Genomic DNA, 127168 nt, shown 5'->3' with positions numbered 1-127168 from the left:
AGGGGCTTTATGTGGGAGGTAGGCCATTGGATACCACAGAAAAGAAGGCCCAATCAATGTAGGCGGCGGGTCGTTTGATAGCCTCCCGCTCCCAGAGGCGGGGCTGAAAAGAGAGCTGCAGGCCATTGGATACCAAAGGAGAAGCTTCTTTGAGGTAGGGAGCGGCAATTGACTACCACGAGAGGCGTGGCTTAAGCATCTGTCAGCCATTGGATATCGTAGGAGGTTAATGCAAAATAGGGAGGTGCCCTGGCCTATCCCCTGGGGGGCGGGGGTCAGAAGATGGAGCGAACCATGGAAGGGGTTCTTAGGTTAAACAGCCAGAAAATGCACAAAACACTTAGGAAAAGTTTATTGAACACCATGTGCCAGAGCTACAAAGTACCTATCTATATTAATTCATTCAAGAAAAATGTTTTGAGCACGGCGTGGCCAAGTTACTTAATGGCTCTGTGCCTCAGACCCCCACCTGTAAAATGGAACTCAAAATGTTACTGATCTTATAGGGGCAGGAGGGTTAAATAACATCACACCGAAAGCGCTGGAAACTCTGCCTGGCATTAGGAAATAATGGGAGCATTAGATATTGTTAGCCTGCCCTCCAAGAACTCAATGTAATTAGGACCTCTGTGTTGAACAACAACAAAAATTAACTTCCGCAGCTGAAAGTCTTTTTAACAGAAAGGATTTAGCCCTGGCCTGCGTGGCTCAGTTGGTTGGACATTGTGGGGAGCACCGAAAGGTTGCCCGTTCCATTTCCCGTCGGAGCACGCGCCCCAGTAGGAGGCGTGCAGGAGGCAGCCAATGGATGTTTCTCTCTCCCTCTCTAAAAATCAATTTTAGAAAATCTTTAAAAGAAAAGAAAGGGTTTATTAGGACATTGCTATGAAAAAAAGAAGAGGAAAAGGAAAAAGAAGGAGGAGGAGAATACGGAGAAGAGGAAGAGGAAGAAGAGACCCACCTTGGGGTATGGAATCTAAACCACCAGCAGCATAGGTAGAAAAGGCATGACCGTTCATCTTGGAGTCTGCAAGCGTTTTTTGTTGTTGTTGTTGTTGTTTTTTAAATATATCTTTATTGATTTCAGAAAGGAAAGGAGAGGGAGAGAGAGAGATAGAAGCATCAATGATGAGAGAGTCATTGATCACGCCCGCAACCCGGGCATGTGCCCTGACCGGGAATGGAACCCTGATCGCCTGGATCCTAGGTCGACGCTTAACCACTGAGCCACGCCTGGTCGGGCTGCAAGCGTTTTTATACATCAATTAGGGCGAAGGGGAAAGAAAAATGTAAGCAGTCTGAAAGAATTTACATGCATTACAGGCAAATGGGTGGGAGAAAGTGAAGTGGGGCTAGGGGGTAGCTCTGGGATAGACACAGCAGAGTCCTTAAAGCTCATGTGTAAACAAGAAGCAGGAACTCCAGGGGTTCTAGGGCTATTCTCTCTTTTTAGATAATCTGAGAAATATCTGCCTGGAAGTTAAATTAATCCAATGCACACTAAAGAGTGGGAGTAATCTTTTGTTTGTTTTGCACTGCTGTTGTTTTCCAATTGACCCCTTTTTGGCTCTTTCTTCAGGACATCTCTGAATTTTCTCTTTGTCACCTGGTAAGAGTTCAGAGTAAAAGAGCCAGAGTGTTGCTCTGGCTGGTGTGGCTCAGTGGTTAAAGCATTGGCCCATGCACCAAAGTGTCTCGGGTTTGATTCTTGAACAGGGGCACATATCTGGGTTGCAGCTTCAATCCCCAGCCTTGACTGGGGCTTGTGTAGGAGGCAACCAATCAATGTGTGTCTCTCACATCAATGTTTCTCTCTCTCTCCCTTCCTCCCTCCCTTCCACTCTCTCTCAAAAAAAAAAAAAAATCAATGGAAAAAATATTCTCAGAGTGTTTAAGGAGAAGTTGAGTACTGAGGGAGACTTTGTCTATCCTAGGGACCAGGGCTTTCTGGAGGAGGTGGTTTAACCAAAGACCAAAGATAAATGGAGTCCTGGCCAGGTGACTCCATTGGTTGGAGTGTTGTCCAAATATGCCAAGGTTGTGGGTTCAATGCCTGGTCAGGACACATACAAGAATCAACTAATGAATGCATCAATGGGTGGAATAACAAATCGATATCTCTCTCTTTCTCTCTTTAAAATCAATAAGTAATTTTTTAAAAAAAAAGATAAATAAAAATTGACCCATATATCGAAGTGGGTGCAGGCTATTGCAAACATCTGAGTTCGGGATGAAGGAGTGAGTAAGTGGGGGGAGAAAGGAAGGTAAGGCTGGAGGGATTCATTGAGGACCTATTATAGTGCCTTGTGATCATTAGTGAGAATTTTAGGTTCTATTTTACCTTCTTGGGAAAACATTGGAGAGATTTGATCACAGAATACAAAGAAATTACTTTAGTCTCAAAAAAATCCTTATGGGTAGAAGCAAGCACTGCACCCCAAGCTGGTAGGCTTCTGAAGCTGGAAGGCTATGTATGTCTTCTTACATACAGTGAAAGAGACACCCTTTGAGACCCCTTTCCAAGGACAGGCTCAGCTATTGACACACTGGGAACAGATAGACTACTGGTTCCAGTTTATTTCTGCCCACAAATTCCTCATTGTCTCTCCTATTGTACTTAGCCTCCTGGCCAGTTTCCACACCGAGTACGTTGCAGCTCAATTCCTCATCAACACAGCCCCATTGCTCAGCATACTACTGCCTAAATTGCCCCAGTTCTATGGGGTTCATCTCTTTAACATCAATGAATACTGAGGGATCGGGCTGGGACGATACTGGAACAAAGGGTTGTTGCATCTTTCCCTTCTCCATAAGTCTGCTATATCTTGAAAGACCCAGGAAGAAAATAGATTGGAAAATGGGGCTCTCTGGGCCTGACCCTGCCAGGATTCTTTGAATCAAGAAGGGCAGCCTGGCCGGGCATGGCTCAGCGGCTGAGCATCGACCTAGGATCCAGGCGATCGGGGTTCGATTCCCGGTCAGGGCACATGCCCAGGTTGCAGGCTTGATCAATGACTTGCTCATCACTGATGTTTCTCTCTCTCTCCCTTTCCTTTCCTCTCTCTGCAATCAATAAAGATATATTTAATAAAAAAAAAAAAAATGAAAGAAAGAAAGGCATGTGATCCCTGGCCGAATAGCTCAGTTCATTAGAGTGCCCTCCCAATACACCAAGATTTTGGGTTCAATCCCTGGTTAGGGCACATACAAGAATCAACCAATGAATGCATCAATAAATGGAACAACAAAAAATTTCTCTCTCTTTCTCTAAGAATAAAATAAAATAAAATAGTAAAGTAAAATAAATAAAATAAAATAAATACAAAGAAGAAAGGCAAGTGAGGTAAAGGTCAAATCGCTGTCCTCTACAGCAGAAAGCTTTGTTTCGGCAGCTTGTTTGGTGATTGAGTTTTCCCATATCTTTCACCCCCACCACCTTCCAGCTCTGTTTTGCTATGTATGTTCCTTATAATAGAGTTTTTGTTTTGTTTTTCAAAACCCCCCACATTTATGCATGTGAAATATAGCTCAAAAAGACTTTTTAAACATAGACTTACCATCTGACCCAGCAATTCCATCTCTACCCAAGAGAAATAAAAATAAACATTCACACAAAAAGTTCTACACTCACAGTCATAGCAGCGTTATTCACAACAGCCCAAAGAAGAAAATAACTCAAATGTCCATCAGTGGCTGAATGAATAAATCAAATGTAGTGTATTCTCATGATGAATACTACTTAGCAATAAAAGGAAACGAAGCACTAATACACACTACACACTGCAAGGTGGATGAGCCTCAAAAATGTTACGCTAAGTAAAAGAAGTCGGTCACAAAAGACCACATATTCTACCATTCGAATATCACATGGCACTTGATAGAATGTCCCCACACATGGCACATTTTTCAAGACAAAGTAGATTGGTGGTTGTCTTGGGCTGGGAGTAAGAATCCAAAGTGACTGCAAGTGGGCGTGAGGTTTCCTTTTAGGGTGGTGGAAATGCTTGAAAATTAGATTGTGGTGATGGTCATACAACTCTGTAAATATGCACAATTGTACACTTAAAACAGGTGAGTTTTTTGGTATGTAAATTATATATCAATAAAGCTGGTGGGTTTTGTTTTGTTTTTGTCTTGTTTTGTTTTTTAAGATCCCTTTGGCTATTATGTGGAGAAGGGCCATAGGTAGAATTGCCAGATAAAATTCAGGATTCCCAGTTAAATTGGAATTGCAGATACATAATAAATACTTTTTTAGGATTAGTATGTTGTATGTAATATTTGTCCTGCATAATATTTGTTACATATCTACAGTAAAAAATATTTGTTATACATGCTACAACAGAAATGAACTTTAAAGATATTATGCTGCATGAAATAAGCCAAACACAAAAGGACAAATACTGTGATTCCACTCACAAGAGGTCTCTAGAGGAGTCAGATTCATAGAGATAGAAAGTTGATGGTGGATGCCAGGGGGCTGAGAGAGGAGGATGGGGAGTGTTTAATGGGGACAGAGTTTCAGTTTGGGAAGATGAAAAAGTTCTGCAGATAGATGGTGGGGATGGTTGCACAACAGTGTGAATGTATTTAATGCCACTGAGCTGTGAAATTAAAAATGGTTCAGCCCGGCCAGGCATTGCTCAGCGGTTGAGCGTCGACCTAGGATCCAGGCGATCAGGGTTCGATTCCCGGTCAGGGCATATGCCCGGGTTGCGGGCTCGATCAATATCCTCTCATCATTGATGTTTCTATCTCTCTCCCCTTCTCCTTTCCTTTCTCTGAAATCAATAAAGATATATTTTTAAAACAAAATTACCCCAAAACATAGTTGCTTAATACAACAAACATTTATGATCTCATGTAGATCCTGAGGGTCAGGAATCTGGGGAGTTCTGGCTCAGGATCTCTCATGAGACTATAGACAAGATATCAGCTGGGGCTGCCTCATCCGAAGGCTTGACTGGGACTGAAAGATGGCCCTTCCAAGGTGGTTCCCTCACACGGCTGCTGGCAGTAGGCCTCAGGAAGGGACCTGAGGACACCAGTGGACCTCTCCACAGTGCTGCCTGAGCCTCCTCACAACATGGCAGCTGGCTTCCCCAGAGTGAGTGATTCCAGAGATTGAGCCATACCTTTTCCATCTAGTCTCAAAGATGTAAACCATCATTTCCACCCTTTTCTATTTGTTAAAAGCAAGTTACTAAGTCCAGCCCACACTTAAGGGGAGGGGAATTAGGCTCCACCTTTGGAAGGGAGGAGTGTCAAAGAATTTATGGACATATTTTAAAACTACCGCTACCCTACACCTATTTCAACAATTGTTAACATTTTTCCATATATACTTTATATGTATGTATATGAACACATATGTAATAGGTATATATATAATATATATATACACACAGTTGACCCTTGAACAATATGAGGGTTAGTGATGCCGACCAGCCAAGCAGTCAAACCCCATGAATAACTTTTGATCTCCCCTCCCAACTTAACTATTAATAGCTTACTGTTAATAGGAAGCCTTACTGATAACATAAACAGTTAATTTAACACATATTTTTTAAGTTATATGTATTATATACTGTATTCTTTTTTTATATACTGTATTCTTACAGTAAAGTATGCTAGAGAGAAGAAAATGTTAAGAAAATCATAAGGAAGAAAAAATACATTTACGGTATTCACTGAAGAAAATACATGTATTAGTGGACTCCTACAGTTCAAACCTATGTTATTCAAGGATCAACTATATATGTATATATTTTAATTTTTTAAATATGTTTTTATTAATTTCAGAGAGAAGACGGGAGAGGGAGAGAGATAGAAACACCAATGATGAGAAAGAATCATCCATCAGCTGCCTCCTGCACACCCCCCACTGGGGATCTAGCCTGCAACCTGGGCATGTGTCCTGACGGGGAATCAAACCTCGATCTCCTGTTTTATAGGTCGATGCTCAACACTCAGCCACACTGGCCAGGCTATATATTTGTTTTTAAACATTTGAAACTTTCATACATCATAACACTTTATCCCTAAATACTTCAGCATTTCCTAAGAATAAGAACTTTTCATTATATAAGCATGATACCTTTATCACACCAAAGAAAATTCAATTATTCCATGATACTATTTAATATCCAGTCCATTTCAGACTGTAATCAGTATTCTAAGAAGTCTTTTTCAGCTTTTTTTAACCAGCATCAAATCAAAGGTTCATGCACTGCATTAAAGGCTATGTTTCTCTAATCCCTTTAATTAGTATCTTCATTTCACAACATAAACTTTTTTATTTACTGATTTGAGAGAGAGAGAAAGGAAGAGAGAGAGAGAGAGAGAGAAACATCAATTTGTTGCTCCACTTATTTGTGCATTCATTGGTTGATTCTTGTATGTGCCCTGACTGGGGATCGAACCCACAACCTTGGTGTATCACAATGACGCTCTAACCAATTGAGCTACCCAGTCAGGGCCCAACACTGACTTTTTAAGGAACCGAACCAAGTGGCTTAGAGAATGTGTCACTGGATTTGTCTGTCTCCTCATTATGTGTTCCATTTGTTTCTCCACCCCTTGTAGTTCCTATAAGTTAGGCCTAAAGGTTCAATTCAATTGCCTTGTATTTTTAAATATTATTTTCATTGTAAAAGTCGTAGAGCTCCATTACATAAAATGATGGTATGGCAAGTTTAACATCAGGTTATAAAAGGGAGAAAAATTCCCTATGACCCCTCCAACACAAATAACCATTGTTAGAATGTTGCCCCTCTTCCCTGCCTTGTTTTTCCCCAGCATGCCTTCTACATGACATAAAGAGGTGGGCAGATGGCACCATCTGTTGAATTTTTACCCAGTGCTCTAGGTGGTGGGGAGCCACCCAGGTGGGCCCCAATGATTTTTGCCTACTGCTATTCACATCACTGTGAAGTTCACTCCCACATTGTACCAGGGTGGGTCTGTGTGAGCAATGCAAAAGGCAAAAATGATGGTATGGCAAGTTTAACATCAGGTTATAAAAAGGCTGTACCTTCTTTTTTTTTTTTAAATCCTCACCCAAGGATGTTTTTTTCATTGCTTTTCAGAGAAAGTGGAAGGGAGAGAAACATCGATGTGAGAGAGACACATGGATTTGTTGCCTCCCTCACATGCCCCGACCAGGCGGGGTTGATCCTGCAACCGAGGTACATATCCTTGACCGGGATCAAACCAGGGACCCACGGGCGGACGCTCTAACCACTGAACCAAACCAGCCAGGGCTGCAACTTCCTTCTTCCCTCTCCTCCCCTCCCCCTCCCCCCTCTCAGAGCCCAGCTGCCATGTTGTGGGGGCACTCTAGCAGTCTGTAGATAGGTTCATATAGAAAGGACCTCAAGCACGGCTGGCATGGCTCAGAGGCTGAGCATTGACCTATGATACAGGCGATCAAGGTTCGATTCCCGGTCAGGGCACATGCCCTGGTTTTGGGCTCAGTCCCCAATAGGGGGCGTGCAGGAGGCAGCCGATCAATGACTCACTCATAATTGATGTTTCTATCTCTCTCCCTATCTCTGAAATCAACAAAGACATATTTTTTTTTAAAAATTACCACTCCACTTAAAAAAAAAAAGGACCTCAGGACTCTGGTCAAGAGCCAACAAAGGAGCCCTGGCTAGTGTTGCTTAGTGGTTAGAGCATTGGACCTTGGACCAAAGGGTCTCAGGTTCAACTCCCAGTCAAGGGCACATACCTGGGTTGCAGGTTTAATTCCAGGCCCTGATTGGGGCATGTGCAAGGGGCAACCAATCAATGTGTTCCTTTCACATAGATGTTTCCAGCCCCCTCTCTCTATTTCCTTCTCCCTCCCTCCTTTCCACTCTCTCTAAAAATCAATGGAAAAAATGTCCTCAGGTAAGGATTAAAAAAAAAGGATTAAAAAAAAGAAAAGAGCCAGCAAGGAACTGGGACCTGCCAACACCCATTTGAGTGAGCTTTGAAGTTGACCCTCCTTCAGTCAAGCCTTTTAGGTAACCTCAGCCAACAGCTTGACTGCAACATCATGAAAGCCTTGAGCCAGAACCAACCAGCTAAGCCACTCCTAAGTCCTGATGCACAGAAATTATGAGATGTTTGCTATTGTAAGCTGCTAAATTTGGGGGTAATTTGTTATGTAGCAATTACTACTATTATTGCTGCTATTTAGTCCCACATTCACACTTTCTGGTGGTTATAGAATATTCCATAGAGGGGATGATCAGACCACACATTACTTGCTTTTAGCAGAGAATCTACTCTCAGACCTTTCACTCACCCCACTCAAGGCACCATGGTCCCTGAATAAGCTATCACCTCTGGACCCTTCCCTTTGCTCTTCCCTCTGCCTGAAATGATCTCCCAGATGTCCCTGTGATTTGGTCCCTCGTCTCCTTCAGAGGTCTCTATTCAAAAGTCAGACCTTACTAGTCTATCCAAAACAAGATTCTTGATTCCTTTCTCCTACTGTATTTTTCTTAATAGAAGTGAGCACTACCTGGCACTATATACTTGTTTAATAGCCGTGTCCCTATTTGACTGGGAGCCCCTCAAGAGCAGGATCCTGCCTGTTCCCTGCTATGACTCTACTGGCCTTATGCATAGTGTATGTTCAGTTAATGTTTGGGGAATGACTGCTCTCACATTCTACCACATGGAGAAAATGCAGCCCTGAGAATTCCTATCTGAAGTATGTGCATGTGCGAGTACGTGTGTATAATTTTCTTGCTGGATTATTTAAAAGTACGTGTGTATAATTTTCTTGCTGGATTATTTAAAAGCACATCTCAGATGTCATTTTACCCATAAATACCTCAGAATACATCTCTTAAAAAAAGCATAAACATAATTACCATCACATTATCAACCCTTAGCAAAATTAATGGTAGCTCCTTTATATCATCTAATGTTCAGACACATTCAAATGTCAGTGGTGGTCTCAAAACTGTCCTTTTCCCGTGCCTGTTTTGATGTTGCAAACTGCCCCCACTGCCCTCCTCTATTATTGTTGTCCACTTTTTCTCTATAACACTTAACACTATCTACCCTAGCATAGATTTTATTTATCATATTGTCTGTCCCTCCCCACGCCCATTGAAAAAATTAGGAGCTCTTTGAGGTCAGGGAATTTTGTCTGTTTTTCTCATTGCTGATACAGAGCCGACTCTCAAGAAATATAAAGTATGCCATTTATCGAGCCTTCCAATTGCATTATCGTGCTTACAGTCCTCCAAGGAAGCAGGTGCTATTCTTATCCCCATTTCATAGATAGGAAACTGAAGCTCAGGAAGGTTAAGGGGGATGATGGGATACTGAAGATGACCATGGGGCTGGGTTGTGGTGTTACCGGGAAGGGGAGCTGGCCCTTGTCTGCCTAGGGCCAGCTGGTAGTGTGTGGGTTCTTGACCTCATGCAGGAAAAATTTCATGAGTCCAGATAACTATAAGGGGACATTTATTAAAGCTGGGGAGAGTAAAACAAGAAAGGGCTTAGCATAGGAGAAGCAACAGGAGAGCCCAGGCTAGGCTGCCCTAGTGCTCTGGGAAGTTAGAGAAAAAGAGGCCTTGTGGCCAAGTTCAGGGAAATAGCCTGCCACAAGCTGCCTCTGCCTATTGCTGCCCTGGCTGCAAGTCTCCTGGGATCCCCTTAGAATTTAGGAGATGCATGCCTGTGTTGAAGAAGAGGGGAAGAGGCATGGTGGTGGTGGGGGGGTGCTCCCCAGAGGGAAAGCACACTCTGGGGCCTTTGTCTTGAGGCTTTTATTTCTCTCTTGCAGGAGGGAATCTTAGGGGAGGTCTCAGGGGAGGGTTTTAGCAGAATATTCATCAGTTTTCTAGGTGTGCTCCTTTAGTCATTACAGTTGGTCCTGGTGTTGCCCACCTCGTTTGGCTGCTTTTCTGGGTCTGCAGCTAAAATGCAACTGAGGCCTAGATGTGGGTTTTTGTGTGTGTGTGTGTGTGTTTTTTTTAAATATATCTTTATTGATTTCAGAGAGAGGAAAGGAGAGGGAAAGAGGGAGATAGAAACATCAATGATGAGAGAGTCATTGATAGAGCCCACAACCCAGGCATGTGCCCTGACCGGGAATCGAACACTAATCGCGTGGATCCTAGGTCTACGCTCAACCGCTGAGCCACGCACAGCCAGGCGGGGCCTAGGTGTTATTTCTAGGGCAATGACCTGTATTTGCTGTAAATTGCTGTCAGTTTGTTCAACTGTCCCAGTTTCCCTATTCCTCTTGTCCTGGCTTACTGGCCTGTCTCAATGGGGGCCTTGAATTCACCCACAACTGAATTGAGACTTTATCACTTAAGTGCTGGGGAGCTACGAAGTTTTCTGAGCAGGGCCAGCACTTCTTCGGTGGGGTCAAGTCGGCCACCCCTCCTCTCGTTACCCCTTGGGGAAGGCGGTGGAAGGCGCCAAATCACAGCCGGCAGCTAGCAGCCCGTTCATCGCCCCTGGCAACAGACTCCGGAAGAACCACCGAGAAGAGGCACAGAGTGCAGAGCGGCCGCTGCAGGCCTGCAAAGCGTAGAATTCTAGAAAGGCGTGCTCCGCCGATTGTCACGTGGGCTGGCCTGGGAAGGCGGGACTTCCGGCAGCGCCTTATTTTTTTTTCCGGTTGTTGGCTCCTACCAACCCACTGGGCCCTGCGCCCCCCCGCCCCCACGCGGCCCCGTGCCGCCGAGGCTGCCGCCACCATGAAGAAATTCTTCCAGGAGATCAAGGCTGACATCAAGTTTAAGAGTGCGGGTGCCGGACAGAAGCTCACGGAGTCGGTGGGGTGCGTGACCAGGGCTGGGGGTTGAGGCTTGGGGACGGAGACGGTCTGGGGAGGCCAGAGAAGGCGAGGAATGCGGAGGGGAGGCCGAGAGTCAGCGGGTAGACACCTCGGGGGCAGGGCTCGGAGATCTGGTGGGACTAAGGGGAAGGGGAGGCCTCCGGGGGCGAAGCGGGAGGGGCGAGACCTGAGGGGGCGGGGCAGGAGGAAGGGACGAGGGGGGCGGGGCTGTAGAGAGCTGGTGACGAACCGAGCGACCTGGGAAGGGAGTAGGGGAGTGGTTAGGGAGAAGCCTGAGGGCGGAGAAGGATTCTTGAGTAAGCATATAGATTTGGGGGAATCTGGGTTAAAGGGATTGGGAGCTGAGCCTAGAGAAGCAGTCTAGAGGTTTAGCGTTCCTGATGTGAGGCCCTGGTTCTGGGCTCTGGTTCTGGAGCGCGAAGGAGGACTGAAGGAGAGCCTGGAAGGCCAGGGAGCCTGAGGCATTGTTGGAAGAGTCGCCAAGGATTTAGGACGTCTGGGTGAATTGGAGGGGGCAGCGAGGGGCCTAGGAATGTCTGGAAGGAGAATGGAGACAGAGGTGGGTGGGTGGGAGAGAAGCCGTGTGTTTGTGTGTGAGTGTGTGTGTGTGTGTGTCTGTCTGTCTGTCTGTCTGTGATGGGAAGGAGCTGGAGGCCTTGTGGGTGATGGTTGGGGTAGGCTTTTGGGAGGTCTGGAAGGATAGTGGAGGTGGTATGCACACCCTAAGGCCTCTGTGAGTTTTCTGGGGAGGATTTGGAGAAGGGAAGGGCCTGGGGCAAGACTGAAAATTCAATGGGGATGTGTGTGGAGGGCCAGTGAAATGGTGAAGCAGGTGAGGATGCTAGACTGTCAGGGCTGGTGGGCTGAAAGGGAAGCTCCACTGGGGGATGGGATTAGCAAAGGGAGCCTGGGAGGTACTGGGCTGCTGCAGGGAGCTACAGAGGGGGCTGTGGGGACTGGGAGAGAGTGATTGAGGAAAGACCCCAGCCTGGGCAGGGGTCTGTTTGGAATAATAGATTGGATTGTGAAGAGGTAGGGGCTGGGAGGGGTAGGAGAGGCAGGACAAAATTTTCATTCTCTCAGGGCTCACCTTCTAGTGGGGGAAATGGAAAAAGAAACCAATACATGAATGGTTAAAGATTAGGTGTTGCCTGGGGCCGTGAAAAAAACAGGGACAGGGGATAGTGAGTACTGGGGGGAACCTTTAGATGGTCCAGGAATGCCTCTCTGAGAAGGTGACATGTGAGCTGAGAGCTGGATGAGGTGAGATTTAGCCATGCGGAAATCAACCCGTCTCTCTCTCTCTGGCACCCAGGCACTGGCGAGCGTGCACGCTTACACACACACATACACACACACACACACAGCTGCTCTACCCTCTCCCAGACCTCTTTTCCTTATCCCACCCCCAGGCAGCCAGGTGGAATATTCTGGGCAGAAGGCATAGGAAGTGCAAATGCTCTGTAGCAGGAACTAGCTGGCCCTGTCTGAGCAACACCAGGGAGACCATTGTAGATAGAGAAGAGTGAACCAGGGAGACGGGCAGGTTGTGCATGGCCATGGGGACATGGGTGGTTTTAGGATTCTGTTGTGCAGGTCTTGGGAGGACTTTGTGCAGACGTGTGATAAGCACTGACTTAGGTTTTAGAGGAATCCCTCTGCCCATTGGAGCCACAAAGGGGGGTGGGTGAGATGTCTTGGAAAGTGGCATTTTTATAGAAAGATCAGAATATCACATGGGAGTAGGATGGGTCTATATGACTCATTTTTCCTTCAACATGAAGTTCTCAGCTGTGGGGAGGGCTGGCAAGAGGGGCAGGGATTGGCAGGAAGCAGGCCCCAGAGGCCTTGGAACAAGAAGAGGGGATGCCTGCTTATCTGAGTAGAGTAAGAGGAGTGAGGCCATGAACTGAGAGCGTTGGCTCCTGGGAAGGTTTTACAGACTTAGCACAGATGATCCCAACTATGGGGGCCAGGAGAGGTAGGTGAGTAAGACCAGAGTGGGAGGAAGGATTTTTCTGATGGAACATTCAAAACCAGCTCATTTTCTTGTTAAGTAGATTATTAAGCCATCCATCCCCTGGGGTCATCACAACACTTATTTCCCAGGATGGAGGTGAGATTAAACTACATCTTGTACCTTGCTTAACCCAGGTCTTGCAAAAGAAGATCTTAAGCCCTCCCTCAGAGGGGTGTTGGTATGAGGAATAAACACTGTATGCTGCCTGGTACACAGTAGGTTTTCAATTAATGAAATTGCAACTGCACCCTGGCCAGTGTGTGTCGGTTGGGCGTCATCCCATGCACTGAAAGATTGAGGGTTCAATTCCTGGTCAGGGTACATGCCTGGGCTGTGGGCTCAATCCCCAGTAGGGGGCATGCAGGAGGCAGCCGATCATGTTTCACTCTCACATCAATGTTTCTTTCTTTCTCCCTCTCCGTTCTCTCTCTAAAAATCAATAAACTATTATTTTAAAAAAAAACCTACAACTGCTCACTGTTGCAGACAATGAGGGTTGAGCTTCTTAGGACGGAGCAAGGAGAGAAATGATACCTTTCAGTCGCATTAGTTCCTGAAGACATTAGGGTGCTGTCACACATGCTTCACCAGGATGGCCCCCATGTGTGTGGTGGGTGCTGTTACCTGTTACCCCCATTTAACAGATGATGCCTCTGGGGCCCAGGCCAGTGCATGACTTGCCCAAAGGGGCAGAGCTGGTGGTGAAATCACCATCTGCCTCCAGGGGCTCTGCTGTCTGTGTTAGAACCTTCTAGTGGCCACGGGGTGGGCAAGTAGGGGGCTAGGAAAAGGGTCATATCTGTCTGATGGGGCAAGAGTAGAAATGGGAGAGGGACAGAGGCTCTTCTGTCTGGCCCCATATCACCTTACTTTTCCTATGTCTCCCCCAGGGAGAAGGCCCCCAAAGAAAAGCCCAACCAGCTGGCGCGCCAGCAGCCCCGCCAGGGACCCACCAATGAGGCACAGATGGCAGCTGCAGCAGCCCTGGCCCGGCTTGAGCAGAAGCAGCCCAGGGCCCGGGGCCCCACATCACAGGACTTCATCCGGAATCAGGGTGAGCTGTGGCATCCTTGGGCTGCAGTGGGGGCAGGGGAGGTGGAGTGAAGCCTCTGCCTCTCTGTTCTCGAGGCCTGTCCGTGGCTGTTTACAGACCCCAGATCCTGTGCTTGGCCCTGGATGAAAATAATTACATAACCAACGACTCTGAGGGGCTTTAAAATCACAGTTGTGAGAGTGGAGAAGTTCAGGGTGAAGAGGAACAAGGGTCTGATGTAGTTTGGGTGCCATGAATGTCAGGGAGGTTGAAGAGGGGAGGGAGGAGGAAGAGAAGGTGAGAAGGTCGAAAGTCATCATCAGATGGTCAGGTGAAGACTGGGGGCATGAAGCATTGTTGCAGGAAGATGGGCCAGGACTTCAAGCTAGAAGCAGGACTAGAACTTGACCCACCTGAGGGCCAGCCCCGAAGGGGCCGTACACTGACCCATCTCTGCCTCTTCCTGCAGTGAGAAAGGAACTTCGAGCTGAAGCAACTGTCAGTGGGATCACAGAGGCACCAGGGACTAACATGGTAAAAGCATTCATGTGACAACATGACGCCCCAGGGGGTGGCCTGGGGCAGGGGAGCTGGCTCCTGGCACCTCAAGTTGTTGCTTGCATTTGTCTAATTGTCCATTTCCTCATCACCAGCGAAGTGCCCAGCCCTGGGCTGTAAGCACCTGGTACTGGGGGCAGTGGGTACGCAGAAGAGACATCAGGGTAAATAGAGGTCACCTCTGGCCTTGGGGAACCCTACTTTGAAAGGTAGAGGTGGATTGTGGCTGAGTGCAGTATTGACTGGGACCTCCACACTCAGGCCTAATGATGTCAGGCTTGGGTGCTGAGGGTAGGACTGGACTCCATTAGTTTGTTGGTTTCCTCCCCACCCTAACTTCATAACTCCATGAAGGTAGGTACTGTTATAGTTCACACTTTTCAGACAAAACAGGTTCAGGGAGGTGAAGGCAACTGTCCTCAGTCATGCACCTCAGAATTGGCAGGGGCAGAATGGGACCCCAGTCTGTGGGACTCCAAAGCCGGTACCCTTAGCACTGCCCCCTGTAGCCTTCTTGGGAGGTAGAAGGACTCTGTAGAGACCGGTGTAATCAGAGGCCATCCTAAAGGAGAGCTCTGCAGAAAGGGTATTCCTAACGGTTCAACCCTCGAATTCTCACTGGATTTTAGAGTGGAAGAGACCTTAGATATTGCCTAGGACTTGAGGTTCAGAGAGAGGCCAGGACTCCAGGGCACCATGACGCAACTCCTCACCACAAAGCCCCTTTACCAGGTAGCAGGGATCGGAACAGCAAAGCCATTGATAGAGTGCTGTGTCTGAAGCTGCTGTACACTTTTCTATCATTTCTTACCTTGTTGAATTCTGAGTTGGTCCTGTAGAGACATTTCACAGACGAGAAAACAGTCTCAGAGGGGCTCGGTCATGCGCCAGAGTGTTTCATGGTAGAGGGGATAGTGTTGAGACCAGGGATGTCTGACTCGCAGGGCCATGCTTTCAGGGCTATGGCAATCTGACTTGGGGTGGCCTCTGTCTACAGTCAAGGTTGGACACTTTCATCCCCATCCCTCCAGGTACCCGAGCCTAAAGAGGAAGGCTCGACTCCCCTGGCAGTGCCTGGAGTGTACTTCACCTGCCCGCTCACAGGGGCCATCCTGAGGAAGGACCAGCGTGACACCCGAATCAAAGAGGCCATTCTCTCAGTGAGTGGAGGCCCCATGCCCCCATTCCTCACCTAGAGGCTCCAGGGTCAGGGCTGCCTTCAGTAAGCCCCAGTAAGGCTGGGTGGTACAGATCCTTCCTAGTGTTCTCACCTGTGTGTATCATATCTGTTGTCGCTTACTCAGAGGTAATGCTTATTTATGGTACAGAATACAATGCAAAAGGGTAGGCAGACAAAAGCTGCCTTCCACCCACCTCCCAGGCATTCTCCCAGGATGCAGCCTCTGTGGGTGGTTTACGTCCCTTTCCAGAGACATTGCAAATATGTACAAACTACTGACGTACTTGTATCTCTCCTTCACTTGCTTTGTTTTTTGTAAAAAGTAACATACCGCTCATATTTAATGTAGTAACTGCCAGCTATTATTATCAGTACAAAAAGAGCTCCAGCATTTTTTTCCTTAAAACTGAATCTGGAAATAATTTCCAACTTAAAAAAAACTTGCAAGAGGAACAGAAAGAACACCCTAATATCTTTGCTCTGGGTCTGAGTTTCTCATTAACCGTCATAACAGATTACTGCAAACTTGGGGGCTTCAAACGCACATGTCTAGTCTCTTAGAATTCTGGAAGTCAGAGTCCAACATGGCTCTCACTAGTGGCAGGAGGGCTGCATTTCTTTTGGAAGCTCTGTGGACAGTCCATTTATTTCCTGTCTTTTTCTGGTGTCCAGGTCACCTGTATCCTGTGGCCCCTTCTTTCATTTTCACAGCCAGCAGTGCCAGGCCAAGTCTTTGTCCGGCTACCGTCTCTCTGGTTCTCTCTCCTGATGGGCCCTTATGATTACCCTGGGCTTACCTGGATTATCCAGACTAATATTCCATTTTAAGGTCTGCTGGTCAGCAGCCATAATTCTGTTGCATATTCTGGGCTGCCAACGGCCTCCTCTTCCCTAGAGGTGAGGGCAGGGCTGAGGCCGAGGATGGAGTCATCAAAGGGCTTCTCTCCTTTTTTTCTGCTGTATGCATAGAGCTGAGTTCCCTGCAGTTAAGTGCTACTGGCCAGTCCACCATGAGACTGTTACTGGTGGTATTACTGCTGCCTCCTGAGTAGTGAGGCCTCCAGGCCGTGAGGTAAGTATTTTTTGACATCTTTACTCACTCCTCCCAGCACTTCTCCACTGACCCAGTAGCTGCTTCCATCATGAAGATCCATACGTTCAACAAAGACCGGGACAGGGTGAAGCTGGGCGTGGATACCATTGCCAAGTGAGTGGATACCCTTTCCCCACCGGGGATGCCAGCCCCTTAGGCCTCCAGCATGACCTGCTGAAGGGGCCCAGAAGGAGCCTGGCCCTGGGAGTCAAGCCAAGCCCTACCCTTTACTGCCCCTGAGCCCATGACGAAGGGGCTTGGCCTCTTTATCTGTCTGTAAAATGAAGGGGTTTACAGAATTGGTAATTCCCAACCCTAGCTTCCCCGTGGGATCATCAAAGGAATGGGAAGGAGGTGAGTTCCCACCCAGCTCCCCTGACTGAGCAGGTCCGGGGGTACTGGAAGTCCTTATTGCTCACGAGCCCCCAGGTAGATACTGTGGCCCATTGGCCCTGGTAGCCTGTTATTCTGACTCTGTTCATTCCATCCTGATACTGTAGTCTATTGGTGCCTTCCAAAGGAGGCAGGACCCAGGAACAGGCACAGGAATGGGCATCAGGTGGGCAGTGGTGTCCTGTGCTGGCCCAGGCTGTTGGCACCAGGGTCAGGCTCCATGAGGTATCCGAGGTGTGACGGCACCGCCCCCAGCCCTCTTACCACAAGCCTGGATGTGGCTCTGGGGTGCTGTCCACCTGGGGGTGGGAGGTACAGAGGAGCCAGTCGGTCAACCCAGACCTGTCCCGGTTCCCTAATTCTGCCCCAGGTACCTGGACAATATCCACCTGCACCCTGAGGAGGAGAAGTACCGGAAGATCAAGCTGCAGAACAAGGTGTTCCAGGTGAGGGCTGTGTTGAGTGACTTTTAGCTTGTGTAGCCAGCATGGCTGGGCCTCCAGTCACATAGGGCTCAGTCTGGTGGTGGGGTCAGTCGGAGTGCTCCTCCAGGGGTTTCAAGTTGAGGTGGGCAGAGGTGGCAGGTGGAGAGGGCATTTTATGAATATAGGTCACACAGGATATCTATATTTAATCTGCATTCACCACCACCCGTGGCGTGTTCTGACTTTTCTTTAGTTGGGATCATATCAGCACAGAGATTTATGGCTTCTGTGGAAAAATCAAGGGGTCCACCCTGTTACCTGTGCTGCTGGCAGGGCACTGACTGTCTCCCCCATCATCATACACAGCCCCCTCTCAATTTTTGGGACCCCCCCAATGATGTTTTTTGGCTCTTTAGTTCTTTACCATGGTTGTTAGCCTTTGGGGTCCCACACCCTCTGTGACTAGCTCTGGCAGCCTGTCCTTAGGCAGCTTTATGGGGATTTGTCCTGTCTAGCAGGCAGCAGACACTCCAAAAGAGGAGGATGCTGGGCCTGGTGGGATGGGTTGTGCAGTGAGGTTGGTGGGGCTTGAGGAGGCCCAAGGGCCCTGCATGACTTCCGGCTCTGCTCCCAGGAACGCATTAACTGCCTGGAAGGGACCCACGAGTTTTTTGAGGCCATTGGTTTCCAGAAGGCATTGTTGCCAGTTCCAGATCAGGGTAAGCTGGGTAGAGAAAGGCCTTGGCTAAGTTGGTAGGTGGGGGTGTGAGGGGCCCAGCTCGGGGGTCTTTCTGCCATGACATAGTGACATCCCTGCATGTCCCAGAGGGCCCCGAAGAGTTCTACGTTCTAAGCGAGGCCGCCTTGGCCCAGCCCGAGAGCCTGGAGAGGCATAAGGAGCAGCTGCTGTGCGCTGAACCTGTGCGGGCCACACTGCTCCGCCAGCGCCGTGTCTTCCAGCCCTCGCCGCTGGCCTCTCAGTTTGACCTGCCCTCTGACTTCTTCAACCTCACGGCCGAGGAGGCCAAACGGGAGCAGAAACTCAGGTCTGAGGCGGTGGAGAGGCTGAGCATGCTGAGGACCAAGGCTATGCGGGAGAAGGAGGAGCAGAGGGAGATGCGCAAGTACACTTACACACTGCTGCGTGTCCGTCTTCCCGACGGCTGCCTCCTCCAGGGTGTGTGCTTCCCACTGGTCAGGGTGAGGCCTGGGAGGTGGTGTCTGTGCTAATTTGGCTGAGCTGGGTGTAGTGTAATAACTGCATCTGTGGGTTTGCTGCACCTCCAGCAAGAGTGGAAGGCTTCTCTGGTCTGAGCTCCTCTGGGCTCTACTCTGCTTGTCTGGGCTGGGGGATTCCCATGATCTCCAGCCCCACTCTGACTGTTCCACCCCTCAGGGACCTTCTATGCGCGGGAGCGGGTGGCAGCACTGTATAGCTTTGTCCGGGAAGCCTTGCAGAATGACTGGCTCCCCTTCGAGCTGCTGGCCTCGTGTGGGCAGAAGTTGTCAGAGGATGAGAACTTGGCTTTCAATGAGTGTGGGCTGGTGAGTGACAAGCTGCCTCATGCTGGCTGTCTGGGTTCACATTGAATCCACACATACTCCCTGTGAGGGTGGCACTCTTTAGTATGGGGTGGTGCTAGGAGCCAGGGTCCCAGGACCAGGCTTCCTTGGTTTCAGTCCCTTTCCCTTTACTAGCAGTGTAACCTTGAGTGAGTAACTTGTCTGTGTCTCAGTTTCCCACCTTTAAAATGGGAAGGAAGGTGGCAAGTGTGTTATTTCGAGTCCTCTGAGGACCCAGATGGGATTGGAAATGTGGGAATTTCCTGATGCAGGGAGACCAGGAAGGAAGGTGGCCTGGGACAGCCTCAGCTAGGTCAGGAGGTGTCCCTGAGCCCTGCCTTTCTGTAGGAGGCGCCACTGTTTCAGGAATAGGTTGACTATGTGAAGGCCATCACTGGTGTCACTAGTGGGGGGTAGCCCTGGCAGTGTGTGGCCCTTGTTCCAACATGAAGATTTGAACGTGAAGGTGTGAGCTCTGTCACATAAAGGCCAAAACAAGGCTGACGCTTCTCCCCTCACCACAGGTGCCCTCAGCCCTCCTGACCTTCTCGTGGGACATGGCGGTACTAGAGGACATCAAGGCTGCAGGGGCCAGGCCAGACTCATCTATCCTGAAACCCGAGCTCCTGGTAACCATCGAGAAGCTCTCGTGAAATAAAAGCAGGGTTGGCTTCAGCCCCCATGGGTCTGTTTCATGCTCTCCTGCTTCCTCCACCACTGCTCATGTCCTCATTCTCCGTCCACTCCAAGGCCTCCCAGCTTCTTCTGGGACTGTTTGCCCAGCCCACAGGGAGGGGAGAGCCACTGGTTGGCCTGTGACCGTCACCCTGGGGGCTTTCAGGGGACAGCTGCTGTGCTGTCCTAGGTTGGGCTGGGTCTAACTAAGCCTTCTTCAGCTGCTATTAACCTGATTAATGGAACCCCAGGAATGACAAACTTGGGCGCCTTCCTGGGCAGGAGAGTGGGCCTGCAGCATAGGCCCAGGTCCCACGTTCTGTCGCCCAGGCACCACGGCTGGCCCTGAGGCTACCCTTTGGAGCTGCTGGTGATAGTGGCGTAAGGAGATGCTGGGCCTGTCAGGACAGAGTTCTGTAACACTAAATTCTGAATCCAAATAAACAGGCTGTTTGACTAGTCTCCTGGTGGTGAATTCCAGCTGTGTGTTGCAGGTCAGGTCAGTAGCTACATTCACCCAGTGGATGAGCCTGTCTTGCTGAGGAAGGGTGCCCCAGGGACCCTGGGCTGTGGAGCTAGGGTCTGAGGCCTGCAGAACGGTTCCCGTAGATGTCCACGTCCTCACCCCTGGAACCTGTGAATGTTACTTTATGTGGCAAAAGGAACTTTTGTGATTAAGGACCTTGAGATGGGAGATTGTACTGGATTTTCCAGATGGAACCAGTGTCATCAAAGAGGTTCTTATACATGGAAGGAGGAGGCAGAAGAGATAGGAAGATACTATGCTGCAGGTTTCAAAGATGGAGTAAGAGGCCATGTGCCAAGGAATGGAGGGGCCTCTAGAAGCTGGAAAAGGCACAGAAATGGATTTTCTCCTGGAGCTTCTAGAAGGAACCAGCCTTGTCCAGACCTGTATTTTAAAGTAGTGAGGCCATGTCAGATATGACACCTAGAACTGTAAGAACAAGTTTGTGTTGTTTTAAGCCAGTTTGCAGTGACAGGTTACAGCTACAGGGAACTAAAACAGGGAAACCCAAGACCTGGAACGTCAAAGATACTCAGCCCTGATCACACCCAGGATGTGAGATGCCCCCTTCACCACTCACCTGGGTCATACCTCTCCTATTACCCCCAGGTGGGCTGCTGGCTCTAGTTCCTGTTAGATCTGTTAGATTCTCCCCTGCATGGAGGCCTGGTGGCTGGTTCTCTGGACATTGCCAGCTGGGTGATGCTTCAAGGTCCCAAATGTGGGTTTTTATATATATATGTATGTGTGTGTATATATATATATGTATATGTACAGGTATATATATATGTACATATATACGCACACACACATACATAAATGTTTAATTCTCACCTGAGGAATGAGGATATTTTTTCCCATTGATTCTGGAGAGAATGGGGGCAGGCGAGAGAGGGAGGAGAGAAACATCCATGATTGGTTGCCTCCTACATATGCCCTGATCGGGGGCAGAGATTGGATCTGCAACCCAAGTACGTGCCCTTGACTGGGAATCGAACCAGCTACTCTCCAGTGCACAGGCACGCGCTTTAACCACTGAGCCACGCTGGCCAGGGCCCAAATGTGATTTTCAAAGCAAAACTCCCTTGTAATCCCCTCAGCAAGCAAGTTTCCCCCATGTATGCCCTTGCCTCACACAGATGTGGGACCCACGCCTATCTCCTTTGCTGCCATATCTTGGGAACCCAGCATGGCCTCACCCCTGTCACTTAGGTCCTATGTCCCCTCTCTGTCCCCAGCTGCTGCTAGGGCTCAACTGCAAGTTGTCAGTTGTCAGATATCCAGCTAAAACAGGCTTAAGGGGACTTGACAGGTAGTCATGTCCACAGGTGTAACATTATGTACCTCTATCCTGTGCACACACCTGTATTCAGCTACACCCTGCCTCCAGCAGGAGGTCCTGGCCAGGGCTCATGCCCTCACTCTGCAATGGGTGTTTCTCAGCCCCACCCATATAGGGCCCCTGAAGGATTAGGGTGTTTGTGGGAGTGGAAAACCTGGGGAGTCTTGGCTACCAGACAGCAACAGGGTTGAGTTGCTGTCTGGCTGTATCCAGCTGATATGAACTGTTCTGCACATTGATATGCCTGCTGGCTCTTCTTACATTGAGGCAGGAACAAAAACAACTCGATATGAAGGGTTGGCAGGACAGGAGTCCAGGTTGGATGGTATGTGTGAACTCTGCCAAAACATCAGCTCCCTGAGTCCAACATATGCTCAGATGCCTGTCATGCTGTCACTGCCCCAATATGGGGCTGCTCCAGGTCCTTCGGGAACAGGGCTCCAGAGTCTAGCTGGCTCCACTCAGTTTCAATACTCTTCTGTGGTGTGGCCTGACCCAGAAGTCCATCTGGAAGCCAGGATTCAGATCTCAGAGGCCCAGAATACGCCCTGCTCACCTCCCAAGGGGCAGGAGGAACTGATGGGCACAAGTATCTGCTGAGAAGCCATACCCTGAACTAGGTCATTGGGGAGGCAGAGGATTTCACAACAAAGAGATAGGACAGTGCTTTTGCAAAGTGGAAAGCTTGATACAGATGCCACAATACGTGAGGTAGAAGGAATGGACACCTCACAGCACAGAACGGCACCAGGCTCAGGCGACAAGTTAAGGTACACACTCACAGAAACAATGTGTTGAAAAAATGACAAACCAGGTCAAGGCTAGACAATAAGTTTATACACGTCCATGTCAGTCCCGGTGCCACACTACACCGGCAGGGCTCCAATTCATTTATAAGCATTTCATCATAGTGCCTGCTCAGGATCCTTAGCACACAATTAGGATTCCCCGTACAGGCCAACACATTGCAATAATGCTTTATTAAAGGGCAGATTAATACGCAGCTTTCGGGGGAAATTTTTACAAATAACAAAAAGAATGAGTCAAGCATCCTATATACTTTCCAACCCTTGAGGGGGCATATGCGAAGCAGGACAAAGTGCTCTTTACACAGGAATCATAGGACTTTCAAGTATCTGAGAAGCATCTGAGAAAACCCTAACCATTCTACATAAACACACCCGCCAGTTTGCAGTGCTCAGGAGGGGCTGAGTGAGCTGGAGGGCATGGGGCTCTCGCTGGTGTCCACTCCCACAGGCCTTCCAGCTCTGGGAGTGGTTCCACAAGGGTCCTGGACCTCTGCAAGGAAAGAGAGGTAGGGCTTCAGTGGCTGTACCTGTGTCCCCAGGGCCTAAAACAGCTCTGGGAGCCTTCTTCGGGTAAGACCCCTTGATCCAACTGTGGTTAGAGAAGGGGCGTGGCTCTAGCTCCCAGACCTATCCCCCTTTTCTAGACAGATGTACTACTACCTTCCCGCCCTCAGGCAGCCCCTGTCCCCTCTTCAGCTCATTCAGAGGAAGAGCCAAATCTGGGCCTGAAGCCTCTCAGCAAAGGGGAGGAAACTAGGACACCAAGGTCAAGTGGCTCTGTCAAGGACTTCAGGTTCCCTGAGCCCGGCATCACTGCTATTCTCCTCCCTGGAGAAGCTCAGAGGCACCTCACTGGTGCCAGGAACCCTACCTTCTGGACTCTTCTTCCCTGACACCTCCCATCCATCGTCCACCTCGGCAGCAACCAACCTTCAGTTCTTTGGTCTCCTAAATGTAGCTTAGGAAACCAAGTCAGATCCTCCAGGGCCTGGATTGGACCCAACTGCCCATCCCACATTAGACCAGCTCACCAAGTGTCTTTCAGAGTCTTTTAATTCAACCCCCGTTATATATAAAAGAGAGCCAGTGAAAAGGTGAGAATAGGGTGCACACTCTTCCCCCTGCTGCCAGCCTACATTAGAAGAGGTTCTGGGGGTCTTTCTCACCAGAAACATCTGAGATGTTCATCATCACACAGTCACCATCTTCCTCCTCCTCCTCCTCCGTGTCTGCCTGGAAGCCATCCAGGTCCCCAGCTCCAACCTGAACAGACAAGGGGGCACGGGCCGTTAGCATGGGCGCTTTGGGGCAGAGCAGTGTATGCCCCTCCTGCTACATGTATCTATACTTCTGACCTCCTTTACTGTTCTGGCAACATATTGAAGGAGTCCATTTGATAGCCGATGACCAAAGGAAACCTTGGGAAGTTCCCTCCAATGAACTAATTCAGAGCTCTGAAAAGTATCACTATCTTATTTACCTCATTACAAAAATAACTTGTGAACTGTTTTTGAATTAGAATTCTGGGTTTCTGGTTTGGTTTGAAAAAGAAATTGACAAAGCACACACTTTCTTCAAATTTATTACTTGAAATAAATGGCTGAGAGCCCAGTCGGTTAGTGCTTTCTCTGTCCCTTCTGCCTGATGCTTGACAACTCTCAACTTATGTTTAGACCAGTTTGGCCAGTGTGGGTACTACCTGGGCAAATGTGGACAGAAGTCAGGACAGGAGGGACAGGGGACAGCAGGAAGGCCTCTACGGGGGCTAGAATTTCCAAGATTCTTGGGCAATTTTCATTGGTATTCAGCAGAGGGGACAGACAGACTGTGGAAAGTAGCAGAACTAATTTTAAACATTAACCACCCACAGGAGTGCTCACTCTCTGTAAATGGACAAGGAACTGGCAGAGACAGGAACAGACTTATTTCAATAGAGAAGCTACTTCTGAAAATACTCTGAAGTTCCTGTGCTACAAAAATCTCCATTTGCCTGGAAAAGGGATGACAGAGCAGCAAGATTTGCAGATTGGGTTCCTGACCTAGTTGGCAGACTGGGCTCAAGTTTGGGGCATCATCAGTTCCTGGTGAGTACGCTTCATGCATCACAGAGATAGGAATTGTCCCTAGAGCAAAAGCAGGAGCTGCCACTGCAGGATGCTGAGGGTGATTTCTAACTACGCGTTCTAAAGAACTGATCACAGAAGAGCAGACAGCCTAGCTCTCAACTATGTGGATTTGGGGATATTTGTTTGGGTCTGTTAGGCAAAAAGAACAGGGATTTCTTCATAGCCTCCCCTGGTTACTGGGCGCTCCAGGCAGGAAACACAAGTATAGAGGAATGACTATCTATAACCCTCCAGACACAGGACAGGCTATACAATATTCTACAGTGAAAATTTAGGATAACACCCTGAGCCCATTGTGCTGAACTGTCAGCAGCTTATTTATTTATTTATTATTATTATTTTTTAAAATATACCTTTATTGATTCCAGAGAGAGGAAAGGAGAGGCAGAGAGAGAGACAGAAACATCAATGATGAGAGAGTCACTGATCAGCCGCAGCCCGCAACCCGGGCATGTGCCCTGACCGGATCAGCAGCTTTTTTAAAAAGATGTTTTTATTGATTCAAGAGAGAGAGGAAGGGAAAGGGATACAGAGAGAGAAACATCAATGAGAGAGAAACATCAGTTGGCCACCTCCTGCACACATACCTACTGGGGATCGAGCCTGCAACGTGGGCATGTGCCCTTACTGGGAATCAAACTTGTGACCTGGTTCACAGGTTGACACTCAACCACTGAGCCACACCTGCCAGACTGTCAGCAGTTTATTGTAATGGGAAAGCTCATCACCCTGCTGTCACTGCTGCATGTGGTGGACGCAGAGATGGAAAACGAGGAACATGTGAAATGGGCAGGAGTTAGAGATATTTGGCAACTGTCAAGAACTCCGGCTGTGTAACAATTGTTCTTTTAGTTTTGTTTTGATTATAGAATATATTTTACTGGAAAGGGGAAAGAGAACTTCTCCCCATTTTATTTATTTAAAAAAAAAAAAAATATATATATATATATATACACACATACACATATTTTTTCTCCAGAGAGGGTGGAAAGGAGAGAGACAGAGAAAGAGACATTGATGTGAGAGAGACACATCGATTGGTTGCTTCCCACTCGTGCCCTGACCTGGGATTGAGCGTGCAACCGAGGTACGTGCCCTTGGCCAGAATAGAACCCAGTACCCTTCAGTCCTTGGCTTGGTGCTCTAACCACTGAGCCAAACCGGCTAGGGCACCTCTCCCCACTTTAAAATAAAACCTAGGCCCACAGATCTGAATCACTCTGGTGCCAGAGACACCTGGTGGCAAAGTTGGTGTCTCACCCCAGCCTGTTCATCTAACTAAATCATATCTTGTAAACTCAGGGTTTAATGCTGATTTTTGAACTCTAAATGAAGATTTAAAAATTCTCAACAGCCCGGCTGGCGTGGCTCATTGATTGAGCAATAACCTATGATCCAGGAGACTGCTGTTCATTTCCCAGTCAGGGCACATGCCCAGGTTGTGGGCTCGATCCCCAAAAGGGGGCATGCAGGAGGCAGCCAATTAATGACTCATCAATGTTTCTCACTCTCTCCCTCTCCCTTCCTCTTTCTGATATCAACAAAAATCTATTAAAAAAAAGAAAATCTCAACAGCCCTAGCCAGTTTGGCTCAGTGGTTAGAGCATTGGCCTTTGGACTGAGGAGTCCCGGGTTCAATTCTGGCCAGGGGCATGTGCCTTGGTTGTGAGCTCGATCCCAAACCAGGTCAGGGTTGTGTGGGAGGCAGCCAATCGATGTTTCTCTCTCTCCCCCCTTCCACTCTCTCTGAAAAGCAATGGAAAAAAATATCCTTGGGTGAGGATTAAAAAAATAAATAAAGATAAAATAAAAACATTTAAAAAAAAAAACTTCAACAGCAAGGCCCGACCAACTCTAAAATATTCACACACATTTATAGTTTAGCTACAACTACTTCTGAGGGTGCAGAAATACCAGTCAGCAACTTCCCCCCAAAATGTAGGGTAAGTGTTCCACATGCTCCTCCAATCTTCCATTCTAGAAAGTTGTACCTGTCTCCCACTTTGTGTCAGCACTGTGTGGTGAGAGGCCTTACACATGTATCCCCCAAGTCAAGACAGGGGCAAAGGGTGGTAAGTTCTCATTTCCCAGCCTCTCTTACAACTCAGAGTGGCTGTGCCTAAGCATTTTGGCCAGAATGAGACAGGTGGAAGTCAGCTGGGGTGACAGTCCCTTTCCAGCTAAATACACAGGCTCAGCCACCCTCATCCTGCTGGCTAGCCACATACTAAGGAGGGAGCGGGAGATAGAAGGACCTGGCTACTGGAGTAGGGTGTTACATGAGCTCAGGACTAGTTGCTGGAGACAAACCCCCACAACATAGGGGCTCTGTTACCTGAGAATGGATATAGTCCTGTGGGATCAGGGCTGTCAAGTGCTCGAGTGCTCCAAGGAGCAGGGGTGAGGCTGATTGCCCACAGAACTGTTCCCAGAACATCCCAAAGAGCCAGCATCCACTGTGCTGGCCCATGCTGTGGTCCTGGAACTTCCCAAAGGATTCCCTGAGAAAGGGCTTTGAAATGCAGACTTTAGCCCCCTACCACTTACTGAATCAGTTATAGAGGCCAGCATACCCAGATCTTCTAAGGTTTTAACCCCTTTCCTGCACAGTGCTTCTGCAACAAGGAGTGGAGTCCATAACAACTGCATAGGGCTGCTGCTATATGTGTATCATCGGGTGACATGCCCCGTTTCACTGATTCCCAGGCACACATTTTCTCCTATATCTACCTCTGACCTGGGAGAGCACACCCTGGCTTAACTTCTTTCCCTAGAGGCTCAATTAGAGAATGAAGTTTTTTACCATCAATGAAATGCGGGAATTCCCATAAGGTGCCTAGCACAGTGCCTGGCATGTAATGGGGCAAAACCACTGCTTTTCATGTAGGAAAACACAGGCTATGAACACAAATGAGGATGACTATGAGAAAAGCGAAGATCAAGAATGCAGCTGAGCCCCCACATGAGACCGTGTGGGATTCCAAAGCACCCTAATGAACACCACCCTAACAGACAATAGCACAAAGGTGCCTGAGGGAGAGCTGATGGGGCGGAGGCCTGGGAATTCTACTTGTGAGTTCACACAAAGGTATCTTGCAGCACCACTCATTTTCAAATCAGGGGTTCCTAGATTGCTTCACCCAGAATAGCCACATGTGGGTTCCTTCTAAGACTGGGTTAATAATGAGATAAACTACAAAAGGTACTGTGTAGCTCAAACACCTAATGGATCTAATGAAGCTGATCATTTCAGTCCAAGGCCCAAGGAGAGAAGTGTTTGGGGGTCTGTGGCCCAACTCCTCACCCAGTGGGCTCCCCACAGCACCAAGGTGCATCCACAGGCAGGCTGAGCTATGCACACAAGTGCTCACAGACAGGGGCTCTGGGGTGACAACTGGCATTGGACTGTTCTGATGGTCCCTCTTGCTGTGACAGTTTAAGATTTACTGTCACATTCCAGGAGCAATTTCTTTTGCTTCCTTGCCCTGATGACTTTATTTTCTAAGTCTCATAGTAACTCATGTCAGAGGATCCGGGGCTGGGAGCGAAGAGTAAAGGGGGCATACACAGACTCTCCTCCTGTTACCACTGCTACAGCCCTCAAAGCACAGCTCCCGCAGCAGCACTGCCCTCCTGAAGAGGGCTCTGGATGTGAGTGGGAGACCTAGCTCTTATCTCACCATTAAAATCTGTAAGTCTGTGAGATGCCGACCCAAAGTGAGGACCTAAATTGAGGTTCCATCAAGCCTTGAAAAGACATGGTGGAAACGTAAATGCATATAACTAAGTGAAAGAGCCAATCTGAAAAGCCTACATACGGTATGAGTCCAACAATGTGACATTCTGGAAAAGACAAAACTATGGATATGGTAAAAGGATCAGTACTTGCCAGGGGTTAGGAGGGAAAGAGGATGACTAGGCAGAGCAGAAGATTTTTAGGGCAATGAAACTCTTCTGTGTGATACTGTAATAGTGGGTACACGTCATTATACCTTTGTCCAAACCCATAGGATGTGCACAACCAAGAGTGAACCCTGATGTCAACTATAGACATTGGATGCTAATGACATGTCAACGTGAGTTTATTGACTCTAACAAGCATAGGGTTCTGGTGGGGGATGTTGATAGGGGAAAAGGCTATGCATGTGTGTGTTGAGGGAGAGGTAATATGGGAAATCTCTGTATCTCCCCCTCAATTTTGTTGCCTAAATTTTTTTTCTTATTCCTCACCCAAGGATATTTTTTCCATTGCTTTTCAGAGAGAGGGGGGGAGGGGGGGAAGAGAAGCATCAATGTGACAGAAGAGACACATTGATTTGTTGCCTCCTGCTCGAGCCCCGACCAGGACAGAGCCAATAACCAAGGTATGTGCCCTTGGCCAGAATTGAACCAAGGACCCTTCAGTCTGCAGCCGACACTCTTAACTACTGAGCCAAACTGGCCAGGGCTGTTGCCTCAATTTTGCTGTGACTCTAAAAAATAAACTTTATTAAAAATAAAAATGCCACTTTGGGGGCCTCCCTGCCCCGCTCAGGCCCTCAAGCACCCTGCTGCTCACCTGGCCATCATGCCTGCGTTTTTTCATGAACTGGGTGATGCACATGCTTCCTGCTGACTTCCTCTTCAGCGAGATGGGTGTCCCCTGGCTGGGCCCTGCGGCAGGGACGCTGCCACTGTCCTCCTTAGTGGCTGAGGGCACCATGGTGATGTAACTCCACTGGCATGGCACAGGCAGGTGCTCCTGATCAAAGCTCTTCAGCACCTGTGAGTGGACGTACCAGCACATCCTGAAATCAGGCCTCTTCTCGTATACTGAGTTCTCAGAAATAATACGCTTGAGCCTGGCCTTGGATGGGACAGTGTTGTCCTCTCCGGTGGTGGGGGTCTGCGGGCGGGAAGAGCTGGGGCTTGGAGGGCTGGGGGAGCTGCTCTCAGGACTGTTAGTGTCCTTGCTGAGCAGTCCTTGGCGGCAGCACTCCTGGAATTCCCGGATGATCACTTTGCTTCCGTTCACATTCCCATGCAGCAGCGGGAGCAACTGGGCCAAGACTAGCAGGGAGAGGAGGGGACATGGGTAGTGTCAGACATGGAGAGAAAAGCAATAAACACTGCACATGGTTCCTGAACCTGTGGCCAAGATTGAGGGACACAATCAGCTTCAGGTGGCCTTTTAAGGATAGATTTAAGACACATGAACTTGCTCTGGAAGAGATTCTGTGAAGCCCAAACTTCACAAGGCATATTAATTCAGATAAACTATTGCATCTGACTTTATGCCCCTGTGTTTCCTTAGTAAGGGTCAGTGGTCCTTCCCAGCTTTGAAGAGTGAGGAGGTACAGGAGTTAGGAATGAGAGTGACCCTGGGCCAAGCACTCTGGGCCTGTGTCCTTGTTGATAAACAGGGCTAATTAAACTACCTGCCTTGTACTGCTATTGTGAATATCAGAGAAGGAACACATGTGCCAAGTGCTGGCCTTTGTGATTTGTTGAAAGAACTTCTAAATTATTAATTTACTCGCCTAAGAGGTCTTCTACCCTTGGCCCTGGACCAACCTGGGCCTCAGAGCAAGTGGGAGCCCAACCCCCTTCCACCCCAGCCCCAAGCCAGCACTCACTGTGCTGGTCCTTCTTCTTTCTCTTGGAGGCCTTGGGCGTCTGTTCCTCCTCGGAGAGGACTGTCTCTAGAAGGCATGCCGTGAACTGCTCTAGAACCTTCAGGTCAGCGCTGCTATCCTTATCTGCCGCCCAGACACAGCCAATCTTCACAGGCTGCAGCACGTGGAACCGCTTTCCCTTGGCTAAAAACTCATCCCACTCCTTGGCCTTCAGCTTCTGGCGGACCTTGTGGTTCTCAGGGTCAGCACACTCCTTGCAGGTGAGAGAAGAGATGCTTACTCAGGGTCCCACTCCCCTCAGCCCCAGGCTCTGCAGTCCCAGCCTTGGGGACAGTGAAGGAAAGAGCAAGTGGGTGCAGTTATTTGCAGGGTCAGGGAAAGGGCAGAAACATCTTCATGGCTCCCACAGTGTCCTAGTTGTCCCTTTTCTAACATTACAGGAGATCAATCACTCTAAGAGTTTTTCTAGATTGAATTGTAATTGGCACATTTGGTGTTTTAGAAGCGTCTATCCTGTCTAGCTGTGACTGACAAGTCACAGGTGTACAAGAGGCCTCTTAACGCCTCTCAATTTTCAGGTTAACAATGTGGTCCTGGGAGCTGTTGAATGAATCCAAAATCAACATGCCCAGTATAGTCACAGGGCTGGGTATCTCCCACACCAGATGATACCACTCTCTAAGACAGATGTGCTTATGGGTATGAGACACCAGCCTGCCTTATTAGTTGGCAATGTATACAGGACGCATGCCCTTGAAATATCACTTTGAGAAACAAAATCATTCCCCAAGCATATCCTACCTGTTACTATTTCCCTACTACCCAAACACCACAACCAACAGGCCTTTGGAACCCTAAATATGGCTTACTCAAAAGTTCAACCATGTGGCAAAATTAAAAAAAAAATTTTTTTTTTTTATATCTTTATTGATTTCAGAGAGAGGAAAGGAGATGGAGAGAGAGATATAGAAACATCAATGATGAGTCATTGATCGGCTGCAGCCCGCAACCCGGGCATGTGCCCTGACTGGAAATCGAACCCCGATCACCTGGATCCTAGGTTGACGCTCAACTGCTGAGTCATCACGCCCAGCTGGGTGTGGCAAAATTTAGAAAGTTGGTGGTGGTGGGGTAAACTTGAAGGGAAATGGGGGAACCTTCTGGAGAGATGGTAACTTCTATATTTTATATCTGGTGGTGGTTTCACAAATGTTGTCAATTATTAAAACTCATCAAACTGAATAATTAAAGAAAAAAAAAAGTTTGGTGAGCTGACTCACGAACCATAGTAGCTATCTGACCCAAGTTTCTTCTCACGCCCTCCTATCACTACAGATTTTCTCTCACCTTTGCAAATTCTCCCACCCTTCCAGACAAACTCTGGCTCAAGGTCTAGCATTCCGACAAATGACCACACATTGGGGCTCACCTTCATGGCTATCAGGGGTGAGATACATGTGGGACTGGCCATGGGTGGGCCGGGACCCATTGGTACTGTCCCCAGTTCAGCACCCACCAAGTTCTGGCCCCGGACTAAGCTATTCTCCGAGCCGGTAACCTCCCCATTCATCCACTCACCTCAGTTACTCCCTCGTCCTCAGACAGGTACCCATGGGGCACAAAAAAACCATCATCGTCATCTTCATCTTCTCCTACTTCATCATCATCATCCTCAAAAAAAAAAAAAAAAAGTTCACATATGGAAACAGAATACATGCTTCATTAAAAATTTAAACCTGTCTATGTCTAAGGAAGAAAAAAAGCCATCTACTGCTGTTGTTCCTATGGAAACCACGAGGATCAACCAAAACCCCATCAATTAATCCCCTTGTATTGCAGTGAGGGGTGAGGGCCAGGCAGAACACAAACAAGTAAAGTCACCCAGTAAGGCAAGAGGGAGTGATGGGGAAGTGGGTGAACCAGAGAGTGGGTGTGCCCCATCTAGAAGGGGTGACACTGCTCAGTAACAACCCACTACTGCCAGGTGGGCAGGCTACTATCACCAAATAAGGTATTCCAAGAGAAGCGGGGAATCCAGATGTGAACTGTTGGCTGACATTTTCAGACAACTCTGCAGGTGACACAGAAACTACATAAATGAATCCAGCCTAAGGCTGCTGTGGTTTTCTGGTGGAAGCTGCAATCATTCCAGTTCTGCACTCACCCCTTCACTGTGAGAGAGAGATTCTCCTGGCTCCTCCTCTTCCCACTCATCATCACTGTCCACCTCATAGTCCAGGAGCTTCTGAGAAAACAGACACACAATGTGTCATTGCCATCTCTCAGGGTTGGGAGGAAAAGGCAGAGCAGAAAAGCTAGAATACTTACGGAATGAAAGAGACCAGTGTAAAGGCAAACTGAGAAGGAAACACGGAAAGACAGGCGTGTCTAGACCACCGGAACTTCTGCTTGCATGCTCACCCTGTCTTGGGCCCAGGGATCCCTTGGATGGATGACCGTCGTCGTCTTATTCCATGTCCCCCAATATGCTGGTCGGTGATTCTCAGAAAACTGCAGGAGCTTCATCCTGCCAAACTTCTTCCTTTCAGGAATGCCATCTATTTTGCTGCTTTCCACTATCACCACGTCACTAAGGAGTAAGACACTGTGCTCAGTCACACACCTCCCCAGTGACAGTCACCCCATCTTCCTAGGGAAGCAGGCCACCAACAGTCTACAAAGGCAGGTAACCATTAAGCAGCAGTACCACCTGCTCCTGAAGAAGACTAAGGAACATTTATTCCAGAGACACAAAGCAAGGAGGAGGGAGAAACAAAAGTGCCACCACTTTGCTGCCCCATGGCACATCTGTGAGCAGGGTCATGGAGAGTAAGTGAATCATAAAGAACAGGGAAGCACCCCTCCAGGAAGCATGAAAACGAATCCTTCCCAGGATGCCAGGACAGGCAGTCTGCACTCCAAAAGCACAGCCCAGAGATTTCAGAGGCTCACAGGAAAGCACGAGAGAGAGGTCAGACAAAGCACTGAAACTAGGGCTTGAGACCTGAAAGGGAGATGACTAGCCCAAGGCCACGAGTGAGCAGTGGACCGAAGTCCAGAACTCTGCCAACAAGCAAAAGAGTAGTCTTCCCGGGGAACTAACCTGTTAAAAATGTCCGCATTCCTGTTAGAAACCACGGTGGGTCCAGATTTGAGGGGCCGCCGGCCTTTTAGATCTTTCAGGAAGGAGAAGTCGCCACTCTGTTGCTGCAGGAGCTGGTCTAACTGATCACAGAGGTCTTGGTCAAAGGCGGTCCGAAAACAAGGGGCAAGGACCATGTTCTCTTTAATTTCAAAAGGAGCAAACTTCCCACAGGAGCCAGCCAGGGTCTGAAATGGAGATGAGATGTGATGGCACACCTGGGTGATGGTCGCCACTCATCAGAGGCATTGGTGAGCCATAGCACATTGCATTTCAGATTCATCCAGATGGGCAAGTCAAAGGAGAGATGCTGTGTGATGACATTAACATAGGTTTCTGGAATAGGCAAAATTACAGGGACAGAACAGTGGTGGCCAAGGGCTGGTGGGGGAAGGAGGATAGTGGCTATGAGGGAGCCAACAGGAATAACAGAAACACTACAGATCTTGATTATCCCAGTGGCTGTATGGACTTATACAATGTCAAAACTCATTCAACAGTACTCCTGGAAATGGCAAACTTTACTGAAAATTACACCTCAATAAATCTTTTCTCCTTTTTTAAAAAAAAAAAAAAAAAAAAGACAATAAGACCTGAGCTCCCAGGTGAGGAAACCAAGACCTGGAGAGTGACTAGCTTACCAAGAGCTACAACCACTATGATACAAGATGGCCTTCAACACAGGGCCGATTTCAACACTGAACTTTGACATTAACCTGAAACACTGGTGTCTGTGTCCTAAGAATCACACACTGTAAATTCTGAGAGGTTTGATTTCCCTGCTCAGGCTCCTTCAGCATTTTTAATGTCTGTCAATGGATCCAAAAACTGGCAGCACATGAGGGTGTGGGAAGTCAGAAGGACAGTCGACATCTATGAAGCTTGACATAAGAAAGCCAATGTTTCACCTCAGCAAGGAAAGAACAGCTGAGGCCAGTAGGACTATAAGAAATCCTGAAGCCCAGCACAGACCCGTGTTCTCTGGGATGGGATGCAGGCCCAGTGTTCTTTAAAGCTCTCTGGTGATGCCAACATGCACCTAAGGCCAAGAACCAGCTGACTGTTCTCATTAACAAGCAGGCACTGGGAACACCAGGAATCCATATGGGGAAAAGGGCCATGCCCCACACCACAGGCATAGAAAATTCCAGTTAGGATAAAGAACTAGACATAAAGAAACAAAGCCTAAACTAAAAAAACCAAAACAAATGAAAACCTGAAAAAATTAGAACGCATCTACACCATAGGGTAGATAGGCTAAGGCTTTCCAACCAAAAGCCAATTGCCATAAAAGAATAAAAATGTTGACATTAAAACAAAAAAATTACAACAAAAGACACCAAACAAGTGTAAGGGGAAGTTAACAGACTCAAAGTATTTGCAGTGTATGTATCACCAAGGATGAAAATCCTGGCTAGCCCAGCCGGGCGTAGCTCAGCGGTTGAGCATCGACTTAGGATCCAGGCGATCAGGGTTTGATTCCCGGTCAAGGCACATGCCCGATTGCGGGCTGCAGTTGACCAATGACTCTCTCATCATTGATGTTTCTATCTCTCTCTCTCCCTCTCCCTTCCTCTCTCTGAAATCAATAAAGATATATTTTAAAAAAATAATAAAAAAAAATCCTGGCTATATAAATAACTCCTAGAGATCAGAACAAAAACCCAAACCTATAAAGAAGTAAAATGGCAAACAAACTAAAAAGATGCTCAACTACCCTAGACATCATGAAAAAATGTAAACTGAAACAAGGATATCAATTTTTTACCCATCAGGTTGGCTAAATTAAAAGAAAAGTCGTGCTTTGGCCGGTATGGCTCAGCTGGTTGGGCGTTGTCCCATTGCTGGTTCAATTCCTGATCAAGGCACATACCCAGATTGTGGGTTCGATCACAGATCGGGGTATACACAGGAAGCAGCTGATCAATGTTTTTCTCTCACATTGATATTTCTCTCTCTCCCTCTCCCTTCCTCTCTAATAAAAAATAAAATAAAATAAAGTAAAAAAGCCATCACATCCAGTGCTGGTAGCAGACAGGGAAGATTGTATTTTCATGTGTTTTGGGGAATGTACACCAGCATTTCCCAAAGGGAAGGAACTTGGACAATAACTAAAACAATCTTGCTGAAGTATGTACTCTAGGACCTAGCAGCAAGCCTACCCACCAGCTGCCATCCTAAAGGAAGGCACATGAGCACAGAGGCAGGTAAGAAACACTCATGGCACCGCTGATAGGGGATCAATAGGTGAATGGATCTATATACTGTGATACCATCCACATTATGAAATATCATGCAGCAACAAAAAAATTAAAATAGACTCAAATGTGCTGACCTGGCAAGAATCCAAGTTACAGCTATGTAAACAAAGCAGTAACATCATAAATTCAAAATGATCCTGATTTATGTGTATACAAATGCACAAATATACAAACAGATCTAAATTCAGAAAGATCTGGAAGGAGACTCTTGCATTGAAGATGAGTTATCTCTGCAGTATGGAGGAAGAAGGGAAGAGGAGATCTGGGATCTGCACACGCAGATATTTCAGAGGGTGACTAGATGCCAGACTGGGGAAGGAAATTCTGGGCTCTTGTTTTAGGCTTAATCTTGCTTCCCATCTTGTGCATAAAGTCCTGAGGGTAAGGACTAGATCTTTTCTTATACCTTCTCACATAGCCCCTCACATACAACTGTTCATGAAGCAAGCCCTAAACACCCAACAGTTTTAGCAAATGAGCCACTTTTTCCTTTTTCAAGGACATAGCAAGAACCTCTAAGCTCTATCAGAAACAGAAGCTCCCTGTGCAAGCAGAGGGCCTCTGGTCAGAAGATACCCTTTTATATTTCCAAAGGAAGAGCCTGACAGACACAAAAAGCAAAGCCAAATAAAGCTGTTGCTCACCTTAGGGGCCTGTGGAGTCTTTGGTTTCTGGAAGAACCTCGTGATTTCGGCTTTCTCTGCTTTAATGCGCTGCAATAAAATACATGAGGAAATGAAAAAAAATTTGTGTTTTCAAACACACAAAGGCCCCTAGAACTAGCCTCTTGTGCATTTTTAAGTTGAAAGCATTATTTTGATGTTAACTCTCAAAACCTATCAACCCTCAACTGGATACCAAACAATCTCGAAGTGTCAGAGGTGCTCTTGTAGACAGAAGGGCTGGGGTGCTGAGCCAGCAGGCACATGACAGGCCAGCAACGACAATATACAGAAACATGTACACACACACCAATCCCCGTGGGGCCACTGGGTTTCCCATGACCTGGGGAACACTGGGCAGCAATAGGCAAAAATCCCGTTTTTGATGATTCCAGGATCCACTTCTCAAAAAGACTAGAATATAGAGTTTTGGGAGGATGTCTACCTTTTCTTCTTCTCTCAACCGTTTCTCCTCTTCCTTTTTCCTCTTCTCCTCCAGCTTAGCCCTAAGGGACATGAAATTCAGTTTCAGCCAACCAGAGCCCAATGCACATAAAGCCCGTGTCCCCGGACAAAAACCCATGAGTCAGTTAGGGGTCTGTGTCCCTGGAAGACAGAGGCGGGAGGAGAGGGGAAGAGGCACCAGGGCAGAGGCTTCTTTCATCCCTTCCTCTGGGAAGATACAGAAAGAGAGGGAAGGAGGCAGCAGCCTGGTCCACAAGTGCTCAGGCAGCGCTTGGAAGGACACTTACTCCAGGGCTTCCTGCCGCTCCTTACGCCGCTCCTCCTTGAGTCTCTGCTTCTCTGCCTTCTCCTTTTCTTCCTTCTCCCTTTTCTCGCGCCTCTCCTTCTCCTTTAGTTCCTTCTCTTCCTCCCTCCTCTTTCTGGCTTCTTCCTTGGCCCGCTTGGCCTCCTCCTTCAGCTTCTCCTTTTCCTCTTTTTCGGCCTGTAACTTCAGCTGCTTGCCCAAACGCTCCTTATCCTGCAGCCAAGAGACAATTCGACAGCTGTGTCCCCAGCAGACCTCCAGGGAAGGGTCAGGTCAGCATCATGGCAATGATGAGTTCAAACAGAAAGGGAAAGAATGAAGAAACCAGCTCTAGGAGAACCCTGGTGGTCAACATCCTTACATGGAAGTGATTTTTCCATCACATTTCCTTCTGTTGTGAAAATTAGGTACTGTTACGGACCCTTGTGGGCCATTCAAAATAAGATTTGTTTAAAATACCCTTCTTTATACATGGGGTGGAATTAATTTTTCACTTAAAGAAGGTTAACTAAGTACCCCTGGGATGCCGATGCAGGATGCCAGCTATTCGTTTGAGCTGCTTTTATTTAATCAGAAATCTGTAGTAAAGCCGTAGCCAGGTAGAGCATCATTCCAATACACCAAGACTGCAGGTTCAATCCCCAGTCAGGGCACACAGAGGAATCAACCAACGAATGCATAAATAAGTGGAATGACAAATGGATGTTTTTCTCTCTCTCCCCCTCAAATCAATAAATAAAAATTTAAAAAATAATCTGTGGTAAAATAATAAAGACACAAAAACACCTACACGTTTTGCCTCCCTGCCTTTAAAACAATAACATTTTTCTTCCTATCCCCCGCCAAACCATCCCAGATAACAGGGTTTATTTTATTTCTTTTAAAATGGAAGGTTGGATGAGGCAAGGATAGGGAACCTGATGGGTAAATCCTTAAAACAGTGGGGAACAGATGAGAACCATAAAAAATAAAACCAAAGAAAAAAGTATTATTTTTAATCTTTAAAACAATTACTCAGGTCCTGAGAAGAAGAGTAGATGTGAAGAAAGGACAAAGAGTAATTTGTATTACTAAGGAGAAAACAGCTAGTGCCTTTGCTATTTGTTAAAGGGGTAATGCATCATTTTAGCACATCAGTCCTTCATTCCAAAGAACTGGCATGTAGTCTGAGACACTGAGTTATTATAGAATCTTGAATTCATGTGACCAGAAGAGCAGTAAGGCTCTAACACAGAACAAGGTAACTTTCAAGGACCATTACATTACCACCAAAAATGGTCTTCCCGAGGTGAAGAGCCCAACAACTCATCTTTCAGTCTGGGTATATGATTATGCCTCACCTCTAGAGAATATTCTACCTTCTCCTCTGATAACCCTTTGGTTGCTTTAATAAAAGCCACAGAGCCCGGCTGGGCGTGGCTCAGTGGTTGAGCATTGACCTAAGATACAGGAGATCAAGGTTTGATTCCTGGTCAGGGCACATGCCCGGGTTGTGGGCTCAATCCCGTCGGGGGTGTGCAGGAGGCAGACAATCAATGATGATTCTCTCATTATTAATGTTTCAGCTCTCTCCCTCTCCCTTCCTCTCTCTAAAATCAATATATATTTAGCCCGGCTGGGCATGGCTCAGCGGTTGAGTGTCAACCTAGGATCCAGGCAATCGGGGTTCGATTCCCGGTCAGGGCACATGCCCGGGTTGTGGGCTCGATCAATGACTCTCTCATCATTGATGTTTCTATCTCTCCTTCCCCTTTCATCTCTCTGAAATCAATAAAGATATATATATTTTTTTAAATTAAAAATCAACATATATTTTTTTAAAAACGAAAAAGCCACAGAGGCCCAGCCAGCGTGGTTAAGTGGTTGAACGTCAACCTATGAACCAGGAAGTCATGGTTTGATTCCAGGTCAGTGCACATGCCCAGGTTGCAGGCTCGATCCCCACTAGGGGGTATGCAGGAGGCAGCCAATCAATGAATCTCACCATTGATGTTTCTGTCTCTCCCTTCCTCTCTGAAATCAATAAGAAAAAAGAATATAGTATTAAAAAAAAATAAAAGCGACAGAGGCTGTTAGAGATGTTTGAATGTTCAATTCTTGCCAAGTATCCTCGGCACCTTCACCTGACACATAAGATACTTAAGAAGGTGCCTGGTCTGGATCTAGTAATGAGACTAACAGCTCCCCAATGCTCAGTCAGAAGACAGAAGACTTTGTAAATCACAGGTGGATCATATAAATCAGGTCTCTTCAGCCATACTTGAGTCCTGTCTCCACTCCCACGCACATGTGGCCATCTCTGAAATCCCAATGGAGAATGAGACAAACTCTAAAGAAGTCATCAAAATCAAACCTACAAAAATCAAACACAGCCTTAAGATGGGTGGCATATGAAGCACTTGGTGAACACACAGCCAACTGTCATCAGTGCCCATTCCGTGAGCTGGCATGGGAGGGGAGAAACTCGATGGCTTTCTCTGTTCTTCATGGCAATAAAAAGAAGGGCCCTGCACTGCTGTGTGGGAAATGTGGTCATCCCCAGATAATAGAATCCATGACTCAGCAGTGGATCACTAAGTAATAATCACCCACTGAAAGCAGGGGTCACCAAAATGCTACAGCAAGTGGAAAGCAATGGAACCTAAATCTACTTGTAGGAGCCTGGGATGCAAATAAAGGGACTAGGTTCTTGTGAAGACAACTTTAAGCTACAATAAGATACACAATTATTATGATAATAATAATAGATTAGAAAAGTCTACATGCAAGGCTAAAAATGACACAATCTACAAAGCCCAGTTATGTAAAATTAAGTAAGAGTCACAATGAGCGTCAGGATAAGCCAGGAAAGGTAAAAACTGGGATGAGGGAAGTGCAAAGGGTTTAGTTTATATTTAATGCAAAAAGCACAGCAAGTTAACTTTCTACTTCAGGGGAAATGTCTTACTCTTTGTAGTCTCATCTTGTTCTTCTCAGCAGAACCTTTGACCAATTTCTTAGTTATCTGAAATGAAAGACATTTATCTTTAAACGTGGGCTGTTTCGGTGACTTTAACACATTGCACAGTCCTTGGGGAAGGGAAGAAAGGAACGAGTGACCCACACTATTAAGGACTTCTTTGCAAAACAAGAAAAATGGAAACATTTCCAGGTGACCAGTTGCCACCATACAGAACCAAAATGCCTTAGTGGAGTCATAAACTCCAATGAAGAACACACACGTGCGTCTGGGGATGAGAGGGTAGGTAGGGGAGGCAGATGACACAAATGAATGACAGGAGGGCCAAGCACAAGAAAAACAAGGAAAGCTAGAAAATAAAAGCAATGCAGACCACATGGAGTGATAAGATTTATAGCCAACTAGAGAGGACATGCTCTTACAGGTAATTTACGAGAGAATTGTCAATTTTATGTAAATTTTGTAGGTACTGTCTAAAAACTAGCACTATATGAATCAAAGAAAACATGTTGTCCGGCCAGGCAAGGCTCAGCAGTCAGCATCGACCTATGATCCAGGAGATTGTGGTTCAATTCCCAGTCAGGGCACATGCCCGGGTTGTGGGCTCGATCCTGTCGGGGGCATGCAGGAGGCAGCCAATCAATCTCTCATCATTGATGTTTCAACTCGCTCTCCCTCTCCCTCTCTCTCTAATCAATAAAGATATATTTTTAAAAAAGAAAGAAAACGTTTATGGGCAGGATTCCTGTGGGCCACCAATCTGTATTCTCTGCCTGGTAAGGTTCTGTTTTTAGAATGCAGGCTGAATGCTCAAGAAAAAAGGTCTATTTGCCAGAAGAAGCAATCTGGTCTAGAATCCCCCTGTTCTAGAGCATAACATTCTCTATCACTCTCCTTCAAACTGAGAGTGGTAACAAGGACTTCCCAAGACGCACGGTTGGATTCATGCACCCTGCTGGCCAAATAGTCTGATTGCAATACGAACAGAAGTTCGGACTACTGACCTAAGCTCTCTCCAGAGTAGGGAGTCCTGACAACCAAACCATTAGGTTGAAGAGCAGTGGAGAGTTCAGACTTGGACAGGCAGCCAAAAAATGAGACTGAAGTGGAGCTGGAAAACCAAAGGCCCATTTCTCTTAAAATGGCCAAAACTATGGCCATATCGACAAAACTATGTAACCGTGATTTCTCTATCTGGGGAAGCCTCAGCCCTAAGACCTCTTACAGAATAAAACTTACAGATAATAAACTCAAGAAGACATTCTTCTGATTTGGCATACCAAGTTCTTTCTGGACTCAGCCTTCCTAAACGAAAAGGCTGAGCACTCATCTGAAAGCCATATGTTGGCAGGAGCTCAAATGCCACAGAGACTGTGCTCAAGTGAGCATGTCCCAACTAAAATGCCAGTTACCAAAGCCATCTTACCACGAGCTTAAGAAAAAGCACCTTCCTCTTCAGAATCCACTTTGGCTGCCAAGTCTGTGGGCTTCACCTTCACAGTAAAGGATTTAACAGCAGAATTTGTAAGTTGCTGTATCAATATGTCATTGTCCTTTGTGTTCAAAGATTATAGTGAATATGACTGCCAGGCTCTTACATGAGTATTTGGTGAGGAAAGAAGGAATACACTTAGCTTTGCCCATACTTGTAGAATTTCAGCCACAGAATCTAGTGCCTTTTACATTGCTTCCCCTTTGCTGTGAGTCCAGGAATACTAGAGTTAACATGACTTATCAGGAGCCACCTTAATGACATGCAACAACCTCAGCAATTACAACTTAATATAAAACCAATATCTCTACTGGTTTTACTAGACATTTGGGAGGAACTTATTGGTCTGATATAATTTTATCTTTGTGACATATGGCACAAGTATTTATAGAACTCTCTCAAAATCATGTGTCATACATATTGTCTGGAACACAGCTGCCAAAAACAAAACCCAGGATCTCAGAAGGAGGCTGAAACACAGACCAACTATCTCCAGTCAAGGCAGATTTAACTGTGTCTGTGCATTAAAATTCCTACATTTTATTCATAAAAATCCTCAGAGCCTGTTTACTCTGCTTTCCTTATACATAAGGAGAGTGAATTTCTAAGCTCAGAGGAGATAAGCAACAGCAAATGAGGTGAGCAGAGGCTGTTATGAATGGATTCAGCAAGAGCAGCTGAAAATCTAACAGCAGAAGAGAGAAGGCAGAGAGGGAAAGACACAACCCAAATTGGTCCAGCCATATTTGAGTGCAAGTGGAAAAAAATTATTCACTGGGAGCCTGCAAACCAACTGAAGAACCCAGGAAACAGGTAGAAGGAAGTTCATTAGTTACCATTCTACTGAGGCAGAAAATTAGAAACAACAGAAATACCCATTATTGAGGCTGATTTTGTAAAGTGCAGTATATCCACATCATAGGCAATTAAAGCATCCCAATATAAAAATATGAGACACCTCCAATGAAAAAGAAACAAATTTACAGTATACACTCACATAAGAAAACAAAATGATACTGTGAAGATAATAATGGCAACCTGGGGAAGAAAAAGGGGGCCAAAGGGGGACTGTCATGTTTTAATATATTTTTTTAAACATGGAGAATTTGCCCTAGCTGGTTTTGCTCAGTGGTTAGAGCTTCGGCCCATGGACTGAAGGGTCCCGGGTTCAATTCTGGCCAAGGGCAGGTGCCCTTAGTTGCAGTCAGGGCACATGCGGGAGGCAACCAATCGATCTGTCTCTCACATCCATGTCTCTCTCTCTCTTTCTCTCTCTCCCCCCGCCCGTTCCACTCTCTCTGAAAAGCAATGGAAAAAATATCCTCAGGTGAGGATTAAAAATAATAATAAAAATAAACATGGAGAATTTAATACTTGCCAAATTAAAATTATACGGGAAGAAGTTCCAGTGATCTGGGCTCATTTTTTTTTTTTTTTTAAATATATCTTTATTGATTTCAGAGAGGAAAGGAGAGGGAGAGAGAGATAGAAACATCAATGATGAGAGAGTCATTGATCGAGTCCACAACCGGGGCATGTGCCCTGACTGGGAATCGAACCCCGATTGCCTGGATCCTAGGTCGACGCTCAACCGCTGAGCCACGCCCGGCAGGGCTCGGCCCATTTGTACAGACAAGGTAGAGATTCCAGTAACACAACCATATCAGCATTATCATTTGTGGAATAATTTGCGCATCTCATTGCAAACAAACTTGGGAAATAGTCCTACCCCAAATGGTAAAAAGCGTTAATGCTGCTCTGGCAGCCGTTGCTCAGTGGTTAGAGCATCAGCCTGCACAGTGAAGGGTCGCTGGTTCGATTCCCAGTCAAGGGCATGTACCTTGGTTGCCGGTTTATCCCCACCCCAGATTGGCACATATGCAGGAGACAACCAGTCGATGTGTCTCTCTCACATCTCTGTTTCTCTTTCTCTCCCCCCCTTCTACTCTCTCTGAAAAGCAATGGAAAAAATATCCTCAGGTGTGGATTAATACACACTCACACAAAAAAAGCTCTAATGCTAAATAGAAACTCCTCAAGCTAGTAAAAAAAGGTGTTCTAAACTATTGTTTTCCCAAGAAAGAGTCTCTAGATCCCTGGAAAGGGACAGGAGGATCAGATCTGCATTTTAACAAGCTTCCCACAAGGAAAAAAACACAAACCCAAAACAACACTCAAAATAGAGGACAAGTGAGTGCCTACGAGTCCCCAACTCCATGACTAACAAAGAGCAGTAAAAACCACACATTACATGGTAATATGAAACACTCTGTAAACTTCTAGCAAGTATCTGGCTACAATCTGGAAAGGAGGTGGAGAGGGAAAATGGAAAAACAAAGTGTTCCCCATAGTAACAGGGGTCAGGAAAATCTCAAACGCCAAGGCAGGGAAAGCTGTTCAAGTTACATACCAACGACAAAAGGCACAAGCAAATCATGAAATCCAGTACTCTCCAAGGAGATAAACTAGAAAGCTCTGTGTGTGTGTGTGTGTGTGGTCTTCAGCTCTGCTCTCAGGAAGTCTTGCCGTCACAGCACCCAGATGCTCCTGATAATCATTTCACTCTCATACCTTCAGTGTCACCTAACATCAGGAGGTTCTACTTCCACTCTTGTGATGGAATGGCCCACCTGGGGCAATTTTCTGCCATAGGCTCTGGGACAGCCTCAGCCTTCACCGCTTGCAGTGTGAATTATTTGCAAAGATGTGATAACAATGTCTTCTAAAGCATTTCAAAACTCCAAGTATGGGTTCAAAATAAGACCTGAATCTCAGATACAGGATTTCCTAAACTGAACACACTTGGTTCCCATGCTCGGCTGTCTTAGAGCCATTTGGGCCAGTGGACAGAAGTAAAACTGTTTCATGACAATGACCAACTATGTGACCTCCCAATTTTCAGGTTTGGAACTATAAGCATAAAAATAAACTTAATGAAGCTATTAAGAAGAATGAAAATGTGTAATGTCCTGTTCTCCAGGCTAACTGGCTGTGACACATCACATGACAAAATAGTTCTGTAAACGACTAGCAGCAGTCTGAAAGGATTTCAACTAGCTATGGACCGAACAATATGGCTGACAGCAAGAGGGGCTCAAACTCTGATTCTGAGAGTCTGAGTAATAGCTCAGGTGGAAATTTAAAAATGTATATCCAGTCCAGGCTGGTGTGGCTTAGCTGGCTGAGCATTATCCCACGCACTGAAACGTCACCAGTTTGATTGCCCTGATCAATTCCTGGTCAGGGCACATACCGGGGTTGCAGGTTCAATCCCTGGTTGGAGCACATACAGGAGGCAACTGATCGATGTTTCTCTCTCCCTTACTCTCTCTAAAATCAATAAAAACATATTAAAAAAATAAAAATGTCTACCTGTCTGCCACACTGAGAAACTTAGAAGAAAAAAAGATGGCTCCACTCTTAATATTTTATGAACCTACAGAAGAAGCCATTTTCTCCTATACTCAGAATATGAAAAACAAGAAATGGAATTATCTAGAAAAATAATTAGTCCTTAGAGATTTCAGAAAGTGATCAAGGTTATGGTTAAATTAAGCAGGTAGAGATGAAATAACCTAACCTAGATCCAATTTTATATATTAAAACACACACACACACACACACACACACACACACACACACACACACACACACACCCCCCAAGATGAACAAACTAAGGTTCCATGAAACCAAAAAAAAAACAAAACACTGTTAGACACACTTTGGGATTCTTAACCGATTTATGTTTTATCCACAAGACCTTAAGGATAGGTGAGAAGAGTGACATTTGCCATCGTGCTGATCAGAAACCAGTAACAAAGTCATCCTTCTGGGATCCTTAAAAATGGTGCCAGCCCAGCCAGCATGGCTCAGCAGTTGAGCATCAACCTATGATCTAGGAGATCGTAGTTCAATTTCCAGTCAGGGCACATGATTCCCAGTAGGGGGCGTGCATGGGCAGCCAATCAATGACTCATCATTGATGTTTCTCTCTCCCTCTCCCTTCCTCTCTCTGAAATCAATACACTTTTTTTTTTAAATGGTGCCAGCTTTCTTCCCCTTTTGTTTCTCTTGCGCTGAGTGAGGTTTTTAAGATGGGTGGTCATGCTGACAAGAGCTGACTACAGAATTCCGTTATAGACTTCCTGCTGTCTTGGGGGTCTCTTCACCAACACTGATTGATTCTTTACCCCCCCTACAAGTTTGTGTTATAACAAGAAGGAACAGAGGGAGCTGAGGCCAAAGTCTGATATGAGGGGTTACAGTTGCCTGCTTAATGCCATCATTTCCTAAAATAGCTACATTGACCAGACAACTAAGTAGGTGTGAACAACAAAGTCTACCAGAATGATCTCGACACAGTTGTGATTAACCTAGCCACCAAAACAACCCACTGTACAGTACACATCACTGAATACCTCTAATGGTCTTTGATATTGAAAAGAATCAAAATTCTGCATCAGAAGTTACAAGACCTAGTTAGTGGCCCCTCACTCAGCCACTAACCACCTGAGGGACACCGTGTCCCCAGGTGAAAAGGGGCTGGAATAGAAACATCATCAGCACTAAGATGCTGGGATTTGTGGAGATACTCACTCTTCGGACAGGTGTAGGGGTGGGGAAGGGACTGAGACTGCTGTGCTGATTTTCAGAAGCAGACCACCCTTCAGGCGAGCTGGTAGGAGAGGAAGAGTTCAGGGACGAATGGCTGAGGACAGAGTCTTCTTCAGGGCCGGACTCCATCATCTCGCTCTGGGGGGGCATGCCATGGTCCAGAGGGGTTGGTGGAGACTTGGCTCCAGGTTTTATACCCAGAATATCCTGCAAAACCACCATGGGCACCTTCCCTTTGAACAAGATGCCCCCAGCTTCGCTCCAACTGTCCTGTTCCTTCTCTGAGCACGTTCTCAGATCATCTGTCAACTTGGAGCAGTTCTGAGGTGTTTTCTGTGCATCTCCTCGCCTCTCTGTGCACCTTGAGCCAGCACCCTCTTCCTCTGTTTTGCATGGAATGTCTAAAAGGGTCTCTTCAGGAAACGTTAGCTCGTCCTTCTGACTAGCCTTCAGCAGCCTCCCCTCACCTTCGGCTTCTTCTCTGACGCTACTTACAACCTCCTCCAAGGAGGGACAGGATGCAGAATTTAGTTTACTGTAGGCCACAATGTTGTCTGGTTGGTCACTTGAGTCCCCCGTCAAATCAATGACGACTGTGGTCTCGCCAATACTGGTTTTGACTCTACTTCTTAAAAAGTTATCTAAGGGACCCTTCCCATTGACAAGTTTTGGCCTAAAATCTATATCAGAACCCATATGAAAATTGTTCTCCAAGTTGTCCAAAGAGGTTTCTACACCGGGGAGTTGACTTTGTGCAAGAGCACTTGGAGAGCTTCTTGTATTGTCCGACCTGTCCTCGGTTTTCTCCTTTGGGGCAAGATTCAGGCGTTTGAAGGGCAGACGAGCTGAAATAAAAGACAGGAGACTATCTTTACAGTGAAAGTGTGAAGAGTGACAATTGATCAATACTTTAACATTCTATATGCTCAAAAAATGATCAACCTTGCTGGACTTGGGGTGGGGATTTTCATACTTTAATAGTCTATAAAGCAATTATGCCCTTGGGTACTATGGTTTACCCCTAATCCTTTAACCTCAGGAGACTATCACCCTAAACACAATTCCTACCACTACCAAACTTGCTATCAGTTGTCAGAGGAAAAGGGAAATTGCTACAGGAGGAAACTAGATACCAAGTTTGAAAAATCAGAAACCATGGTTTTTAATACAATCCAGCAACTAATCTGGCCTCAGTGTAAATGCACTCCCTTTTGACACAAAAGGATTTGGGGACATTTATCTTCCTGTACAACAATGGTTCAATTGGGGCAGCTGTGCCCTCCAGGGAACATCTAGCAATGTCTGGAGACATTACTGGTTGTCATGACTTGGGGGAAGAGCTTAGGGATGCTGCTAAACTCTACAATATACAGGGCAGTCCCCCACCCCTGAAAAATTACAGAATGTCAATAGGACTGAAGTAGAGAAAGGCTGCTATAAAGACAGTGACCTCTGGATTTACTCCTGGGAACCTAGGGAAATAGTAGTGTAATAAAATGGGTTCCCAGGCTTCCATGCCCTAGTTGGTCTGGCTTAGTGGTTAGAACATTGGCCCTCGGACTGAAGGATCCTGGGTTTGATTCTAGCCAAGGGCATGTACTTCAGTTGCAGGCTACCCCCCCGGTCGGGGCATGTGTAGGAGGCAACCAATTGATCTCTCTCTCTCTCTCTTCCCCTCCCCCTCTTCCACTCTCTCTGAAAAGCAATAAATAAATATCCTTGAGTGAGGATTAAAAAAAAAAAGGATTCCCAAGATCCCAAATGTAAAGTACAGCTGTTTTTCTCCCCTCCAGCCCCCTTGATACTGCTGCTAAGGACCCCAACAGACAATCTCTGCTAGAGGGGGATTAAAAATATAACTGAGGAGACAATGAAGGATATAAATTAGGAAAAATTATTAACCCATTCTCAGAAAGTTACCTTGTATTAACTTCTTGACTGGAAAAGCTGGTCTGTCTTTACAATCCATTGCTGTGAATAAAAATGTCAAAGGATAAGTTATTAAATGCAGGAAATAATGAAGGAGTAAATACATAAGTAGCATTTATTATATACAAAGCGGTTATCCAGTGGGAGTGACTTTGCCATCCACATCCCGGGGAGCTGGCAATGTCTAGGGACACTTTTGGTTGTCATGACTTGGAGGAAGGGTGCTAATCGAATTTAGTGGGTAGAAGAGAGAGATACTGCTAAATATCCTACAATGCACAGGACAGCCCACCACGACTAAAAATTAATTGGCCCAAGCCCTAGCCGGTTTCACTCAGTGGTTAGAGCATGGGCCCCAAGGATTGAAGGGTCTCAGGTTCCATTCCAGTCAAGGGCACATACCTCAGTTGCAGCTCGGTCCCCATCCCCAGTAGGGGTACTTGCGGGGGGCAACCAATTGATGTGTCTCTCTCACATCGATGTTTCTCTCTGTCTCTCCCCCTCCCTTCCACTCTCTCTAAAAAATTCAATGGAAAAATATCCTTGGGTGAGGATTAACCAAAAAATAAAACACACACACACAAAACAAAACAAAAATTATCTGTCCTAAAATGTTATTAAGTTGAGAAATCCTGCCCTGGACACTGTTACACCTTCTTGGTTTATTCTCCTTGTGGCATTAATTGCTCTGAAACTTACATTGTTTATTATGTCTCCTCCTACAGAATGCCAGCTCTGTGATGGCAGGGAGACTTGTTCTACACTGTACCTGGAGCACCTAACCCACGGTCTGGCACACTGGGGAAAATCAATGAATATAGTAACAGCAACAACAAAAAGGGGAATGAGTACAAGATGCAATGAGAGAAAACAATGTATCATCTAAGTCACCATTAACAGGATCTCAAAACATCTACCTTCAATCCAACCAGTTCTGTAAGATTAGAATAGGGTTTACTTTCTTTTTAAATAGTTTATGAAAGTAATGGAACCTAAAGCATTTTGAGCTTGCCAGGCAAAGCTGAAGCACTGTCAAATAATAAAGGAAGCTCTGGCCAGTGTGGCTCAGTTGGTTGGAGCATCATCCCATACACTGAAAGGTGGTGGGTTTGATCCCCAGTCAGGGCACACACTCAGGTTGCAGGTTTGATCCCCAGTCAGGACACGTGTGGGAGGCAACAGATCAATGTTTCTCTCTCACATCCATGCTTCTCTTTTTCTCCTTTCCTCTCTAAAATCAATAATAATGGAAAGTTCACCTGCACCAAAAAACACACACCAACAACCCACCAAAAAAACCTCAAGAAAAGCATCTAATAACATCAAAACTGATGTAGAAATGACTGTAAGTATGCATCTTTAAATAGAGTAAGTTTAGAAGCTCACACCTGCCAGGAGAGCTGGCTTGGAAAAATCTAGTTTATTTTGGGCAACCTATATATGTTTTGTAAAAGATACATATAAGCGAATAGTTTTAAAAAGCAGACCAGGGCCTGGCCGGGCGTGGCTCAGCAGTTGAGTGTCGACCTAGGATCCAGGTGATCGGGGTTTGATTCCTGGTCAGGGCACATGCCCAGGTTGTGGGCTGCAGCCAATCAATGACTCTCAAATCATTGATGTTTCTATCTCCCTCTCTCCCGCTCCTTTCCTCTCTCTGAAATCAATAAAGATATATTTTTTAAAAAAAAGATTAAAATAAATAAATAAAAAGCAGACCAGGGCTTTCTGAAAAACTCAGCTGTCCATAAATGAAACTGCCCTCCCCACTTCCAAGCTTGAAATATAAGGTACCCAGAAGACTCATACTTCCTTTCTACCCATTTCAAGACAATACTATTCTAAAGTTTTCAGTTACCAAAAACATGGATTCCCACCACCCGCCACTTAAATTTACTTTTAGGACAATCACAAGGATTTATTGGTGTGGTCCTGAGTCACGAGCTTTGATGCAAGTGGAATAGTAGTGACCTGGGCCCAGAAGCAACCTCAGGTCAACCTAAAAAGGGACCCCATTCAGGGATCTGGACTGTTCAAAGATACACATACAATTAACACCCACTTGTGTATAAACTCACCACTGCTCTTGATATTACATCCCTCCTAATTCTATTTGCTGTTAAAATATCCTTTCCTTTTATAATAGTATGGTCATAGCAGGTAATATTTTTTACTTTTTAAACACCCTTAGTGGGTCAAATGACTGTCCGTGACAATCAGTCCCCCTAACTTTTTTGGTGAAAATTTTACTTTGTGAAATTCCCAAATCTGGAAACAATTAGAACAGTGGTTTTGCCCACCAGGGGCCCTTGGCAATGCCTGGAGACATTTGGTTGTCATAACTGGGGAGGAGGGGTTGCTATCAACATCTAATGAGTGGAGGCCAGGAATGCCGCTTGATACACTCAAGTGAACAGGAGAGCCCCAAATGTCAATGGTGCTGAGGTTGAGAAATCCTGGATTAGTCTAGTTGATGTCCCTGCCAATTCTTAATTCAGTCAACCAACAAATATCGGGCACCTATTATGTACCAAGCATTGTGCCAAGAATTGGGGATAAAATGGGAGTCAAGCTGTGGAGAAGGCAGTCTAGTCTTCCTTGGTTCACCACCCTTTTTCTCCCCAGGCCTGCTAGGTGCTAGAAACCCCCATCCCAAGACACTGGGAGGAGAAAGACAGGTCTTCACCTTGTATATCCAGCAGGATAAGAATCCGGGAGTGCGAGCTTCCTGACAATCCCCATCATCCAGGCCTCTTACCTGGACTTGCCCTGACCGTCAGACACAGCCGTTACGGTCTCCGAGCCCATGTGACCCTGGGCCTCAGTTTCCCTACCCGGCCAGAGGGTCGCTGCAGGATCTAACTTGCTCAGAGGGAACAAACGCAACCTGCAGAGTTGGCGCTTTCGCCTTCCTGGGCCTCAGTTTCTCCTCCTAAGGCACCGCTGAGGGCCCTGCAAGAACAAACTTAACGCAAAAGCACGGGGGAGGGGGTGAAGGGGGGGAGGGCGGAAATGGTCGCTGCTGCAACAATAACGTCAAGGAGAGCGTCCTTCGGGTCACAAGGCCCTTCCTCGGGTTTGTAACGACCCAACGAACCGAACATTTGGCGCAAAGAAGCGGCTCGGGGCCGGGGGGGCCCGACTGCCCACAATCACCGCCTCGGCCAGCACAGGCCGCTCGCTGCACCCCCACTACCCCTCCGCGCAGGCCCGAACCGACCTGAGGCAGCTCCCCTGGCGCCCGGAGCCCCACACTCTGGCTCCTCCAGCATTGCCCCGGCGGCAGCTCGAGGTACCTTAGGGCGACGGAGGCGCGGGCTACGCTCCGGCGGCGGCTCCTGCTCGCCTCCCGCCCGCGCCGCTGCTGCCGCCGCGGCCGCCGCGCTCGTATTTGGCGGGAACCGCGGCGACCCCCGCAGCCCGCGCGCCGATTGGACAAGGCCGCGTCACGTGACCTCCCTCCTAGGGAAATGGGGAGCGCAGGAAGTATCCTCGCGAGATCCGTGGCTTCCATTCCTCCCCACAGCTCCCCCATTGATATTCCCTCAGAGGAGCGGGCTTTCTCTTGGTGGCCTTGTGGGAAGAAGGCATTCAGCTATTGGGGGTGGGAGGTGTCAAGTCAAGAAATCTACACTATGATTGGCTAAGTGCGTGGGATCGCTCGATAGGAGGAGGGAGGTACAGGCTCTTACGTCATGACGAAACGTTTTACGTAGGGTGCAGGTGACAACCCGAAACTGCAGTTTAGGTGAAGACTGAAGTTTTGAGTTTATCCTAATTGGACGTCCGCTGAATATAACAACAGCAATTAAGATTATAAATTACTTTTTATATGAACAAAAACAAAATAAATAAAATCTAGGCAGCATTTGATATGCACTAACTATATTCAGAGAGAATGAATGAAATAGTTGTTTCTGGTTTAGTCAGGATTTTTGCGCCCGCTATTTCCTCGCCTAGAAAACTCTTTCCGCAGTTCTTTTGCTGGCTAACTTCTATCTAACTTTCAGATCTTAGACTGGCACCTCAGAGAAGCCTTTTCTCCCGTAACCCCAACAAGAAGTGCTTACAGCGTTCTTTAAAACAAACAAACAAACAAACAAAATACCAAAAAAACCCAAAAGCGATTACAGCTTATATTTATTTGTTTGCGTGTTATTTATGATTAATGAATCAATTTCTGTTTTTGTCACTAGCTCCTCGAGGGCAGGAATCATTTATAACTGTATCCCCAGGACCTATATGTTAGTGAGTATTCAATAAACATTTGCGTGAACGCATAAATATCATTGGATTGGATTTGTGTGATCACGTAGGTTAAAAGCCTCACAGAACAGAGACCTTCAGTGTCAGCCTGCAGGCCTTAGAAATAGGTTTTCTTTAGCACAAATTTAATCTCAAGCAGGGCAGAAGTGAGAAGACTAAAAGTGAGCCCAAGTTTGGAATTCTATTGGTACCATAGATTAGATAATTAAATCAATAGAATTGATTGGAAACAATGTGGGGAAATCCAGAATTTGGGGACTTCCGTTTGGGCAAGTCATGTCTTATTCAAGGCCTCAGTTTCTCCATATGAACCATGAGGATGTTTTCCTTCTCTGATATTCTGGCACTATACAATGATTTCGGCCAGTGGATCACCGTTAAGGGTGCCCATCATAATCACATGGGTGTTTTTTCAAACTATTAATAATAGCCTGTTCAAGAGGGAGGTTGGGCATGCATACTCTGAAACAATCCTCTGATCTAGTCCAGTACCTTCTATTAAACATTCGGAAACTTCCAGTAACCTTCTGCTTCAGAAAATTACCCAAATCTGTCAGAAATTTCAGCACTGAAGCTGAAAACACTTTAGCTCTAGTCACTTCCTTGTTCCTCTTCTTGAATTCATTTACTCATTCTGACTCATTATTAATTTCCAACTCATTCAATACATTTTCATCAATAAGAATTGATTTAAAAAGCCACTATCAATATCCCCTGGCTGGTATGGTTCAGTGGTTAGAGCATCTGCCCCTGCACTAAAAGATCGCAGGTTTGATTCTCTGTCAAGTACCTGGATTGTGGGTTCGCTCTCTGCCCCCTATCAGGGAGCATGCAGGAGGCAACCAATGGATGTATCCCTCTCACATGATGTTTCCCTCTCTTTTTCTCTCACCCTCCCTCCCTTCTATTCTCTCTCTCTGAAAAGCAATGGAAAAAAATATCCTCAGTGAGGATTAACAAAAAGAAGTCACTATCAATAGACATGTTCAATCCAGGAAGGCTTTCTGGAGGAGGCAATATTCCACGCAGATTCCTCTTTTATACACAAACCATGGGGGGAAAGATTAGGGAAGAATGCGCAAGAGAATAACAACATTAGCAAAGGCCCACACGCAACAGGTATGAGAGGAAGAGAGCCCAGAAACCAGAGGGTTGAGGGGGCCAAAGTATGCAAGCTTTGTAGAACATATTAGGAAGTTGGGAGTGTGTTCTGAGGGCAGTAGGTGGACTTTAAAAGGGGCACTCTGATCTGAATAGTGTTATAGAAGCATCTTTCTGGTTTCCCGGTAGGGGATAAATTGGAGAGGAGAACCTGAAGGCGGGCACAACAGAGAGGAAGCTGGTAGAATGGTTTGGTCAAGGCAAAAGACAGTGGGGACAGTGGAAAAGAGGTAGAAGCTACACCCTGATGTCTGACTTGGACAACTGAGTGGATGAACACTGGGCAGGGTTCTGGGCTGGAAGGTAGGGACTAAACGCATGGTGGAACTGGATATACCTGAGAGATTAGTGAACTGGTATGTCAAGATTTATACACCCAGTGTCCCAACCTCTTTAGAAAGGTTAAACACCTTTCCTAAGGCATTAGAGCCACCTCCAGGACTCCAGGGGTCGCTGCAGCTGCCCTGGCCGCTCTAGACTCGCCCCGAGCCACTCGTTGGCAGAAGCTGCCGCTCCCGCGACAGGAGAAATGCGCGTGCGCTATCCAGCCGGCAGGGAGCGCGCGCGTGCTCAGACGGGGCAGGCGCCGGAAGTGTGTGGTTGCCATGTAATATCCTGGCCGCGCGGGCGCGAGAGGGGCTGAGGCTGCGCCCGGGCGGGCGCGGAGCTGGCTGGAGGGCTGCGGAGGCGGTGCCGACGGGGCCAGCTGAAGCGCGCGGGGGCTCGGCGGCGCCCCGGAGCCTGTCGCTTGCGCTGTTTCTCCGGCTCGCTGGGTCCCAACGGGAGGTCCGACGGCGAAAGGCAGAATGTCGGTAGCGGGGCTGAAGAAGCAGTTCTACAAGGCGAGCCAGGTGAGTGGAGGGCGAGCTCCGGGACCCGGGCTACCCGGAGTGAGGGGCCAGGCTAGGCCGGGCTCTGGTTCGGGAGGGTGCGGGGAACACCAGGGGGGCGGCGTTGGCACGTGTTCCTCGCAGGGTAGGGAGAGCCCAGGAAGGCCGGGGGCTTCGTGCGAGGGTGGCCCAGGTCCTGCCCGCCCTGTGGGCTCCAGTCTCCCTGAGAAGGGTGGATAGACTACTGGGTGGGGCAGAGAGGACCCCAGAGGTTGATCTGGGATGTGGACCCCCCCCACACACACACACACTTCCTCCCCTCTGAAAGGGCATGGACGGGAAAGACAAGGGGAAGAAACTGGACTATTGCCAGATAGCCCAGGGGGAGGAAAAATTTGTGTCCAGAGCAGTTCTTTAAAAACAACAACAATAAATACCCTTTGGATGGACCCGGTACAAAGTTGAAAGGGTAGAGTAAAAAGTCAGTTTCTCACTCCAGACTCTCAGGCATTCAGAACAACTCTCCAGAGACAAGGATTGTCACTGATGACTTATGTCTCTTTTCAAAGATATGTGTACACCTTTTCTTTAAAAACATACACAGGTGGTGAGGCATAGTCTACAGAGTCCTGTGTACTTTGAATTTTTTGTTAAATGTGTCAGAATTCTCCACCTCAGGACACTCCCTGTTGGGAGGGGGTTTTCTGGGGACTGTGGGATGTTGAGCAACATCCCTGGCTTCCACTCCCTCAATGCCAGGAGCACCCCGAGTCGTGACAACCACAAATGTCTCCAGTCGCTGCCAAATGTCCCTGGGGAAGCTCCTTCCTTCCCCCAGAGTTACTGCACTGGAACATACTCCTAGAGTTTCTTGGATCTTTTTAATAAGTTCCTGGTATTCCATTCCATGAAGCATACCATAATTAACTTCACCAGTCCTCTACTGATGGATGTTTAGATTGTTTCCAGTAGTTTTTTGCTACAGTGAATAGACAGTGAATATCTTTGCTCACAGAGGTGATTGGATTCATAGGATAAATTCCCAGAAGTGGAATTCCAAATCTAAAAATATATGCATTATACATGTGACAGATTGTATAGGTTTTTTAGAAAGTCTGGGCCAAGAAGCCTAAGATTCCTTGAATCCTCTTGGTCCCTGCATCCCAGGTTATGAACTTTAGGTGTAGAGTTGGTATGGATAGACTCCATGGAAGAATAAGTGATAAATCTTAAGAATTGTTTGGACCTTGCTAGCACACCATGCAGTACTCACATTTGAAGAGGTCCATTGGGAGGGATGAAAAATGAGTCTCCAGTAACACACAGCTGGTATCTTTTTTAAATCCTCACCCTAGGATATTTTTTTCCATTGATTTTGAGAGAGAGTGGAAGGGGAGGGAGAGATAGAAATATCAATGTGAGAGAGACACATCTATTGGCTGCCTTCCACACACACCCAGACTGGGGCAAGGATCAAACCTGTAATCCAGGTATGTGCCCTTGACTAGGAATTGAACTCCAAATCCTTCAGTGCATGGGCCAAAGCTGGTATGTTTTATCCCTTACGGGGAAAAGTCCCCTAGTGGTTGTCTAGAGCTAAAGACATTTGGGGTCTGTCTGTAGACCCCAGATGATGGTTAAGCCCTTAGAGGAAGAGAGATTTAATCTAGAAGGGTTCTAGGATTGTTGCAGCCCTTTTTAAAAGGACCAAATTACGTGGCCTGGCCCTAGATGCTGCCTAACAGGCATCAGACCGTCCCCTGTGCTTGACTGGAGCACCTAGAAAAGCTGCTCACTGTCTTGAGCCCTGATGCTGGTGGTCCATCCCATCCCAAATTAGCTGGGCCTCTTGTGTCAGCCACCAGAGCTTTTTCTCTCAGGGGGAGGGAAACAGAATGGCCTGTATTCAGATCTGTGAGAAGTGCTTTGAAACCTGGAATGCTCAATGCACTGTAAGCTTGTGGTTTGCATCAATTTATTATCTGAGGCCCAGACCCAAAAGAATTGATGCAGTGGCCACATCCTAATCTGAGAGCAGTCATCTTGGCTACCTGGTTAGTTCCACATTGAGTTGTGCTCTCAAAAATCACCCTTGCTGTGTTCCATTCTCTTCTGCAATAGTTTCCACAGTCCTCTAGCATCTCCATTGTTCATCTGGCCTTGTTTATCTTTCTGTGTGTTTCTTTTTCTCGATCTTAGGAACACCATCTTTCATCCTCTTCTGTCCCCTCAGAATAGGGTTGTCTGTTGAAGAGTAACATCTCTTGTTAATATACTAATAATTAGTATTTATTGAATTCTCAGTGTGAACAGGCAATATGCTTTAAACCAGTTGATCTCAACTGGTCTCACTTATCTGGCCTAAGGGTAAATGTAGTCCCTCTTTTACGTAAAAAGATTTGTGGACATTTATCTTCCTGTAGAACAGTGCTTTTCAACCAGGGTCATTTTCGCCCTCCAGGGGACATTGGCAATATTGGGAGACATTTTGGTTTTCACAACTTGGATTGCCGCTGGTATCTAGTGGGAGGAGGCCTGGGATGCTGCTCAACATCTTACAATGCATTGGGCAGCCCCTCACAACTAAGAATTTCCTGGCCCCAGATGTCAGTAGTACCGAAGTTGAGAAACCCTGCTTTAAGGTTTGAGAAAAGTGAGGACAATTATACCAAAAATTTTAAAAATAATCACATTTGGGCCATTCTTGTGTTAGTTACCTGCTTTTCCCAGTTTTTATAACACACATAACCACATATACACAGATGGACATGTACATAAAACTCAGCATCCAGTTCCCAAATATTTAGAACTCCAGAGTGTCTTTTGGCATCTGGTATTTTTGAGAAGGTATAAACTTGCATCATTGCTTCTCAGCCACTCAGCCAGAAGTGACTAACCCTGCTTTCTTTCATCTCCTCCCATGTACCTTCCTTGGGACACTTGGCAATGTCTGAGACAGGTTTTGGTTGTCACTATTTGGGGAGAGGATGCTACTGGCATCAAGTAGGTAGAGGTCAGGGATGGTTGCTAAACATCCTACAATGTACAGGACAGCCCCCCCCAACAAAAAAATTATCTGGCCCCAAGTGTCAGTAGCACCAAGGTTGAGAAATCCTGCTTTGAAACAGGTTCTTGATTTCAAAGGCTTGTAACTGTCATTTCTAAATTGAGAAATTGGAGCCAGATTGGGCTCCGGGAATAGAGAAACTTGGTTTCTAGCAGGTGAGGTTGTGATGTTAAGTAAAAATGTCTAATTTTATTGATGATATTAGTAACAAATCAGTTACTAGTACAGACATACCTGTTTTGTTGCACTTCAGAGATGTTGTGTTTTTTACGTATTGAAGGCAAGCCCTCCCCCCCCCAAGCAGGAAGAGTATGACTTGCTTTATTGTGGTGCTGGCTTGGTTGCGGTGGTCTGGAACCGAACCTGCAGTATTTTCAAGCTCTGCCTATATCTGGCATTTTTTGGGAAAATTCCATGCCATTTCATCTCAGGTGAAAACTTTTCAGGTCTTGATTAAAATCATTTTGTGTTTGAGTGGGAGGTTTGTGAGTTTTTACTTCTTGTTATGAGCTGGCCACTGCCTGGGTTGCAGACCTGGGCAGAGGAAAGTTGAAGAATCCATATAGGAAAGCAGTAAAAGAAATAGGCATCTGTCTTGGCTCATTATTTTGGTCCCCCCTGTTCTCCCCGTGTAGTGCCCACTCCCTCAGTAGCTGTGTGGTACTTAGGCAAGACTAGAATTGGGGGAGATGCTTTTATGTGCATATTTCTGGGAAACTAAGGAGGGTAAGGGAACCTTACTAGTGAGATACAGACTTGAAAGTTCACTCCTCATTGTCGTGTGTTTGAGTGACATTAACTTCCAGACCTAAACTGCTAACTGGTTTTCTGGTAACTCTTGTGGCTGGGTTTTGTAGAGATCTGAAAGTGTAACTAAGGATAGAGCTGGGAGCTGCCTGGAATGCTGGCCTGACTTTTTTTGTCTGAAAGGAGGGAAAGAGTTTGGACTGAAAGATTGGTTTCATCTGAGCTAGGAAAAAAATTTACACCCACCATACCCCATAGCTTTGAAGTTTGTTGGGTGCTTGCTAGCTTCACCCTCCCCCCAATTTGTGCCTAGGAGGAAAGATTGAACTTCCTGTGAGAGGCATGGGGTGGGAGGAGGAGGGCTGGGAGACCTAGGACCCCAACCTGTTAAGAGTGTTTCTGGGGGATGTGGCTAGTGTTTGGAATGTGTGCAGATACCGCCTGCACTGACCTATTTTATAAACCGCAGTTTGTGGACTCATGCTTTTGATTTCCTAGCAAAGTGCTTGGCCTGTTAAGTAATAAACTTGGAATGACCTTAAGATAATGAAAATCTGGAACTTCTAACCCCTTTATCTCAGCATGAATAAAGGTGTGGAACTCATGGGCTACGAATGACAGGTGACAGGTCTGGAGAGTGGGTTCCCCACCGTGGGTCCTTGAGTTTAGCAGCTGCAGCTCAACTCCACAACACCATCTTTACTGGGGCAGCAGGCATGGGAAGTGCTTTGGGCCATTGGGATGCCCACTTATGATTGAAACTGGGTTGCCCGGCCAGGCGTGGCTCAGCGGTTAAGCGTCGACCTAGGATCCAGGCGATCAGGGTTCGATTCCCAGTCAGGGCACATGCCCGGGTTGTGGGCTGCAGCCAATCAATGACTCTTTCATCATTGATGTTTCTATCTCTCTCTCTCCCTCTCCTTTCCTCTCTCTGAAATCAATAAAGATATATTTTAAAAAAAGGAAAAAGAAACTGGGTTAAGTTTACCCTTACAAGAAGCCACTCTGGCCTGGCCAGGCGTGGCTCAGCAGTTGAGCGTTGACCTAGGATCCAGGCGATTGGGGTTTGATTCCCGGTCAGGGCACATGCCTGGGTTGTGGGCTCGATCCCCAGTCGGGGGCATGCAAGAGGCAGCCGATCGGTGACTCTCCCATAATTGATGTTTCTATCTCTCTCTCTCCCTCTCCTTTCCTCTCTCTGAAATCAATAAAGACATATAAAAAAAATTTTTTTTAAAAAACAAGAAGCCACTCTGCTGACTAGATCTGTAAGAAGTCCCTAGAGCCCAGCTGGCATGGCTGAGCCATTGAGCATTGGCCTATGATCCAGGAGATACTGGTTCGGTTCCTGGTCAGGGCACATGCCCAGGGTGTGGGCTCCATCCCCAGTAAGGGGGCGTGCAGGAGGCAGCCGATCAATGACTCTCTCATCATTGATGTTTCTATCTCTCCCTCTCTCTTCCTCTCTCTGAAATCAATAAAGATATATTTAAAAAGAAGAAGAAAAAGATCCTAGAATTAGCCTTGTCCCTGTGGGACCCTGGGTGGAGATGTTCTCATCCTGCTCCATCAGTGGACAGACTGGGCCACTCCCCCCGCCCCCCCCCCTCGCCCCCGCCTGGGTGGAGTAACCAGGCTGTGTTTTAGGCTGGACTCTGGAGATCCAGAAGAGGTTTGAGACTGTTCTTCCCTAAAGGAACCAGGGGCTTCTTTGACACCCCCCCCATACATACTTCCCAGGTCTAATTTGTAAAAGTAGGTTAACCTGCTCTGGCCAAATGGCTCAGTTGGTTGGAGTGTCATCCCATACACCAAAAGGTTGCAGGTTCAATTCCTGGTGAGGGCACATACCTAGATTGCAGGTTTGGTTGGACACATTTTTCCCTCCCCCCCCCCCCCCATCAATAAGAACATATGCTCTGGTAAGGAATTTATTTTTTTAAATATCTTTATTGATTTCAGAGAGAGGAAAGGAGAAGGAGAGACAGAAACGTCAATGATGAGAGAGTTATTGATCAAGCCCACAACCCGGGCATGCACCCTGACCAGGAATCGAATCCAGGTTGCCTGGATCCTAGGTCAATGCTCAACCGCTGAGCCACGCCCAGCTGGGCTGATAAGGATTTTTAACAAGCAGGTTAATTTGACCTCCTTCCCAGGACCCACCATTCACAATCACAGAGACACTCTGTTTCCATATAGCATCCTGCACATTCTTGTTATTAACAGACCAGGACTAAGGAAGGGGTCATCACATTCACATTCTGATTCAGACACTGTAACTGCTGAATATGAGGCCAAAAGTTCACCTCTGACTCAGGATTCTGTGTGTATTAAGGACCAGTTCAAAGGGGGGGGGGGGGGGGGAGAACAGTTCAAGTGTCATGAAATCTAATCACTGCTTATCTGGGTGTGGGTTTTTTTGTTTTTTTTTTCAGTCCTCACCAGAGGACTTTTTTCCATTGCTTTTCAGAGAGAGTAGAAGGGAGAGAGAGAGGAACATCAATGTGAGAGAGAGACATGTAGATTCAATTGATTATCTCCTGGCCAGGGATCGAGCCTGCAAACTGAGGAATTGAACCTGGGACCCTTCAGTCCTCGGACTGACTCTCTAACCACTGAGAAAACTGGCTAGGGATATCTGGGTGTGTTTTAAGGCAAAGCCGTAGGACACTTAGTTATAATCTGTGTGCCACTTAATAACAGCCTGTGAGGTTAGGGGTTTCACAGTCTCTCTAAGTTCAATTTCAGAAATTTGGGGCTGTCACATTTTTGAGACTCCAGAATTATCAAATACTTAGCACCGAGCCAAGAAAATCCTGCTGCTCACCCACCCACCTGTCCACATCTGAGTGCACTTAGTGCATTTAGATCCCAACCTCACCCTTTTGCACTTAAGCTATCCATATGTGTGTCTGTTTTTTCCCTCAAAGGAAGATCTTGCAGGTTGTGACCAGGCTTGCCATTTGCCTCGACATGTGTTTCCTTGGCCTTTGGTTCAAGGGCATAGACCAGATAGCTCTGCCCTGGCCTCTATCTCAGCTCTTCTCCTTTTGGAACTGATCCAATCTGGAGAAACATAATTTTTAATTTAGGATGTGCAGCCAACTTCCTCTTTAGGATTTCAGAGGCAACTGCATGATTTAGCACTGTGGGGAGACTGGGTGAGTGGCCAGGAGGAAAGTCAAATTGTTTCTGTTTCTGAGTTCCAAGGCGGGGTGAGGTTTCTAAGCTTTAGAGGGAGGGTTTAATGCTGAAACTTTTAAGCCAGGGGCCTTTTTGCCCCAGGGGTTAGGAGCCCATTGAGGCCATTCTACACCCTGTGCTCAAGCTCTAATGGCCTTTTAATGTGCTTTGTGAAGTGTTAGGGGCAGTTTGTTCCTGTTCTTTTTCAAAGCTGTCCCTGGAAAGCTGGTGGAAGAATGTGTCAGAATGTGGCAGCAGCTGGCTTCTCTCTTCTCTCTCCTCTCCCCTCCCTCCCTCTTTTTCTCTCCCCACCCCTCTCCCTTCCCCTCCCTCGCCTTTCACAGGGCTGGATTTGGCAGCCACTTCCTAGAAGACAGCTTCCCTCTTCCTTTTCTGCTCAGCTCTTAGAAAAACCTGCTGACTGGGCTCAGAGTAGGGTCAAGCGGACACTCCAACCATAGCAGGAAGATAGCTGTGCGATTTCCTCTGAATAGTGCAGTTTCCTCTGGAGGACCTGACTCAGCATCTGTCTCCTGCCCACACCTGGGCATAAACGCCTCTGGTGTGCATCAAGCCTGGTGTATGAGACAGCCAGCCTTGCTCAGTGACCATGGTCTCAGCAGCACTCATTGTCACAGGAGATGCTGTCGTAGCCCAAGGGTATGAGATGCCCTCCCAGTGCTCCCTGGGCAGCTCTTCCAGCCCTTGGCCTGGTGAACATGAGTTCATCCTTCATGTGTCCCTCCAGCCTTTTCACATAGTGTCTTCCTGAACCTCTGATCCCTCAGATCCCCCATCTCGCAGTTTCACAGACTCCTGTATAGCATCTTCTCAGTAGAGGACTGAGGTGACTTGGGTGACTATTCTTATTGTCTTTGTCACTGGGTTATAAGCTCTTTGCAGTCAGGGACTGTGTGCCCAGTGTTAAGCCTGGCCCCCACCTCTCCCAGGAACTCAGTGTGCCCAGTGTTAAGCCTGGCCCCCACCTCTCCCAGGAACTCAGTAAATACTGGTAAATACTGGAAGGATGTTTGCCCTACACATGAATGAGCAGATGCTGCAGCATTGGTTGGGAGAGTGCAAAAGTGGAAGCAGTTGCATCAGCATGTCTGGAGAAAGCAAAGGGCTGGGACGAATGATAAGAAGGATGTCCGTGGCTGGCTGATCTGGGTGCAGTTTGAGCTTCATCCTGGCATTCAGGACCTTCTGGAGCCCCCCGCCGTGGTACCTGCTCTAATTCCCACCCATCCCCTTCTAGGGCCATACTCTAGTCCTACCAGTCTGCTTGGGCCTGCCCAATTGCCTGTACCTTCCCCCCTTCTGTTGGAAGCAGTGCTCCTCTCACCTTTCCCAGCCCACCCAGGGTCTCTCTGTCCACTTTCTGGTTGCCCTTTAAAGCTCTGTGTGTATCCTCCTTTTTCCTTATCTCCCTTACCACCCAGTTCTCCACCCTCCGAGCATTACGTATGCCACATGCCAAGCACATCCTCACATCAAATGTATTTTTCTTCTCATCAAAGCCAGCCTCTGAGTTAGTGGGACTGCCTGGGGGTTTGTGACATACCCCAGTACCCTGGGTTATGGCTTGTTGACCATGTTGGCAGAGAAGGTGGGCTTTTTTTTTTTTTACCTCACCTGAGGATGTGCTTTTCACTGGGGATGGGGGGCATCAGTGTAAGAGAAAAACATCAATTGGTTGCCTCCTGTACTCGCCCGACCAGGGATAGAACCTGCAGTCTGGGTATGTGCCCTGACTGGGAATCAAACCTGTGACCTTTCAGTGCACGGGACAACACTCCAACCAACTGAGCCACAAAGACCAGGGCGGTGGGCTCCCTCTTAGCGTGGGAGTGGGGCCTCCCAGCAGTGTCCCTGGTGGTGGCTTATCACCAGCCCTCATCTAGCCCCTGCTCAGGCCCTGGCAGAACCCCAGGGAAGTAGAGTGGCTGGTGAGGCCTTGGAGGGCTGTGTTGGGAAAAGGTCTGACTAGTTTAAAAAATAAGAAATCAAAGCTCAAAGATGTTCCCTTTGGATTAGGATCTGCCTGCCTCCAGGGGCTGTGGTTAAGAGGGACCTGTACTTGACTAGGCCATAGGGGCCTCCTGACTTGTGTCTTGTGTAGTCTCTATTATCCAGACCCCAGGGCCAGGCCCAGACTTATCTGGAGGTGCCCAGCCTTCTCAGAAATGGAGTTTGCTGGGCTCTACCTTCTGTTAGACCACTCCCTGGCCTGTGGAAGCCTGCTCCCCAGGCCCACTAGGCTTCCATACCTGCCTGCTGTTTCCCCTCTTCCTCGTTTTCTTAGCCCTCCAGTTCTTTTATTTCCTTTCCTCCCACCTTCCCAGTTGGCTCTTTCTGTGGCCTTTTCATTCTCTCTCCTTCTCCCTCTCTTCTCACCTCCCTGGCACCTGTCACCCCTCACGCATCTGTCCTCCAGATCAACATCTCAAGTCACTCCCAACTATCCCCTAGATCAGGGGTACGGAATGAAATCATTTGGTCTGGCCATGGCAAGGCAACCTCAGGCAGGACTCGAAATTCAATAAATCTAGGAGCCTTTTTCATAGCTAAGTTTTAAGTTGATAATTTTGTATGGTGTGCGAATGATTTATAAATATCCAAATAGCCCTTGGCAGAAAAAAGATTCTTTGCCCCTGTCCTATATGGCGATCCCTGATCATCCCAAGGGTACCTGAAATGCAAAGCCCTCCAAAGCCCAGTGCACTGGAAGCCAGCCTTCTTACCTGCCTGCCCCCACCCTTTCCTTACCCTGACTCCATGTGAGAACCCTGACTCACTTTTTTTTTTAAAATATGTCTTTATTGATTTCAAAAAGGGAGAGGGAGAGGGAGAGACAGAAACATCAATGATGAGAGAGTCATTATTGATTGGCTGCCTCCTGTACCCCCCCGACTGGGGATCGAGCCTGCAACCTGGGCATGTGCCCTGACTGGGAATCAAACCGTAATCTCCTGGATCCTAGGTTGATGCTCAACCACTGAGCCATGCCCAGCCCGGCTTATATCAACTTTTAAAATTTATTTTAAAGGGATGTTGACGTTATTCCATGCTATAACATTATATTAACTGAACCACCAAATAAAACTGAAACAAAGCAGGGTAATCAGATTTCTTGGATACCTTTATTTTGTTTGGTTTTTGGTTGGGGTTTTTTTTGTCATTGTTAATCCACACCCGAGGATACTTCTTAGAGTGGGGGGAGGTGAGAAACATCTATGTGAGAGAGACACATTGATTTGTTGACTCCTGCATGTGCCCGGACCTGAGCTGGGGATTGAACCTGCAACCCTTCAATGTGAGGGCCAACGTTCTAACCACTGAGCAACACCAGCCAGGGCAGGGTACCTTACTTCTGAGCCTGGGGTCTGTTCCCTCTTATTTAAGAGTTGTTGAAATCAGAACAGTGCCCACCCACCTTGCCAGAATAAAGAGTTTTGAAGGAACATTATTGTGGTAATAATTTTCTCACTTGTCCCTGTGTTACCTCCTGTAGTTTGGAGAACATGATTCCCTGTAAACTACATTACCTTTCTTCTTCCCTTTTTAAAAAAAAAATTTATCTTAAGAATAATAAAAATGCAATCACATTGTTGTCATGCTGATTAAGTTAGGAGTTAAAGTTCTATTGCTGTAGATCTGTCTGCATACGGACTTATGTTCCAGAAGAGCCACCCCTTTTCTGACACCTACAGTCATTCATATAATCAATATTTATATATTTTTTAAACTTTTTTATTGACTTTATTGGGATGACATTGGTTAATAAAATTACAAAGGTTTCAGGTCTACAATTCTATAATGCATCGCCTGAATACCTTTCTTCTCTTGGCACCCACCACCATTCCCCTCAGTCTTCATGAAGAATCAGGAAATCCTACGGACTTGAATTAAGGCTCAGAAGATTAGGGTGGATTCCCAAGTGTCTGGAAAGGGGCATGACAGTAAGTGGCACAGTTCAGTGGATATTCTTAGTCCCTAGACACCACCTTGGTTGATAATTCAAGTATCTTTCAGCCTATATTCTGTAAAGTGGAATAGTTGATCATTGATTTTTCTGCTGCTGTTTTGGGCCTCAGCCCCAGGAGTAAGAGGAGACTTGTGTCCTTAGGAAGCCCCATAGGAAGGAACCTGGGCGCTTCCTGCCCCTTTTCATCTCCAAGGCCCCTCCTTGTCCTCTGCCACTTACCTCCCCAGGGTGATGCCCCTTGGCTGCCTTGGGCAGATGGACAGCCTCAGCTCATCGGAGCCGTGATTATCTGAAGGCAGGCAGTTGGGCAGCTCTGGCCTTAGGCCAACCATTGTGGTTCAGAAGAGGCAGCTGAGGGAATGGGGATGGGATTTCCCCATCCCCTAACCTAAGCTGCCCAACCTAGCATTGTCCCCTGTCTCCTTGGAGGTGGAGAGTCCTTGCTATGTGTTAGTCTCTTGCTTCTTGCTGCGCTTAGAGTCAGCATTTCACCCTCAAAGAGTCTTTGGGCTGCTGTACCCCCTCATTGATTGCAGAGTGGGTATCTGGGCAGGGTGACGCCCCCACAGAGGTTGGCTTCAAGGTCCAGAACATTGAAACAGAGATTGTCTTTCTCTCCAGACTCTGACACGTTTACTTCACAGTGGAAGTCTTATGCTTTTTTCTCTGGGAGATTCCTAATCAATTCCTTTCTTCCCAGGGAACTTGAGCAGCTGAATGTTCTCCCAAGCCCCAAATCCCACACCAGGCTCCCCACTTTGTCCCAGAGCACCTCGTTTGTACCCCTCAACCTCAGTGCTGGGTGGGCAGAAGGCACCAGTGGGCCCTTCTCTTTAATAGAGTCCCTCCACTGCCTCTGGACTGATGTGTGGAAAGTGTGGAGATGGGAATGTGTGGGGCCCAGGAGGAGAGTATGCTTGTTTAGGAGAGTGGGGAGGAGCAAGACCTTTTGCTCAGTCTGAATCCAGGATTCTGCTCAGCTCACAGAAGAACCTGGAGGAGAGGCGACATCCTTCCAAGAGAAGATTCCACTTAACTAGTTCACAATGTGTTCACGAGGCCCACCAACTAGCTAGTCAGCATCAGTAAGTCTTGATGGGGCACAGCCCTTTCTAGGCACCTTAAATTTGTATTATGAAGTGTCTCAGACTGAAAAGAGATACAAAAAATGATCAGCCCAAGTGCCCACCTTCACTGCATATGAAAGTATCACTGAAAAATGCCCAGTATTTTGCAAGTTTACACCTCATGTAAGTGGTATCACATGGTTGTTTATTGTTTCAACCTGCTTTCTTTTTTCAATATTATTTGTGTTTCATTCACACTGATGGCCTGTGACTCTAGTTTATTTCCACAGCTATATAGCTCCCTTGGTACAACTATTCCACAGTGCTTTTATCCATCTCCCTGCCAGTGAGCATTTAGGGTGTTTCCAAGTTTTTACTCTTTCAAACAGTGTGGCAGTGAGCATTCTTGTAGATGTCCCTTTGGGCACATGTCCTAGAGTTTCTCTTGAGTCATATCTTGTTTAATGTAGCCATATAGGTTTTCAGTGGTACCAGCCTGGAAAAAGCCACCCTATTCAATTTGCATGGACTCAAAGCTGGTAGGGGTCATGTGTTTGAGCCCTCATAAAAGGATGATATTTCAACTGTACTCCACTGGGCTGCACATGCCCAGAGGCCTTGGCCGGGAAGTGGCATGTATGGGGCCGGTGCTCGGTGTTAGCTCAGTGTTGTCCAAAGGGAACATGGACCATGGATCAACCCAAGGAAGCCCACAGCTGCTGCTAGCATCCAGAACCCTGTTTCTCCCCTTTGTCCTCTTGTAGTATTAGTTTCTTCACTAGCCTGTCAATTCCTCAGGAACCCATGTCTTCTGTTTTGATCTTTTCAGTGAGACTAAGCTCACAGACAGCAGCTGGCATCTTCTTAAGCTTGGATATACCGTTCATCCTTGTTGTTTTTTAGATTCTGTATTTTCAGTTTCACCTACTTGCTGAAATTTATTTGTAACGCTCAAATCAATACTGGTGGCACTTTCACAGATATGTGCAGAACAGCAAAAAAATTTTGAGTTTCCTGACATGCTCTGCCTTGTTTCAGCTCTTCTACTGTAAACTGGTGCCCTTTTCACTGTTCACTTAGTGCTGCATTTTTGGTATTTTTGTGCTTTTTGTGGGTGTTTTCACTGTTTAAATTGATCCCAAGGGTAGAGCTGAAGTGCTATCCAGGGTTCCTAAGTGCAAGAAGTCTGTGCTGTTCCTTACAAAGAAGATAACATGTATTAGAGAAGCTTTATTCAGACATAAGTTACAGTGCTATTGGCTGAGTTCAATGTTAATGAAGCAACAATGAATATTAAATGAAGTGTCTTTAAATGGAAATACACTTACACAAGATTATGTAACCTAACACAGTATTTTCTCCAGGAGCAGTGGTTTTGTATTTGCTAATTTAGTGTTTGTGGTGACTTTATAGAACAGAACCACTATGGATAATGAGAGTCACTATAGTTCCTGTGGCAGGTAGAATACCCCCCCACCCTCAAGATGTCCCTCTCCTAATCTGTGGAACCTGTGAATATGTTACCTTATCTAGCACAAGGGACTTTGCTGATGGGATTAAGAGTATGGACCTGCATATGGAGCAGGCATTCTGAATCTAATCATAAGGACACTTAGAAGTTCAAACCTTTTCCTGCTATGGTCAGAGGGAGATGTGAATATAGAAAAGAGAACCAGAAGGAAGGCAGCACAAAGCCTTTGCTGGCTTTGAAGACAGAGAAAAGGGCCATAAGCCAAGGAATGCATGTGGCCTCTAGAAGCCAGAAAAGGCATGGAAATCCCTAGAATCCCCGGAAATTAATGTAGCTCTGACAATATCCTGGTCTTAGCTGGTGAGATCCATGTTGGACCTCTGACCTCTTTAAGACTTTTGTTATTTTAACATCATGTTGTTTAATGTTTTCTGCTGTGTTTTAATTTAATTTTTATTTATTTTTATGTTTTGTTAATCCTTACCCGAGGATATTTTTCCATTGCTTTTCAGAGAGAGTGGAAGGAGGGGAGTGGAGAAACATTGATGGGAGAGACATGTCAATTAGTTGCCTCCCACACATGACCCAACTAGGGGTGGGGAGAGAACCCACAACCCAGGTCCATGCCCTTGGCTGGGAATCGAACCTGGAACCCTTCAGTGTGTGGACTGACGCTCTAATCACTGAGCCACACTGGCCAGGGCTTATTTTTTTATTTTGAAAGATGATTCTCTTCTCCCACCTCCCCTCCTTTTTGGCAACCATCAGCTTATTCTCTATATTTACTGGTCTGTTTCTGCTTTGTTTTGTTTATTCGTGTGTGTTTTTTTTACATTCCACATTTAAGTGAAATCATGTGGTATCTCTCTCTCTTTGTCTGACTTATTTCACTTAGTACAGTACCCTCTGGGTCCATCCGTGTTGTCTCAAATCACAAGATTTCAATCTTTTTTATGGCTTAGTAATATCCATTATATATATGGACCACATCTTCTTTATGCAATTATTTACGGATGGACATCTAGGTTGCTTCCATATCTTGGCTATTACTAGTAATTGAACATAGGGGTGCATATATCTTTTTGAATTACTGTTTTTGTTTTCTTCATATAAATACCCAAAGTGGAAGTGCTGAATTGTATGGCAGTTCTATTTTTAATTTTCTGAGGAACCTCCATACTGTTTTCCATAGTGGCTGTACCAGTTTACAATCCTACCAACAATGCATGAGGGTTTTGTTTTCTGTACATCTTTGTCAATACTCGTTATTTGTTGATTTATTGATGATAGACATTGTGAGAGGTGTGAGGTGGTGTCTCATTGTGGTTTTAATTTTATTTCCCTGATGCTTAGTGATGTTGAGCATGTTTTCATATGTGTGTTGATTGTCTTTATGTCCTCTTGGGAGACTTGTCTATTCAGATCCTTTGCCCATTTTTTAATCGGATTGTTTGGGTTTGTTGGGTGTTAAGTTGATGAGTTTCTTTTATGTTTTGCATATTAACTCCTTTATCGGATGCATCATTTGCAAATGTCTTCTCCTGTTCAGTAGGTTGTTTTGGTTTTTTTTTTGTTGATGGTTCTTTCCTGTACAAAAACTTTTAAGTTTGATGTAATACTATTTATTTTTTCTTTTGTTGCCCTTGCTTAAGAAGACATATCCAAAAGATATTGCTAAGGACAATGTCAGAGATTTTACTGTCTATATTTTCTTCTAGGAGTTTTATGGTTTCAGGTCTTACATTGAAGTCTAATTCATTTTGAGTTTATTTTTTTGCATATGTCTGCCCAGTTTTCCCAACACCATTTATTGAAGAACCTGTCTTTACCCTATATACAAGGTGGGCAAAAGTAGGTTTATAGTTATGAGTTTGCAAAGCACAGAGTTTATTCTTGTATTATTACTTATTAATTGTATTATTTTCCATACACACAATTGTAAACCTACTTTTGCCCCACCCTGTATATCCTTACCTTTATTGTGTAAGTAAGGATTTATCTCTGGGCTCTCCATCCTATCCCATTCATCACTGTGTCTGTTTTTATGCCAGTACCATACTGTTTTGATTATTGTAGCTTTATAGTATAGTTTGGTATCGGCGAGCATGATATTTCCCACTTTGTTTTTTCCTCAAAATTTCTTTGGCTATTTGGGATCTTGTGGTTTCATATAAATTTTAGGATTAGTTTTAATTCTGGAAGAATGTCATTGGTAGTTTAATAGGGATTGCATTGAATCTGTAGCTTGCTTTAGGTAGTAAGGACATTTATTGTATCTTCTACGAAACTTGTGTTTTAAGTCACTGAGTTTATGGTAATTTATTACAACAGCCATAGGAAACTCATACAGGTCCACACTGTTTTAGTGCTTTGTCCTGCTAAAGGTTTTCAGCTCAACCTTGGGGGTGGGGGTGGGGGTGTGTGTGTGTGTGTGTGTGTGTGTGTGTGTGTGTGTGTGTGTGTTTCTTCATTGGCTTTTATCTCCATTTTAATGGCTGAAGTCAGCAAGAAAGTAGGACCAGTTCTCTTTGCCAAGTTGACTTAACAGGTACTGTGCTAACAACGAGTCTCCCCGCAGCCATCTGCAGTTACAAATGCAGTTACTATTTCTAAGGCAGTCCTTAGCTCCTTTGTCCTCTGTGTTGTTGTAGACCCCTGTGTCCCCTTGTCTCTGTCTTTCCTCACATCATGTCCATTTCTCCTTCCCGTATCCAATTTAAATCCATTCTTCAAAGCCAAGTCCAGAGTTGTCATCTTATGAATCCTCCCTGGTTCCCTCCCCACAGAAGAAAGTGGCTTCTCCCTGTAGGTTCCTTATCTGAGGTCCTTATGTTACCATTTTTTTGTGTGCTTATGTTATTTATTTTTTTTCCTTCTGTATACCTGGTGTATTTAAATAGTAAATACTTGTTGAATGAATAAGAACAACCTGCTCAAAAGGGGAGATCTGGTCATCTGACTTTGGCCCCAAATGTTCAGATTAGGGCAGGAGAGTATCCCAAACATACACAGTGGCTAGTGATTGAAATAGGTCCAGTACCAGTGTGATACAGGGTCCTATGACAAGTGCCCTGTAGGGAGAAACCAGGGATGATTCACAGGAAGGTGACTGGGACGTCGGCTTTGAATTTAGAAGTAGAAAGGAGAAAGGGAAGGCGGATGGGATGCAGGGTTTCCTGGCAGGCACTGGTGCTGGGGCCTCTGGGTCACTGGCCTGCCCTGTTGTGTTTTCATCCCTCTTCCAGGAGCCCAGACACTGTCTTTCTAAGGGGTCATTTTGTCCATGGGAGCAGGAGCTGCCACAAATGCTGGGCGCCGGGAGGAGGCCCTTGCTGCTAAAACATCATCCTTGAGTGGAGATAGATTTGAATATTCTTATGGCTCCTGGCTCAGGAAGTGGCCACACCAGACATGTATCACACTGTGACAACAGAGAAGCAAGACCTGAAGAGGAGGGCAGGGCAGCTTTTCTCCTGCAAAAAGGAAAAATAAAAGATGAAAAACCATCTCTGCTGAGGGGTACCTTTGGTCAGCACTGTATAGCCATTTTGGCAAATACAACAGGACCTTCTGACTTACAGTGTGGGGATCCCTCATACCCAGAATGTAAGCATGGCTTCATGGAAGTGATGCACACCATCTGGAAGGAAAGGGCAGGGTGTCCCGGGGGCAGGCAGGAATCATGTTAGTGAGGACAAAGGCCAGAAAGCCACCTAGGATGATCAGGGATGGCCAGTAGACCAGGTTGTTTGGAAGAGGAGGGGTGGCCTAGAGACTGTTGTGCCCAGTTCAGACATGGTGGCATTTTTGCACCAGGTGCTGCTCTTGATGGAGTATGGGGGAATTTCCTACCCATATTCCTTCAAACCAAGTTATTTTATCTCCTGGCACTTCATTTCCTCCCTTTCCCCCAAATAGAGTTTAACCATTGTGTATCATGGTTGCTCCTCAACAAATGTACTTGGTACCATGAGCCTTCTGGAGTCTGGGTTAGATGCTGTTACTGATCTCTGAGGCCTTTTGGTACAATGGAAGATTGAGCAATCAGCCCACTATTGACACATGTCCTGGTGAGTGGAGGTGATGTGTGTGCAGAAGTACGGATCCGTCATAGGAGGGCCACCCAAGATGTTATGTTTCCTTTTCTTAAGAGTCCACACCAAACCTTTCACTCCAGAAACCCCAGCATTCTTACTACCCCATTATCCAGGCCACTCAGCAGACCCTGTTTCTGAATATTGCCCATGTCCTGGACCGCGCCTCAAGCTGCCTGCCCAAGGTCTTCCTCACCTCATTTCTTCCTCCTGAGGGCATCACACAGCCTTGGGCAGGCTTGTATTTGTAGGACAGTTTGTGGTTCTTAAAACATGTTCACACCCAAGTCCCACAGTGCATCATTGTCATTATCCCGTTTTGTAGCAGAGGAAGCTGACAGGCTGAGGAATCTACATTTCTTGCATAAAGTCAGTTTGGTGGACAGAGCCAGATCCAGTCCCCATTCTGCAGTCCAAGTCCCTCCATTTCCTCTATCATCCCTTCCATTGCCTCAGGACCTCGGGCACCCTTGTTTTGGCTTGTTACTAACACACCTGGGAATGATCTTGTGGAGGGTGGGGTCTGCACACAGGTACTTATTTATATCAACAAATAGCCATTGCCTGAACACCTGCTGGACATCAGGCCCGTGCTGCTCTACTAATTCAATCACCGTAGCCAGCACTGCTAATGACTGCAAGTTAGTGTTTGGGGTGGGGAGGCGAGGCTGCCCCCCAGTAGAGTTGCTAGAATGAATTTGAGCCTCGGGGGAGGAGAAAGGGCCCCTGAGAACTGCTCTTCTCTGTCTGTGGCTGAGGTGGGTCCTGGGCACCTTGAAGTTTGGGTGCTCACCCATCACTGGGGCATGAGAGGTGGTGTTAGTGAGCATGTGTGTGCAAGGTCTGAATGAGCATCCTTAGAAAGGAAAGGCCCACCCACTCTGTTTGCTGCAGGGTGGACAGCAGCTGTGGGACAGGGATGGTTTGCCCTGGTGACCACCTGGAACTGCCCACCTGGCCGTAGCAGCTCCCTCCTCCTCGGCCCCATTGTTTTCTTCATCTGTGTGCTGAGGTTGGACAGTGATTCTGAGATTTCAGCTCCAGGTTTCCAATACTAACTTTGCAGTTTAGAAGGGCAAGTATCCCTGGACAAATGGGTTGCAGATAAAAGTGGATGTGCAGAGTGACAGGATACTGGCACATAATACATGACCCTGACTCACAGTGCCCATCACTAACCCATGGTAGGGGCAGTCTGCAGTGCCAAGAGTTGTCTCAGGATTGTGACAGCTGCCCAGGTGCTGCTGGTAGCCACACCTGAAGAAACTGGTCTTGGTGACTGTGAGCCACCATGGCCATGAGTCACCTGTTACCTGAGTCTGTTGTCACCATCTTGGTGTGGCAGGTGAGCAGTGGAGCCAGGTGAAAACACATTCTTTAGCACCCACTCAGAACTTCTGCCCCGGCTGTCTGGTGAAAGAGACCCAAGGCCACTCTCTGTCCCCCAGCGATCCACAGGGGACCTAAGTGTGTTCCCCCCACATACCTCCTTGCTCCAGCCCAATGTGTGTTTTTGGGCCATATCAGTTTGGCCTTCAAAGCCTGTTTGCCTATCAGCCTTCCTTTTCCGTGTCCTGTCCTCCCAAACCACAGACCCTTTGCTTTCACGGAGGTTCCTATTAATAACAAACCACCCTATTCCGGAAATGGGATCCCCTGGAGTTGAGCCAGCTTCGGCCTGGCTTGCTCAGATTTTTTATCTTTGCAAATATTCCTGAACCTTTGCTCTCTGCAGTGTAGGAGCCTGCTATGGGCAGATATTGGGCTGAGAGCAAGGAACTGAATTGGCAGCCTCTAACCAGAGAGCCAGCCTAACTTGAACTTCCCATAAAGGAAAGTTGGGGATGGGAGGTGGGCTTTCATCCAGCCATCTCCCTAGTCCACTGCCCTCCCAGAGGTCAGTCACTGGAGTGGTAGGATGTGATCAGACCCCCATGAGGTTGTATTAGCTAAGCGCTTCCTGAGTCTTAGATACCATTCTGATTACAAGTATGGCAGTGACCAGATGCTTACTTTGAGCTCATAGTCCAGTGGGAAAGGAGGGTGTAAAGAGTTGGGTATGAGGTGAGTATCTTTATGGAACACAAAATGGCCTGGGCAAGCCTGGTCCAAGGTGAGGTCCAAAGGGGGCAGCGGTTTGAGAGAGGAGCTGCCATAGTGTGATGGGAGAGGCAGCTAGCACCCAGGTCACCCTTGCCTGGATTAGGAGGTGGGCGATAGAGAATCAGGAGGGCGGAATCGGTAGCTTCTTTGAAAATGGAAGGGGTTTTAGAGATAGAGAGGTGACATCTGTGTTCCAGGAGGCAGGGGCTCTGGGCTTTTAGGTTGGTCAGTTGCTCGCCTTAGCTTGCCATTGATGGGGAACCCTTCACCCCTCACTAAAAATTATGCTGGATATCTACAGCCTCTTGTGCAGTAGACTGTGGTCACAATGTTTAATGCAGAGGCTGTTCTGGTGCATTCTGGAGGCTGGGCAGGTCTGTGCCTCACAGGATTGCCAAGCCCTATTTCCTGTCCTTTCCTAAAAAGCTGCTTTTGCATCAGTTTTGCCATTGATAATAGATTAGTTTGCAAAATTACCTTATCATTTCTGTGCATGAGCATAGCAGAACAATACTCTGCCAGCCAGGCAATAGACTAGCAGCCAGCAGCTCCCCACAGTGAACCCAGCTCGCTATTAGTGGTATGGAGCTGGCGCTGCCCTGCCAGGCAGGTCCTGGGAGGAAAGGGGGTATTGCCTCATTTGTTTGTGGGTTGGGTGTTTCTTTTTATAAGTTTCCATCTAAAATTGATTTTCCCAGTTATGTGCCATGCAGCCCTCCTGCCTTGTCCCCAAGATGAGAAGTTAAAATGCTGATGTATATCTAGGCCTTTTAATTCTGGCAAGAGGTTCAGATGCAACTTGTTCCTAGGAGATGAGCCTCAAGTGATTGCTGTCATCTCAGTCGGAGGTAAAATCCCTCAGCACAGCCAGGGGCCTGGGACATGGCCTTATACTCACTGGAACACTCTCCTGAACTGATGGGACCCAATCCTGAGCCCTGGCCATCGGTCTCCCACAGCCTCCTGCTCATTATTATCATCTCACTTGTCCTGCCAGCCCCCTGACAGACCTGGCCAGTCTCTGAAAATGAGGAAACAGATTGGAGAGGTTCAGGGCAGCCCCTGGAGCTACACTGCCTGGCCTTGGGCAAGGCACGCCACTTCCTGGGATCTTAGTTGTCCCATTTATAAGGTGGAGACACTTGCCCAGAGGCTGGACCCAGTGGGCACTGGAGGTCCCAGCTGGCTCTGTCCCTTCCTCTTGGGGTTTTCAAGGATGACAAAAGGCCTAGCAAGGCAGCAGGTCCAAGCAGCTATGTAGTATCTGCCATGTCGTGTAGGAATATTTAAAAATACAAATTCTATGACTCCTTCTCAGCTCCAGCGGGCCTGCCTCCCATTGCAGGCCTTCGATTAGAAGCTGGCTTTTTTTACCTTACAGAATGTGGAGCCCTCCCAGTACCCAGTGGGGACCACTTCCTCCCCAGATGCCAAAATTTAGCCAGGGAACTGGTTAACCATGAGTGACAGTGGGGAGCAGTTTTTGTTAAGTGCTTCTGCTTCCTTTTGGGGAAACTTGGTGGTGTCTTAATGGAAATTCTAGGACTGGCAATTATTGGGTTTGAACCTAGGCCAATGCTCTTGTTCACAGATGAGGAAATTAGGAGGTTCCTTGGAGGAGCCAGGACTAGGAGGCCTGGTGCTCTGACCCTAGGCCACCACCCACCACAGTGCATCAGGAAGGTGCTCAGGGCCTGGCCTCTGGTCAGATTGGCCAGACTGGCTTCGAGGGAAAACTCCTCGGCCCCATGTGGACCAAAATTCACTCACCCTGCCCTCTCCTCGGACCATTTCCACATGGAGGTCAGGCCAGGCAGGGTGTGGGTTCCTTGTCACCCGTCTCTAAGGACTACTGAGTCACCTGTGGGAGGCACTTCCTTCAGAGAGGGCTGAAACCAAGGTACCTTACAACCACCTGTGTGTACCCAGCCCCAACTCCTCCCCTGTGGCCCCATAGTCATAGATCTCCTTCAGCCTCAGGTCCACCTATGCTTCTGCACCTGTGTCTTATTAACCACTCCTTTGGAAGATGAGGAAAGGGCAGCCCAGAAAGGAAGGGGCTTGGGCAAAGCCTACAATCCTCTCTGACCTTGTCTAAAAGCTCACCCTTTGTGGGGGGCAGAGGGGCAGCAAGAGTTGGCCCTTCAGGATGATTTGAGTGTAGAGCGGTGGGCCAGCCAGTCTGTCAGACTGATGGGCCACCCATGCACGGTGCTGGGCCATGTGCTGAGTGACAGCAGAGCAACACATGAGGTGCCTCAGGAGCTTGCTATCGGCTACTGGGGACAAACGTGGGATGCATGGCATGCAGAGTTAGAACTCGAGATGCTCTGAAAGGTGTGGGGAGCTCTAATGGGATGTCGGGCCCAAGCCAAGGCCTCCGAACTCACAAAGCAGGGATTAGGCCGGAGCAGAACTGATGGGCAGGGTAAGAAGCAGAGCAATCTGGGGGCTGCGGCACAAAGACCAGAGAGGGCGGCAGGCCCCAATGCACGGAGGGTTCTGGGCAGGAGGCTGGGGCAAGGTCTGGGAGGCGAGACAGTGAGGAGACTGCTCACAGGTCCCGGAGAGTAAAATGATACAAGTCCAAGCCAGGGTGGGGCAGGCCTGGTTCAGTTGTGTGGAGGGGCTCCCCCAGGAGCTCTCATAAAGAATTCCAGGGTGTTTAAAGCCAGTGGCACTGTCTGAGGCCTCAGCAGAAATGCAGTATGACAGCAGCATGAGGAGTGGACCAGGCACTTGTGGAGGTCTGGTGACTTTGCTGTCAGCAAAGAAAAATTCTTCTTTTCAACCTGGAGCTGAAGGAGCAGCTCTTTCTGTGTCCGCCCTGGAGGAACCTGTGGCTACGGGTACTGGGACCTGCAAAAGGCGGCTAGGGCTTTAAGACAAGGAATTGGCTGCACCCTGGTAATATCTCGAAGAGCTTTGTCGTCTGGCTCACCACTCCTTGACAGTCACTTTGTGATTGTCTTCCATCTGCTGTCGCCACTTCCCCTGAAGTCAGTTCTTTCCAATGCCCAGTTCCTGCTTTGCTGCCAGTGCCCGTGATGTGTCCAGCTCAGACTTTTGAATTAAGCCAGACAGAAGACTTTGAAAGGATTTTTCTTGCTTAAGCCCTCCACCCCCATTTTAACAGCATGTGCCAGTCAGTGAAACCGAGGCTTCACGTGACAGCTCACTGTCTTCCAGATAGCAAAGTGTTTATCATCCTGTGCCAGCCTGGAGTCTTATTCTCAAACTGGAGGACTCGGGAGCCAGGCAGTCCTGAGATGTGTATGTGCTGCAAGGTGGGAAGTTTGAGCCACCCTGACATGTGATGTAAATGGCGAGCACTACTGGTGGCAGAAAACTCCTAGACTGTGAGAAGCCAGGTCTGACCAAGGCCCCTGTGCCAGGCTCCTCTCCACAGCAACAGCCAGCCCCCCCAGCTCCCTCCTCTGGCTGGGAGACCCTGCAGCTGACTTACCCCTGCAGCCTGGGGGACTTGAGGGTTCTGCTTCTGAGCTGGTATCTCAGCCACCACCCCCAGGCCTGAGCAACCGCCCCTTCTGCTAAGAAAATGCCTTGGTTTCTAAAGCCACTTTCCTTTTGCCAGAAGTAGGTTCCTACCAAACCAGTGACACTCTACGCATGGAGGTGTAGACACATGGGCCCATGTCTGCCCCTTGGGACCTGATCTGGTGGTCTCGGTGCCCAATTTGGGGTTTCCAAGTGAAAAGTAACTTTAGAAGTTTTTTCTTGGTTGATCATTTACACCACTCCTGCTCACAAAGCTGTTTTTAAATATATATTTAGCTTTGATCGCTGGGTGGAGAGGAAATGTGTGCCCTGAGGCATGAAAGTTACCAGCAAATCTCAGGAAAATTCAGAGTTCCCAGGATGCCGAAGTAAGTTCTGACTTGTCAGAACACCTCCCTCCATGGGATTAAAGGGGTGGTGGCTTTCTATGTCAGTCACCTCACAAGTATTTACTAAGAACTGTGCTGGATGAGGTCTCTCCCTGGCTGCCAGAGCCTTGGTCTTCCTGCTCACCCATCTCCTTGAGTTCAGGGGTTGATTTCTACCTTTTGATTCCTCCCAGTTGGGGTATGAAGGTTCATTTGGGCACAGATGGTGTTTTTGTGACCTCTACTTGTGTGGCACCTCTTCCAGGCAGCCCAGCCCCATGCCTCATGGCCTTCACTTTCAGGAGTGACGTGGGAGCTCCAAGCTTCCTGGAATCAGATTGCTGCCCCCATTAGCAAGCATTTCATAATTGAACCATTCACAAGGGCCTCAGCTTTGGAAATCATTCTGAGTGTCTTGGCGACACCAGGAGCCACTGAAGTTTTCCAGGCAGGGACAGACAGACACATCGAGAACAGGAGACTTCAGGGCAGCCAGTGCACTGTGCATATTACCTCCCCAAGAAGCATGCTCGGCTCAGCTTTGCAGTAGGAGTCTGGTTAGCCAAAGAGCACACCATCTTGTGTCTCAGCCAGTGTTTCCAAGTTGGGGGTCCAGGAGTGCAAGCAGATAAAGGAGACTGAGAAGGCCAGTGGCATCATGTGTCAGCCTGGCAATAGACCAGTTGGGGCCCTGCCCATGTCGTGGACTCTCTGAGTCACGAGACAAGAGACTGTAATGGAAACCAGAGAGGTTGCTCAGAGTTACTTGGCACACATCTCTTCAGATGTTAGGAGGCCAGAAGGGAGGGGAGTCACAGTTGGATTTAGAGGCGAACAAGTCCTCCCTCCCTCCCTTCCCATCCCTTAGTCGGCATCACAACTCAGGAATTTCTTAGCCCTGCCCAGGATCATCACAGTGGCCTCTTGGGGCCTCCCAAGTCCAGCACTCTGCACATGGGGGTGCGGCCCTTAGACGCCCCACATACTTCCGGCCAGGCCCTGTGCAGTCCCCAGGCTTCACCCCATTCCATCATTGACCAGTTTTCCAGTTCAGGGCGGGGCACATGATGGACTGTCCAGTCTGGCAGGTCTGGGTGCAGCTCCCAGCTCCTCCATTTACAGCTGCACAGCCTTTAAATTCTTTCATCTCTCATCCCTCAGTTTCCTCATCTTTAAAATGGTTGTGTTGGTCCTTGCATCGTCGTTGAGTGAATGTGGCACTCAACATCATCGTACAGGATCATGATTATGTGGTGGACCAGAAATGGCGGCCTTTGTGCCCCTGAACTTGCATCTCACCCAGAATACCCTCTGCCAGCCTGGCCAGGCTCTGCCTTTTGGGACCCTGCCTTTCATTTGAGGTCCAGTGTGGATAGCACTGGTCTGTATGGCCCATCCAGCCATTAGCACATCCCTCTGCCATGTTGGCCTGTTTACATCTCCTTGCAGCTCTTGTCATGTTTTGTTCTGACGTTCTTGTCTCCCTCACCAGAGGGATGCTCCTCAAGGCCAAGACACTCTCTCAGGCCTTCCATACCCCTCTCCCGCTCCAGACACGGTTCATCACGTTACATGGTTGTTGGCTAGCACTGGACTGCTGACCCTCTCCCCTACTCTTGAGAGCAGTCACTAATTGGAGCCAGAAGTGCTCACACCTGAGGGCCAAGTCCCATTGCCTCCGGAAGGAGAGCCAGTCACTGGCCCACACCTGATGTTGGCTCTTTCAGGGCCACAGGAAGGTGGCTGGGCTGGACCCTCAGGGCTGTCTCAGTTCCGGGCCACTGTCTCCATGCATATTGTTTCTGGCTGGTGAAGGGGCTGCTCCATAGCCCAGGGTGGAAAGTGTCACTCTTGTGCACTCACAGGCAGGGAGAGGACAGCCAGGCACAGGCAGGAGGGGAAGCCTGCCCTTAGACTCTGGCCCAGGTCAGGAGAGAACAGGAGGCCCGGGTGTTACCTGGTCATGAAGTAATACATATGGCCACCCAGAGCATGATGTCTGAATGAGGCGTGAGGACACTGAGCAGGAAACGTGGAACACCCATTCTGGACAGCAAGGCCCTGAGCAATCTTCCTTCCCCCTCCTCCATGCCAGCTCCCTCCTCCCTCTCCTCTTATTTTTTTTCTTAAACTCTTAATTCATCAAAGTGAACTGTCTGCCCAGGTCACAGAGCCAACATATTGGCCACTTTATTTCCGGGTTGTATTGATCAGGTTTTCCTGCTGAGATGACTCAATTATGAGGCATGCAGTTGCCGCCATCGTCCACTTGGCAGGATTCAAATTGCTCCTCTAGCTGCCACTTGGTAGTGGCCACCACAGATGTGCCTGTCCAGTGAGGGGCAGCCGTCATCCAGCACTCCTGGGTAAAAGCTTCTCCTGCCTTTGTTTACTGCTTCACTCCTCCAATGGCTGCCCTGACGGGTCTTAGCGTGCAGCATCTTCTCAGTCCCTTTTGTGGACTGTTCTGCATATTCTCTCTTTCTCTCCTGCGTGTCTATGTCCTTGCTCCTCTCCAAAGACAGACAAAGACCTAGAACACTGAAGCACACCAGTCTTTGAAAGAATAGCCCCCTTCTCCAATTGATTTTTATTGTAAGTGCCCATGAGCCAGTATGAGAACAGGAATCACATAGGTGCTGTGGGGTGAGTCCCCACCTCTGATCCAGGCCTGCTCACTTCCCAGGTGCCTGGTTCACAGGCTTCATTGTCAGACAGTGCAAGAGCCTGAAATAGGCCTGAATAGGTCTGTCCTTCGAAGTCACTTGTGGGCTTGTTGTTGTAAATATGACCATTCAGAGTCCAGGTGGAATAAGGCCTGGGGGTTCCTGGGAGAGCAGCCTGAGTGGGTCAGGCATTTGGGAATGTGAACAGGACTGGGGGTGTCTTTTACTCTCTCACTGGCAGTAACCACCTGTATAGTCTAAACACAGTTTGAACTTAGGAGAACATGGAACTGTGGACACCATCCTGCCCTGGAAGGGTCTGCAGCCTGGGTTGGGAGCAGGGTATGCTCTTCCCAGAAGTTAAAAATACTAACATATGATGTGAGTCCATCTGGCAATTTCCAGGAAAGGTACCTCTAGAGAGAGAGACAGCAAGGCAGAGGTTTCCTGTGGGAGCAGGGTTGACTGTGGACAGCCTGAGGGAACTTCCTACCATTCTGGAGGTGCCGTCACTGAAACTCATCAAGGTGTGTGCTCATGTCATGTAATTAGGTCATTTAATAAAGATAAAGCCATTTAAAAAGAGACAGGCACAGGTAGGCGAATGCTCAGGGTGTAACAGAGTAGCACTGGGTATCACCTGGTAGACCCCGCTCTAGGCCCTTTGTGGAGCACAGTCACAGTGCTTGCCTGAGGCCCACACTGTGCCAGCACAGGAGAAATACAACCACCAACCAGGCAGGTATGACCTCTCCTCCCGGGCTTACATTAGGTGCTAGACAGAAAAATGAACAGATAGTTCCAGGTGGAAAGTGAAATGTGGCATGCAGCCAGCATCGGGCAGGTGGGGCAGAGGAGAGCAGAGTCAGGGCTGGCTGGGACTGGAATCTGAGAGATTAGGAGCCAGTCTTGCAAAGACCCAAGAATAGTCCAGTGGGCAAGAGGTCACTGCCATGTCCGACTTGAGTGGCAGCCTCTCCCACAGTGACTTCTCAGCCTTGGGCCGTCCCAGCCTCCCAGTGCCTTTGTAGAAGGTAGGTTCCACAGGGCCCAGGCTGGCACCTGAACTGGGGCACGGTCTGGGAGGATGTTCTGGCTTAGGGTGGGCCCTGTGTTGGCGATGGCATGGATTTTACAATGGCAACCATTGTGGGGCTCACTACTGGTGACTCAGGCTCTGACTTAGCCAGGTGGAGCCCAGGAGGCCTTACTTGCCACATACCACCAAAGGTCACATCCCTGCTGGAGAGGAGGTAACAGCCCCACACTCGGCACTGTACCCGTTCTTTGTTGCTGTTGCTGGGTTGGCGTGTGGCTTCTTTGGTTTTCCCACTTTTCCTTTTGACCTCTTGTTATCTCATCCATTTGTGCTGGTTCTAAGACTGAGCCTTGGAGAGCAGGGACATGGGGGACAATCAACTGCCACCTAGGGACTTGAGCTCAGAGCTCTCAGATGGGGTGGGGATATTGGTAGGAGCCTAGTAGTTCCTCCAAGGCCTCCCAGATACCTGAGTGCAAGGATGGCCATGTAAATCTGACCCTGAGTGGGGGACCAGAGGAGCTGTTCAGAGGGCTTGGGAAAGGTAAGTCCCAGATTCCCAGGAGAGGTGGTGAGCTGCTCTCTTCAGTGCCCTGCACTGAGCAGGCTGTCTGGCCCTGGTGCCCTCAGTCCGGAAGGTGTGGTTTTAAGCACCAGTGCTTCAGCTCCCCTCCCAATACACCAGAAGAGTGTCTCGCGTCAGGCAGCTAACTCACTTCCCTCTCTGGCAACCACCGAATTTGAGAACGCCCTATTTTCCCATAATCAAAAGAAGTGAAACTGTCCCATGAAATAAAGTGGAATGCCTCCAAAACACCTAGGACAGACAGGGTCTTTTCCTTTTGAAGTCATTGGCAGAAGCTGAAGGATAGCCCTTGCCTCTTCTGTGAGGTGCCCTAAAGGATAGTGTGCACTGCAAAGCATAGCCCAGCAGGTCCAAGTGGTGACAGTCTCTGGGTCAGCCCCACTTCCTTCTTGCCCCCTCCCAACTGCAGTGCTCTCCTCTTTCACCTGCCCAGTTTCCTCGTAGACTCCCTGGGTACAGCCAAGTTGAGAACCACTGACTTTCCTTTTGACTCCAAGTGTGTGGGGGTGGGGGGTGGGCAGCTAAATACAGACAGGCTAGGCCTGCCCTGGAGTTCTGCTCAGTCCCCATGGAGGGACAAGACACTTGAGGAAAGTAATAGTGGTCGGAGTTGTGAGCAGTGTGGGTACCCAGTGCTTATTGTAGCCCAGGCACGCTCCTGAGCACACACCCATCAGCCGGCCACAGATGCCAGGTTATGGCCCTGTGAGTGCATACTTGTCAGCCCGTTTTACAAAGGGAAAAACTGAGTCCCAGTGAAGCCAATTATCCATGACTACACAGGTAGAAGGTCGCAGACCTGTCCTTGCATGCCAGTGATCTGGCTGCTCCTGCAGGCTGGCAGCTGCTGGATGTCCTCAGGAGCCCCAGGAGGGGTTTTCATGTGTGGGCGGAAGCTGCTGCCAGCCATCAGGAAATGGAGTGTGTCTGTGTATGTGCCATGCATGCATGAGTGTCTGTTTTTTTTTCTAATCTTCATCCGAGGATATTTTTTCATTGATTTTTCATGAGAATGGAAGGAGAGTGGGGGCAAGAAACATTGATGTGAGAGAGAGAGAGACATTGGTTGGTTGCCTCTTGCATGCGCCAAGCATGGCCAGGGATCAAACCTGTAGCCCAGGTACATGCCCTTGATTGGGAATTGAACCCAAGACCCTTCAATGTGTAGGCTGATGCTCTAACCACTGAACCACACCAGCCAGGATGAGTATCTGAGTAAACATGTCACACTCTGCTGTTTTGGGTTGCATATAATTAAACATGTCAGGCTGCTGTTCAGATGTGTGTGCATGCACACACATGTGCATGAGAAATACCTTCCAGGCACCATAACATTTGGCCCTAGCAGGGCAAGTCTCTTCCCTCTCAGCTTTTTTCAAACATGGCACTTTACTGTCCACTCAGCCATGGGATCTCCTCTTCACCCCAGACCTGCTCACCTTTCAAGAGCCCTCCAGAGGGTGCATTTTGAGGGTTGTGCCATACCTAGTGGTTCCTGAGATTCATACCACGAGAAGATGCCCCCACCCTCATTGAAGGATTATGTAGATTTGGAGCCCGGGTGGTCAACCACCCATCTTGCCATTGGCTTCTGTGTTTAGCATCCCTGGGAAGTCATGCATGTCTTGACCCCTCGACCTCCCACCAGCAGTGGATGTGGCATGGCCGGAATGCATCCTAGGCCTCCTCTTCTGAGACTTACTCTTTTATCTCCTTCTGTTCCCCAGCTGGTCAGTGAGAAGGTCGGAGGGGCTGAAGGGACCAAGCTTGACGATGACTTCAAAGAAATGGAGAAGGTAATGGGAAGAGTGATGTGCCCTGTCTAATGTCTGGCACCATTTACTGAGTCTCTCATAAGGCCCAGCTTCAACATCTGGGGTAGGTAGGGGGATGAGGCTTATCAGGATGGGTTAGATAGGTATCAGGCATCCCTCAGCCCTGGGCAGGCAACAATGGGGACACAGTATAATGAACAACAGGGAGGCCAGGCAGCCCTCACAGCAGAGGATGGTTCTTATGTGGGTTCTAAGGCAGGCAGGGACTGGGGAGCAGGGCAAGGGCTATCCAGGGGCCCCTGGTTTGGCCTTGGGTACCCCGGTGATTTTGAAACCACACATGCTGCCTCTTTTTACAGAAGGTGGATGTTACCAGCAAGGCTGTGGTGGAAGTGCTGGCCAGAACCATCGAATACCTGCAGCCCAACCCAGGTAGGGCACCAGCTAGCTGCAAGTTCTTCCAGTTACCACAGCATAAAGGAGGAATGTAAGGGATCACAAAACTGAAATGTCATGGGGTAGGTGGGTTTTAGGCATGGCTGGATCCAGGGATCTAAAGGATGTCCTTGGGGCCATGCATTTTTTTTCTGCTTCATCTAGCAGTTTTCATTCCTTGTGTCAATTCCAGCCTCAAATCACCTTTGCAGTTAATAGTCCCAGCAGAAAAGAGCATTTTCCCCTTACCCCCAGCCAATTCATTGGACTAATTTGAAATGGGTGCTTACCCTAGTTTGTCAGGTCCCAGCCACATGCCCGCCTTTAGAGCATGAAGTGGGGTCTCCTAGGATGAGAGGTAAGTGGGGATGTTCCCTCAAGGAAAATCCAAATGCTAGTTTGCATAGCGGGAGGCAGTGGATGTGAGACAGGTAGCACACCCAGGTGTCTCCATTCAAGGCCTATTCCAGGGACAGATCTAAGTGGGCAGAGGTATAAGCACAGCTCCTCCCCCAACTCAGGTGGATATCCATGTCTGAGACGCTTGTACCTGCCCACCACCACCACTTCTCTAGGGTGCTGTTCCACCAAGCCATTGAGGGGAGGGTCTCAGTCAGAGCCATGCTCCTGGATGAGGAGGCCCTGGGGGCTCCTGAGGAGCCAATCACCTCCCCTCCCCACTGCCCATGATCGTTTGTGGCCAAGAAGAACAGAGGAGGGCAAGTCTGCTTTGGGGTTCTCCTCATGTCCTGGTCAGCAACAGGCATGGCAACCAAGGTGCCTTGAACCAAGGGAGTACTTTAGAGATAAATACGTGGGCCTTGGGGGAGAGGGGGAGCACCCAGGGCAGAGGGAGGCAGCTAGCAGCACTGGCCAAGCACTGACCAAGCACAGGCCTGGTGGTTCCTGGAGAGACCACCCACATACCTCCTTGGCCCATTCTGTTCCAGCCTCACGGGCCAAGCTGACGATGCTCAACACAGTATCCAAGATCCGTGGGCAGGTGAAGAATCCTGGCTACCCGCAGTCGGAGGGCCTGCTGGGCGAGTGCATGATTCGTCATGGGAAGGAGCTGGGTGGCGAGTCCAACTTTGGTGAGGGCCACCACGAAAGCCTCAGGCCTCAGGCCTCAGCAGGGTTGCATGGGCAGACGGCCAGGTTGAGGGAGGGAAGGCCAGAGCTTCTCCATACTGGTGAGCAGGAGGGCACTTCCCTCCCATAGCTCCAGAATCTTCTCTAGGGCTCGCTGGTCCCTGGATGAGGGCAACTGAAGCTCCTGAGAGAGCACCTCTGTACACACATACACCCCAGGGGTGAGGGAGAATCCCAGCACTGCATGCAGTGTTAAGGCTGAGGAAGGGCCTCCCCCTCACACCATGGCTCATTCAGGGCAAATCTGGTCCCATCTAAGAGTGGAAGGGCAGATTGTTTGATACCTGTTATTACCAGCCCCAGGCGACTGGCTCAGGTCCAGATTTTATGGTCTGTTGCTCTGAATTCTGGTCCGGGTCCTGGGCCATGGGGTCAAATTACAAGTTGGGGGTGTCTTGCCCCACAGGCCAAGGCATCCTGTGATTGCTTCTTCCTTTCCCCTCCCCTCCCCTCCCCTAGGTGACGCCCTGCTGGATGCAGGGGAGTCCATGAAGTGCCTGGCTGAGGTGAAGGACTCCCTGGATATAGAGGTGAAGCAGAACTTCATCGATCCCCTCCAGAACCTGTGCGACAAAGACCTGAAGGAGATCCAGGTACACCTTGATGGCCTGCCCCTCCCACCCCCCAGTATAGCCCTCAGGGATCCCTCACTCAGACAGTGAGCCTCTTCCCATCCTGGGCCTCAGCTTGGCCCACCTTCCTGCATACTTGCAGTGAGAAGGGCTGCAGGTCATTGAGGTGCCCTGCAGTGTGAACCTCATCCCTGTCCCCAGCACCACCTGAAGAAGCTGGAGGGCCGCCGCCTTGACTTCGACTATAAGAAGAAGCGGCAGGGTAAGATCCCCGATGAAGAGCTGCGCCAGGCCCTAGAGAAGTTTGAAGAGTCCAAGGAGGTGGCCGAGACCAGCATGCACAACCTCCTGGAGACTGACGTACGTCCATGGGCCCAGGTCCACCCTTGGGAAGCCCCTAAAATGAGCCTTGTGGGGGTGTCAGCTTCTAAGGGTTCCGTGCCAGTTGAGAAGGTGAAGAAAATGAAGGGGGAACAAAGACCAGAGGTGGGCAGCAATTGGCACCTTGAGGCTTTGGGTCTCTGGGCCCTTCACCCTTCTCCAGCTGCAGCTCAAAGGTCAGCTGGGCCCCAGTGCCTGGATCAGTCTGGGAAGGCTCCTTGCAGGAAGTGGCCTAGAGATGGGGTTAGAGGGCAGCTCCCTCTTCAGCCCTGGCTGGTTGCTTGCAGATTGAGCAGGTGAGCCAGCTCTCTGCCCTGGTGGACGCCCAGCTGGAATACCACCGGCAGGCTGTGCAGATCCTGGACGAGCTGGCCAACAAGCTTAAGCGAAGGTAAGCCCCTTCCCACTCTCTGCTGGCCAGGAAAGACCTACAGGCTGTGGGGTCCCTGGAAACCTGGAGTCCCTGTTGTGGATTCCTGGGCTGGCCGCTGAGATTCCCTACACACTTTCCCCTGACAACCCAGCCATGTCCAGGGCCTGGCAGCTGGCTTTTCATAATTTTGACTGTGAGGGTGAGAATGGGGGTTCCACAAGGGAGCAGGTCCTCCTCAGGCTTGTCCTGACCCCTGAAGGAGAGTTTTGGAGTGGCCTGGGTATGGGAGACAGCCTGAGGTGGACAGGAGGCAGCTTAACCAGGGATGACCCCAGGAACCCTTCTCCACTGCCAGTCTCCTTGATTGGCAGTGTTTCCCCAGTGGGGCCAAGGGGGCTTCAGCAGGACCCAGCCGATTGTCAACCTGAAAATTGCTCGAGTCTGTTCGAGTCCCCCAGGATTCCCTTGTGTGTTGTGTCTACCTCACAGCCTTCCCAGGGCCCCACTGCCTATGTGGCAGCAGCATAAACAGCTGGGGAGGGGGTGCTGTTCTGTGGCCTTGACACCCTGGCTCATGACACAGGCTCTGTGGCTGCCCACACCTACCCCTTCACTTGCAGGATGCGGGAAGCCTCTTCGCGCCCCAAGCGGGAATATAAGCCCAAGCCCCGGGAGCCCTTTGACCTCGGAGAGCCTGAGCAGTCCAATGGGGGCTTCCCCTGCACCCCAGCCCCCAAGATCACAGGTAAGGTTTGGGAGGGGGCCATGCTCTCCCAGGACCTCAGAGACAGGCCCCCTTCTGAGGTAGTCCCAGCCCCGCTGCCCCATCTAAATAGTAGGGCCAGGTACCTCTCCGCCCACCCACTCACGCTCTGCAAAAGGGGCCCCCAGAGATGGGACCCAGGCCCCACCCAGCACTCTCAGCCCACCTCTGTGTTTTGTTTGCAAGCAGCTTCGTCATCTTTCCGATCCTCCGACAAGCCCATTCGGACCCCCAGCAGGAGCATGCGTGAGTGTCCCCTGCCTCAGTTTATCAGTGCCTTCCAGTCTGTTCTGGAAGGGTCTTTCTGACTCCCCTTCTCTGGTAGAAATGCACACCTGCTGTGGTTGGTCCTCTCAGACCCTCAAGCTGGGAAGGAGGTGGGTGCCAGGCAGTAGGTACCTGCCTGTGGGCCTCAGCCTCCCCATGAGAAACAGGGGCTGCTATGAGCATCCAGGGCACCCACTGGCTCTCAGCTCTCTGAGCGACACCCTAGGGCAGCAGGCTCTGGTCATCCTGTCATCCTGATGCCACTGTGCACCCCAGCTCCTCCCAGGAGCATTGTGGTAACCACTCACAAAACCCTTTCCATCCTTTGTGTCACTTGCTCCTTATTCCCAACAGCCCTGAGAAGCAAGAGAAAGGAGCGGCTCTCCTTAGGGGAAACAGGCATAGCAAGGCAGCAGGAGCAGGTGGGGTCTGAGCTGGATGCCCAGACCTTATCACCCATCTCCTACCCACCCCCAGCACCCCTGGACCAGCCAAGCTGCAAGGCATTGTACGACTTTGAGCCCGAGAATGATGGGGAGCTGGGCTTCCACGAGGGCGACATCATCACACTGACCAACCAGATCGACGAGAATTGGTACGAGGGCATGCTCCATGGCCAGTCGGGCTTCTTTCCCCTCAGCTATGTGGAGGTGCTGGTGCCCCTGCCTCAGTGACAGCGTCGGCCTGCCCGCCCCTCTGTCCAGATCACCTGTATTCCACTTGGCTCGAAGCACAGCAAGGGTAGTGCTCCTCCCAGGGCCTCCCTCAGTATTCCTGGGGCACCAGGGACTCAAGGCAGCAGGGCCAGCCAGGGAGGCAAGGGGCCCTGTTTACACTAGTGCTCACTCATAGTGGTGGTGGTGGCTCCCCTCCCCACTCCATGCAGCCGTCCGGGCTCCACTGCCCTGAGGGGGGCTAACACTAAGGTGCTCTTAGAAACACTAACTTCCTTCCATCCCCTCCAGGACTGGTAACTGGATGGGTTCCCTTCAGTCACAAAGACACACGCATACCCTTCGTTCCCTCCACACTGGGACCCACCCTTACTGTGAGCAGATTGAGTCTGTGTGATGGGGTGGTCCAAATAGGACCCCGTACGCTGGCTCACCACCCTGCTTTTAAATTCCCCCCAGACACTCCTCCTCAGGCCCCTGAAGACCCATAGATGCCACCTCCTGGCATAGATGCCAGGTCCCCTAAGGACAGGCCCTCTCCTCAGCTGCAGAGTGCTGAGCCCCAAACACCCATGCCCATCACCCTACCCCGGACCCCTTAGTCCCCACCTGCACATGGAACCAAGCACATGGAACGTTTCTCTCTGACACAAGCTGCCACCACTAGCCATGCGCACGCACACACACTGACATGCAACACATGGGACCATGGGAGCCTCCAGCTTCCTCTCTGCGGAAGGTCAAGCACAAAGGCTTTGATGAGTGAGTGTTCCCAGGCCCCTGGCTGCTGGACCATCCTGGGGAGTGTCACAGGGCCTCCCCATCCCAAGCTGGCTGCCATCCCCCTGTTGACAGTGCCCCCAGCTGTCTCCTCCAGACCAAGGTAGGCAGCTCCCCAGACCAGCAGGGCCCCAGCCCTGCACCTGCTTCCCCTCTTGTCTAATCTGAAATTCGCTCAGTGCTGGGACCTCGGGCCTGGTTCACATTCCCTTCTTCCGATGACCCTGCACAGCCCCCATGACACCAGGCTCTGCTCGTCCCCAACGCCCCCTCACCATCGTGAGTGGGAGAGACACAGGCATCCAGATCAAGACAAGCAGCATAGCCTTGGTCAAAGTCTAGGGCAGATGGAAATGTAATCCTGATATTTTTTTTAAAGAAGTATTAAACGTCTCTTTCTACAGTCTCTTGCCTGGTTGTGGTGTAGGGCAGGCCTTCTGCTCACCAGGACACCCACAGCCCTCCTGAGGGGTCTCTGGTCAGGACAGGGCCTATGTGGCTGCCCACTCCCAGACCCCCACCCAGAGCAGTGGGCATCGGCCCCACAGCAAGCCCAGGAAGGGTGGTTGTCATTTACCCAGTCACCAGCATAGGAGGTATGTCCCCCAAGACTCCCCTCCCCACAGCCCCAGAAAGGGACAGGACTGGGGTTGGGCCCAGCACTGTCCACACACACGGCTGCACGATTGCTCCACTGCCCAGACAGCAGCCTGCATGCCCAGCAACAAGTGCTGGGGGGACCCCCATCTCAGGGTGAGACATGCCTGGGCTGTTTGCTTCTCTCCTTTATTTATTATATGAGCCCCTGCCATCGAACAGCTCAGTCCCACAGGAACGGAGCAACACAGTAGCAAATGAAGCCCCTCAACCTGTTCCCCCTCACCCAGGGCTGCACGGAGGGGCGGGGTGCTCAGAGCCTGACCAGGAGGCCTCCCAGGTCCTCAAAGGTCGATCCTCAGTTCCCTTGCTTGAGGATGCTGTAAACCTGCTCCAGCACATGGCACAGGCCCTGGTCTTTGGGCATCCTGCTGGCCACGGAGATCTGAAACAAGCAGGGTTGGCGCCTCAGGACTCTGCCCAGCAGTCCTCTCCAGACCTTGCCCCCCTCTCCTGCCCCCCCTCCAAGGCCCAATGCTGCCACTTGGCAGAGGAGCTCACCTACCCAAGGTACACAATGGTGTCCCTAAAGCAATGCTTTTTTTTTTTTTTAACAAAAGGGGTGTTGAGTAACTTAAGGCCCAGCTGACTGTTTGGAGTGAGGGAGTCATCTACACTTTCCAAATCCTATTGTCCCTCTAGCCTGGATCCCACACTCACCACCTGCTGAGAGCCACCCAGCTCCTGGGTCTCCAAAGACTGCAGATAGCCACTCCCACCCAACAGCCCAGTGCCTGTGTGGGAGGTGACTAGGAAAAACTTTAAGCCCTGGTTACTGTTTTCTTTAAATGTTTGAAAAGCCATGGCCAGTGTGTCTCAGTGGTTAGGGCATTGATCTGTACAATGAAGGGTCTCAGGTTCTATTCCTGGTCAAGGGCACATACCTGGGTTGCAGGTCCAATCTGCAGCCCTGGGTCCGGGTGCGTGTGGGAGGCAACCAATCGATGTGTGTCTTTCACATCGATGTTTCTCTCTCTCTCTCTCTGTTTCTCTGTCTCTGTCTCTGTCTCTCTCTCCACCCTTCCTCCCTCCCTTCCACTCTCTAAAAATCAATGGAAATAATGTTCTCGGGTCAGGATTAACAAAAAAAATAAAAGTTTGAGCAAAACAAGCAAATGCCTGAAACTGTTTCTATACTGTGTTTCTATGCAAAGCAGAGTTGAGAATGTCTTTTGAGAATGACTTTCAAACAGGAAATAGACACACACAGGAGCCACCAAAAGCCTCATTTACATGTCCCACTACCTATGGGGCCAATGTGCACGGTCATAAAACCAGCTGCTCTTAAGGCTCTAAATCAGGCCAGGTCCCCTGCACACCCTCCATGCGTGGCCACAGAACAAAATAGGGTCCAGAGCAGCGCCCCCCTCCAGGGTCCTTGGGTCTACAAAACTTAACATTTTCATCCCCATTTTGATGGTGATTCCCACTCCCACCCTCGTGATAAAACAAGGCTTTTTGCCAGCATTAATTTCCAGCTGAAATACTTTTGTACAGAATAAATTAGGAAATCACTTTCTCAGGCTGCCCATGGATGTATTCTTGGGGTCTCCCCAAGAACTGTCTTCCTACAGGAGGGGTTCACACGGGTCTTGGGGTGGAAGTCTTACCTTTAGTTTGTCGAGGTAGGTGTGCTCCTGGTTCCAGGGCTCCTGGAACCTCACCAGGTCAGGGGCGCCCTTGTAGAACTCCACCAGCAGCATCTACAGGACGGGGTGGTTGGGACCCCCTCGCTCCCGCCTCCCCACACCAGGCGCTGGGGATTCAGCAGTGAGCAGGACAGGTGCCGCCGCTACCTATCATGAAGGCTTCCAGGCTAATGCAACAAGTAGACGGTACTGCTCACCAAGAAAGAGACCACTGAGGAGTGCCACCCAGTAGAGTTGACAGAAGGGAGCTCAGCAGGAGGATTTTGGAGGAGGAGAGGGAACTCCCCCAGAGGCCAAGCGAGGCATGCTGAATGTGATTCTTTATATCACACAGGCCTGACATAGCTCCCTGCTTTAGGCTCACTCTCATAATACCCATGAAATCACAGGTGTAATGAACTAGCTCCGTTTTTTAAATGCCTGTTGAGCCACAGGCGTTATAAACCATCTAGGTAACACCTGAAGTCCTCCATGTGTCTCCACTTGGAGAAGCAGTGGCAGGTGCAGAGGCCCGAGGCAGAAGCATCCCTAGGGTGTTCCAGAACAACTAGGAGGCCTGGTGGGTGAGCAGGTGGGTGGGGGAAGGGCTACCCCAAGGACTTGGGACTTGATCCTAAGAGCCACAGGTGATTATCTACAGAAGAGGAACCTGACCAAGGCCCTGGTATAGCGTATTCAGCCACACTTCTTGAGTTATACCTTGTCTTGTACATCCAGCTAGGTGCTTTCAGCCCCTGCCTACCCCTAGGGGAGTGCACCCACCCCACCTGGGACTGAGCTCACCATTTCATGAAGTATATCATTAGTCAGGAAGCTGTCCTGGACGTAAGCCATCTCCACGTCCATGGGAATACCGTAGTCACTGGGCCTTTGCTGGCAGGGACACCAGCCAGTCACCACCAGCCACCCCAAGCCTCCCATCCCATGACCCACACCCAGACTGTTGACCCTTGGCCTCCCCCAGGAGCCCTGCCTACCTCAGGGGGTGGCATCACCCAGAAGGGGGAGATCTTGGACTCAGGGCCCGGGTTGCCAGAGTAGTAAGGGGCTGCGGGAGGAGAGTGAAAGGGGGCTGGGCCTGGGGAGCTCATGGTCCAGGAGAGAGACACACACACCTATTCCCACAGGGGAACTTACAGCAGAGCAGGGCGAGGCAGGGCTGGAAGCCATTGCTGGAGCCTTGCAGCCGAAGCTGGTAGTCCATCTGTGTGTCAATGTCCTGCAGTGATGGCAGCGCAGGGCTGTGCGGGTGGCTGTGGTACCAGCCCACCAGGGACAGGCCCCGCAGGAGAAGGCTCTGGTAGATCTGGGGGTAGAGGCGGGGCTGGCGTGGGCAGGGAGCTGGGGGCCCTACCAGCCTAGGTGTGCTCCCGCCACTCCCTGTTGCCAGTGCTCCTGGCACCTATCCAGGCCCATGTGAGGGCAACACAAAATGAGTATCTGCTGTGTACCAGGCCTGGGGGGACAGCAGTGACCAAGACAGACCCTGCCCCCACCCTAACTGTCCAGTGGGGGGATGGTCAACAAATACATAAAAAAGATGCACCTGTCATGAAGCAAAGGCAAAAAATTTTGTTCCCTGCTGTGTCCCCAACTTAATGGAACAATGCCTGGCACACAGCAGATGCTCAATAAAAGGTGGCTATGTGTGCATTTGAGCAGGCATGGGCATTCCCAGATGCCTTCAGCAAGTGAAGGCAAGCAGGGGTGGAAAAAGAATCGTTCTCACTGAATCAACATCCAATCACCTGTCCCTCAGGGACACAGATGGGGCCACAAGAAGGTGGATATAGAGCTTGGCACAGTGCCAGGCACATACTAAGAACTATGACAAAAGCATTATTAAGAATGGCAGTTAAAAATATATCTGGTCCAGCCGGGTGTGGCTCAGCGGTTGAGCGTTGACCTAGGATCCAGGCAATCGGGGTTCGATTCCCGGTCAGGGCACATTCCCGGGTTGTGGGCTCAATCAATGACTCTCTCATCATTGATGTTTCTATCTCTCTCTCCCTCTCCTTTCCTCTCTCTGAAATCAATAAAGATATATTTAAAAAAAAATTTATCTGGCCCTTACTAGGTGTCAGGTGGGGACAGGTTCACACCCACTCATTTGCACATTTTTCGAACATTGACTTTGCTAGCTGCTGCCAGGACACAGTAACCAGGACAGCTGTGTTCGCCCAGCCCATCAGTGTGTCCCCTCACCTCTTCTTCCACAGTGGCCGCAGTATCAGTGTCCCCCAGCCGGCTGCGACAGGGGAATGCTCTCAGCACCGTGAGCACTGCACAGAGTGGGGAGAAAGTGTGGACATCAACCCGGCTCCCAATATCACCCTGCCCACTCGGCCCCAAATACCCACTCTGGCTGTTGATGTCCCAGCGGCCCCCCAGGTACCCCACAACCTCGCTGCGAGTTAGGTGGCTGTGGAAGTCCTGGGAAAGAGATATCAGAAGACACGCTTAGGCTGCACCCGCCCCAACTCCATCCTGGAAGTCCAGGGCCCTTGAAATGGGCAGGAGCTAGCCCTCCCACCTCCTCCTTCAAACATTGAGCAGCTGTGAGCAAAGTCCCCACCCACACCGGGCTGACATTCCAGGGACCCCCTACCTCCAGAGCTCCCCAGCCCTCTGCCCAGATCTGGGAGCCCCTGACCCACAAGGAACAAGACAGTAGCTGGGCACACACCAGCAGGAACAGCACGTTGCTGGAGATAGCCACATTGAACGGCTGGAACTTGTTGATGGCTGTGAAGGATGTTACTTCCACCAGGGTATGGGGGTTCCTGTAGGAGACGGAGGGTCCCACAGCTTCAGGAAGCCCTAGGCTGGCTCCTCAGCCCCGCCCCCACAGCCAACTCTGAGGATCTGAGGCCTTGTCCCCACCCAGCTCCGCCTTCCATCCTGGCAAGAACTCATGTAAAATGGAGGTGGTGTGGTGGACATGGGAATGTCTGACCTGGCAGAGTCACGGTTACCCAACATGCAGTATCGCACTGGCACCCGGATCTTGTTTTCCACTCGCTTTCCTAGGGGCGTGGCCTCTGCCAGGGTAAGGAAAAAAGGGCAGGGTCAGTCCCACCCCCGCCTGGAACTGGAAAACAAACACGGGGCAACCCACGAAAGAAAAAACCCTAGAAGCAGCCTTAAAAATCAGGCATTGGGCCTTAGCCGGTGTTGCTCAGTGGTTAGAGCGTCGGCCAGCACACGGAAGGGTCGCCGGTTCCGTTCCAGCCAAGGGCACACACCTGGGCTGCAGGTTCAATCTGGCCCGGTTGGGGCATGTGAGGGAGGCACCGAATCCATGTGTCTCTCTCACACTGATGTTTCTCTCCCTCCCTTTCTTCTCCCCCCTTCAATGGAAAAAATATCCTCGGATGAGGATTTTTTTAAAAAGGCAGTGGGACTGGGAAATCATGCGTCAGGTTGACAAGTTGAACAGAGATTTAAAATCAGATGAAGGGCTCAGGATATCAGGTGGGGACCTCAGAAAAATGGTTGGGGGTGGGGGAATTAGGCAGCAAGTTTAGAAATCAGACAACAGGGCAAAGAAATCCTACTGGGGAACAAGGAAGTCAGGCAGCATGGTGAAGAAATCGGGCAGCACATTAATAAGTCAGCCAGGCATTTTGGGCGCGCTGAGGAAAAGAAAGGCCAGGCCTGTGCGTCCCCAGCCCCCTCCCTCACCTGAGCTCTACAGGCCGCCCCCCCCATCTCCCCCCCCTCACGCCTCTCACCCGGGTGGGCTGGCTCTGACGGGCCCTTCACAGGTGGTCTTCGACTTTTGTCCTCCGTTGAGACCCCTGCCAGAACCTCCTCCTCTTCTTCCTCCATCAGCAGCTCCTCCTCCTCCCCTTCACTGGCTGGGCTCTGGCGGGGTGGGGGTGAGGACAGCGGCGGGACCCTCAGCTGGGCGCACCCCAACCTCCCCAAGTTCCGCCCAGACCACTGACCCGCCTGAGCCTTAGGTCCCTGCCCTTGCCCCATATGTCCACTAGAGGGAGGGGGTGAGCAGAGGCGGCCTAAAGCTCCGACGCTGCTCAGACCTGAGCTCCTTCATGTGGCTGACTTACAGCTTCGAATCCTAGACAAGCCGTGTGACTTTAGACAAGCATAACCTCTCTGAGTTCTATGGTCACCTGTAACACCAGAAAATGATCTCTAGCCCAATAGGGTTGGCGTCAGGGTGAAACAGGTTAATAATGCGTGCAAAGAATTCAGCATATGCCCCGCTGCTCCATCCATTGAGCAAGCATGCACTTTGTGTGGACTATGTTACTAAGTTCTCTCAATAACCTCTTCTCTTGCCCTCTCCTAAACTTCCCTTGCCAAGGTGACCTCTCTGTGTCCAAACCCAACAGTCACATCTCAGTTTCTGTGCTCTGCCTCCCAGCAACATCTGACCCAGCTGGTACCCCCTCCTCCTAGGAACTCCTCAGGGACCCTGAACTCATCCAGCTTCCCTGCCCCTCTACAGGGTTCCCTCAGCTTCCCCATCTCTCCCTCGTTGCCCAGGGCTGGTTTCTGGGGCTTCTTCCCTCAGAACAGCCTGGTCCACTCTCAGGGCTCCAACCCCACCTATGCCCAATGATACTCACAGTCCTATCTCCATCCTGGGATTCCTCTAAGCTCCAGAGTTGGGGGTCCAGCTGCCCCTCGATGTCCCCACACAGAGGGCTTACACTCAGTATAGCCATGATGCACCTGACCATCCCCCCAAACCTACTCCTCCCAAGTCCCCACAACTCGGATGAGAGCAACCCCATCCACCCACTTGCTTAGAACAAAACTCTTAACACCAACATCTAATCCATCAGCAAATCTCATGAGATCCACTTTCAAAATTAGCCAGAACCTGACCACCTCTTCTCCATCTCAACAGCCAGTCTGGTCCACCCCATCACCATCCACCTGAACCAGCATCCAAGTCAGGTCCTGCACCGCCCTTCCTCAGTCTTCTCCAAAAACTGAGGCCTCCCAAAAAAGGAATTCCGCCTCAAGACTGCAGCACCAACTCCTGCCTGAGTTTCCAGCCTGCCAGTGGCCCTACAAATTTAAGGCTTGCCAGCCAGATATATACAAACATATTTAATCTATCTAAATATGTCTCATACACACGGTACTGTCATCATTTCCATTTTACGTATGATGAAGACTAAGACTTAATCCAGAAGGCTGAAGGAGGCACCTCATCGGCAGCAGCTGCAGGCACATGGAGCTGGTGTCGCCGGAGCCAGGCGGCCTTGTACTTGTCCAGCTTCTGGCCCTTGTACTTGACGGAGGCCCAGCCACAGCCTGACTTCTTGGCCGGGTTCACCAGCTTCTTGCAGTGGGTGGCCCAGGCGCTAGGCGAGTTGAATACCTGCCCCGTTTCCTGCCACACTATCCTCCCGTCCGGCTGCAGGTCCCCCATGAACTTCTTTCCCTGCAGTGACAGTGGGCTGGCTGGGCCTAGGACCTGGTACCTACCAAATCCTCCCTGATCCCATGCTGCTCCCAGGACTTAGCACTCACTACCCACTTCAGCACCCCTTCCAGGAAGCCTTTTATCTTAGGGGCCTCCCAGTACTTGTATGTCCAATGTCACAGTCCTGGTCAACTTGGATCAAAACCACCCAATTATGTGTCTATTCCCCCTTCCCCTCACTGTCCCTGCCTTTTGTGAGCCTCCAAAAGGCAGGGACAGGATCTGTCTTGATCACTGCTGTGTCCCTGATGCCCAACATACAGCCTGGTACACAGCGGGTGCTCAATTCACAAATTGCACCATTCACAAACCAAACAATAACAACAAAAGTAATAACAGCAAACATAAAGCACTTACTGTGTAGCAGGCACCTTGCTGAGTGCTTTATTCATTTAATCCTCATACAACCCCACGAGAGAGAAAAAAAATCCCATTTTACAAATGAGGAAACTAGGATACTAGAATACTGAGAGGTTGAGCGAGGTCGCACAGCCAAGAAAGCAGTGGTATCCTCTCTGAGCCTCAGTTTCTCCTTTGTAGAATGGGCTGTTTGGTGTACGATGTCCTCTCTCCCAGCAGGGCTCCTGGGTTCGTGCTGGGTCTGGATTTTACGTGTTTCAGTTTCCCCTCCCCATTTCCAGGCTCCGTCTGCCGTAAGGGAGCTCTGAGCCTCAGTTTCCTCTGGCCTCTGCTGGGATGGGGTGGGGGTGGGGAGTGCTCACCAAGTAGTAAATAGACAGCACCCCGGCGCCGGGCTCCAGCTGCGCGTCTTTGAGGAGCACCCGCAGTGTGACCGCGCGCCTGGTGAGCGCGCCCCCCAGCCCGCCGCCAGCCCCCGCTCCCGCCCCTCCGCCGCCGCCGCCGCCGCCGCCAGTGCGCGTTCCGCTCGCTCCCGCCGGCCGCTCGGGGTCTTCGGGCTCCGCCTCATCTTCGTCCTCATCCGGCGCCTCCTCGCCCGCGCCGCCCGCCGGGGACAGCGGCTCCGGAGCTGCGGGCAGCGACAAGCTGCAGCGGGGCCGCGCGCCCCTTAGTTGGTCCAGCCACCCAGCCCCGCGCCTCGCTGGCTCCCCTACAGGCCCGCGGTACCTGCCATGGCCGCTCCAACCTCGCGCCCCGCTTGTTCTTTCTTCCCCGCACGTGACGCGGCTCCGCCCCAATTCGGGGGGCGCCCCAGTCATTGGCCGCCGCTGGTGGGCGGGTGGGGGGCTCGGCCCGCTGGGGCGAGCGGGGAAACTGAGGCCCGGGCCTGCACATTTGGGAGTCGAGGGCTTAACCCTCTGGGACCATTGGGGAAACTGAGACCTGAGGCCACTCTCTTTGGGGTGGGGGGTGATTACCAAGGGCTCATAGATACAAATGAGGAAACTGAGGAGCGGGACTTATGCTTTCAGGAGACTAGTGACTCCACCGGAAGCCACCTCCTATAGGACAGAGGCCTGGGACTGGGGGGGCGCGGGAGTTCAGCCCGCTAGGACGAGGGGGAAACGGAGCGCCACTTCTCCAGAGGAACGCAGAGACCTTGGCCATTGGGACCAGGAGAGAAACTGAAGCTCCGGAGAACGAGCCACTAAGCCCTGGAGCTGCAGGCCAGAATGCAGACCCTGTGCCGCGGGCTTTAATTCTCCCGAGCCCGGCCGCAAGCTCTAACCTAAAGGGTTAATTTCCACTTTTCCGGTGGGCCCTTCTCTAATTGATTCCACTATTGGACCAGAGCGGAGTACGCCACTCAATTATCGGAGATTTATTTCATCTTCAACCAATAAACAGTAGCCGTTTTACCTCCTCTAGCCAATCAGTGTTAAACTTCTGCTTCCGTAGAACTCCGACTGAGCCAATGGGCAGCCGTCTCTCTTGGCCAATCATCTGGACCCCACAGCCTCACTTAACCAACCAGTTGTAGGGTTTGGTACTCAGACAGCCAATCAGCTCTCGGATCAAAACCCGCACCTCGGGTCTGGGGTGGCCCCACCCTCCACGCCATTGGACACGTGGGCGGAGCCGGGCTGGAGTTGTGTCTGGTGGCTGCCGCCCTGTCCTTTGTCTCAGGCCCCTGTTCTGGGACCTTTGCTCCATAGCGCAGCGCCACCTCCCAGCGCCGAATCTCCCCAACGCTGAATCTTCCCCAGCCCCTGGAAGGGCTAAAAGCCCGGGGTAGGGGCTTCCCCAAGCCGCGAGGAGCCATTGGCTGGGCTCAGCCGCCGATGGGTTTATCCGGACCCCAGTCTGCAAGAGGGGAGAGGACATTGGGGGCGGGGGCGGGGGTGTCCAGCCAGGGTGGCGTGGAATCAGACTGGACCTGACTCCAAATCCCGCTGCACCACTTAGCACCTCTGTGACTAGCCAAGTGGCTCCACCTCTTTGTTTTCCCCATGGGGATAATAGTAATTCCACTTCAGGGTTAAGGATCAGGGCTTGACATATAGTAGGAGCGGGATAAATGTGAAGTATTATTATTCTCTTTTTGTCCGGCCCAGGCCTCCTTTTGGAGTGCCCCCAACCACCACCGCAGGTCCAGCCACCAATTTGTCATCCCCCTGCTCCCCAAAGTCTAGCTTCAGTTTATACCTCTAGGTCCTTGCCCACTTTCCCTTCAACTATCTTTCAAAACCTAGGGCTGTACCTCTCCCACCTGGACCCTTGCCATCTTCTGTCTCAGGCCTCCATACTAACCCCCCACACTGTCCATCTTCCACCCTGGCCTCAGAGGGATCTTTCTAAAATGCAACTATGATCACCTCCCTTCCCAGCTCTAAATCCTTCAATGGCTCCCTATTGCCTTTGGTAAACAAAGTTAAAAATAACCACTATGGCACACCTTTATGGCAGTATTATTAACTTTATTAGACAATTCAAGATGAACAGATTGCCCAGAGTCACACAGCTCTCCAGTGGATTCCAAAGTCTATCCTTTGCTATATCTATGAAGTCCAAGCAGCCTCACCCTATATCTATTAAGGACATTGAGTGTGTAATTTTAAAACTCCCAAAAAAGAAATTTCCAGGCCTGGCTGGGTAGCTCAGTTGGTTAGAGCAGAGCATCATCCCAATGAGCCAAGGTTGCAAGTTTGATCCAGTTAGGGCATGTACAAGAAGCAACCAATGAATGCATAATAAGTGGAAAACAAATCCATGTTTATTTCTCTTCCTCCCTGCCTCCCTGCCTCCCTGCCTCCCTCCCTCCTTTCCTCTCTCTCTCTAAAAGTCAACTTAAAAAAATTTTTTTTTAATCTCCAGGTCCAGATAATTTTTCTACCAAAGGTTCAAAGAAGAATTAACACCACTTTTATATAACCTCTTCCAGGAAATTGAAGAGGAATGAAGACTTGCCAATTCATTAGATGAAACTAGCATTAATTATCATGATACCAAAACCAGGTAAGGATGGTCCAGAGAAAGAAAACCACAGACCATGTCCTTCATGAATAGGGACAGAAAACTCTTTAACAATGTGTTAGGAAATAGAATTCAACAACATATAAAAAGAATTATGCACCACCCAACCAGCATGTCTCCTCAGTTGAGCATCCACCCGATCCAGGAGATGGCGGTTCAATTCCCAGTCAGGGCACATGCCCGGGTTGCAGGCTCCATCTCCAGTAGGGGCGTGCAGGAGGCAGCCAATCAAATACTCTCATCCCTGATGTTTCTATCTCTCTCTCTCCCTCTCCCTTCGTCTCTCTGAAATCAATAAAGACATATTAAAAAAAAAAAAAGAATTATGTACCATGACCAAGTGGTGCTTATTCCAGGGATACAAGGTAGGTTCAGTATTCAAAAAGAAATGTTATCCACCATATTTAACAGGCTGTTGTGGGCAGAATAATGGCTCCCTAAAGATGTCCCTGTCCTGATCCCTAGAACCTGTGAATATGTGAAGTTACACACTGAAGGGAATTTAAGGTTGCAGATGGAATTGAAGTTGCTGATCAGCTGACTTTAAAATAGGGAGGTTATCCCATTGTAATTACAAGAGACTTTAAAAGCGGAAGAGAGAGTCAGGGAGAGGTGACAGTGGAAGAAGTTAGGAATGATATGATGATGTGAGTATTTTACTGTGTTGCTGCCTTTGTAGATGAGAAAGGGGACTATGAGCCAAGGAATATGGGAAACCTCTGAGCTGGAAAAGTCAAGGAAACATTCATCCTTTGAGCCTCCAACAAGGAATGTAGCCATACCAATACCTTGATTTTAGCTTCAGGAGATCCATGTAAGATTTCTATACCTACAGAGCTATAAGATAATGCATTTGTGTGTGTGTTTTTAAGCCCCTAAATGTGCTGTAAAGTTGTTACAGCAGCCACAGAAAATAAAAGCATTGACTGAAGAAGAAAAGTTGTACAATCATATCAACAGATGCAGAAAAAGCACTTGACAAAATTCAACACCCACTTATAATAAAAACTCTTAGCAAACTAGGAAAAAGGGAAACCACCTCAAGTTAATGGAGAACATGTACAAACTTTCAGTTAACATTGTACTTAATGGTTAAAGATGAAATGCTTTCCTCTTAAGATTGGAAACATAGCAAAGATGTCCACTCTCACCATTTTTATTCAACATAGTATTGAAAGTTCTAACCAATGCAATAAGGCAGGAAAAGGAAATAAAAGCAGTACAGGTTGGAAAGGAAAAAATAAAACTAGCCTGATTTGAAGATAACATAATGGTCTACGCACAAAATCCCAAGAACTGTACAACAAACACCCCTAAATTAATATATAAGCAAGTTCAGCAAGGTTGTAGGATATAAGACCAACACAAAAGTCAACAGCATATCTGTATACTAACAATGAATATGTGAAAATTGGAATTAAAAATACAAAGATAGGCCCTGACAGAGTAGCTCAGTTGGTTAGAGCGTTGTCCCAATATACCAAGGTTGTGGGTTCAATCCACGATCAGGGCACATACAAGAATCAACCAATGAATGCATAAATATGTGGAAGAACAGATCAATGTTTCTTTCTCTCTCTCTCTAAAAATAATAATAATAATAAATAATAAATAACAGGGACATCGCTCTGGCTGGTGTGGCTCAATAGTTAGAGCATCGGCCCATGCACCCAAGGGTCATGAGTTCAAGTCTTTTTTTTTTTTTAAACTTTTTATAATTTTTATTTTTGTTTAAAGTATTACAGATGTCCCTTTTTCTCCCCAATGACCCGTTCCCCCCCCATTCCTTCCCCCTCCCCAGTCACTCTCCCCACCATTGTCCATGTCCTTGGGTTATGTATATATGCACATAAATTCTTTGGTTACTCTCTCCCCCTCCACCCCCCCGCCCTCCTCCATCCCTCTGACATTTGGTCAGTCTCAACTATGCTTCCATGTCATTGAATTTATTCTGCTCGTCAATTTATTAAGTTCTTTAGATTCCACGTATAAGCGAGATCATGTGATATTTTTCTTTTGCTGCCTGGCTTATTTCATTTAGCATAATATTCTCCAGGACATGAGTTCAATTCTTGGTCAAGGGCACATACTTGGGTGGCAGGTTCAATCCCTGGCCCTGGTCGGGTCATGTGCAGGAGGCAACAAATCGATGTTTCTCTCTCACATAAATGCTTCTCTCTCTCTCTCCCCCGTCTTTCTCTCTTCTCTCTCCCCCTCCCTCCTTCCCTTCCACTCTCTCTAAAAATCAGTGGAAAAAATACAAGGCTCAAAAAGAAAAGAAAAAAAAAAAAGCCTTTTTTTGGCTGTAAATCTGGCAAAATAGGTACAGGACTTGTATACTGAAAACTACACAACAGTGATGAAAACATTCAAAAATTTAAATAAATGAAGAGACAGACCATGTCCATGGATTGGAAGTCTTGGCATAATAAAGATATCATGTCTCCCCGAACTGATATACAAGTTTAGTGCAATTCCTATCAGAAGCCCAGCAAGATTTGGGGGTATATCTAGGCATGATTATTCCAATGTCCAGAGAGCCAAACGGGCATTTCAGGCCTTCATGTTATGTTCCTGTTGTGTCCTCTCTTGCTATATCCCCTAGCCACTTGGGCACCACACTCCTTCCTTTCTCACTTCCAGGCCTTTGCTGAAATAGGTACCTCTTCCTGGTGCACAGTCATTCAGTTTCTGTTCCACACTGAAACCCTCCCTATGGTTTCCTCCCCCATTCCATGATTCCAGCATGGCCTTTTTGCTCCCTGACCTCTGGGAGAGACCAAACAGGATGGGATTTCCCCAGGATCCTTGGACCTGCCCAGGCTCAGGCCCCGCCCAGCACTGGCAGGGGAGGGAGCTCCGGAGCTGACAGAAGAGAGGAAATTCCCTTTGAACCTGTTTCTCTGCTTCCTGGCCCAGCTTGGGTGCCAGAGGGAGAGGCCAGGCCAAAGATCGGCCTGCTATGGCCTCGGCCCTGAGCCCACCCCGGGTCCCTAAGCCCAAGAATGCCCTGCCCTCACACTACCATGAGAGCTTTCTGGAGAAGAAGGGACCCCATGACAGGGTAAGTTGGGGTTGGGAACCTGGAGCTGCTGGGTGGCTTGGCAGGTGAGGCACTTCTCTGAGCCTCCACCTTCCTACCTGGCCAAGGAGGGCAGGGCAGGGCAGGGTGGGTGCTGGATGGGGCAGGGCATGGGCTGGCAGCTACCAAGGGTTCTGTCCATCTGCCTGTCTGTCTCTGTCTCTGTGTCTCTGACTCTTATTTGATCTCTTTCTCTTTGTCTCTGCCAGCCTGTATCTATCTGTGTCTCTCTTGAGTCTCAGTCTCTGTTTCTGTCTGTCAGATACAAACAGAATCAGGACTTCCTCCAGGAAATGAGGAATTAAATTAATTAGTTCCCCTTCCCCCAGCCCTGAACTAACTTTGTGAACCTCAGCTGCAGGGGACAAAGATAGGACAGTTGTCTGTGGGGACAGTAAGAGCTGGTGGGGGCCACATTCAATAGGACCCGATACTGTGGACCAATGTGCACGCACATGTGTTTTTGCGTGTCTTACTCAGAATAAAGCCCAGCCTCTTGGTTCCCACTAAGGCCCTATCTCTCCCTCCCCACTCCCTATATTCATTCATCCTCTACTATAACCCAAACAACCACCCACCGCTTTCCCTGCACACCTTCCTGCCTCTGTCATTGCAGTTCCCTCCTCCTCTCCTTGTGTCTCCACGAGCCCAAATCCCCTCCAGCTTAGAAAGCATTAAGAAGCAGCAGATCACAGTGGTTAAGGAAGACCATGGGCCCCAAAGTGCGAGACCCAGGTTTACATCCACGCTCCATGCCTTTCTGACTCCCAGGCTTTATCCAAGTGATTCTCCATCTTTGGGCCTCAGTTTTCTCTGTTATAAAATGGGTAGGATAAGGCCATAGTCACACTTACAGGAAAGGGGTAGCCCTTAGCAAGCCAAGGACTTGGGTCAGGGCAAGCACTGGCACTTTACATTAATTTGCCCAATTCTCACAACAGCCTCTGAAGTAGGTACTATTAGTATCACCATTTTATAGGTGGAGAAACCAAGGCATGGAGAGCTTAAATAATGTGCTCAATGGCACATAGCTGGTGCATGACAAAGTAGGTCTGACTATACTGAGTTCAATCACTTAATACTTTATTCCAAGTGCCTGGAACAGTGCCTGGCACAGAGAAGGTCCTCAGCCAATGTTAGTTAAGTGTATGGATGTACATATGGATGAATGGGTGGGTGGGTGGGTGGATGGATGGATGGATGGATGGGTGGTTGAGTGAATAATAGCTGTCAATATAAGTGCTATCCTCATTATCATTACAGACTAATTAAAGTGATTTCTCCTTCAGGAAGTGTTCCCAGATTTTCCAGTTGGAGGGTCACTCTTCCCCTCTGTGACCTCACGGCCCAGCGTCTGTCCCTCTCCAAGGGTCCTAGTTTTCTTCCCTAGAGGATAGTATCTGTGCTTTCTCTATTCTCTGGAACATGATATAGTTAGAAACAGAAGTCACGTTCCACTTATTATTTTGCCTGCAATAGAGCTGGTTGCAGAGTAGTTGCTCAGGGAATATTTGGTGAAAAAACCCTAGAATCTTATAATCTGAGCTGTATCAGACCTCCAAAGAGTAAGGGCATTTGGAATTCAGAATTCTGGGGAAAATCCTGAATCTGCAGACCTCCTAGAGTCCAGAACCTTGTAAAATTCTGCAACTATAGACTCAGCACCTATCTGAGGACCTGGAACCCAGGAGATGCCAATAAATATTTATGGGGTGAATAAGGGGACAGGGAGATGTGTATGTGTGTGTGGAAGTGTGGATGGGTAGGTAGATGGATGGATCATGATAAATCCAGTTAGCTCAACTGACTCCTAGAACAGCCTCCTCCATAGACTAGGGGATTGCTCTGGGTGCCCCATCCCATCAAGGTGACCCTTGTATTTCTCAGAGAATAACAGATTCCCCAGAGGCTGGGCCATGAGTGAGGAGGGCCTCCCTAAGAAGGCAACATCTGTTCAAAGACCCAATGCACATAGTGAAGAAAACTATGTGAAGATCTGGGGAAAGGGTGTCCAGGCAGAGAGAACAGCCAATGCAAAGGTCCTAAGGTAGAAATGGGTGTGTTGGAGATACCCAGTTTGCCAATTCACATCCTTCTCTTTCTCCCCATCTGTTTCCCAGGATTACAAGAAGTTCTGGGCTGGCCTCCAGGGCCTCACTATCTATTTCTACAATAGCAATCGGGACTACCAGGTGAGGATGCAAATGAGGGCTCAAGATATGGCCCATCCTTGACCCCAGGGACCAAGCAGAGGGTGTAGGTGGTTTGGCCAAACCAGGGGGCCTGAAGGACCACTGGTCTGGTGCTCAGACGCCTGCTGCTGTGCCCCCAGCATGTGGAGAAGCTAGACCTTGGAGCATTTGTGAAACTCACAGATGAAGCTCCCCGAGGGATTTCCCATGACCCTGGTACACATTTCAACCTGGTCGTCCGGAACCAGGAGATCAAATTCAAGGTAGGTCCCTTGGGGGATGGGGTGGGGCTGGTGGGAGACCCTGCTTCCCCATCGTACCTACCATTAACACACACTAGCATGGAGTCATGAAGAGTCTAACACTGAGTTGGTGACATTGGGCGAGTCACTTGACCTCTCTGGGCCTCAGTTTCCTCAACTGCAAAATGGGATAATATGTGTAAAGTGCTCAGAACAAGATCTGATCCACAAGGATCATCACTGCCATCATTCAATCTTTCAACAAACATTATTGAGCACCTACTATGTGCCAGACCCTCCTCTAGCTGCACAGCAGTGAACAGACAATTAAAAATCCCTGCCCTAGCCCTGGTCTGTATAGCTCAGTAGCGTTTAGTGTTGGCCCACCCACTGAAGGATCACAGGTTTAATTCCTGGCCCTGGTCAGTTGGGACACATGAGGGAGGCAGCCACTTGATGTCCTTGTGGAGTATAGAGTCTCGTGGTGGAGGCACACAATCAATAATATAAATGTGTAGCCCTAGCTGGTTTTGTTCAGTGGTTAGAGTGCTGGCCTGCAGACTGAAGGGTCCCAGGTTCAATTCCAGCCAAGGGCACATACCTTGGTCGTAGGCTTGATCCCTGGCCCTGGTCAAGGTGTGTGCAGGAGGCAGCCAATCAATGAGTCTCTCTCACATCAATATTTCTATCTCTCTTTCCCTTCCAGTCTGAAAAAAAGAAAAATCTTTTTTTTTTTAAATATATCTTTATTGATTTCAGAGAGAGGAAAGGAGAGGGAGAGAGAGAGATAGAAACATCAATGATGAGACAGTCATTGATCAAGCCCGCAACCGGGCATGTGCCCTGACCGGGTTTCGAACCCCGATTGCCTGGATCCTAGGTCGACGCTCAACCGCTGAGCCACGCCCAGCCAGGCAAGAAAAAGTAATATCAATGTGTAAAATATATGGAGTGTCAGATGACAGTAGATACTAGGGAGACAAGTGCCAAGGGAAGTGAATGCAGTGTTAAATGGTGTGATCGGAAAGACCTTACTGAGAATCTGAAGGAGGTAAAGATGCCAGCAGCGTACGTATCTGTGAACTGGCTCTTCAGCAGAGGGAATAGCACATACAAAGGTCCTGAGAGAAGGCTATGCTTGGTATTTTAGAGGAAGAGTGGCTGAAGCAGAGTGAGCAACGGGGAGAGAGGAAGGAAGTGAGGGCAAGGAAGGGACTAGGCAGATCATGAAGGGCCTTGTGGGCCATGTAGAGGACTTGGGCTTCTATCTTGAGGGAGGTGGGAGGCCTGGGAGGATTTAAAGGATAGGAGGTACATGATCTGAATTGTGGGGTTTTTTTGTGTTTTAAAAATTATTATTTTTAATCCTCACCCAAGGATATTTTTTCCATTGCTTTTCAGACAGAGTGGAAGGAAGAGAGAGAGAGAGAGAGAGGTGAGAGAGACACATGGATTGGTTGCCTTCCGTTCTCGCCCTGACTGGGGTAGGGTATGGAGCCTGCAACAGAGGTATGTGTCCTTGGCCAGAATTGAACCCAGGACCCTTTTAGTTAGAGGGCCAACGCTTTAACCACTGAGCCAAACTGGCTAGGGCTTGTGTTGTTTTAAGGGATGCAGACCTTTTAATATATATGTGTGTGTGTGTGTGTGTGTGTGTGTGTGTGTGTGTGTGTGTGTGTATATATATATATATATATATATATATATATATATGTTTTCATTGATTTTAGAAAGGGAGAGGAATAGAGAGAAACATCAATCAGCCACCTCCTGCACAGCTCCCACCAGGGATCTAGCTCACAACCTGGGCACCTGACCAGGAATGGAATTGGGGACCTCTTGGTTCATGGAATTGATGCTCAATAACTGAGCCACACCAGCTGGGCTGAATTGTTTTTGTTTTTTTCTAATGTCAGTGTTATAACATTAAAGAATAACATTCCACATTACTAAGGACTTATATTCAGACATCATCCTAAATTAACCTGTCTTAATTCATTTAATCTTTTTAAAAAATATATCTTTATTGATTTCAGAGAGAGGAAAGGAGAGGGAGAGAGAGAGATAGAAACATCAATGATGAGAGTCACTGATCGAGCCCGCAACCCGGGCATGTACCCTGACCAGGAATCGAACCCCAATAGCCTGGATCCTAGATCGACGCTCAACCGCTGAGCCATGCCCGGCCGGGCTTAACTCATTTAATCTTCAAAACAGCCCTTGGAATCATAAACTCTTCAATTCCTCACTCCCATTTCACAGATGAATAGACTGAGCCTAATCAACATGGATTTTTTTCTTTACCTCCCTAGGTAGAAAGCCTGGAGTCTCGGGAGATGTGGAAAGGCTTCATCCTGACAGTGGTGGAGGTCAGAGTGGTTGCCCTCTACCCCTCTTTCTCCCATTCCCCAGTAGTCCTCTGCAGAAGTCCTCTTTTTTCTTCCCATCCTTCATTCCCCAAATAAGCCCCTAGAGTATAGCACACTGGTCTCAAACTGGCCTACAAACCAAATGTAGTCCATAAACATCTTATGTTTTGCCAACAAATTGCTAACTTAAAAGTCAGCTGTCATCACTTAAAAACCAGGATTTTAGTCAACATTCCTAATTTCTATTTTACTCATTTGTTCCCTACCTGACCCCTGCAGCCTGTAGAGTCTGAGACTCTGCATTCTAGCATCTGCTCTGTCCTCCCCATCACTGAAGTTTCTCACTCTCCCCCGCATCCTCTCCAAAACCTCTTTGCCCCTGAAGGGTAGGGCAGCTCTGAAGCCCCCAGACCCAGGTTCCTACCTTGGCTCTGTCCGCACTCTGCCCTCAGTTTGCCCCTCTGTGACATGGGCACAGCTGCCCGTTCCACAGCTGCCCTGATCGCCCCTCAGCTCCGTGTCCCGTCCAACTTGACCCTGCTGCCTGGACACCTGTACATGATGGCCGAGGCCCTGGCCAAAGAGGAGGCGCGTCGCGCGCTCGAGATGCCCTCGTGAGTGACCCGCCTGACCCGAAGGGCTGCGGGGTGGGGATGGGGTGAGAGGGGGTGGGGGTGGGCTGTGAGTGGGGTCTCCCGTCGGGTCTTAGGCTGAATACAGGGCTGCATCCATGCTGAGGCGGGGTTTAGGTCCCATGCTGGGAGCCGGACTCGGTGTTTGGGGGCTGGTCTGGGCCTGCAACGGAGAGTCCAAGCGCTAGAAGGGCCGGGCAGTCGCTCCACTGCCCCCGACCCGGTAACAAGCAGGAGGACGTGACTTGGTGTCCGCGCGGCGTCGCGAGGGGGGCGGGGCTGCGCCCAGGGGTGGGGTTACGTGTGGGAGGCGTCCTGCGTCTCCCAGGGAACGGGGCCTGTCCTGAGTGACGCGCCCCTCCCCAGGTGCTTCATGAAGGTGAGCCGGCTAGAGGCGCAGCTGCTCCTGGAGCGCTACCCCGAATGCGGGAACTTGCTGCTGCGACCCAGCGGGGACTGCACGGACGGAGCGTCTGTCACGACGCGTCAGACGCTCAACGGGTACTCACGCGCAGCTGCAGGCCGGGGGCTGGAAGGGAGGGGCGGGCGGCGTCGGGGGAGGGCCGTGCGTGGCGCGGTCAGGCGTGGGGGCGGGGCCGGATCCTAGAGCGAGGCGGCTTAGCGACTGAGTTGTAGCCAGGACCCGGGAAGACTTGGGGGCGGGACCAGAGGTCACGGGACGTGGAATCCTGAGGCTGGGCCGCTCCTGTAGGGTTATGGGCGGGGTCACGTCCAAGGTGGAGTCAGCACCCGGGGGCGGAGCCCGGAAGAAGGGCGGTGCGTTCCTTGTAGGTGGAATCCAATGGAACTCGGTCTTCCTGCGGGTAGTGCCAGGATTAGGGGCGGGATCTTTTCTGGGTGTGCGGTCCTCGAGGGCCTGGTCTACCCGGAGAGCCCCGCCAAGATAGGCGTGGTCGGCGTGCGGGGAAGGGGAGGAGGTTCGGCCCTTCATGGGGGCGGAGACCGGCTGAGGGGCAGGGTTTTCGTTGGCCTGAGCCGGGGCACCCAGTGGGTACTGGCTGCGCAGGGTACCCGTGGTCCGGCACTACAAGGTGAAGCGCGAGGGCCCGAAGTACGTGATCGACGTGGAGGAGCCGGTGAGCATTGGGGCGAGGTCTCGGGAAGCACACCGGCGGGGTCCGCACCTCTTCCCCAGCGTCCCTAACCGGACCCCTCATCGGCTCCCAGGTCTCCTGCGACTCACTCCAGGCAGTGGTCAACTATTTCGTGTTGCAAACCAAGAAGGTGCTGGTGCCTTTCCTACTGGACGAGGACTACGAGAAGGTCCTAGGTGGGTGAGGACTCAGGAGACTCAGGGGTCCGACCCTTTCGTCCCCCCTCCTCCCGCCTTTGGGACACCCTTGGGTCAGCCTCGGGCCGTCGCGCTCCTCCAGGCAGCCCTCTCTGTTCTAGGCTATGTGCAGGCGGATAAAGAGAACGGCGAGAGTGTGTGGGTGGCGCCCTCGGTACCCGCGGTCCACTGCCCAGGTGATGCCCCTCCCCAAGGCAACCACTGGGGCTGAGGGGAGAAACCTAGGACACACATGGCACCTCCTGTGCCCAACCTTGTACCCAGAAATTACCCAAACCCTGCCCTCTGGAGACTTCCAGGTTGTAGAGGGGACAGACAGAGCTGGACACAGACACTCCTAGCCCTGTGGGGTTGAACCTGGCTCTAGGTGTGGTACCTGGAGTTGGGGAGAAGGGGGGGCAGAGTAGGGGGAAAGCATCCTGGAGGAGGGGATGTTTGCTGAAGTTCTCAAAGGATTTCAATAGGCAGAGATGGGCACTGAGGGGGGCAGAAGGTGCACACGGAGTAAGACCTACCCAGAGGTGGGAAATCAGGGTGGGTGTTGGGAAAGGGATGGGAAGCAGTCCAGCTATGGAGGAGGAGGAAAAGGCTGAAAGCAGTATGATCTGCCCAGGGCTGGGCATATGCTGGGAGCCCCAGGTACACAATGGACATATATGTACCCATACATACACACATGCCACAATCACCAACACGGACTGTGTCCACCTGAATAATCAGAAGCTCTTATGTAGACACCCATGTAGACAACGGCTTCACACATGCATGAATACGTGTCACAATTCCGTTCCATCTAGCACACATACAAACCTTAAGCCACAATCATGTGTGCACAGCACAAATTTAGACATTTATGGACACATGAATGTACACATGAATGGAGATGAGTACCCCGGCACAGACCTTAGCATATATGCATTGTCATACATATATACAGATTTATATATGTTCAACTTGTACAAACTCACCCAGTATACATGTTTATGCTACACAGGGACACAAAAACACAGACTTATAAATGGGCATGTGTACAAACACACGTGCACAGGGGCACATACCTGTATCCAGGCATGCACACACACATTCCTGCTCAGAAGCACACAGACCCACCAGGAGGTATCCCTGCACCATGTGGGTCCCAAAAATTACTGCTGTTTCCCACCAGGTCCTGCATGCCCTGCTGGTGGCCCCAAGCAGCTGCCTCCTGTGACCAGCATGCCTGTGCCCAGCCAGCACAAGCTGCCCCCGCTGCTGAACCCAGATGAGAACTATGTGATCCCCATTGAAGATGCCCCAGCTACCGAATACGAGAACGGGGATGGTGGGTGGGGAACCAGGGGTGGCTAAGAGAAGGAGCAGAGGGAGCAGGATCACTGCCAGGGGTGACACGCCATATTTTTGTCTATGCAGTGCTTTCCCCTGGTTGGCCAGGGGTCCTGAAGCCCAACAAATGTCACCCAGCCCCGAAGGGTCATGCAAAGCTTCCAAAGCCACCCACTCCACCTAAGCCAGGTAGGGGACCCTCTTCCCCTGCACCTCCCTCCATTGGAGGGCCATTCTCAGCCTTTATCTGCCTTCTCCTCTAGAGCCCAAATGCCTTCCCAGCAGCCTGGCCAGGAAGCTGGCCATCAGTTCAGCACAGGCTGTCTTCCCCACAACAGGTACGAGCCTGGGGGCCAATGCAGGAGGGTGTGTGTTTCACAGGCGTGCGACCTGTGCAGTCCCACAGGACCCAGCACTCCAAAGGGCCTGCACTTGGTTTAATGTTCTGCTGTCTCCATCTCAAAATTTCTCCTGCCTCTTGAACACCTTTTTATCTTGAACTGGGCCCCACACATTCTGTAGCCAGTCTTGGGTGGATGGGGGTGGGGCAGCATGGACTGGGGATTCTGGGCACAGCTGAAGCCTAGGGTACCCACCCCCCAGGGTTGGCCAATGTGACGGCAGAGCTGGAAGAGAAACTGCAGAGGCGGCGGGCACTGGAGCACTCAGCTGGGCACGATGGGGATTAACGGGCCAGTCTCGGAGCTTGGCACATCAGTCAGACGGATCCCTCCTCCCAGAATTAAAGTTCAAGTGACCCCAAGCTCATGAGTGTGACTTGACTTAGGGGGGCAGCGAGGTGTTCATCAGATGCCTGCCCACAGTTGGCTCTGTTCACTCCTAAAGGTCCTCAGCTCAGTAAAAACTGCCATCTGACTTTGCCAGAAAAGCCCATTTTACAGCTGTGAAAGCTGAGGTCCAGAAAAGGTCGGGGCACAGCCAGTGCCACCCAGCCCCAAAGAACCAGCAGCACAACTGGCCAGTGTTTGACCTTTATTAGGAAGTGAGGTGGGGAGAAGGGCCTGTCCTGGTGCCTGCTTCCTGTTAGTGACCCCATTAGGAGTTAAGGCTCCAAGCAGCAAGAGGAGAGTGTCTGGCTGAAACAGCGGAGGCCTGGTGGTGGCTCCCAAAATAAGCCCAGCTGGGTGCACTGGCCTAGGTGAGGCTGGTGTTGGAGCTGCTGGTGGCACTGCCTCGCTTCTGTAGGCAGCGCACAGAGCTGGGGACCTGTAGGCCTGTTGTCACGTGGAAACTGCCACACCAAACCTGGGAGACAGGGAAGGGAGAGAAGAGGCTCGGCAGCAAAGTCAGCACACAGCCACCCTCCCATCTCAGGCCATGGAGGAGACCTTACTGTGAAAGCAGGCAGCAGTGGCTGAGTGAACTTGGCCTTGAAGGTGTGCAGCAGCTGTTTGGTGCGGGCGTTGTAGAAGGACAGAAGGCCTGGGTGGAGGGCAGAGGAACAGGGGACCGGTAAGAGGGTTTGCGGCAGAGAGATCAGATAGGCAGAGGTGGCTGGAGATGCCAGTTGGGGCCCAAGGTCACCTTGGTGGAAGTCGCAGTGCACGCCCAGGCAGTCAGGCACGGGGGCATCCAGCACCTTGGCCTTGTTGGCATGCTTGGCGGTGAAGCTGACCTGCAACCAGTTGTTGATGTGCAGGCACCAGGACGCCGCTGTCTTGCCTAGCTGCTCGAAGCGGCCCAGGCTGCGATAGGCCACCCCCACGCCGAATGCCTTGCTGTCTGGCTCATAGTGCACCTCCCAGTAATGTTCCCCGCCATCGATCAGCGTGTCCCCTGTGGGGCAGGGTGGGCAGTGGGAACTGGATAGAATAGAGTCCCAGGTGCTCTTCCATAAAGGGGCAGCCACCTAGGTACTCCCCAGACCACAGCTACTCCCTCCAGATACTCTTCAGTCCCCAGCTATTCCTTCCAGGTATTCCCCAGGATTCATCAATTCCCTCTAGATGCTAAGCCCAGATTCTCTACAAGTCCAAAATCCTCCTTCCAAATACTTCCAGGGCTTAGAAACTTCTTCCAATTCCTCCCCATGTTCAGTTACTCCTCAGTTCTCAATTCTTCCCAGAAACTGGATCAGGACTCTGGACTCCTTCCTGTTGCTTCTGAATCTAGATTCTTCCCAGACCCCCAGCTTCCTCCTGGTGGAGATCAGGTTCTTCCAGGTCTCAGCTTTTCCTGGGGTTCAGATGCCCTCCAGATATCAGCTGAATCCTGACTCTACATCCTTTCCAGACCCAAATCCAAATTCTTGCTATCTCAGCTATTCCCCAATCCAGCTATTCTTGAGTTTCAGCTTCTCTGCATACTCCTGCCTCACCCAGATCCCAGCTCATCTCCATCTGAGAGCTCAGCTCCTCCTCAGTCACAGGACTAACCTCCAGATACATTTCTTCTCCAGGCCTGCTCCTCTATGACCTCAGCTACTCTCCCAACCACAACTAGTCTGTGCTCCTCCCAGGTGATAGATAGCTCCCTTTCAAATCTCAGACATTCTGCAGACACTCCCACAACTTCCCCTGCTTCCTCTCCAAACCCCAACTCTGGATAATCCAAAATTTTCCAGAAAATCTAAATCCTTCATAGAACCTTAATTTCTCCTCAGGCCTTAGTTTATCCCCCAAACCCAGCTACTCCCTACCTTCCTTTTCCCTCTACCTCCCGATAATACTGACCACACCAACTTCTTCAAACCTCAGCCTCTTTTTCAAGCCCTTTTCTGGATAGTGATTTCCCTAACTCCAGTTCCTTCATGGACTCCAGCTTCTCCTTCACAGGATCTAATCATTCCTGTGGTGCTAACTTCTCCAATCTTAAGCACTGTCTCAACTTCTCTGACACCAGCTACTCTCTCTCTGTCACTTTCACACACCCTTAGCCTTTCTTTAGCTCCTCCACAAACCCAGCTGCTCTATAGGGCAATCATTATTTCCAGCTACTTCCCAAATCCCAGCTACTCCCAAGTCCCAACTACTTGACAGACCCCAGGAAATCCCCCCTCAAGCTCTTGACCAGCCACTCCCCAGTCCAGAGCCTTTTTCCTCAGCTCCATAAGCTCTGGCTCCCCCCAAACCTTCTCATTCCCCCAGCACTGCAAGCACATGTTACTGGGGCCATTCCCAGAGAAGCTTTGTTGATGGCTGCTTGTTTCCCCAGCTGAAGGAGTTCTCTCCCACACCCCACCATCGGAGCCCTGACCAGAGTTCCCCACTCTCCTCCTGACTTCCCCCTCCTTACCTAGCACTGTGTAGGACTCAGCTGTGAAGCGATCCCGTCCCCCACGACCTGAGGGTATCCTCTTGGGAGATGGAGTACCTCTGTGGGTGACAGGGAAGGGAGGGCTCTGTTCAGCCCTCACCTCCCCCATAGGAGTGTTTCTCTGGTCTACCCCAGCCACTGTGGACTTTTTGTCAGTCCTTGACAGTATTTGGTTCTTTTCATATACTGGGCCCCTCATGTCAGAACATCCCTGTGCCCTTCCTCATCTGGAAAACTCCTTTTCAACCATCAATACCCAATTCAAAGTCTCCTCTCCTTGATTCACGATTTTGGCTCTCCAGCTCCATGTCCCTCACTCCACCCCGGCCTTGACCACACTGGGTGGTTCTTTCACATCCACCTTGATCTCCTCTACCAGAGACTTAGGGAGGGGAGGGGGCAGGTTACCTGGCTGGGGAGTTGACGGGAGACGCTGTCCGCCCCTTGCCATCTTTCTCTCGAGCCTTGATATCCTGCACCTTCCCGCCCATGGCGTCCCACTCCACGGAGAGATCATCTACCCGAAGGTTCTGGTGGGATGTGGATGCATCCAGGCGGAACATGAACGCTGGGGCAGATGTGGGAGTCACAGAGATGGGGAAACCCAGAGAGACACAGAGACACGTTGACAGTGACCAAGACAGACCATGACAGGGACAGAGAACAGAAAGAGATAAAGAAACAAAGACCAAGACAGAAACAGAGAGAAAGAGATCGACAAAGTCTCAGAGACAAACAGGCAGAAAGACACCAAAAGACACAAGATGGGAAAAGATGGAGGGGGCAGAGCATACAGCCAGAGTCAAGGCCAAGGGCTTCTTATCTAAAGGTTTCCCAGGTCTGGAGCCATTTTCAAACTACTTGTGCTGCCCTGTGCTTCCACTGGGGATTAATCCCAGGAAAGGGGCTGGGCTACAATATGACAGAGTTCAGCTAGACTGCAAAAGGACTTCCTATCGGGTCATGCAAAGGTGTCACTGGGAGGCTAAGAAATCTGTCTTCGCTACTGATACACCCTCCCCAACTCTATAGAGTGAGAGGGAGAGAGAGTGTGTGTGTGTATGTGTGTAAATCATCCAGGTATAAAGGGATCAATAGCAAAAGCAAAGAACAAAAGCAGGTTCATACCAGACACTGAGGAATTCTACTGTAAACTAAGCTCTGAGCCTTCTGGGAGCCAGGGTAAAAAGGGCCACAAAATCCTGATTAGATTTTCATTTCACACCAGTCCTTGGGGCCCCAGAAGTGAAGGGTTATAGAGTCAGAGCCAGGGTAGGTGTGAAAGCCAGTCACCTGGTGTCTCCAGAGTCACCGGCTCGGAGAACTCGCCTGCAACTGCCTTATTACAGGCCTTCACACGGAAATTCATGTATTTCATGTCAAACTTGAGACCTACGAGACAATAGAGGGAATCTCAACATCATACAGACTTTAAGCAATAGGTTAAAAGCCCCTGTGTCCCACCGTAACCTACCACCCCTCATTCTAAGGAGCACTTTGGAAACAACATCTTATCCCTGAGAAACCTTACCCACATACACCTGTGGGGCTATGAATTACTTGGCCCCACACCCAACCCAGACTGGCCAATCAGAATGCTTTATGACTGAATCAGAGCCATTAGTTTAGGGATAGGCACATAACCCAAACAGGCCAATCAGAATCTTCCCTAGGACTCTGGCTGGTATTATAGTGAGCAAGGCCTTTTTTCTGGGCTGGCCAGCTTGGAGGAAGTGCGTCCTAGGAAAATTTGTCAGTGCTCTTGGCAAGCCTGCTTGAGAATGCAGGCGCCAGAGCCAACAAGTGCAGGGAACAGAAGTGACCGAGTCATTTGCTGGAACCCCTGGATCCAGCCATAGGTTCCATATATCTCGCCCTCCCTTTCTGTCCTTCTTTTCTTACTAGTTCCTTCCAATCTTAAAAAATAAAAAGCAGCTATCAAGCTGTCTTCCCCTCAAGTAAAACCTCTTTGGGGAGCTTAGGAACACCCTCTTCTCTGCTCCCTCACTGTCTCCCTCCTCTGGCCGTGTTAATCCCCATCTTGCAGGACCTCTTAGCTGACCATTCTTTCCCTCCTGGAACACTGTCTTTCCTTAGCAGCCATAGCACTGCCTTCTGCTGGCTGCCCCTTCTGGTTGCTCCCCCTTGGTCTCTGCAGGCTCCTCCCTCCCTTGCCACCTCTTCCAGGTGCCCACCCAAACTGCCTCACCCTTCTTTGGATTCCATTCTCTGAATTCAGGGGTTTGCTCGGCAGTGCTACCTACTGCTCCAGAGCAAAGACTACCTAACCCAGAAGGCTTGGTTTCAATCTGGAACAAGGTCTAGACTCACTGCAAGCAGCAGTTTCCTATTCTGCAAACCAGCAATTGTATTCCCCACACTGAGCAGGGTTCACATGAGGATGAGATGAGTTGAGGAATGAAAGTCATAAACACTTAACCAAAACCCTCCTGTCTTCCCAAGCAATTAATGAGATAGTAGGTTGATTGCAAATAACCGCATAGGTTATTTCCATAGGTAAACACATTCACATATATCTTCAATACCATACACCTTTGAATCGATTCAGCTTCCCACCCTGAGGAACTAACTCACTAGGAATTTGTAAAAGGTGAGAGGGTGTGGCTGTAAAAAGGATGCATCAGAAAGCCTGTGACAGACCAGACTTTACACGTGGGATAAAATTGTGTGGGGTTACACAAACATGTGAATGAGGGCATGTGAAACTGGTGAAATGTGAATCAACACTGCAGAATGTAGCCGTGTCAGTTTCCTGGTTCTGATATTGAACTACAGCTATGTAAGCTGCCACTACTGGAGAAAGCAGGACATATCCAGACAATGGACTATTATCCAGCCTTAAAAAAGGAAGGAGCCCTAGCCAGTTTGGCTCAGTGGTTAGAGTGTCGGCCGCGAACTGAAGGGTCCTGGGTTTGATTCAAACCAACGGCAAGTATCTCGGTTGCTGGCTCGATCCCCACCAGTCAGGGCACACAACCAATAGGTGGGTCTCTCTCACATTGATGTCCCCCCCCCCACCTCTCTGGAAAGCAATGGAAAACTGTATCCTCGGGTGAGGATTGAAAAACCAAAAAAACAAAATAAAGGAAGGAAATTGTGACACCTGCTATAACATGGTTGAACCCGGAAGACATGCTCAATGAAAAAGCCAGTCACAAAAGGATAAATACTGTATGTTCCACTCATATGTGGCACTTCTAGTAGTAAAAGTCATAGGAACAAGAAGTCGAATGGTGGGAGCCAGGGGCTGGGGGAGGAGAAATGGGAGTTGGTGTTTAATGGGGACAGCGTTTCTTTCAGTTTTGCAAAATGAAAAGTTATGTAGATGAATGGTGGTGATGGTTGCACAACAATGTGAATGTACTTAATGTCAGTGAATAATACACTCAAAAATGGTTAAGACAGTAAATGTTATGCTTCGTGTATTTTATCACAAATTAAAAAAATTTGAGGAAAAAATGGGGTGTGTTTATTTTGATTCCCATGCAAAGGATAAGCCAATAGCTTCTCAGCCCCACTTGCAGACTGGTAGCTTTCCTTTCCTGCAATTAGCATACTCATTATTAACCATGTATGCTAATTACAGACAAGAGACAGGCTGATTACAGCCCAAGAGCTGTGGTGCTAGTTATCTTGTCAGCAAGGCTCTCCCTGCCCCTGAGGGTTTCCCTGGCACAGGAGAGCTGAAACTCATTGGGAACCCCCAACTCTCCTCCATCAGACCCTCCCCTACCAGCTGGGTGGATTACCCCAAGCTTCCTGCTTTCTTGTAACTGCCAAGGAAATCCCCAAATACTGAGAGGGTGGCCCCAGAAGAAGGGAAGGGATTTTTGCCTGCTTTCTTACTACTGCAAGGACAGCGCCTGGCACAATGTAGTCACTCAATAAATTGGAATGAATGAATGAATGAATGAATGAATGAATGAATGAATGAATGAATGCTGGAGAGTAGAGATAAGATGCAGATATAGGGTGCCTTCTCCTCCTGTGTTCCCTCATCAGTAAAATGATGATGATAAGCCTGCCTGTTACCTATGGGTAAGACACTTAGCACACAGTGAGCCCTCAATAAATGGTACAGTTGCTGTCATCAATATCCTTTTTGTTATTATTACTTCCTGCTACTCCTGATCAGTCCAGTCAGGTTGCTCTCATACCTCATGAGAATTGGGGATCATCTACCAACCTCCATTTGGCTAATAGGGAAATGGGAGCCAGGAGGGACTGAGCTGCACAGGGGGGTTGGCAGCTGGGCTGAGCCACCCTTACCGGTCAGGGTGTACTCTGTCTGCCGAATGCCTTCCACAACCATCCAGGGCTGGTCCTCCTTGAGACGGGGCGGGCCCTCGAAGTTTGTCCGCCGGTACTCCAGCACATAGTGGTCAATCTTGTTGTCCTCATCTGGCATGCGCCACACCAGCGTCACACAGTTGTCTGCCACCAGGGACTCAGCCAGGTCGATCATGGGGGCGCTGGGGACTGACCAGGACAGAAGGGAGGGGGGGGCGGTCAGGATCCTACACCAGCAGGGGCGGGCCTTGCTGAACCATGCCCACATGACAGACTTCCTTGGGGATGGAGCCTCCTCTGGATCCCACACACGAGGGGGTCCCCTCTGAGCTCTGGGGTTTGAGAGTGCAGCCTCCTCATGGTTCCACCAAAGGGTGAGAGGTGGGACAGGACTTTTTCAGGCTTCAACCAACAAATGGCTGGGCCTTTTCAGGATTCTACCATTAAGAGGTAGAACATTTCCAGAATTCTCTATCGACTAGGGGCGTGGCCTTCATGGAACTCCACCACTGGTGGGTGGGGCCTTTTAGGGCTCTGGCACCAAGGGCAGGGCTTCCTCAGGATTCCACCCAGGTGTGTGGCCTCCTCATGGCACCAGGGGGCTTCTCCATGGCTCCATCCACAGGGCATCCTTGGGGCTCCCACACCTGGCTGTCAGCCTTACTCTAGGCCTTGTCTCAGGGACTCCCAGACTCCCCAGCCACTTCTCTGAAACCCTGGTGAGTTCCCCTCTCACCAGGCAGGAACTTGAGTGCCTGTAGCATCCTCCTCTCCTGGGCAAAGTCCACCATGAGGTGACTCATGTTGTCGCTGACTTTGGCTTTCAATGACAGCCGGAAGGCAGGAGCCATTGTAACACTGCAGGGAAGGAAGTGGAGGCAGCCTGCTGGCAGGCATCTCAGGGGGCCCAGGCCTGGTCCTCTGAGGTGTGGGAGTGACTCCCTCCCCCTGGTTTTGGTCCAGTGCTCTGGGCCAAGGGACCCTCACCTGGGTGTCCCCACCTCCATACCAGGGGCAGGGCACTGGGGTGGGGGCCAGATCCAGTATCTTACCCATCTTTGAGTTGCTTGGCAGCCTAGAAAGAGGGACAGAATAAAATTCAAAGAGTTGTCTCGACTGAATTAGGAAGCCACTGTACAGACAGAAAGACTGAGGTCCAGCATGGCAACCATTTGCCAAAGTCCCTCAGCACTGGGGCAGAAACCCTTAGCTGTGCCCTGAAAGGATAGAAGGGCAAAGACAGGCTCCCACCCCTACTCCCACCACCTGCCCAGTGCCCAGAACATACAATTGGCAGATTTAGCAAATAAAAAATATAGGACAGCCAGTTAATTTGCATTTTAGACCAACAATGATGTTTTAGTAGAGATATGTCTTATTCTATATTTACAACATATGTATACAGTAAGTCCTCAATGTCATCAATAGGTTCTTAGAAACTGCAACTTTAAGCAAAATAACAAGTAATAAAATCAACTTTATCATATAATTGATATAAACAAAGGTACATTCCTATAGCCTATTTCTGCTCATAAAAACATCACCAAACTTCTAATGACCCCAAACACTTCTAATATTAAACATTAAAATAAATGTGAGTTATACGTATATTTAAGAAAGATTAATAAAAACTAGAAAGAGAATGATTTTCCAACCTACTGATTCCAGTTCAGGGTTGTGGGTGGCCAGGGCCTCTCCCAGCAACTCAGGGCACCAGATAGGAACCCACACTGGATAAGATGCCCTTCCATCACAGGGTACACTCACACCCACCTCACACTCACTTCAGACTGGGACAGTGTAGGCACACCAATTCACCTCATGTGCACAGCTTCGGGAAGTGGGAGGAAACTGGAGTCCCGGTAGAAAACCCATGCAGATATGGAGGGAACGTGCACACTCCACAAGATTTTTCCCCCTCATCAACGTTATAACAAAATGACTTTGAATAAAATGTTATTCAAGGACCTGCTGTACTAAATATTGCATGGGATATATTATATTAAAAAAATATTGTTAAATTTAAATTTCAGATAAATAATAAGTAATTATTTTAGTATAAATATGTATGCAATGTTTGGGAAATACTTATATAAACATTTGCATGGGATATACTTATACTAAAAATATTATTCATTGTTAAATTTGAACTTCAGATTAACAACAAATAATTACTATTATTATTAAATTAAATTTTTATTTATTGATTTTCAGAGAAAGAAAAGAAGAGAGAGAGAAACATCAATTTATTGTTCCACCAATCCATGCATTCACTGGTTGATTCTTGCATGTGCCCTGAGCAGGGATTGAATCTGCAATCTTGGCACATTGGACCGATGCTCCTACTGAGCCACCAGGCCAGGGCCAATAATTTTTTTAAAAAGTATAAGTATGTCCCAAAGATCACATGGTACATACTTATATTCAATATTGCATGGGCCATTCTTTACTAAAAAATTACTCGTGGTGGATATGAAATGCAAATTTAACTGGATGTCCTGTATTTTATCTGGTAGCCCTACCAGTATGGCTTCTAAGGCCCCACCTGAGGAAAGTTCTCGCTGTCTGTGGCCTGCAAGGTCTGGTTGGCTGTCTCCAGAAGCTCCTCAGAGCTCTCCAGGGCCCGAGTGCAGGCAGCCAGCTGGTTCTGCGGGTGGCATGGCACTGAGGGAGGAAACACCTCACCCCAATGCATCAAACCCTCCCAGGCCTCCCCACTGCCTTTGGGATCCAAGGTATCGCAGCCTTCTCCAATTCCAGGCAGGAGAGGGAGGCTGGAGAAAGGTTGGGTGTTGCTCCTGGCAGAACATCAGAATCACCTGGGGATCCCTGAAAAACTCACATACCCAGGCCACACCTGAGCCCCAGGGCTCAACATCTCCTGGGGATGGGAATCTGGGATGTTAGGAAGTTGCCCTGGAGGTTTCAATGCAGCCCCAGTAATCCCACAGGAGCCATGGGGGGTGTTTGGCCATCAGATCTGGGAGACCAATGGGAAGGGCTGAGAAACTGGAGTTGCTGGGTGAGGACAGGAGGGAGGAAAAGCCAGATGTGGGGTTGTGGCTGAGGCATTGGAGAGGAGGGGGGTGGAATGAACAGGGATTAAGAGGGAGAACAGGTGGATGGGGGAATTGATGGGTTGTGGCCAGGGAGGGGACAGGCAAGAGACCAGGGAAAGAGGAGGTGAGGCCAGCATCATCAGGGTGTCTGGTTCTGGACCCTGGGAACACTTGGGGGATGCAGGAAAAGGAGCAGGTTTGGAGAAGGACATGAGGCCAGCTGACCTCTGTTGAATCTGAGGGGTGCAGTGGGGATGGCATCTGGGCAGGGGTCTTGGAGAGTCCCCCAAAACACACACCTGCAGCTCATAGGTTCTGCTGGCACGGTCCTGTTTTATCTTCATGAGCATCCCCTCCTTCAGCTCCTCCAGGAGGGAGAACAAGGACTGGAACTCTGCCTCCAGGTCCTCCTGCACCTTGGCCGAGTTCGCCTTGGAGAGACGTTGCAGGTCTGAACAGCTGGGATTGGCCAAAGCCCACGCTCAGATGGGGAAACTGAGGCCTGGACCTGGCAGCAGGCCCGGAGTTCCACAGGTATCAGCAGCAATAGGCTAGCTCATAGGGCTGCCCCCTCCCTCCCTTCCATCCACCTGCCCTCACCTCCATGTTCAGCAGCATCTGCTTGAGGGAGTAGATAAAACTCTGAATCTCTTCATTCTTCACAGCCAGTGTGGTGATGATCTTCCTCAGAGCCTCCTGCCCCCACCGGAAGTGTGGACACACACAAAGGCCAGTAAGCCCCTCAGCCTCGCCCAGCTCCCCCACCTAGAGCTCCCCACTCCAACCTCCAGGGATCCAGGGAGATGTGGGGCCACTGTGCCAGTGAGCTTGGGCACTCACCAGGAGGCAGGCCCTGGGTGAAGCTCTGGCCCTACCTTTCTTCACCCAGCTCATGGGCACCATGAAGATGCCTATTTTACAGGCCAGGAAACTGAGGGACAGAGAGGGCCACCCAGTAAAGAACAGACCCTGGACGGGAGCACGAAGCCTTCAACCTATATCCTGAGTGCGGGGCATGATCGGGGTGAGGGGCTAGCTTGTGGGAAGAAAATCCCAGAGGAAAATGATATCTGCAGAAAATGGGCCAACCTGGGGAAGGGGAGACCCTTGGAAAAGGGATTAGCAAGGAAAAAAGAGGAAGCTGAGGAGAGGGGGTGCCAGAGAGCCCAGGTAAGTGGGGAAGGGGGTGGTCTGGAGGAGGGGGATGCCGGGAGGGAATGCTGCAAGGGAAGGAGGCCGCGTGGGAGGATCCTGCTGGGGCCTGTAGCTCTGACCCAGGCCTCGGACAGGTCTCTTTTCTGGGGGCGCAGGGTCTGTGGAGTCACCTGTGCTGAGCTGGTGGGGCGCCCTCGGGGACAGGGAGGGGGCCGGGACACCTGGTCCGCAGTCTGGATGGAAGGCGTGGGGGTGGGGTCAAGGTTGTACCCAGGATACTGGGCGAAGGTGGGGGGCGTGGAGGGGATGCGTCTGGACGCAGGGTAAGATGATGAGGGGTCTGGGCGAATGTGGGGGGGCTGCGTTCCCAGTGGAGGGGCCAGACTCCTCCAGGTTGCGGCAGGGGTGGGGCCTGCTCCGCAGAGCAGCTGGGGGCGGGGGGGGGGCGGGGAGGGCGCTGCGGCAGCATCTGGTTCGCTCCCCCTGGGTACCCACGAGCTGGTTCCTCCGCGCCCCGCCCTGGTCTCACCCTCTGGTCCTCCATGGCTGTAGCCCAGCTCGTCCCGGCCCGGCCGGCAGGTCCCGCTGGCTCTTCTAGTGCCCAAGCCGCCTTTGCCGCAGCTGGGAGCCAATGGCTCGCCGAGCCCTCGCCGCCGCTGCCGCGCCCCCCGTCAGCGCTCCATCACTGGCCGCAGCGCGCAGGCGCGCCCCTGACGCGGCGGGGCAGGCTGGGAAATGTAGTGCCGCCCCGGGTCTCTGCGAGCAGGAACATCCCCCCCCCCCCCCCCCCCCGCTCCACCCTCCCACCTCCAAACCCCCCCACCCCCAACCCATCCGGGAGCCTGGGATGTACTAGGCGACATTGGTCATTGGTAGTGATGGCTGAGCTGGGAGAGCCAGTTGTCTCTAAGAGCTGGGAGACAGGATGCCTGGGCTCCTCCCGGAGCTTGCCCTGTGGCCTCAGTCTCCCCGTTGGATTACTCAAACTGGAGTGCTACCGAGAATTGGCCCCTGAGATCTGGCCCCTGACTTCTCACAACTTTGCATTTACTGACAAGCCAAGGCGTTTGCCCAAACGGATGTTCAGCATTCCAATGCCTTCTTTCCCTCGAGATCTGGATTCTGTTATTCCATCTCCCACTGCTCCCCTTCCCCACTGGGGCATCACCTGCCCTTCCCCAGGCCAGGTGTGTTTATTATATAGTCTTCCAGAAAGTTCTCCACTCAATGGGACACACTTCCATTCACATATGCATACTGCCTTTCAGATTAAAAAAACAAAAAAACCCAAAACTTTGGGAAACTGAGGCAAAAGGTGGCTGGAAGTGGAGCCCCATGCAGCATTGGCCCCCAGACATATGTTGTCTGGCCTGGTGTCCTCTGTGGCTGAGGTAAAGATTGTGGCAGGAAGTCTGTCAAATGGGAGGGGTAGAGGTGGTGGCAGGGTGCCAGCCAGGAGAGGAAGACCTGATGGGCCAGGAATGGGATTCGTGGGCACATCCCTGGTCCTCCTGGTGCAGTTCTAGGGTGAGTACTTGGGCCTCTCTCCCTTCTGCACCCCTTCTGTTGTCCATCACTTCAGTTGCCTGCTCCCATCAACATAAGAAAGATTCAAACCCGTGAAGAATTTTTGAGTTTATTTGAGCCTCACTGTTGACGATTGCCGGGAAGCAAAATCTCAATGGATTGAGATAACGCCCTGGAGAATGGCAGTTTTACCCCTTATTTTATACATCAGAATCAAAAGAAGAGATGTAGCCCTGGCCGGCTTCAATCAGTGGTTCGAGCTTTGGCCTGCAGACCGAAGGGTCTTGGGTTTGATTCTGGGTCAAGGGCACATACCTTGGTTGCAGGTTTGATCCCTGGCCCTGGTCGGGGCTCATGAAGGAGGCAACCAACCAATGTGTCTCACTCATCATTGATGTTTCTCTCTCCCTCTCCCTCTTCCTTCCTCTCTCTGAAATCAATAAAAACATATTAAAAAAAAAAAAAAGCCACTGCACCAATCACACAGTCCCTCAGGTTAAAACCTGGGAACCCCCATCATCCCTCTTTCCTTCCATTCCAGTTCAGTTCTTGCAGTTCTTCTGGGGGACCACCCTCAAAAATCTATTCAGAGTCTGACCACTTCTCTCCAGACTCTGGCCCCCATTACTGCTCACCCAACCCTTGTCTCCCAGCCCCTTTGACCCTCCCCCAATAGTCTGCTCTCACTGCTCAATCAGATCTTTTCAAAACTTATATTGGACCATGTTTCCTTCCTGCTTAGCTGGTGTCTCATCACACTTAGGTGAAAAAGCAACGTGTACCCCTTTCCCATCTCCCCTCCCTGCCCCCACCAAACCCCACCCCTGTGGTCCATAAGGCCTTGTATAAGCCATCTCCTACTGACCTTTCTGATCCTACCTCCTCCCTCTTTTTCCCTGATCTCTCTGCTACAGTCACAGGGGTCTCCTTGCTGTTCCTCCAACTCACCAAGCACAGTCCAGCCTCAGGACCTTTTCCCAGGCTGTTCCCTTTACCTAAAATACCATTCTTCCATAACTTCCTTCCTTCCCATGATTGGCTCCTTTTTACCAATCAGGTCCCTGCTCAAACGTCACCTCCCCTGAGAGGCCTTCCTTGACCACCCTAGACAAGTAGATTCTCACCTCATTCTTATCCCCAGTTGCCACTCCCTGTTCCTTTCCTCCATCATGATTCTCATTTCACAGCTTCCTGTGTTTCTCTCTGCCCTGGACCGTCAGCTCTATTAGGGCAAGAATTTTTGTCTGTCTCGGTCACTTCTGTGTCTGTGTCCACGGTATCCAGAACAGGTTCTGGCACACACAAAGTGACATTTGTGTAGCCGAGAGCTGGGCATGTCATAAAGTCCATCTTGAAATTTCACAAATGCTGAGAGAGTTATACCCATTTCACAGCTGAGGCCATTGAACCTCAGCAAGGAGAAGTGAGTTTGCAAAAGATCACACAGACAGCAGGGTTTTAACCTCTTACTGCCTCACCCCAGTGAGCTGGCTCTGGGAGTAAGACACGTGTGTGTGCACATACACACACACACACACTGAAAAAGACCTCACTCACCTCTTCTGTCTTTCAGCCCTGCAAGGAGCCACAGGCCTGAGTGTGCAACAGGGACCCAAGTTGCTGCAGGTGAGGCAGGACAACTAGGTGACCTCGACCTGTCAGGTGGTATGGTCTCTGGCCTGGGAGCAGCTCCATGTCGAGTGGACCAAGGACAGTGTCACCTTGTGCTCACCATACATCACCAACAGCAAGCTCAGCCTGGAGGGCTGTGGGCCTCAGGGATGGCTCTCCTGCAGCCCCCTGGCGATCTCGCCCTGCAGCTGGACCAGGTGAGTATCAGCAGTGGGAACTGCCTGTGCTGAGCAACCAGGGAGATTCCCCAGATGGTGGGGGCCACAGGCAATGGGGCGCAGCTCCTGGCTGAGACAGGTATGAGAGCAGGTGGGGAGGAGAGGCGGGACTTGGAACTTCTAGGACCGTAAGACTCTAGAATCTCAAACAGCTAGAAACATAAACTCTAACTACAAATCTGATTCTTAGGGACAGAAATCCTGCAAACACAAGAACATCAAATTTTAAATCACAGAATCAAAAACATGCTGGAACTTATAACTCTAGACCAAGGGTCCAGCAAACTTTTTCTGTAAAGGACCACATAGTAAATATTTTCTGTTTTGTGAACCAGGTGGTCTCTGT

General features: G+C 49.2%; 6 protein-coding genes across 15 annotated transcripts; 3 read left to right on the top strand and 3 right to left on the bottom strand.

Moving 5' to 3' along the window:
- The first annotated feature begins 10608 nt into the window (after positions 1-10608).
- Positions 10609-20217, top strand: UBXN6 (UBX domain protein 6). Of its 2 annotated transcripts, none has more exons than XM_016197852.2 (10): positions 10609-10798; positions 13727-13890; positions 14339-14403; positions 15459-15587; positions 16717-16814; positions 17464-17539; positions 18153-18237; positions 18345-18695; positions 18915-19063; positions 19606-20217. In XM_016197852.2, the coding sequence occupies exons 1-10, from the start codon at positions 10716-10718 to the stop codon at positions 19732-19734; spliced, it is 1329 nt and encodes a 442-aa protein (XP_016053338.2). In that variant the 5' UTR covers positions 10609-10715; the 3' UTR covers positions 19735-20217. The 2 variants fall into 2 exon arrangements, with proteins under 2 accessions (XP_016053338.2, XP_016053340.2); XM_016197854.2 differs by lacking the exon at positions 10609-10798 and adding an exon at positions 11247-11316.
- A 2222-nt stretch (positions 20218-22439) lies between these two features.
- On the bottom strand, positions 22440-51346 carry CHAF1A (chromatin assembly factor 1 subunit A). 4 transcript variants are annotated; one of them, XM_016197851.2, is made up of 15 exons: positions 51296-51346; positions 47994-48044; positions 46056-46918; positions 39956-40012; positions 36992-37221; positions 36685-36745; positions 36222-36290; positions 33278-33504; positions 32596-32764; positions 32339-32419; positions 31753-31845; positions 30175-30427; positions 29118-29608; positions 23600-23696; positions 22440-22923 (listed from the first exon to the last, which is right to left on the bottom strand). In XM_016197851.2, exons 2-15 carry the CDS (start codon positions 48040-48042, stop codon positions 22823-22825), a joined length of 2841 nt encoding a protein of 946 aa, XP_016053337.2. In that variant the 5' UTR covers positions 48043-48044; positions 51296-51346; the 3' UTR covers positions 22440-22822. The 4 variants fall into 4 exon arrangements, with proteins under 4 accessions (XP_016053337.2, XP_016053335.2, XP_016053336.2 ...); XM_016197849.2 differs by having other exon boundaries at positions 51220-51321; XM_016197850.2 differs by lacking the exon at positions 51296-51346 and adding an exon at positions 50686-50905.
- A 2793-nt stretch (positions 51347-54139) lies between these two features.
- SH3GL1 (SH3 domain containing GRB2 like 1, endophilin A2) lies at positions 54140-89732 on the top strand. 3 transcript variants are annotated; one of them, XM_016197848.2, is made up of 10 exons: positions 54140-54277; positions 83885-83953; positions 84292-84364; positions 85318-85461; positions 85979-86112; positions 86293-86451; positions 86760-86863; positions 87466-87590; positions 87798-87854; positions 88353-89732. In XM_016197848.2, the coding sequence occupies exons 1-10, from the start codon at positions 54233-54235 to the stop codon at positions 88547-88549; spliced, it is 1107 nt and encodes a 368-aa protein (XP_016053334.1). In that variant the 5' UTR covers positions 54140-54232; the 3' UTR covers positions 88550-89732. The 3 variants fall into 3 exon arrangements, with proteins under 3 accessions (XP_016053334.1, XP_016053333.2, XP_016053332.2); XM_016197846.2 differs by lacking the exon at positions 54140-54277 and having other exon boundaries at positions 83665-83953; XM_016197847.2 differs by lacking the exons at positions 54140-54277; positions 87798-87854 and having other exon boundaries at positions 83647-83953.
- Positions 89405-98277, bottom strand: MPND (MPN domain containing). Its single transcript, XM_016197941.2, has 12 exons — positions 97822-98277; positions 96821-97057; positions 95370-95502; positions 94592-94676; positions 94322-94418; positions 93996-94068; positions 93841-93917; positions 92773-92941; positions 92613-92683; positions 92419-92508; positions 91597-91689; positions 89405-90371 (listed from the first exon to the last, which is right to left on the bottom strand). Exons 1-12 carry the CDS (start codon positions 98275-98277, stop codon positions 90285-90287), a joined length of 1668 nt encoding a protein of 555 aa, XP_016053427.2. The 3' UTR covers positions 89405-90284.
- A 5177-nt stretch (positions 98278-103454) lies between these two features.
- STAP2 (signal transducing adaptor family member 2) lies at positions 103455-113074 on the top strand. The gene is given in 13 exon segments (XM_016197845.2): positions 103455-103556; positions 105695-105766; positions 105907-106029; positions 108321-108377; positions 108891-108991; positions 109376-109510; positions 110037-110106; positions 110198-110300; positions 110423-110497; positions 111487-111642; positions 111732-111833; positions 111908-111982; positions 112248-113074. Coding segments are annotated over 13 exon segments (1314 nt in total). The 3' UTR covers positions 112391-113074.
- On the bottom strand, positions 112595-124089 carry FSD1 (fibronectin type III and SPRY domain containing 1). 4 transcript variants are annotated; one of them, XM_087816660.1, is made up of 13 exons: positions 123975-124089; positions 122891-122986; positions 122590-122721; positions 121777-121878; positions 120284-120306; positions 119968-120089; positions 119211-119420; positions 116214-116312; positions 115329-115488; positions 114900-114979; positions 113190-113441; positions 112999-113087; positions 112716-112910 (listed from the first exon to the last, which is right to left on the bottom strand). In XM_087816660.1, the coding sequence occupies exons 1-13, from the start codon at positions 123987-123989 to the stop codon at positions 112800-112802; spliced, it is 1491 nt and encodes a 496-aa protein (XP_087672786.1). In that variant the 5' UTR covers positions 123990-124089; the 3' UTR covers positions 112716-112799. The 4 variants fall into 4 exon arrangements, with proteins under 4 accessions (XP_087672788.1, XP_087672787.1, XP_087672785.1 ...); XM_087816659.1 differs by having other exon boundaries at positions 112602-113087; XM_087816661.1 differs by lacking the exon at positions 123975-124089 and having other exon boundaries at positions 112598-113087; positions 122590-122749; positions 122891-122977.
- Positions 124090-127168: the final 3079 nt, after the last annotated feature.

The sequence above is a fragment of the Miniopterus natalensis genome, chromosome 4, assembly GCF_054644295.1.
Source record: "Miniopterus natalensis isolate mMinNat1 chromosome 4, mMinNat1.hap1, whole genome shotgun sequence".
In the NCBI taxonomy this organism is placed as follows: domain Eukaryota; kingdom Metazoa; phylum Chordata; class Mammalia; order Chiroptera; family Miniopteridae; genus Miniopterus; species Miniopterus natalensis.
Note: the sequence above shows the minus strand (reverse complement) of the source record. Positions and strands in the feature narration are given on the sequence as shown.

Bases quoted from the DNA above. Each gene is read 5' to 3' on its own strand.
- FSD1 (XM_087816659.1), bottom strand. The intron at 122,722-122,890 runs GTGAGGGCAGGT...CGTCTCTCCAAG, and splicing joins AGATGCTGCTGAACATGGAG to GCGAACTCGGCCAAGGTGCA. The intron at 119,421-119,967 runs GTGAGAGGGGAA...TGTCCTGGTCAG, and splicing joins GGCACTCAAGTTCCTGCCTG to TCCCCAGCGCCCCCATGATC.
- MPND (XM_016197941.2), bottom strand. From the start codon at position 98,277: ATGACTGGGGCGCCCCCCGAATTGGGGCGGAGCCGCGTCACGTGCGGG. The intron at 95,503-96,820 runs GTGCCTCCTTCA...CCACCCCGCCAG, and splicing joins CTGCAGCTGCTGCCGATGAG to AGCCCAGCCAGTGAAGGGGA. The intron at 92,509-92,612 runs GTAGGCAGGGCT...TGTCCCTGCCAG, and splicing joins GGGTGATGCCACCCCCTGAG to CAAAGGCCCAGTGACTACGG.
- CHAF1A (XM_016197849.2), bottom strand. From the start codon at position 51,271: ATGCTGGAGGAGCCAGAGTGTGGGGCTCCGGGCGCCAGGGGAGCTGCC. The intron at 40,013-46,055 runs GTGAGTATCTCC...CTTTCATTTCAG, and splicing joins CCCCTACACCTGTCCGAAGA to ATAACTAAGAAATTGGTCAA. The intron at 31,846-32,338 runs GTGAGTGCAGAA...TTTTTTTTTGAG, and splicing joins CTCTCTCTCACAGTGAAGGG to GATGATGATGATGAAGTAGG.
- SH3GL1 (XM_016197846.2), top strand. From the start codon at position 83,774: ATGCATGTCTTGACCCCTCGACCTCCCACCAGCAGTGGATGTGGCATG. The intron at 84,365-85,317 runs GTAGGGCACCAG...ATTCTGTTCCAG, and splicing joins ATACCTGCAGCCCAACCCAG to CCTCACGGGCCAAGCTGACG. The intron at 87,591-87,797 runs GTAAGGTTTGGG...GTTTGCAAGCAG, and splicing joins CCCAGCCCCCAAGATCACAG to CTTCGTCATCTTTCCGATCC.
- UBXN6 (XM_016197852.2), top strand. From the start codon at position 10,716: ATGAAGAAATTCTTCCAGGAGATCAAGGCTGACATCAAGTTTAAGAGT. The intron at 10,799-13,726 runs GTGCGTGACCAG...TGTCTCCCCCAG, and splicing joins AAGCTCACGGAGTCGGTGGG to GGAGAAGGCCCCCAAAGAAA. The intron at 15,588-16,716 runs GTGAGTGGAGGC...CACTCCTCCCAG, and splicing joins TCAAAGAGGCCATTCTCTCA to CACTTCTCCACTGACCCAGT.